Genomic DNA, 120,718 nt, shown 5'->3' on the forward strand with positions numbered 1-120,718 from the left:
CCCAACCCCTATCTATCAAGGCCCATCAATTCTGGCACATCTTTCTGCAAATAGCAGACTTGCTTCTCATATTCACTAGAGTCATTATCAGGATGCTTTCAGGATGCCACGACCAATGCCACTTGACGGCATTGTTTTTGCACAATACGATTTTTCATAGGAGCATGAGTGAGTGCAGGTGTGCGTGTTCTTTTCCTCACGTTGCAAAGGAAGGGCTGATGGCATTCTGCTGATAAGAGCCACCACTTAAAGGCTGATGGAGCAAACATATGCCCTGCAGTCGCTCATAAGGTTGAAGTTTTAAGAACTATAATCATCTTTTATCAGCAAAGTGAAACACCTAGCAGTCTGAATTCTAACACTAATAACTAATAACAGCTATATCTGCATCAAATCACAGTGTATTGTACCCTCGGCGTCATTTTCTGACTTGTGCGGCAGCAGATTTTCTTCAGAGTCGCCCTTCAGAGGATCATTATCTCAGTAAAACGCCACAAGGGGGTCGAGTGCTTCCACGCACAACCTCTTTAACCCACATCCATTATTCAGAGAGAGTCTGGTGGAAACAGAGCTGAGGGGAGACCAAGGGAAGCCACTGATTTCTCGCTCTCACATTGGAAGATGATCAGGGGATGTCTGATAGCTAAGGATACTTCCATTATTGATATTTTATTTAATAATGAGGGATCTGTGAGCACTTGAGGCTCAGAAATGTGCAATACACACTCACACATGGACAAAAATTTTACTTATTCTTGTAGTTTTGTCAAATGTGTGGTATTTATTGCGGGGCTTGATTGAACAAATGCAGTATTTGTATTATCATCAATATCAGCATGGTTGATGAGACACAAATGCTTGGCTGACAGTGGTTCAGTTGCGTTTCCCTGGGTGATTGCCGCTGTGTTTGTCCCATTATGCTCAAGTTATTCTCTGTGTAATAACGGTGAGGCAATCTGCCGCTTGTAACTGGATCCTGTTTGAATGCAGAGAAGTGAATGAAACATGTGACAAGGTGTGATTAGTTATCCGCCAATCTCACTGGGTGTTTGTTGACAGATGGGTCTTTTGTCAAGGTAATTTGCTCAACAGAATAACCAGGTAGATAATTACCTGTTGCTTTTGTGGCTGTTGTTGGGGGCCATTGTTTTGTTAAAAACATCCTAATAGTGAATATTCATTGTTCATTGCAGGGCAACCAAAGGGGGGTAATTGTATGTAGCTGACCTGAGGCAACATGATTTTCCTTTTCTTGACCTCCTTTCTTTGTTAATTCAACAAAATCTACGATTTTGCATCCACCATGTAGCAACTGTAAGAGTGGAATTCAATACAGTGTAGTGTGGTGTACTGCAGTGAATATACTAATTACTGTAAATATAAAGAGTGCGCATGATGAATTTGAAAATATTTACTTGTTTTTTTAAATGAACATGGTTTTATTTGCAAAAACAAATAGTTTGACTGCAACTTCTGTCAAAAACAGTGTTAATGCACATTTTGTAATGTTTACTGTGTAAACCTGTATATCATGTAGACTACACCACTGATTTAATATCAAATGAAGTCTGCTCTTTATCCAGGAGGACTATAGACTATAGCTTTCTCCCATAGTGCAGCTGCATATGCACTGGGATGAAACAAAAGTTCACCTGCTGCCCTAAAATATTTCAGTAAACTTCTCTACCACTGTATACACACAAATGCTCCCTCAGTCAGGTCTGATAGTATTGTTTAACAGAACTCCACACAACAAAACTCACCAAAAGTCACACAGTGGATCTTTAAAGTTAATACATGATTTCACAAAACGCAATGGGACTATCATATTTAACAGTGCAGGTTCAGTTGCATCAGATTAGACCACAGTTCATCCGGGATGCAAATAAACAGGGGAGGCTGGAGCGGAAAGGGGTGTGACGAGGGTGTTGTATTTCATGTCAAACCACCTGGAGAGGAGACACTTAAGGCGCTGGTTCACGCTACCAGTGGCAGTACAGACTCCGCTCACCCACAGAAGGTGAATGTCTACACTTGAATTACTTTATTGGACCATACGAAGACTTTGCACTCAGTCCCTCTCGGGAGATGGACAGCAGAATTAGACCCCTTGGCCTCGCCGCGCACTCCGCCAACCACCTCGGTGGTTTGCAGGTGCCTCATTCCCTCCTGCGCCCTCCACCTCTCTTCCTCCGGGCTTGTAATCCCCCGTTGGAGAGGGGATACCCGCGCACCCCGAAGTGCGCCAGATGCAGGAACCACGGTGTGGTGTCCGCGCTGAAAGGCCACAAGCGCTTTTGTCGCTGGAGAGACTGCGTGTGCGCAAAGTGCACGCTCATAGCGGAGCGACAGCGCGTGATGGCGGCGCAGGTGGCACTGAGGAGGCAACAGGCTCAGGAGGAGAGCGAGGCCCGGGAGCTGCGGCTGCTGTACTCCGGTTCGGGCATCGGAGGAGCGGCAGGAATCCCTCAGGGATCACCTGTGGGCCCAGGCGGGCCTGCGACCACCAGCGGCACTCCAGCAGCTCCAAGTTTTGACGTTTTTGGAGCGGAAAACCCCAAAGATGGTAAATTGAAATTAAAAATTGAAAAGTTACTTCGTATTTTTGTAAAATAAATCATTATATCAATTCCTATTACCAGTTGTGCTATGTTTTAATTTGAGGATACTTGTTGTTATTTGATTGCTATTTCAACTTTGCAAAATTGATTTTTAACATGCTTTTTCTTTATTTCTAGATGACAAATTGACTAAGTACAACATTTACAACGGGCTCATGGGTCGACCCCTCTTTGCACCCCACGGCACGCGGCTGCCGTCTCCAAATGGCAACAAGGAGTCGTCTCCAAACAGGGACAACACGAGTTCATTCATTCATGACAGTGCAAGTTCCTCCCCGGTGTTCGACCAGCGCTCTGACCACACAGAGAGCCCGCACAGGTCGCTCTCCTCCGACCCGGAATCAGGGAGTGAGATGGACAAACCCAGCAGTGACTACCCGAGTCTGGAGCGCGACCCCACCGACATCATGGCCAAGATTTTCCCCCATCAGAAACGGGACACACTAGAGTCTATGGTGAGAACGTGCAAGGGGGACATTGTCAAATCCATTGAACTGGTGTTGAGCTCGAAAGAGAACAAATTCGATTCGGAAAGCTCCAATCATCAAAGCGCGCTCAGGCCTTCTGTCGGGTTGCCCGGTGCGCTCGGTACGCTCGGTGCATTGGGGAGCAAATCAGCCTTCTCCCCGCTCCACATGCCACCTACAGCCGCAGGGGGAGAGAGTCTGTACGGGCTCAGTCCTCGCCTAGGTGTCAGTCCTTTGCGGTTGGCATATTCATCCTCAAACGGCAGTTTGGCAGGTTTTATGTCACCATACATGACATCCGGACTGATGCCAGTGTTTCCACTGCGTCCACCCTTGGACTCATATTCTTTCCCAGGCATGATACGTGACCTGTCTTACCTCCAGAGCAAAGAGTCACTCCGCAACACAGCAGCAGGCCTGTACACACGGCTGAGCAGTGAGAAATGACAGAATGAAAAATCAACACGTGAAAAAAAAAGTTATTTTCTATATTGTATTTGTAGATTTACCTTTTTACATTGCATCCCCATGGTTTTCTGTACTGTACATATTGTAAATATTGTTTATTGATAATAAAAGATGAAAGAAAGTCATAACTGTTTTCATTTGTGTTCATTATCGTGCGTATATTCTCTATGTCTCACATGCATGAGAATTAAAACATATAGCTATGTCTACACTTATTTAGAGCAGCATCACACCTAGTAAAATATATGTGCACAGCCAAAGTTGGGGTATAAAAGGGGCACTTTTTGGGGTCATGTATCCACAATTCTCATCATTATGTTATCTATAGTATGTTACACATAGTAATATAGTACTTAGATAGATAGATTTAAATGCAATGTTACTATGTTGATAATTAATATCATTTTACAATATAGTATTAAAGACCTTTGGTAAAAGAAAGGACATTGAGAGATGTCATAACACTAAATGGATATATGAATGTGTGGCACATTTAAATTGTTGAATTCAGTGACTAAGTTCCCACTAATTATTTTATCTTTATATTCTGCCATGTTGTGATGACATTGTCTATTCTGTTATTTTAAAGAGATAGTTGCACTTTGATTTCTAACCAGAACCATCTTTCCAACACCGGTTAAATGTCATAATAAACAGTGTGATTCTATGTGTTTTTTGCCCTGGAAGCCTTTCTCACTTGTGATTGGTCGTCGGAAATAATAGAATCGACCAACTACACGCCCGGGATACGTCACGTGACCGCCTATTTCAGGAAGTCATGGATGTATCCCGTTTAAATGTCCGTCGCATGTCATGAAATTTAAACAGGTTTGAGCGGGTTTTTGTTAACGAGGCAAGCGGGGGAAAGTTGACAATTCTGCCAACTGACATGCGTTTCCACATTGTTATCGCAGCTGTGTTTTGTTGTGGTTTCGCAGACTCGCGGAAAATAAGAGGGATATCCTCGTCGTGTAAGTTCACCGTCCTCTATTACCTAGCTTAATGCTAACCCTGGCAAATATCTTGAAAAACTCCGCACCATGCAGCGTGTCGTTACTGAAACAAACGCTCATTTTACAGTGGCACGCAGCGTGCACGTTATGGTGACACCAAATAACACCCGGCTGATTATTTTTAGTGAATGAAACTGAATCGACATCACCGTTGACCTTTTATGCATGTTAGCGATGCAAAAGTCGGTTCTCCACTCATTTGGTTAGTTTCTGGCAGTGGTGTAATATCAACATAATGCATCAGTCAGTAATGTTCTTATTCTGTAACAGACAAACGCTTCTACAGAGAGAGGAAATCCTTCCTGTGTATCGATGGCTCCAAAATCATCCCGTTTGAGCAGGTGAACGATGACTACTGCGACTGTGATGATGGCTCTGATGAACCAGGTAAAACTTTCACCTATTATGAATTAGATTCGATTACATTCCATAAACGTAATTTGTCTCCAGTGGGGAAATTTAAGGGGTTATGGAGCAGTCATAGCAGTGGAACATGCACTGTTAACAGAAGAAGAATGATGGTAAATGAATAAATAGACCTTGAGCAGAATAACAACAAGAAAGTTGTGTAAACAGAGAAATAAAATGGGCAGTATTACAATTAATATGTTTATTTATAATAAGGTATAAGTGCAGTTAAAATAAATAAATACAGGTTACTGTTATAAAACTCTCTCACTGTCAGCTGCTGCACACAGTTTCTTTTACTGAGTAAATATGTCTTAATCGAAAGCTGAAGTGCATAACTTAAAAACAACAAATGTATGTTACATTCAAACTATTGTCAAATGAGTTTATGCAAAGTCTATACTGCACACAGGAAGTGATTTGTTTTATGTCAAGACAGATGAAAGCAATGGTAACCTTTTGTTTGTAAGACGTCCATGAAAAGTTCCAGAATTGAATCATCAAGAAAACCACCCAAACATAGCCATTGCAGCTGTAATATTGCTGTTTATTTTTCTTCTTTGTTGTTTAACAGCAGTTGGCATCCACAATGTTGCCTTGTGGTTTTCATTAGCCTATACATTTCCTTTTCACTTAAACGTAACCTTATATATGTTCTTTTTTTAAGCAGCGTTTACTTTTTTTTTTTCTTGTCGTGATATAGTAAACATGCATGATTGCTTATACTTTTGTTAATAGTGCTTATCACATGCACTCCAGCAAAACATGTACTAAGGAGATCATTACGTGTCATTGTATGTTTTACAATCTTACAGGGACCTTTTTTTATTATAATATTTGATGGTTTGCCAGAGATTAGAGGTCCAACCTTAGCAGCAGCTGTTATGGTATCAATGCCAAGGGGTTTGACATGACAGTACAGGTTAATAATCTGCTGTTGTCTTGTGTATGAATTATGAATAGTTTGTATTGGTGTCTGTTGTTACACTAAACAATGCTAACCTGGACTCCTGACCCCATGTAGGAACGTCAGCCTGTCCTCGTGGCCGATTCTACTGCACCAATCTGGGTTTTCGACCACACTACATACCCTCATCTCGAGTCAATGATGGCATCTGTGGTAAGTGCTTCAGAGATTTTATCATGGCAGATAGAGAAAGTACATTCCCAAGAGGTGATGTTATATAAACCTTTTCAAGTAAGGCAATGGATTAATACTGTTTTCTGCTGCTGCATTATTCAAGGACAGCTGTATTGATAAACAGATTATACTTGGAGAATTTGTATTCTCTTATTTGTTCAAAATAACTGGTGGATAGTTACATGGTAGATTGTACTGAAGTTTCTATTGTTGTCTATTGACCATGTGTTAAATGGGAATTTTCTCTATACATGCAGGCTTTTATCACCTTCTACTTTGATCAGCATTAGTTGGAACTCAAGAATTGCATTAAGCATGAAGAGACGGAGGAAAATATAACAAAAGTAACTGTCATGCTATGGTCAGTGGCATCGATGGCAGAGCTTTTTTATGTCCAACATGTTTGTAAGAAAGGAGTCGGTCACTGTCTTTGAGAGGGTTTGTCTTCATTTAAAAACATACTAATAATATTATGAGATGGGACTTGGGGACGCCGTACTTGTTTTCCTCACTCTGCAGTTCTTGAAAAACACCCTGTTCTAATCTGCAAGGCTTTTCATCATTCTTTCTTGTAAAATCGACCACATATCTGTGCTTAATCAGGTAGTTTTTCAGCCCCTCTTCTCCTCCACTTTAGTTCTGCAGTGGCTCTTCACTTTGGATAAAATCAATACATTCCATTGTCGACATTGCCGCCCTGTCACCAGCGTTCTCAGCAACATTAGACAGCATGAACAAACATGTAGTGTAAAAAGAAATATATGAGAACAGTCGGGGAATATTTCTCAAAGCTGCTTCTTTCTTTCCTCCGCCTTTTATTTTACTCCCACTTGTCTCCTTACACCTTCCCTGCCCTGTACAGAGTCACTTTGTAGCCAACGTGATGTTGCTTTTATTCATCAACTGGTTGTTGAGAGGGTTTCATAGGCGTCCTTTTCTGGTGGTAATGCTCTTGTTCCTATGGTCACCAATGGGGTTCTGGGTAATTGAGGAGCTTCACACTGTGTCCACTCTCTTGGGTTGAAACATTTGAGAAAAAGGCAGATCTGAGCACTAACAAAATGCCATGCAGCTGATCTTAAAACTGACTGATCTCAAGAGACTCTCAACTAGCGAGAGAGATATTAGGCAGATACAAAGATAAAATCTCTGCTTTTTAAGGATGAAAACTGACTGGATAGAACATCATTATCCACACTGAAGAGAATACAGTTTTATTAATTTATGGTAATTCACATCAGTCTGGAACATATTCCAGTTGTTGATTAGTATTGGGAGTTGGTGCAGGAAACAGAAACATTGTGACATTATTTGTGGGCTGCAACCCTCATCTAACAACAGCCTTTGTCAAATAATAAATAAATAAATAACAGACCTGACTAAGGGAGCGTTTGTGTTTATACAGTGGCAGCACATAGGTGTGTGGGGGCAAGAAGTGTTCATAGTGTCAACAGTTTTTAGCAGTATAATTCATTCCTGAAACTTTTGTGGGAGCTTGTTTGTGTTGTTCTTTGTGTGTGTGTCTTACTCCAACCTGTTTCCAGCTACTGGAAATGGGGAATGGCTTGCCTGGTTCTGCTTTTTTACATATTTGTTTTATACATATTAACAAACAGAGCTGGTTAATATCTGATCAAATGTCAGAGGATTTTGTTGCCTTTTTCCGTTTCCTTTTCCTCTGTTAAATGCTGTACAATTTCACACATTTAAAATGTATTGCTTTGTCCAGAAAAGAACAGCAGCAACACACATTCTCACATTTGTCAATGGAATAATTATATTTTAGATGTAAATTTCTTCGGAAATACCTAAAATAGTTCTCAATGTGTTTTTGTTATTAATTCATGTTCTTGTAATGTCAACATGTTTTTGATTGTTTGCACTGCTATTTTTAGTAGGACCCTGCATTGACTTCTGTTCATTTGGACAGCCTAAACAAAGCATAATCTGTAACCTTAACCATGACCGGGTATAATGCCTAAAGCCCACCTTAACCTAACCACTCTTCAAATATTAGCCTTAAACTTAACCAGTTCCTCAGAAAATAGGTTCTGCCTCATTAGGACCAGGTTTTGGTCTTCATGAGGACTACTGATCCTGACAGGGTCAGTGTTTATGCCAGAAAAGGTCCTAAAGAAGTAACAAATACAAGTGTACACACACACACACGCGCACGCGCACGCGCGCGCGCGCACACACGCGCGCGCACACACACAGTAAAAACAATAGCAGCCTCTCTGTAGCAGCTGGTAATAAAGACACATTGCTAACCTCTGCTTGTTGACAAGTTGAATTCTCCTATGTTACCTCGACTGTGTATTAGATTTTTTTTCTGTGTTTTTTTTTCACTTACAGATTGCTGCGATGCCTCAGATGAATACAACAGCCATGCTCACTGCCAGAACACTTGCTGGTCAGTAGATAACTGAGATTTTGTATTTACAAGATAACATTTTTACATAGCATTTTTTGACTCATTAGATGGTCTCATCTACACACCTGTAGAAGAGAAATATTCAATTAGTCCATTCAGTTTTAGAAATGTTTGGAACTGTGCAATTTGATAAAAAAATAAAAATAAAAATGTTTTCTTTAGTTTGTCTTTAATGTAAGGCTATATATTTTACATCAGTGTAACTGACTTCTCACTTGCTGCACCCATGTTTCGTTCACTTTGCCACCAGGGGGCATAGTGTCACTATGATTTAAAAACTTGAAGTTTTGACTCTGACTCTAGTGATCTACTGTAAATGGATCACGATATTGATCATCCATGGGAAATACTTTTCCTTGTTGTACATTCAGTCACCATGTTCAGATGATCCATGGCTGATTTTAATGCAGAAACTTTAGTTTTTGGAGTTAAAGTGAATAAAAACATGTATAAGAACTCAGACTCCTGCCAGGTCATACTCATTTTCTAAAGCTATGATGCTGAAATGTAGCCTGGTCTGTAAATGTAACTTCTAATACAGTAACCCACTTCTTTTCTTTTCTTTGCTGTCCTCTATAATTTAATTCACTGCCATTCGCCTCAAAGCCGTCTATAAGCAGACTATATCTCATTATGTTTTCACAAGGTGCACACGCTTATTGTGTTTGCTAGACTTCAAAAACAATTTAGTTCAGCCACACAACATCAGCCTCCATCTTATTTACTTTTCTATTTTCCCATTTGGATTCCTGCTGTACTGTGAGTCCTTAAAAATTGGATTGCGCCATCTCAATGACTGAAGCAGGGGTGGCCGATGTTTTCTCAGTAATGATGTCTGTGCGTCCTCTCTCTTACTCCCCTCCAGGAATCTGGGACAGAGAGAGAGAGCGTATGTGGAGGGCCAGATGAGGACCTTGGACGAGGGTTTGCAACTCAAGCAGCAACTGATTGAGGAAGGAGTGCTGCTCTGGAGGGAGAAGCAGGTACTATGCTACTAGCTATTAGCATGTGGCAGTAGCACAGGAAATTCGACAGGGTTTTCCTTTCAGAAGCTTTATCATATTCCTACTTCCTACTACTATATATATATATATATATATATATATATATATATATATTTATATATATATATATATTAATTAGGGTTTGACCTTTACAAAAATGGATTGATTCAAAGATGTGTATCCTATGTAAAAAATAAAGCACCATATACATATTTTAAACTTGATCTGGGGAAAAGGGTAACTGTAAATTGATTGGAAATTTGAGATAATATGAGTTTTATTACTAGTTTCACTGTATCAGCTTTTTTCCACAATGGTGAAATAACTACTTGTTTGAAACCTAGTTCGAACGAGTAAATCAGTAATACATTGCTGAAAACTAAGATCTGCCTTGAATCATCAGTCCTTTCCTGTGGTATTGTGTGCAAAACCTTTTAGATGGATGTGATCCTCTCTTTTGTATGGTTTGAATAATGGAGCGCCTAGAGCCACGTTAGGTTGTCCGTGAGACCGTGGTGATGTTTTGTGCTTTTGGAACATGTTAACCCTGATTTATGCTAAAAAACGTTTCCACAAAAGTCACATTTTCAGAGGCCTAACCTACAGTTTGGGTGTATGAAAGTCAGAAAAATATTTTCAAAGTTACTTACCTATGTGTGGACTGAGCTTAAGTATGAGCTTGTTTGAGGATTGTATAAATACCATTCTTCTGGAGTCTAATGTTTGATTTTACATGTCACTACTTTGTCTTGGGTTGTTACATCCGTTGCATGTGTTTTTAGTGTGGTCAGCAACCAAATAATGGAAGGCTGCCCTTAATGCTTTCATAAAAATGCCCCAGTGTGCAGTGGTTTTGTGGTGATATTGTTTCCTTTATTCTCTATATTCAATTTACTTTTCACCCTGGTGTTATGCGCTGCCAGTCAATATGGGGCTTGCTAGCTAACACACAGCTAACACACTTGATTGATGGGGACGTTGAGGTTAATTTGCTTTTAGATGTGTTGTGCTCTGAGTATTCCTGGTCTAAATGAGCAGCTTGTGCTCTATGATATTGTTGTGACCAAACATGTTTATGGCACCTGCTGCTACAGGCATCTGTTGTGCAATTTTCTGCACCAACCTTAGCCTGCTGTGCAATCAGTCCTGTCAACATGATCAGATTAGCATTTTCTAGGTACGTCAACTGTCAAAAAGCACTTTTCCAGCCATTATTGCTGGGTTGTAATCAATTTATGCCATTTTAGCATAGCAAATGTATCTGTACATTATGATGATTAGTTAAAAATGTATTACACCTGCTGTCCAAACAATCCTAGTTTTGACTTTCATCTGTAAATCCATAAACATCATCATATTCTCCGCTCACCATCAGCTTTGCATTAGATTGTATATTGAGAATTTCAAGTATGATGCTTTATTTGCACCCACTTGGAAGCAGTAAATGGCTGTGGTAAGTCAGCACAAATGAACAAGAACCTGGCCAATCAAGCCCATTTTAAATCAATGTTTTCTTTATAGACCTTCAAGACAAGTAGAAAGTACTTCAGCTTTTTGTCTGCTCTCCATTACGTTCAACAAGCACTAGGCAAAATTAGAAACTGGAGCCCTGGAGTTCGGTGCAAATTAAATTGGTAAATTTGGCAGCCGAGGGTCTCTTTAGATGTTTGTAAGTTATATTTACTGGTTCACTGGTCTCATTACTTAATGCATTATTGTGCTTTAGGAAATAGATGGATGGTCAGTGCTGGCTCACAAACAGCAATTTCCTTTTCTTTTGGTAGAACATAAGTAATTGAAATTTTAAAACCAGTATATCAGTCATTTAAAAAAGTATTTTAGTTGGGATTTGAAAGGGCTCATCAGCAGCCAGTTCAGTCAGGGTCCTTGTGTTTGTATGTACAGAAATGAGTTTAAAGCACTTTACAGAAGCATTTGTGTCAGTCATGTATTTTCATATAATCCAGGTAAATGGACAACTTCTTCGACTGAAGGCCACTTTTTTGGCACAAAACACCCACACTTGTGTCTCATTTGCCAATAGATGGTCTGTGAGTGTGTAGTCTGCACTCCCCCCCCATGTTCTTTTCTTTGGAGGCTGATTGGCAGATCGAGGCTGAAGTGTCACCCAGCCCTCAGAGCCCCGCTGCACATTGTGGTCCTCTTCTCCTACTGTGTCTCTGTTGATATGGCAGGGTTACCTCAGGAGCCTCATCTTGAAAACCTTACACAATGACACAAAAGTGAACTCTTCTTACGGTTCAATGGTTAAAACAGAATCTGCTGTTTAAGAAATGGCACACTAGAAAATATTTTAATCAAATTGGAAGCCTTCGCACAATGAAAGCTGAGTGTAGCATGTGAGCACTGAGTGAAATACAAATGCTGCTATTAATTGAAACACAATTGGTGCTTAATAAAATCCTCTTTGCGAAGGTTTGTGATTATCTTACTTTTGATTGGCCCTATGTAGTGTACATTTTAAAGCAGGAAATGGTTTGCTGCTTTTGCCATTTCTGTCTCCCTTTTAAAAATGTTTTTAGCTGCTTAATAAAGCTTTTTCAAGTTTAATTTCGTCAGTATGTCAGACAGAATGTAAATGAACATGTAGGGCTGGTTATTCTAAACCACTCATTCTTAAAGACTGTTTTTTTGGACATTTTTTGGACGTTCCCATTTATTGGAAAATAAAGAAAATGATTGGACACATGATTGGACACCAGTGTGGCTGACAACTGGTATCATCCAAAAGGAGCCTGGTTGCAGGTGACTCTCTGAGCTTCTGTTTGCAAAACATCTTCATGGCACTAAATTGCAATTCTGGAGGCTTGATTGGCTGCAGACATTTCTGTTTGGGTTGCCAAGTAAATTTGAGGAATAGATTTACTGGTATACGTTTTAAGAAATGCAAGGTGTGATTTATTTGTCAAAAGTATATCTCTCAAAAATCACTTGTTTACTTATTACAAAAAATGATTTATAGTTTCAGAATATATATATATGTATATGTATATATATATGTGTATGTGTATATATGTGTGTTTATATGTATATATGTATACATATGTGTGTGTATGTGTGTGTATATATATATATATGTATATGTGTGTGTATATGTGTGTATATATATATATATATATATATATATATATATATGTGTGTGTGTGTATATATATATATAGTTGGCAATATTATATTGTTAATTGGGTCGCAGTGAGTTTTCATCTAAAACGAGAAGCAAACGGAAAATATGTGAACAGACAAAAATTAGAACACATCCATCCCATTTTAAATACTGCTTATTCTTCTCATACTTCAATATATTCTCAAATCCTTATTTATAGTAACACAAATCTATAAACAACATATCTTATGCCTGCATTAAATCCCCGCATTGTATGGTGTTTTTCAACAATGTTCTACATATTACAGTTGTAATGCACAAGCAAATATGTTATCGCACGCTCAAAATGGAGCCTATAAATCACTGCAGCAAACTGGAGGTGGCTAAGTAGGCAGCGTGGCCTAGAAACAAAGTCATCCCTATTTGAACCAGGCAGAATCCATCACTGCATTATGAGAGTCTCCGAGGAGTGATTGGACTGCACAAACAAGGAGCTGTGGCTCTTTTGTATTAATTGGTCCATTACACAGAGCGACGATAGGTTATGCTTGGTTGTCAAAAGCTGTCATTTCTTTGTTGTGATGGCAACAATTCCTGGCTCATGTAATTTTAAGTAGACCATTGTGACGACCCAAGTGCTGTCGTACAAGTTATTGTAAATACATGGGTGTGGTATGAAGAAAGAAGAGGAGACGATACCTTTTAGCTTAACATGTCAGCGATTGTGTTTGTTCTTGGCTATATTTAGCTTCTGTGTAATCCAACAACAGGAACGTTATAGATTCACATCTTGTGTCATTTTGGCTAAATCAATTCAGGTGCAATGCATAATCAGTTAATTGGTTTTGCCATTATTTCCCATGACAGGCACATTCTTTTAACTTGTGTAAAAATATTTTTAATAATACGCAGTTACAGCTAAATATGAGGCCAGATTGTTAAAAATGAAGCTTTCTTTCAGTGAACTCGAGCAAAAAATATGTTCCGCTGTAAACTGTACTGGCGATATATATTGTGTCATAAATGTAATGTTTTTTTTGTTACAAATGATGATACTGATGGCAAACTAAAAGATGCCGTCTCTAGAGGGGGCACAGTTTCAAAACTAGAGTTTATCCTCCAATTCTGTAGCTACCACTGAAAATAATAAGTCACATTGGGAAAAGGATGTGGTTATGTCTTTCTACAGTATAGTGGGACTCGGTGACATCCATTCAGTCTTTATCTCGATGGGTAAAAAGTGATGCAGATGATGATGACTTGGTTTAAAACATTCAAAGTCCCACTGTCCTGCTGAATACGATTATATTAAGTAAGCTTGAATTTCTTTTGGTTGGACATGTATTTATTTTTTATTTGTGTGTTTAATAGAAAATATAGACCTGCGTGCCAGTAATTAGACAATAGTCTGCAAGCCATTTGAGTCTTAACAGTTAGAATAGATAGAAATATAACTTTATTATCTTTATTTTTCCTGAAATTTGGACAGTAATTATGAACTCCTGAGGACCCCTCAACTAACCAATAAAAATCAAAAAATGATATAATACACGAAGATCTGATTGATAAACATGTCTCTTTAGTATACAGTGTCTGTTTTATGTCAAGTGTTGAATAATTTGAGTTTTCATTCAAACTCCATCCTGCACCTGTCTCCTTTTACTAAATCACTTCCTGTGTGCAGTGTGGAAATGTCACTGGGAGACATGAGGTCTAAACATCCCTATAGTTAGACATGGAGTTATATGCAGCAGGTCACGTGACATGACTTTTTATTATATTTAAAAGCCAAGCGTTACAGTCAAAGACATTAAAATGTAAAACAACACGTGTGTAAATGAAGTCTATAGAAACAGAAGATATGTGCAACAAACAGGCTTAAAAAGTAAATAAAAATAAAAGTAAGGCCAGGATAAAATACAAGGCAATAAATAATATTGTATCAGTAATTACTGATGTACTATCACTGTAACTGACAGACCAAAAAATGTCCACCAACTGTGTGTCTGCTATGTAATTCTAAATGTAGATATCTCTTTTGTTTCTCTTCAGGCCCAACTCAGAGAGCTTCAGCAGGCAGCCGAGGACCTCCAGATCAAACTTGAGGAACACAGGCGGAAGAAAAATGAGGCAGAGCAAACATTAAAGGCACTGGAAGCGGGCGACAGTGGTAAGTGTCAGGACAGCTATAACCTGCCATGATTTGCTTCGACTTTGTTCCAAGCAATTTGGCCAATCCGCAGTATTGCCTCAGTTTACCGACAATAAGGTCATTGCCACAGATGCCACAGGGCAGCTTCACTTTCATTTCACTTCGGCCTCACATTGAACAAAAGTAAATTGACCTTAGAACCTCGGGCCAAATGCTCAAGATGGCAAATGTTAGACCTTGAGAAATAGCTGGAAGGTTAAATACCCATGCCTGTGCCATTGAAATAAATGAGCGCATATAGGAGTGCTGAGCGGCAGCATATTACAGTCGCACAGCTCTCCTTTTACATTCCTCAACCCATCAGAGAGAAGTTACTTATGACTCACAGGAAAATTCCCTTATCACTTCGAGCACAAGCTGGCTCTGCATTTAAGTGACACTCCAACTTGCATGTGTGAATGTACAGAAATTTGTGGGGCTGGATGAAAAATGAACTCAATCATTTTTTGCACTGAAGTCTTTAAGGATTTAGAATCATTACGTGCGTGTGCTGAGGAAGCCATGAGTAGAGACTGGAGTTAAATGAGCTCAGATGTTTGTATTTTTGTATTGCTTTACATTGTAATTCGTAAAACATACATATTTTACACAAAATATAGGAAAGTGGTGTACAATCCAAATAGTTTATATTATTATTATTATTATTATCATCATTATTATTATAATAATTATAATATATAATAGTTGTATATAAACAAATGTGTGTTACATTAATACTACTGTCAAAAGAGTTCCCTCGTTACTGATTAAGTCTATCAGCTCCACATGACTCCCTCTGTGTTTCTCAGAGATATTTAGACCTGGCAGCATTTACCCAGTTCACACAGGAAGTGATTGTTTTATATCAAGATAGATGATGGCAACAGCACCATTGTGCTAGCAAAGAGAGAGGACTGATACACAGAGAGTCATACACAAAAAAAACTACTGCTCCAAGAACCTGGTTGTTGAGCAGTTTGATGGGATAAATGCTTCTTATACCCGCCCTGGTCAAATTTATATTCTGTTAAATAAAAGTGCAGCGTGGAAATCCTTCCACTTTGTCGTCTGTCGCCTGTCTGCGATATACACTCTGCTAACGGCTGCTATGGCGAAGCCTCACCACCACAGCATAAAAATCATGTTACAAAATTTAGTTTCTGTTCTTGAAGACCATAGGCACAATAATAGCATCAACAAATCACCTAAAGTTATGCACCGCAGCTTTAAACTAAATTCTCTTTGAATTAAAATGTAGTCGATGAGAAGCAGAGTAGTGGCAGTTGTCTGCTTCTTAATACTCTCCTCGCAGGCTTCTCATATTCGTCTCTGTTGTCGTAAATTGTTGGAAATAATCTTGTGTCAAACTGCCCCTCAAGTGAAAGTTTTGATTGCAATAAAGGTCATTTGACTTTGGTGGTTCCTGGAAGCATGCATCCATCATGTCTCCTGCTGTGCCAGCTGACCTTTGTCAGATGTCAGTGGCCCCCTGCGTTCTTGAGCCTGTCATCCCTTTCCATTACTGCTCATCTTCAGGGTGAACCAACCATCAATTTTCATTTCCGTGGTCACGTTGGCATGTCTTGTCCATGTTGGCCATCCATCTAGGCTTTTATTATGCACATCTAATGACACTTTGTGTGGATGTGGCAGTTTTCAGTGTGTTGAGGCAAGATGAAGATTCAAAGACTTAAAGGCTAATTATTAAACCATTTCTTTTCACTCCCTGTGACATCAAATGTTTATTAATACTTGAATAGTGAATGATCAGCATACGCATTACAACTCCTTGACGATATTTGCTCCTGTTATTGTATTGTCTAGGTGAAGTAAGCAAGGAAGCATTTTTCCCGCTCTGTGTCTGAGCTTGTTTTGAATTTGTTTAACCAAAAAACGTTTACAGTAGTTATTGTTGGATTAAGTGCTAACCTGTATTTCAGAATCTCTGTCGCTTTATACGTTGTTGTTTCTTACCAACCATATTTTATAGCTTTACATGTTATGCAGTAAGGTCTCACACTTATCTAAACCAATGTGCATTCCTTAAATCACGTCTAAAAGGTTTCTTGTATTACTACAAAGTGCCTCTAAATCATTAAATAAATGGCCTTTGTTGCTGTAAGCCATTTTCACCTCTGACTAATACATGTACATCTTGTATACCTGCTTCCTAACCTATACATTTTGATTGCAAAGCACTTTATAAGATGAACCCATAAAACGTTTTTTTCTTTAAAAGGGACTTAAACTATATGAGACCCATGAGGATGGATGCTTGAGTTGCCTCAATTAAATAAAGGAACATCACAATGTTTTTTTTTTCATGACCATCATGTCTTTCCTTTTATGACCTGTCAATAGTCCTTCAAAATAGGTATGAAAAACCAGAAGAACAGCTAGCTGAGCCTGCAAAGCAAAACTTAACAGTCCTTCCCTTTACTGCGGCTGTCGCTCAAATGTGTCTCCAGGGCTTCATGCTCGGTTATTGAGAAGTTTAAAAGGGCCAGGTTATTTGTACTCTCAAAGAAAATTAGATTCTTATGTGGCAATGTGTGCCACAGGCACTATTGGCACTTTTCCACGATACAGTGCTAGCACGGCTCGGCCCGGCATGGTTTGGGTACCAGGCACGTCCTTTTCCATTACTCCATAGTACCGCCTCAACGTTGGCAGAGTTGTCACAGTACGACTGTGTTAAACTGCAGTGACGTTGTTTTATAAGTTTCTTTTTGGTATATGGAATCATTGAGGTTTTAGAAGTGCCCTTGCTAAATGTTGGAGATTAATGCATGTTTTCAGGATTTTTAAATCTTTAAACTAATCTGCAGTCCGGCATTGTTCAGTTTGATTCCTGTGTCGTACGTCGTGCCAGTGAAGACACTCTTTGCCAATCAGTGGCCGGCTGTCTGTTGACGTCACATTTTAGCATCGCTCAGCTCGCTTGGAACTGTGCTAGAGTAGGTACTAAAAAGGCACCAGGTACTATTCCTAATGGAAAAGCAAAAGAGGGAGCCTAGCCGAGTCGTGCTATAACTGTGTAGTGGAAAAGTGCCATATGTTTCCATGCACAGTACTGTGTGTACAAAACTCAAAAGATGTTTTGTTTGTCCACTGTGGGATATGTGTATATGTGTGTGTATGTATGTGTGTATATATATATGTGTATATATATATATATATATATATATATATATGTATATATATATATATATATATACATGTATATGTGTATATATATATATATATATATTTATGTATATATATGTATATGTGTATATATATATATATATATATATATATATATATTTATGTATATGTGTATATATATATATATATATATATACGTATATGTGTGTATATATATATGTGTATATATGTGTGTACACTCCTGATCAAAATGTTAAGACCAGTTGAAAAATAGCAATAATTTACATTTTGCTCTGTTGGATCTTAAGAAGGTTCTAAGTAGTGCTTCAAAATGCAAAAAGAAGAAATGGGAGTGAGACAAAAAAAAAATTTGTTGAAGCAATTTATTGCAAACAACCATTAAACTGAAATAGGCTGTTCATCGGCTGATCAAAAGTTTAAGCCTATATCTTTGCAAAAAGTGCCATTTTCTGTCAGGTATCCACACTGTCATGACCTCCTGATGGCAAAGGCAAAAAAGCTTTCTCTCTTTGAATGCGGTCGAATTGTTGAGCTGCATCAGCAAGGCCTCTCGCAGCGTGCCATTGCTGCTGAGGTTGGACGCAGTAAGACAGTCATTTTAAACTTCGTAGTTATGGAACAAAAACGTTTAAGACCAAAGGCTCATTCTGGGGTAATGAAAAACTAATTCTTACAATTAGGTGATTGTACACTTCTTTAAAATGGAAGCATAATATTTTTTATCTTTAATTTCTGCCAAATTAATGTAATTTCACCAAAATAACTGTCCTCATCCTGAAGGCGACGGTAGCTCAGTGGTAGCTCTATGTGTCCTTGGGCCCACTGTGCCAGCATGTGAATGGGTATAAAAGATGAGTGAATGGGTGTATGGCAGCATGTAGAGTAAAGCAACTTTGAGTAGTCATTTAGACCAGAAAAGCGCTATATAAATACAGACCATTTATCCTTGTCATTTTCTCTTTGTTGGCATTTTGAGCACTGTTCTCATGTTTTTCTTCCATACAAAACTTCTAAATATGTTATTCATAGATATATACAAGCATGCTGGGAAATCTGGAGTACATTCTCATTCAATAACAAAGAACATGACATTGCTGGGTAGTCGAAAGAAGACGCTGATCATGTGAGCTTGTTTTTGAAAAATTCCATCTTAATGCCATCCTTGATAAGTTCACATGAAGGTTGCATCCTTTTCCAGGAATTTATATTTGTTACATTGTCATATAGTCATACTGTATTGAACGTCTGGCACCATCTTTAATAGTCCACCCCAGTATGCAAAGCTACACGCTCTCAGAGTTCACCCACAGTTTGAGGGGATTTCTGCAAGTTCATTGCTAATCCAGCAGTTGACCTGAATTCTCCAGTTGACTGTCTTGCAAACCTCTTTCCTGCTACTCACGTTTTACAAAGGTATACAGGAGGGCAGCATACAGCATAAATTAAGAAGAAGGCAGGATGTCAAACCAGCCAAGTTAAGAAAAAAAATCAAATTGCCATGGCTATTTTAGTCATCAAATTCATTATTATACAGGTTTGTCAAACATGGAAATAATTCATAATTTACTGATTTCCTTGGCTTCATTGGTTTGGGCTATAATGTGTGTCATAATTTCTAATGGCTTAATGTGATGACTGAAAACTAAACCTATATGAAATCAAATAAACAGCCAAACCGTCACTTACTGGACATACTGCTGAGTTTATTTGTTGACTTATTTACTGTATGTTTACCTTGTCTTTTAAAATAGACCTTTTGAGCTTTGCTTCTGTCTGCTCTTTAAACACAGAGGTGCTTTCTAGCAATCTTGAATGCAACATACTTTACTTTAGCAGACGCTTTTATCCAAAGCGGGTTACAGTGGAACTGAGTAAAATCAGCCAGGGGTGTAGTTGAACTTGCGACCATGATGTCTTTCCCACACAGGGTACCGGTCTTAACCACTGAGCCACGCCACCCACTGTCAAACACATTGTAAATGTTTTCAATGAGGAACTTGGGCAGCTACAGCTATTTTGAATCCTTGTACATTTAAACCTGGACCAATGGCTCAAGAGTTCATGAACGTAATAGCATGAAATGTTATAATTGCCTTGTCCAAACAGGCATCTGTACACAGGTCCATTTATAGGGCAAAGCTGAAATTAATACCATTAGCATGTTTAATATATTTCATCATTGACAATGTCTTTTGCATAAGGCTGTGTGGATATTAAAAACATGTAAATATGTCGTGAAGAAACCAAATATTTGTCTTCCAGACAGGATTTCATTGTCCCTTGAGGATAATCTGGGCTCAGTGTGTCCACTGCCAGACATTTTGTCAGCTTTGATATAATTATATCTTTCCCAGTGTTTGGACGATAGTCATAGACTGTCACAATGTATATTTTAATTTAAATTAAACACAGATGCTGGTTCTTACCTTGCTGGGTTTCCATTTCTTTCTGTACGCAGATTAATTTAGAATGCCACAAAAACAGACTGTCTATCTTGGATTATTTTATTTTCAAGTCATTTTTTTCTGTATCTTAATACTTGATAAGAAATATCAATAAATGTCTGGCCACTGCACAATGCTATTTATACCCACATAGACACCCTGAAGCCTTATTTTAATCTTTGTTTTTAGTCAAAAGAGCTTTATGAAAGAAATGTATTTCATTACATCATAAAATGACCATGTCGTCAGAGATTAAGGAAACATGTTAAACTGATATACTGGCTTTTCTGACAACAATGGTGCAGCCAGTATATTCCCAATTTAATATTTTAATTTTCAGATTTTCAGCGTGCAAATTCTGTTTATGTGGTGGAAAAGGGGTTTAAGTGTAGCTCCTTGTAGATTAGTGTTGTTTCTAGTTGGTTTGGGTCCTCAAATGGCGTATTTCCACCAGCTCTACTCGCCTCACCACGGCACGGTTTAAGTAGCGTTTCCACTAACATAGTACCAGGTGCTATTTGTAGTACCTACTTCGGCGAGGTTCCAAAAGAGTGCCGTCACAGGCTTAGCTATCCGACAAATAAATTAAGCCGACAGTGTAGTTAAAACTAATTAACAATCCTAAAAACGTGGCTTAATCTCCAACAACTACCAGGGAAATGTCTATATTTAACAGAGGAGTCTGGTGTATTTAGGGACAGCACCGCTGATCAGGAGCGGTGAGCGGCATAAACCCTGCTCCAGAGATGTCCAACACAGAAATGAAGCCGAACAGTGCCAAACTGTAGATCAGTTAAAACTACTTAACAATCCTAAAACATGGGTTCATCTCCAATAACTACCAGGAGTCTGATGTAAAGTCACTAGCCACTTGTTTGTGTCTGGGTGTGTCTGGAGGTTGGTTCAGTAAAAAACTCAAAAAAAATGTCACTAATCTAGTCACTAATCTGAGATGTTTGCTCAGTGACATGGCTCTCAGTCTCAAGTGTCTGAACTCCTAAATAACACGATCCTAGGTTAATCTGTTTGCTGATGAATGAAATGTCCCACCCCCTCAACTAAAATGTTCTTGAGGTGATGGAGGAGGAGCCAAACGTTAGCCAAAAGACAACATCACTGACAGCAGCTTTACAGTCAAAACAAATTATTCGTTGTGTTGGAAAAATCTGTCCTAATACGCTAGTGCATGAGATTTTAAAAGCCAAAGGTTAAACATATTTTGAGTTTTGTGTACAGTTAGTCTAGAAAGCAGTCTAACCTGCAAGAATACATTTGCGACTGCAAACACTGGAAGGTGAATTTTGTAGCTGCTTATGATGCAAAGTTTGTTGATTGGCCATTGACTCAACCCTTGGTTGTTGTATGACACATTCCAATGAAAAATCACAAATGGGGACATTGAGCCCATTAGCCCTGAGAATATAAAAGTACATGGCTTTATAATCACAACCCTGATGAATATATTACAATGAGCACATCATGGATCAGATGCAGGATTTAGGTTAAACCACTTATTCATAGATTCTATCTTTGGGTTTACTCCATCTCCTCTTTTCCGTTAAGAAACTTTGAATGCAGCACCTGCATCTCCTTGATCCATTTCCAACTCGAGGCATTTTGTTCCAGAAGTAATTTCCTGCCTGGAAATATTGCTTGTAGTGTAAAAAAAGAAAGCAAAATGTGTGTTTTGTTAGTCTTGGAGTGCAGCTTCTACAATAACCGTGAAAGTTTTATGTGAATACATGGTCTGCAGCCGAGGCAAAGATCTGCAGTCTCCTGCTGATATGTTCCATTTTCTCTCTTCTCTTTGTGCCCGTCTTTACTTTACGAGTGTGCTGTGCTATCGCCAGGGCAACATGGGTGGATGAGTGATGGTGTCCATTAGTAAACATAGACCCCTATATGTGCCATCGGCCTAAAGAGCCAATGTCTTGAACCTCCTTTCTCTCTTTTTTTTTCACCCTCCCACTCTCTCCTCACTTATTTTCTTCCCCACTCTTCCTCTTATCACCTCCCACCGACCCCCACTTCATCTTTTTCTTTCTCTGCCTTCCTCTCCTCTCGTCTCCATCTATCCTCCTTATGGTTGTTTTTCATAGCTACAGCTCTGCAGTGGAGGGAGGGATGAGCCCATTTCTCTTCCTCCACCAGGCGCTCATTTTTGCGAGACAGTGACTAGAGGATGGGTTGAGAATGTCAAGCATTAGGTTGGGAATAGACCGCTGTTCAAACAAAAGAATAGGCCACTAATATGACAGATGTTGTGTGTATTGCAGAGGAATATTAGCAAACCATATTTTTCCCTTCGGTAGAGTCAACAAATGGGGGCGAGCGGTCTGACATTTGTTGCTTTCAGTCCTGTCGAGATGCAATGTAGAATTTTGCATAAACTTAAATCCTAATCCATGTCTTTATAGATATTTTTATGGTTCATTTTGGCAAGGTTGATTTCATGAACTGGGTTATATTCATTTCTCTTTCACGCCCCTTCAGCACACACTCTATACAGGCTCTCTACTGTACACTGGGGGGAAAAAATGCTAATTTCACTCTTAGCTTTTTCTGCAATTAGTACGAAAAGGTAATTACGGCGGATGCGCAATTAGCATTATGTAAAGTGCTTTTCCCCAGACTTAGGGGCCAATCAGTTTGCCCCTTTACATTCTCCCTTCTGTTGATGATGGGGAAGATGTCGAGCATAAGAGAACTTCCTCTCCCCACCACTCCAATGAAAGCAATTCACAAAAATGAATCGGCTAGAGTCGCATGCTCTCTGCAGTGGGGGTTGAAGAAGTTTGTGCGTCTCCTTTTCATCTGCCTGTGAATATGAATGGAGAAGAGGGAAATCGCTGTTGTACCAGCCGTTACAGCACAAAGCCTCCTGATTGCATTCTGGACTCTGACGTGCTTTTTTTTCCTACAGGGAAACCAAATGTTCTTGCACAGCGTGACTGACTCATTGCATGATTGCCTAAGAACATCCATCCTCCCCCCTCTCCTCCCCATGTTTAAAAATCCAATAGCTCCCCTCTTTTCACATACCCATGCCTCTCAGTTTGCATTCAGATGCATTAGCATTTATTGTGCTGAATTGTAATTAAAGTGTATCTAAACCATTTTTCATGTAAAACTCAATGGATATTGGTATCTAGTAATGTTTTTTTTAATGATCCAGGTGATAATCTTCACAGTTAAAGTATCAAAGTTGTACATATAAAAGCCAGCATAGCTACTAACTCTCTGGTCAAACACCAGCTACTGCATTCAACTTTTTTCCACTGGCTTTCTTTGTCCACTCACTGGTATACTCTTTTGTCACACTCTAATGTAAACAATTTCCCCCCGGCAATTTAATAAAGTATTCTGATTCTCGTTCTGATAATTGCTGCAAGGCTTGTTCTCCATCCTTTAATAAAAACCGGCACCGGGGCGGTGTTTAGCTCACTTGGTAGAGCTGCTGTTGAGGTTACGATCCTCACTCCAGGCGGCCCGGATCGAATCCTGCATTGGGCAGCCCTTTCCTGCATGTCGTCCCATTTCCCTCTCCACTGTGCTATCGATTAAAGGCAATGAAAAGCCCAAAAAATATACTTAAAAATAAATATAATAAATAAATAAAAACCGACACTGTCGGCTTTCTCTTTCAATTGATTAAAGTGGGGTGTGGCCGGTGAAGAGATGTGAGGGTCAGATTCACTACCAGACCACGCCCCCTGCACTGCTCTCCACTCTCCCTACCACCTCCTCTCATCATCTCATCAATCAGTGGAGTTAGCCTCAGAAGAGTCTGTTTAGTTACCCTTTAAAGAGAACATCCTACTTGTTTTTGTTATGTAAAATAACATGAACATGAACTGCTTGAATTCTGTTTCTTTAAATGATTAGGTGGTTTTTCATGAATTCAGATGTCAAATCTTCTCTTTTTCTTTTTTTTTTTTAGGTCTCAGACATCACAACAACACCATAACCAGCATGTTCCAGTTACTGGACAGCAATAAAGATGCCAGGTAATTAACATGCAAACATACATAACATACATACATTTTTTTTAATGAAACTGATACTTCCAAAGCCCATGCATGTCTGTCATCTTTTTATAACATATTGCAATGTATTCTAAGACTAAGGAAATTCTTAAAACTTGTTTGTGACTAATGAGTGGTTTTCCTTTGCAGTTTTGTATTGTATTTCAGTGGAGCTACCGACTACTAATTTGACTGATGTTATTTCAAGATTAACCTTCTAAATACAAGTCTGCACTTAACTTTTTATGGCTAACTATTTAGCCCTTGCTAGCTATTTAAAAAGACACAAAAACTGCAACTGTTCTCCTGTAGGGCAGACAACACAGGACACAGAAACAAAACTATGTTGATGTAAAACCTTAAGAAACCAGAAATAATAATAATTTTTAGGGAGTTATAGGGCAGCAAATTTACCAAACCTGGAATAACTACATTTTCAAAGTTGAAGAGAAAATGTTTGCACAACAGAAGAGTAAACTAAGGAAGATCCTTGACAGTGGGTTTGAAAATTATATTTTTTTCTTTTATATTTCATCTACTTGGTCATACTCTGAGATTAACTGGTGTTTGAGTCCAGTATCAGTAATAATCAGTATGTATATGTATACATTCATTAGTTCCACCTTGATATCTGATACAGTCAAATCTCATCAGTGCACACATCTCCTCCTACACCTAGTTGTTCTCTTAGCTTCTCCTCTGCCACCTCAGCCGATGAACTTGTGATCTTGAGCATTGTTTAACTACTGTCTTTATTGAAAACATAGGCATCCGTTTTGCTATAGAGCAAGATGTGTAAATTTGCTGGTGGCTTGCAGAGAAACGGAGCACGTAATATTCAATGATCCCGTCCTCCGTGCTTTTTCTCCACTGCCATCCACCCATTGCTCACCTTCACATCACACCCATGAAAAAAACCCAAAATCAGTACTGCTTAAGCTAACTGGGTGTATTCTCCTGGAAAGGAAGCAGGGCTGGGTATAGTAGTAAACTGAAAGTGCTATAAAACATATGGCTGCATTGAGGACAGAGTGCTTGTGCAGCAATTTCCAGACAGTGCTGTGTGCCCACTTATGCATTCCTGCTTCTAGATGTGTACCATTATTCAGCCCTTCTGCCCCTCAATCCCTTCCCCCTCTCTGCCCTGCTCTGCCTCCATCATGCACTCTATCCCTTCCATCCCAAATGGTGTCTCTCTGTTCTTAAACAAACGCATTACTAAGCTGAAATATCTGCAAGTACTGCGTATTTCTACACAGCTATTGTTTCAGTCCGACAGTCGGTGGGATTTGGTGAGCTGGTTATCTTGAAGCAGGAGCAGTGTATTGATGCACTTTTGAATAAAGCAGTAGTTGGAGGCTTTTTTGTATGTATGCAACATCACCACTTTTTTTTCTGTAAGGCTTCACAGCTTACACACACACAGGTGTCAAGCTTGATTTAGTTGCTGTTATGATAAATGAAACTTGGAAAGTCACCAGTATACATGTCTGCAAGTGCCAGCGAATTTGCTGACTTTGAGTTGGATGAGCATGTACATTACAGACACTGTACAAAAACTTTTGGCTTTGTCCCTACTGACACTTAGCAAAACACTTCAGCCCTTTAATCTACTTAATAGGAATTGTTAATTACCGTTCATGCAGATTCACAGACATTTTTTTCTTTATTGTTTGTCCTTATTTTTTTTATATATGAAGGAAAGAAGTTTTTATCTACTCTGATAAAGTGCAGATTGTAACAAAGATGGACTCAATTCACTCAACTTTTTCCTATGTTTGTCGGAGAACATTTTCTATATATATTCCTATACTATATTACTATAGTACCACCTTAATGTGAGCTGAGTCGCACCACGGCTACACGAAAATGCCACGACATCCTTTTTATACATGACACACACAAACTAGGGACGAGCAAAGCAGTTGTTTTCAGTGTAAACATTAGTGAAACATTAGGATCAGATTGCTTTGGTACTTACTCCATGACCGTCTTTTTAACTGATCTACAGTTCGGCATTGTTTGGTTTGTTTTCTGTGTCGGACGTCGCACTCATGACTTATCCAGCGCAACACAAGTCTGTTGCCGAGCCGAGTCATGCTGGAACTGTGTAGTGGAAAAGCGCCAATAGTACATTTCCACTTCAAACACAAAACACTCTCTGGCTGGTTTATTCTTTCAGGCTGCTATGGATTTATGGTGGGGCAGGATTGCTATCCCCATAAAAGCACAACTCTCTCCCATGCAAATATAATATATTGGTATTATAATACATTTCTTCCAATAAAGCATCCTAAATTTTTACACACTGAAACTAAATATAATGTGCTGTGAGTGTCCCTCTTGTGAATTTTTGTGATCGGGAAAAAGATATGCCCTTATACATTGGTCATTAACGTAACTCGTGGACTACCTTGCGGTTATTTCATCCTGAACCAAGAGCCACACACAAGTGCGGCCCACTGTGCCAGCTGGCAGGCAGTTGGCAGCCCAGTGTAGGATTAACTGGTACCAGTATGCTGGCCTATAAATAGAGTCTACCAACTGCTTCAGGAAATGAACCATGATGGAGCCTCCCAAAGGCCCACGAACAGGTTGTGCTTTTCATCCCCTCCCCTCTGTCTAGATTTATCAGTGTATGTGAGAGTGAGTTCCCTAATGTTTATCACTCTCTTAGTGAAACTTACTGTAGTTGTGCATTGCAAAGCACCTGCTCTTATGCTGCAGTAGTCTATACAGTATGTGTGTAAATGCCTTTTCTAATTGGGGCCAAAGCCATGTTTCTTCACACTTTTTTTTTTTTTAGAGCTGCTTCTCTGTGCTGACTCACAATGGAGGAAGACACTGCTTTTTTCCAGCACTTACCCTAAGCATTGATCCTCTTTAGTGGAACAAGCTATTCGCTTTTTATGTTTGCCTGCACTTCCGCTTCTGATGGACTCCCGGGATTGATCTCAGCTATGCAGTCATTATCTCAGCTCAGCTAGTGTTAGTTTACGTGGAACCTTTGCGAGAAAGACACCAGCAGGGATGAATGGCTGAAGAAAAGATCCAAGTTTTCTAGGATAAGAGGAGGCTTGCGTGATTGTGCTGTGTGCAGTGTTGTTGTGCAGCACTTTGATGGGCTAAAAGCACAGAGAACCTGAATCAATGTAATCCTGAATAAGGCCAATCTGGTAAAAATGAGCTAATCCCAAAATGAAAATCAATTTACTCTCAAGTGAAATTCCAGCAGTAAAGTGTATTTGCTCAGGAAGACAGAAGCACAATCTGGTCTTGTAGAACAAGATGTGTACCAAAATCTAATGTTTTGAAAGCCTCAAGAACATTATTTGCAGGCGCAATGTGGATTTCGGTATCTTCAGGGTTTTCCTGAAAGGTCCTTACAGCGAGTAGGTGGTGATGTGTTGGGAGCCTTTTAAGTGCTATGGTATACACACACCTCATCATTGGTGTCAGCTGTAGTGTTGAAGGTGTTAATGTATACATTACGATGAAATCATGAATGATGTGATCTACTGTGTGAAAATCATTTAGATGTAGGAGCAACAAACCATTTTACACCGAGACCCTGCTATTGCTCTGTTGTACTGACTTCTACACACCACTGAACAAAACAAAACCATTTTTAACCTGCATGTGATTTCTTTATTCATTTTTCCTTCCATGGCATGCCAGCAATACCAAATTAATTGTTTGTGTGTGTGTGGCACAGTATTGACCTTGTCTGCCATGCTGGCTTTCTCTTAGGGGTAGACATCAGTCCGACTTCACCCCTCATATCCATTCATCTCATCTTTCAGGTGTCATAAATGCACAACTTTCTTGTCTTGAACAAGCTATTTAGAGAGGTCCTGTTCTAACTCTTACTGTATGTATGGATTTCCCTCTTAAAATACAACAGAATAACAGTGGATGAACTTCAGGCAAAAGTGACAGTCATCCATGATGAGGGGCGGCTTCTCTCTGAGGATGAAGCAGTGGTAAGTTGTGTTTTCATCATACATTTCATACCACAGGGCTGTAGGTGTGGTCATGAACGGGTGTTAAAGTCTCTTAATTGTAATATTTTAACAGCAGTATTCTATTATGAAGTTAACAAGTCACCACAAGATATGTTGAATGCACTGCATTGCTCTCAGTGCTTCATATTGAATGAGATGATATAATACATTAGCTCCCACAGATCATATAAAATGTGTCCCTGATTCCCCAATATTTTCCCCTAAGATAAGATGGCTTATTTTTCTAATTCTATTGTCAGTTCTTTTGTTCTTCTATTCTATTTCCAATTTCCTGTGTCTCACCAAGCTATTTAATTCTTTCTAAAAGGCATAAAACCTTAAAATAAATGCAGATCATAAAATATAATGTTATATGTCAAAATAATTAGATATAGTACATATAGTGGGGACTGTTACCATACGTCCACCTGGCTTGGGGACACTCACACAAGCTGCCTGTATCATGACACTGGCACATATACTTGGAAGCTAATGTCAATATTATTCAATATTTCAGTTATTCTATAGCTGAAAAATACCATGCATTAGCTGTGTGCTCAAATCTTGCACTTCTGTTCTTTTTACATTGTCCAAACTGATCAAATACAGCTACATTACCCTTGCCTACTCTCTTGATATTTGTACCTTTCTTAGATTGAGTGCCTAGTTGTTTTTTCCCACACACACAACAAGGTCCCTTCCATATTCATTTGAATTCCGAGCAGGACAAGCACAATTTCCCAACAGTGATTTCCCCTCAAGCAGGATTGTGAGAGAATGAAGCTGTTTGTTTTCACTTTAGACTTGTTGAGCCTTCCTCTTCTCAGGCAACAGGTATCAAAATCTCTGGCTGTAAACAAAGTAGCTTCAGCTCAGTTTTTCCTCTTCTCCCTCTCCGTATTGTTTTCCAGCAATTAGTATGTGCACTCTTTCAAACAATCACAAGATACAATGTTTGTTTACTGTTCTCAATTAAAACTGACCTCCACTTTAGGTGAGAAAGTGCATTTTGCATTGACTTTTTAATTTTTACTCCTGTAAAATGTCCAATATGAGAAATTGTTGTGGAGGCTGTTATAGAAAACAGACAAACTTGAATAGCACCAAAGCTGTGGCTGTAACCAACATGAGAGAGGTAGAGGTAGATCAGTGCTGATTTGTTATTCCTACTGTCAAACGGTGAGGCATTGCTGATGAATTCAACTACATCTGAAGAGGATGAATCAGTATGAATATGCATGAAAATGAAAATATGGACTTAACCGCAGCCACAACAAACGGTGATCAAGCTGGGCAAATTAAATTGTAGTTTAATTCCAATGACTGTAGTTAACGGGCAACTTGCATTACAACTGACAAGCAACTGCATGTAGTGTGTCAAAGTCCAAGAGCAGCAACAAGTTAATATGTATTGGGAGGGATTCAGAGATTTTGCTTGATGAGTCTATTATTTTTTGCTTTGCCTCCTTCAGCATTTCTATCAAGCAAGTATATTTTCTGTCATCTTTACCATCATAGTGCTGTTGCTGTAACTCTGTTGTGTGCCAAATAAGTGTAGATCCTCTCAGTTTGATGAATTTCAAAACATACCGCAGGTCCATGCTGTTTTCCTATGTGGGCAGACAGGAAGAGACTTCTGAAGATCTTGATTACTTTTCTTCTGTCTCACTCATAAAAATATACTTATGTACAGTATATGAAAAATATACATACTTTTAGCACATTTATTTCAAATTGTGTTGCACCTTTTGGAAAAGAAATGGGGGGGGGGCATTCTTTTTCTTTCTCCTTAGAAGCGTTAGTCTCCTTAGAAGCTTTAGCCTCCACAGAAAATGTAGTTTCCACTCCAGCGGCCCAGATAATTCAAGAACAGAGAGGATTTTCAGGAGAACAATTTGATGATCAAAGGACGCACTCCACTTGGGAGGGAAAATGGATATTCTGAAGTGCTGCTCCCTCAGAATTCTATCATTATGTTATAGCCCTCCATTTCTGGAGAAACCACTGTTAATGCAGAGTCAAGTTCACTTGCATTTAGGAGATAATCGTCAGTATCCAAGAGGAATATCTTGTCAAAAAAAGACATCACTCTTGTCAGGCTGTCTCAACCCTTTTTCAGCATGTTTAACATATACACCTGGAAACATGCACTTTTAATACCCAAACGGAAACATTGAACACGATCAACATCTTACGAAGAGTGTACTGCCCCTCTCTTGGCAATAGCCATAGAACAATACATTCTCAAAAGCACGGATGTGTGACCAAGCTGGGACTGTACCTATGAACAGAACCCCAGGAAATTGCCTTTTCTCAAGAAATGGGCATTTGTACGGAGGTGAATTTCACTTATCCATCAACTACCCACGCATATCCCTTCAAAGCCCCTTACTCACTCTACCAGAAACAAAAAGTGATTGAGCATAGAATAGAATGTTTTTTTTTTCCTTTTTCACAAGAGGATGAAATAAATCCTTTGATTAAAAAGGTGACCAAATCTCCTTTTATCAACACCAAGATACTTGGACAGAGGAGAGGACATTTTTGCTTTTTAAAGTGTAGGTGCACAATAGGTTGGGAATTCCCAATAATGGTTTGCTAGTGGGTATGGAAATCTTGCTTGTTTCACAGTTTTATATTGGCTATACCCCAGGGTTCCTATACACAGTAAAGGAACTGACATTAGTTGGTAACAAGGAAGAAATGAAGACAGTGTAGCTACTATAGTACAATTGGGAGGTAGTGGTGCATGGACAAAAGGAAATACAGAACCTTAAATAACTCATTATAATGAACTTGAACAATGTAATATTTTTTGTATGCTGTGTTCTTCATTTGGAAATGACCTGTTAAGCAAAACTATTGGACCTGACTAAAGGAGTGTTTGGTTTATACACAGGCAGTCAAAGTGCTGAACGACCTGGATTTTTGAGCTGTTCAATTAACTTTGCAGCAAGAAGACGTCGGAACTCAGTCAGAACAAGGGCCTTTCTGCATGGAGTTTGCATGTTCTACCCATGTATGGGTTTTCTCCGGGTTCTCCGGTTTCCTCCTACAATCTAAAAACATGCAGAGTGAATGGTTGTTTGTCTCAATGTGGCACTGTGATAGACTGGCGACCTGTCCAGTGTGTACCCCGCCTTTTCCCCTATGTCAGCTGGGATTGTCACCAGCGTTCCCTGCGACCCTCATGTGGAGGATAACGCGGTAGAATGTGAGTGAGTGAGTGAGTGAGTGAGAATTCACCTCTGAAACTTGGGTGCGTGGGTGCTTCTTTTAGTTTTCAGTCATACTTCAACATACTGTTTTAGTCGTCTTGCTTTACTAGCACAATGTTGCTGTTGCGTCTGTCTGTCTTGATGTAAAACAAATTCTGTGTGCAGCATGAGAATGTCACCGGGCGACACAAGATCTAAACACAGCTGTACTGAGAAACACAGTGGAGCTTATGGGCTTAATCATCACTGGTTTGAATCTAACAGATATATGTTAAAATTAAAATTGTACACCAGTGAAACATCTTCACACTATCACATGTTTGCAGTTTGTCATGAAATGCATATTGTTGCTGTCTTGTTTTTGTAGTTTTTTTTTCATCATTGGAAAGGAGCCATAATTCCTAAATTCTTGTTTACCTGATGGATGTGTGATCATAACGGTGGTTCAACACTATCCCACAGAAACTGAGAGCAAACCGAGCAGCATTGACTTCACCTTTGTGTCGTTGCAACTGCACTGAGCTCTCTTCATGTTCATAACATCCACATCCGTACACTGAAAACAAACACCAGCACTATAGTCACTGCCCGCCAAGGTCAGCAACTTGACTCTGGGATTCACACCATCTGTTTGAGCTGGTAGACATTTGGCCCTTTCCAACAGTGGAAACTCACCTCAGAGGGGGACCTGGCATGTTTGCATTCTGTTTTTGTAGGACAAGATGGATAATATTTTTTTTTTCTCAAAGAGAAGATATAAAATGTTGAATGGAAATGCAGGATAGGGTGCACTGATACACAAGGAATCTGTGGGAATGTTCTCAAATGTTGCTGTAGATACAGTACAATAAGTTTTTACTTGCTAGCAACCAGAAGGGGGCAGCAGGCCCCCTAGTTGAATGTAATGGTAAAAAATGGAAAGTCACATTCACAGGTCATTTAATCTCTTTGTTTTTTATGGGTAGGGCCTTTGGAGCCGTTTTCGTGCCTCTCTCTCAAAAGAGAGGGAGAGATCCCTTCTCAAAAATGAACAGTTCTCGTCTGCTGCCAAGAATTTCCTTGTTCGTGCATTTGTTGTGAGGCTTCATAATCTTACAGATATTCTAGGATTTAATGAGTGAGGCTTTTATGGGTCTTCATAAACAGATTTTTTTTAAAGCTATATTTAACTTTCTGAAATGTCTTTTTTGGAGCAACGCATGTTCTTGCGTCACTGAGAGTACTGTAGAAGTTTAATATCTGCAGACCTAAGCTGTACTTAGGATTCCACTCTTTTTTTAACTGACTGTATGGATGTAGGCCATGCTGTTTCTTTTATAGCTTATGCACAGACTTCCTGTTTCTTGCTGTGTTTGCTTGTGGGTTATACAGTAGTTGATGTAACCCAACCACAGTTTACACTTCACCAACTAATGCTAGAGTCATGAATCATGGTAGTCATAAACAGAGTTTGCATACTCCAGCAAGATTATAGTCTTGTGTTGAAAGCCATCTGGGTACACAAGGGTAATGGGGCTGATGGTAAAAGAGGTTTTCCTGCCTTCCTCAGTTCACCACCACCTCCCATCACATGTCATGTTTTTTCTTCATGACTCGAGCACTTTCAAGTTATATAATGGAAAATGACAGGCTGAAACCAGCGGTGGAGTGATTTGCGGTTTTTAGAGCGGAGATGGAGGAAAACAGACCTGCTAAAAACACTGTAATATGTCATGTTCTTTTGAGGCAAGGGGAAGGTGAAGGGAGGTGGCGGGGGTCTGGGGCCACATGGAATGATTTGGGTGGTAACTGTAAAAGACTTTTATTTGTTTCGGGCTGCACACCTGCCACTCGTCAATCTCTTGCTTTGCCCTCTTCCTCTGCACCTCTAATCTTCCCTGTACTACTCTTTTGTTATGTAACCGCTGAGATTGGATGTGCTTGAGGTCGCACGGGTGGCACAGGTAATGGAACCAGTGGCAGGTCAAAGGCAAGAGAGGGAAGGAGCTGAGTGAGCGGGGATTGTTTTTTGCTGGTCCAACAAGTCCTGACAGAGGTGTCGTATATCAAGAGCTGTCTTATTGATCTGTCTCTATGACTGGCTGTTTATAAACAGCATCTATTTGTCACATTCTTTTAAGACGGTGTAACAATAAAAACATTATATATGTGAGTTTAATAGAAAGCTTTATTGACTTTGCAGGAAATACAAGATAATACAGTGCTATCCTGGTCAGGGCATTATTTTAAAACATGCATTAGAAATGTCGATATTCAACAAGCACAACAAAATACTGCCAGCTATGTCTTAAAGATATTTGTAGGCCCCCTCCTCCAAATTGCCTGCCCACACACCCAAATGACATGACCTAATTGCTCTTAGTTACTGAATTAACAGGTGAGTCAGCAGATGTCTTGGTTATTTTCCCATATATGATCTGGAACCCAAAGTACTTTCACATGCTGCTTTTAAGATGCTTAGGTGTCATGATTGTCCACTGACGAGTACAGTTTAGCTTGTCCTCCATTTTCACAGCAAAACATAACATCCCAGTCTTTTTTTCCCCCGAAGTGCCAAGAGACTATTTAAATTTGATTAAAGCTACGCCCCTAACAATATAACAGGTTAGTTAGTGTTTACTTGCCTTAAGGCCCAGAGAAAGTTACTATTATACTAAATGCTGTGGTGCATGTTTTAATGGAACTGTAGCTCCTGCCAAAGGGCAACAGATGGAAAAGGTGGTGTGCAGGGTGGGTGGAGACTTTGGTAATGGCACTAACTCTGGCAACAAAAATAATGTGCTCTTCATATAAAAAGCAGCAGTGTAGCTCTATTAAGTTGAATGGCATAGCTGTGTTTGTATCTCTTTGACTTCATTGCTGAAAATTCTGTCTTACAAGTTGTACTGACAAAAAAAGCCTGAAAGCAAGCTTAAGGCAATCATTTGCTTTCTTATCAGTTTTAACCACTTGGCAAACACTATTGACGTTGCACCTGTGTAACTGCAGCTCATGAGAACAGGGTACAGACTGTGCAGTGGGACAATCTGTCAGTGCTTCCCAAGTGAATGCACTGATCTGTGATTTTACAGTGTATCACAAGAACACAACACATGTTGTAGCTGTGAGACTAGTCTCTAACTATATACCTCTCAACGTTTCAGACACATTCGAGAGGCATTATTCTTTAGTGATACAAATTAGGTTTTTAATGTACACTACTGTGCAAAAGTCTCAGGACCCCACCAGCTTTGTGGTTTTTATGTCTGTCAATTGCTGATCATTGGTCATTGGTATTTAGATTGGAATTTGTGACTGAAATGCTCAAGCATGTTTTGAATACACCTGGTATAACAGTCAGATTTTTTTTAATTTTTTTTATTAGAAATATTTGTGGTGTGGTTAGTTTCTCACAGGCTCAGTATCAATAACAGTAGTAGCCAAATTGTTTGGGTTGTTGTGGCATTGGTTCCATAAAATACCTGGGTGGCGGTGTGGTGTTCAGTTGTGATGTATCAGTAACATACTACATATGTAGACCTTGTTTCCTGTAAATTCCTCATGCATAGGAAAACTATTTCAGACTCCACAGCTAAAACAGCACTTATTGTAAGTCGCTTTGGATAAAAGCATCTGCTAAATGACATGTAATGTAATGTAATGTAATGTTAAGTAAAAGTAAAGCATCTAGTAATTACAGAACTTATAAACAGTTTATGGCTCCTGTGAAAAATGGTCAGTGTAAATGTTATAAATATAATGATTAAAAATAATTTTTCAGTTTAGTAGTTCAGTTTCCGCTGTTCTGATAAGTAATCATACAAACTTTGCACTCCCTCCATGGTAAATATTATACAGAACAGTATATTGAAACACGCTTTATATATTTACATATATTATCTCAGAGCATAAACATAGGTAAATATGGAAGTAATATTCTGGATTGATGGCTGTAACTTCTGTAACTATAAAGGTATTTGTGACACATAATCATATATAGACTTTACTCATGACAAAAACAGAATCACTTTTATATATTTTAATGACTATCACCATAGGAAATGTACAAATTCCATTTAAAACAAGGGGATTTATGTTCGGAGCAATTAATTGCTTTGCGTAAGCAATAGCATGTTATTATTGCTAATACATTTTTACAGTATTGCCCAGCCCTACAGTATAGTTACCAGCTGAGTTTTTATTTCTGTCTGAGGCCTTTCACAGCCTGCAGATAATAATTGAAATAGCATTTTTCTGCAGATAAACTGCAGAAACCAATTTCTTTTAAATATCACAACGTCACATCAAATATCCTGTGACCCACACTAGCTCTTGGAAGAACATCTTGTTGAAGAACCTCATGTCCTTTGTTGGGAAACGCTTGATGTGTTTTGTGTTTCCATGGTGACCCCGCCGCACAGCACATAAGACAATAATGAAAGCTCTCAAAGGCCGCAGGGGCATCACAACAGTGTGTGTCCTCAACGTTTCAGCTACCGTGGCACTTGGAGGAGTTACACAACCTGACGTTCACCCTGAGAATGTTTCCTCCCCCCATCATCCTGGGGCTTTTGAGACCAGCGAAGATTGGTCTTGCTAGCAAAGGGATGACACATGAAATGACAAAACTCCTGTGTCTGTCTGTCAGGCTTGGTCTTTATCCGACTGACATTTGCTGGCTCAGGCTCATCCAGGCTCTGGAGAAGCCAGGGATAAGAGTCAGACACAGATGGCTTTCCCTTTGCAATTCAGTCTAGCACAAGATTCAGAACGATGGGGAAGGTTTCCAAATTGTCATCCTGTTTTTTACAGACCCTCAAATATATTTTCCTCTACAGACTGGAACCTTCACATACTGTGGCATTGTGTTTCGGTAATATGCTGTCGTGCTGTGTTTTATGTTTCATCTGTGCTGACCCAACCTATTGGTGATTAAGCCTTGATAGGGCTGTTACTTCAGCAGAGACGTTTCTTGTCCTCTGAGTGAGTCAAAAGAACAATGCGAGAATGTCTTGTGCCATTTAAAACTGATGAGCCAAAGCCAGCATGAAGGAGGAGAGGGGAGGTGTAGGTGTTAAATTGATTGGCGAGGGAAAAAAGCATCTGCTTTGCAGTAGCTTAACAGTTGCCTCAGAAGCACGCCTGCTATTGTTTCCAAACAAGAATACCCACTTCTGTGTGCCGAGAAGTGTCGCCTTCAGAAGAAATGAGAGAGAGGGATAGAAATTGTTGCATAAGAAACATTAAGAGATGTTTTTTTTCTGTTTTTCTCAGCTTTCCAGGGCCCTAATCTATTTTCCTTTTTCAAAGCCGCCTCAACTCCTTTTCTGTTTTTCATGCAGTTCACAGTTAATACGTGGGCAGAGAACAAAAGGCAGGAGATATAGGGCTGGAGTCAGCAGCTGATCCGATGACAAAAATGGCACCAAGGCGAGACGATCCCAGGTGTAGTCATGACTCAAGTAGCACTCAAAAATAGGTGGGTGTGATGAGGAGGGGGGGCATCATGGGAGCTTGTGTCCTCTCTGACAAGCTGCCTGTCGTGTGCATGCTACCTGACAGCAGGAAAAGCAAAGTGACAGGACACCTGACCTTTCTGACCTCCACCAAAGTGAGATAGGACGCAGACTTCCACTGCTGAACACCAGTGACATGAACGTACACCTTTCCTCTCTGCGTTTATTTTAGTTAAGTGGTAGAACTGTGAGAACTGAAAAGGCTAGAATACTATTGTAATACATTAGTGTATGCAGTTTAAAAACCCCCAACAAAAGTCTTTTCAAATCGGCATCGACCTTTTTAAACAAAAAAATCCGATTCTTCCTTCTGCAGTGTTGAGACTGGCTACAGATTGAGCTTGTTGATCTACTACACTGATTATGGGATACCTACAAGCAACTACGCAAAGCTGAATCTAATTAATTGCAATGACCTAGTAACTTGTGTCCATGGTCTTAATTGTTGTTTGTTCGACAAACAAAAGATTGGCCACCGACTGGACTGGAAACTACGGTTGAGCTGATACAATTCTCAGTCCAAAATGACTGGATAAGATATCAAAGAAAGAAAAAGGTAAAATCCAACATGATAACTTAACCCTAAATATGGGCAAAATGCTTCACTAAACACTGGCGACATCCTTTGAAGAAAGATGTCTGCCACCACTGTCATGTCTGCCAAGTAATTGGAGCAATATAAAGCTAATGCTAGTAGCATGGAGTTCATTTTCTTACTTCAGATCCATATACCTTTATTTTACACACATAACTCATTGATCAGAATCATAAAAATGGTGTAAAAACATCTTGAATAGCCAGATAGTATAGATAGATATATCACATACAATCAAAATTATATTCTAGCCATAATTCTCACAAAAAGATTAAAAAGATAAAAGAAAAATTTGAAAGTTGAAGTAAATGTCTTTAGCTGTTTGTCTTTGACCCTACAAGACTTCTAAGATGATTATGACAGAATTATATACATCGAAAGAGTCTATAAATATAGAATGTTAATCTTTTGATCTTGAAACAACATTTGTATGGAAGACTAATATGTTGTGCAAGAATGGGTCATCTAATTGTTTCCCTACTGTTGTATGTTTTACAGCAAATAAAGATAGAATCTGATTGTATATAGTGTTCTCATGCTTGTCTCTGCCTCCTGTTTGTTCATTTTTACATTTACTGGTTGTAGTTGTGTGTCTGCACTGAAGTCAAGATCAGTATTGTTGTCACTCTGACTCCCTCTCTCCCCCTCCTCTCTCTGCTTCTTTTGCTTTTCTCATGCACTCTCCTCACTCCCTCTACAGAGTGACATTTATTAATTAAATATGGTGTACTGCCGCAGGATGTGCTTCCCTTTCCACTATCTTCAGACGCTAATAATTACATTGGCATTTAGCTCCGTGATAAGCCAAACCTATGGCCTTTATGAAATGTTCCCTGGGTCCAGATACTGAGCAAAATATAGACTGATGCAATGCTATATATCGATCCATCGCATTTATCTTAAGAGAAGGGGGAGCTGTTCATTAGCATGTTTTAAGAAGCTTACAGCAACACCTGATGTTTATACCATTAAAGGCTGAAACCCTTGCTTGAAACCTGTCGTGTGCATTTCTGCTCATATGTGAGCTTTGCAAATGGAAGTAGAGCTGATTTATGAAATGTACTACTTTTTTGGAGTGATTTATTTATGTATTTTTATAATACGATGTAGACCTAAAACTGTGTTGTGAAACTTTTAAAGCTGATAAGGGTTATGCATAACCTTTGAATATGAACAAATGTCCATTCATTAAAACCCATTGCCAATTAGAATTAGTCACTTTTGCACATACACCAATTAGTGATAGTGATTTGTCCACTACAATTAACCCATCCTATTACACACCAGTAGTGTACACACACAAGCCAGCAGCAGTGGGCAGCACTTATCTGCTCCTGGGGAGCAATGGGGGATTGGGTGCCTTGCTCAAGGGCACCTCTATGTGACCCTCTCTCTCTCTGTACGGCGCTGTGATCATGAGTTTGGCTTCTACCGAGTGTGATCATGTGATGCATTTTTTTTGGTGAACATTTTAGCTTGGTTAACAGCAATCAATCCATAATCCCTGAATAGCTGCCTCATTATGTGCCTGTATGCCAATCACATTCTGTTTCCTTCCCCATGCAGCTCCAAGTTTCCTTTATGTAGTCTGGACAAGAAACCTGTCATTAAAAAGGCAGCACCACATGACTCTCTGTGTTTCTCAGTTTACAGTTGTTTAGATCTCGTGTCACCCAGTAACATTCCTGCACTGCTAATAGGAAATTATTCATTTTATGTTGAGACAGATGGAGATGACGGCAACATTGCGTGACTAAAGCAAAAATGGCTGCAAATAGGTGTATTGGTGTAGTGGTTAGCACTCTTCGAGCCCTGGTTGGAACAAGCATTGAGTTTGCATGTTCTCCCCGTGTGTGCATGGGTTTTCTCCGGGTTCTCCGGCTTCCTCCCACAGTCCAAAAACATGCAATATCTGGATTAGGTAAATTGGTCTAAATTGACCATAGGTGTGAATGTGAGAGTGAATGGTTTTTTGTCTTTATGTGGGCCCTGCGATGGCGAACTGTCCAGGGTGTACCCTGCCTATCGCCCTATGTCAGCTGATGGATGAATGGATGGATGGATGGATGAAAAAAAAAACACAGACGTTCAGGTGTTATACAGGATAAATGCTCCTTCCCCCCTCATGTCCCTGCACTGCCACTGTATCCACACAAACACTTTTAGATGAACTTTTGATTTTGCTTTGCTTAATTACTTTGCTTCAGGTGGTCCAATCAGCCCACTACATTGCAAGATTATTATCAGCTTCAGGGATGCATCAATTGATGCTTAAGTCACAATTACTGTAAACATGTGTTAGTTTGTAAAAAGCTCCCCTGCGTTGGTTACATTTTAATGAGATGTCAGCAAATAGCTTGTCATCTCTTCCCTCACTTATCTAGTATCATTTTCCCCTGTTTCCACTTCTCCTTTCAGGAACTAAAAGGGAACACGAAGAGGTGTCTTTTCTTTCTTGATTTGAATAACAAAAATGTTAATATTGCAGCAGTCGTACCTTTGTCTTCCACTTGACTAACGTCACTTCTCAAAAAGGGCGATACAATTACTGTCAAGGTAGAAGAATATAGTGATTCCACAGAGCCGTGCGAGGCAGACATTTCAGGTTTGCATTAATAATCTCTCTTCAAATTAAACTTGTTCTTATCTGAAGTTACCAGTGAACGTTGCACTGAAAACCATCTGGGCTTAAAATTGGACCTCGGGACTTAAAGGTGATTGTTAAGTATGTCATATTGAGTACCTGCAAGGAGTTCTTTTAATTTGGTCAACAGTTTCCATCCACTAGTGAATACTTATCCCTCTGTACAACTTGCTGCTCTGCTGTCTTTGTTTCTTAGTACCCAATTGAGTGAAGGATAAATGTCCAAACTGAGTTGACAGAGATGCTTAAATGAGGCAAATCGATATAAGTGGCTGACAGCTTTATTACCTGTATGCGACTCTCTGCTTATTCATACAGCATGCACACACATGCTTTATTTCCTTAAATACTGTGTGGGAGATGTAATATTTTCTATTTGTGCAACTTCATTATAATAGCTGTCTCATCTTTTTGTTTGTGCTGTTTCCATATATTTGCAAGGTGATACATTTCATAACTGCGACAGGAAACCCAATATTGTCTTGCCAGGTGGATATAAGTGGTATTTGTAGAACAACTGTGCGTCTGGAACAAGCTGGAACTATCAAATAACATAGCACAGTATGTTACCATGTTATTTGATCTTTCCTATCTTCTCTTTCTCCCTGTAAAGCAATATCTTTGCATACAGTTATATCAGTGCCCGTGTTAGGTGGACTAAATCAAATGTAGAGCTTATTTGTCAGAACTGTTGCAGAATTTTCACGACAGGAGTCAAATCTCATAAATTGCAGTTCAGACAGGGTGTACAGACGAAATGTTCTGACACATAATGTGTATTAAAGTAATACATGTGTGAAGTTCATTGACAAGATTTCTTTATTTTAGAAATGTATTCCTTTATTCTCTTTTTTTACTTTTTTTCATTCAAAAGTTTTTTTTTCAACTTACAGCTGTTATTTCTCAGCTATCTGAAATGTTTCAAGTTTAGCATCAATGTTAGTCGAATGTAGGTGGTTCGTTACTTATAAGATTATATCTATGGAAAAAAAAACATTATAATATATAGGATTACTTCAGATATTGGTAAAACTGGAAAAGCTTATGTGTTTCTATGGTTTTTGAACAGATGGTAGCAATATGAGCATAGTTTTTAATCTCAAAATATATTCCACATTATCCATCACCACCTGATAGCCCCAGTGAACATCTTTAAATGTCTGGATTTGTGTAAGCAACACTTCAAAATTTTAGAAATGAGCAAGTAGAGCCAGTAAATCACTTTTTTTGCTCTTACCACAGTATCTGACCAAACTTTGGCTGCTGACTTCTCAAAGGTCGAATAAACTTCAGCTGCAAACAAAACCTCCCATTCAGCTCATTTCCTCCTTGATGGCCATTTTCCTTTGTTTCAACCAAATACATTTCAGTTGGGGTTTAAAAAGACGACCTAAGCACAAAAGATCTCACTCACGCCCAAGGTGATTCACAGCACCTGCCTTCCAGTCCAAGTGTCCAGGTACACAGTTGTGTTTATTAGCTTAATTGTGCATAGTATCTAAAGGTCATCGCCAACTGTGATGCATCGCTGCCAAAATGGCTTCCAGGGGACACAGATTCAGATGAATAAACACTGAAAACTGCACCATCTTCCACCCCTCTGTCCTCATTCTGTACCTCCCAATGTGCAGGAGCGTCACATTCAGCTTTTTCTGGCCTCGCACAAGCACTTGTGACTGATGGGCATCCACTGGTGCACACCGCCTCACTGACTTCAATTTCAGCTGGCAGAAGCAGCCGATTCATTTGCTCTTCACTCCGTGTTGCCTCTTTTTTTTTCTTGCAATAGTCTATGTTTATTCAGTTAGGATGAATGATATGTTTGTCCACCAGTGAATTAAAACATGCAGTATATCCATATAAGTACAGCCTTCTCTGTGATGAATGGTATTTGACTTCTAAAGGCAGTAAACTTCCTCTGTTAGGCTGTAAAGGCTGATTTAATGAGAGAGTGACTTGAATGGATAAGCAGTTATGGCAGCAGAGATCGTTGGGAGGTGAGCTGAATGTGAGATGGATGATACACTGTTCATTATCAGTTATGTAATGCACTTTTTATAAGTCCGTACCTGTGGGGCCAACGGACTCTCGACAAAAGATGCAAGATCGTAAGCTCGTGGACATGTAGTCACAATGTAGTGAAGACTTGAATATTTGCAGTGCAGGTTGTGTGTTAGGTTTGTGTTAAGTTACAAGAGAAGAAAGATCCTTGTATGCTGAATGCCAGTGAAGATGTGTGATGTGAGACTTTTATACTATGTTTACACATTGAATGTGTTTAAATGCCATTTGACTGAGTTATTGTAAAATGACTTCACTTCATTTCCCCAGGCTTTGTTGGGAGGAGCCCATCAGATGGATCTCACGAAGTTTCGACACACACTTTGGGACATCCTGACAAAAGGAGACAGTGTCAAGGTGAGCTCCATTGTTCAAAATTTTTCCAACACCCCCTCCTTTCTCTCTGTCTCTGCTTTTTCCACCTTTTCCAACGTGTATTTTCAATTCGTATGCCTCAATCCTTTATTCCGTGGATTGTCCCACTTACTCCAGAAACCAGCAAAGCAAAATTCATTGCCTCACTTACCACACTTTCCACATCAAATTATTCACTTTCTGTTGGAACCTTTGTGACATACAGTAGTGACTATTTGTGGATCCTATAATTGTTGGAATGGGCTCTTCCTGGAATTTGCATTTGTCAAAGTTGTTTTTTTATTAATAAATTTACTTTTAGTAATTATTTTTATTAATTCTAACCGGTATGTAGGTCAGTATGTCTACTGGTGCGTCACTGAAGTCCTTTCTGAAATAACTTAACTTTTGGGTGATTTTCCATAAAATCGGTCCTCACAAAATATAATGTAATTATAATATGGTAATAACCTGACATTTCCTGTAGCTACAAAATAAGTGTTATGTTAAGGCATCGTCATGTAATTAACATGCTGCAGCACTGAACAGGGAGCATTCAACATAGACAGGAGAGCCATTAGCTTAATTTACTACCTAAACCGCAATATCATTTAAAAAAATGTATCCAAACCCGTCTTCAGGGGTCTGATATCTTAAAGTGTGTTCCTAATGTAACTTTAAAGAGCTGTTAGCATGGTTGTGAGCTCTAAGTCTTTGTTTTAAAACTGCTTTCTTGATCATCTGAAGTGTTTATGCATCAGTGAGCAACGGATGTGAGGTGGATGTGTTTGCTTTGTTCTTTAACCTAAAGTTATCCATAATGCCCCATGTCTGTGTAGATCACAAAAGCTGAGTTGTTTTCACCTGTGTTGTTGAAAAAGCAGGATTTAGCTTGACTTGGTTACTATAATAGTGTGGACTGTGAGGACAAGCCTGTGGTTGGTTGGTTGATGGTGTAAATCTATACGTCAAAGTGTACCAATGTTGAAGCACTGTGCATACATCTTACCTCTGAGTGAATGAATGCAAAAAATGTTGCCGTTCTGTTACACGTTAATCAAAGTAATCAACGTCTTTATCCACACCTAAAACCAGCTAGAGAGTTTCATAAACACAGCTTGTTTATGAAACTCTCTAGCTGTAAATATTGCTGCTGGTGATTTGTGAAGCTTCTTAATTTACCGGAGTGTGATTAGATTTATCTCAGGTTTGTATCCTACCATGACACCCTCAGCACAAATTACAGCATAAAACCTTTCTTGGGGTTGTGTTAATTTAGAGTCCCTAAACTGCTGGGCATATTTCATTCTGAGCACAGATTTATAAACCACGTTTTCGCCTGTCAGCTACAGCCAAGAAGAAAATGTCTGCACCTCTCTCCATCTCCTGAACCGAAGATGCAGAGAGTGCGAGATACCATCCTTTCATTTCCGCTCCTCCAGATAAAAAGATGGGAGAGGGAGAGGACGACAGTGAGGCCTATCGCTGGGTCACAGTGATTGAGTCCCTTCACTAAGCCACAGCATGAATCTGCTCAAATAACCCACTCTGCTGATAAGACGCTAGCCATTTCCATAGACAAAAAAACACTGGGGTTCAGATTAGATTTCACAATTCTCCTGGCTTATCTTGGTGTTGCTTCATCATAGAATGAGGATTGTAAGGCAGACTCATGTCCTCCGTCTTTCTAAGAAAACACAACAGACATACATATGGATTTTATTTGCACTTTATTGTTTGCAAAAGCAGCACCGCTCTGAGTTGTGATGCTGACAAGTATCACCAAACCTACAGCAAAGCAAAATAATAATTTTTTTAATACCTTATACATACAATTCTAAATAAATCTTTATGTTTCCATTTGAACAAAATAAACTAGCATGCTCAGTATGTGAATGTAAAATAAAGGCTTTTTTTGTAAAGTACGGTAGGAACCTGCTTTGGACCAGAAATACAGTTTCCATGAAATGCTTTAATCGGATTTGATTTCAACCCATACACACTTTCATGTTCAGCTGCGGGTCAGGACTAACCTGACAGTGACACCCAACTGGAGACTATAAAGATCACTCTATTGTACGTGAAACGGAACGAAAAAAAAATCTGTGCACCATCACATTTGAATTATAGTCATGTAGGTTTTAGTATTTAGGTAAAACATTTTTTTTTGCTTCCACATTCATGAATTAACATGAAAAACCAAGTGAAACATGAGAAAATGTCTCTTGCTTCTGAAACACTGACTTCTTTTTTTAAGTTTTCAAAATTACCTGAGAGCTCACAGATAAGCTTTTTCTAAAAAAAACCACTATATTTTTTAAGATGACAATTGATGTCTTTGACTAAACACAAAGGGCTGTAAAGATAAAGTTTTAGTACTCTAGTCCTTTTATTTATTTACGGGCTTCGCTATGGAGCAAATAGGTGCTTAAAGGGCTTGTTTGACCATCTGTGACACACAAATCTGATTTTTTATGTATGAAAACAGGCTGGTTGTTGAGTGTACTGAGAAATCTTATCGCTCAAGTACCTTGTGCCCCACTTCTTACCATCGTTGTGCGAATCTTTTCTTTTGCTATTTTGAAGATAATGTTCTTTTATATTTTTTTTAAACTGTGAGTTGATCTAGTAATCAAAATAAGCCCTTTTCATCCAGCAATCGCAAGATGTGCTTGTGATACTGCAGGAAGCTGTGAGTTTCTGTATGGTCCTTAAACATGACGTCTAACGTCCTCAAGGATTCATAAGCCACCCGTAAGCGTTTGAGTTTCCTCTTGGTTTCTTGCTCTTCACTGCACGATTAAAGCCCATCCATTACACTCCAGTCGATCGTGCGATTCATTTCACATGTGACACTGTTTGTTCACATTTTTTGACACGTGCACATCAAAGCTCCGGATCAGTGCATGTGTAGAATGTATTACTGTGTATTAGACTGGTGACAGATGTGACCTTTTCACACAGATTCAAAAGGACTGTGTTTAATTTTGTCGCGTTGAAGCCTTGCACTGTAGCTGCGGCGGCTAATGGCGTGTTTGCAGTCCGCACTCCACACCATGCTTGCGTTCCTTTCATAACACATATCCTGGCAACACAGGCCATCACAGATAAAATGGCTGCTAATGAATCGGCACATCTCTGATAAACCTAATTAGGAGTTAATTATTCAGTCTTTTTCCTCTAATTGTAATATGACTTCAATCTGCCTTCCATTGCTTTGTCCTCGGTTTGACTAAATAACATTTGAAGAGATACACATTCATGTTGCTTGATGCAACCTTATACAGCACATTTCCTTTGCCCCATATTTGTGTAAAATGATTTAAATGTATGGGGTTTAAATCATGACGTAATGGTTTTCACTTCGCTTGACACCGATAACCAGCCTGGGTAACAAATAGTTTACTCACATAAAGAAATAAATGGTCCATAACATGACTCAATTGATTTGATTTGTATTTTTATTTAAAATCCCAAATTAGCAGTGCTGTTGGTTTTTCAGTTTGAACTACATTTTAAATTTAGCAACAGCAGAACAGCTGAGCTGATAGTGTGCACTTCACTGAACCTTTGCATCGATTTCTGGATGACTCGCCTAATTCCATAAGGGTTAGGGTTAGATACATTCACACTAAATGTCAACAGTCAGAATGAAGATATTGTCTTTACATTACATTTTTCCTGGGCTTTTAACAGTAGCCTAAGCATGCCTTGGGTATTTAGAGTGCATGATGGAGTATTTTAGGGAACTGGGGGCTTTTGCCATGGAGACGGATGCGCTGTTCAGGGAACATTTGTGTGAACATTTAATGGAACCCCTGCTGGGCTCCCTGCCATGTACAGAAGCTGAAGCAAACTTGACATCAAGAGCTTTTGGGGAACTCTCACCATCTCTGTCACAGCTCTTCTTGCTCCATCATCTCTGTTCAATCCTTTTTAGGCAAAGACTGTATTGGTGAATATTTCATTGCGGTACATTGCCTCTGTTTTGAGTGTGCGCTACCCCACACCCGAAGGAGAAGCCTGAGTAAAGCATTTTGGGGACTCTCTGCCTGTCTTTCCCAGAATTTTGCTCCCCTCCCACCTCTCTCCAATCCTTTTTAAGCAAAGACAACTTTTGTGAATATTTCATGTAGTATATTGCCTCAGTTTCACTGTGCCGAGGAGGGAGAGTTGCACGGGATGACGACTGACAGGACCATACGCCAGCATCTGCTAGGAGACAGCATCTCCTTTTGGTCTGTTGTCCTGACACTCACTTCTTTTTTCCCTCCTGTTTTCCTTCTGTCTCAGACTACAGCCATTTCAGTTGAGTCTGGCTGCTGATGATTTAACACTTTCTTTTAAATCTTAGTATGACTACAGAACTTCTGCTGATCCATCTGATCCTCTGAGTTAAAATACCAACATATGGAAACAAATCTGTTTTAGCCCAGGCTGCACTCTATGTGAATGTTGCACGATTAGGGGCTTTGAAAATCATGCAGAAAATGTATATTTTAACTTTTGCGAACACCAACTTCTTTGTTAACACTGTATATTTTATTTCATACATTTTCATTCATGATTCTATCTGCGTTTACTTTTTTCAACTTTCCTTCCCTTTCATTTAGCAGCACATTACATAAATGTGCTGTATCAACCATAAAATAATCTTACAAAATAATCACGTCGGTGTTTTTTTTTGAGTGCTACTTAAATGCCACCACCAACACTCAGTATCATATTTCTCAAGTGCAAGCTTCAGTGATTGCTTATACTGTAATTGAGAGGCACACTTCATTTCCCCTCCCCAACATTCAATTTCATGGAAGGATGAAAGATTTGACGCCATTACAGTGTGCTTGCTTTGCTGCTGCCACTGCATCACCAGCTTCTTGCTTCTCTTCTGCTCTTATTTAATAAACAGTGTGCTTGCTTGACTTACAGTAGGTTTCCGCCTTTCCTTGCTCAGTGTGACGAGCAGCTGTATGGTGTCACAGTTAACAGGAGCGGCTCCGTTGCTCTGTTGTGACAATATTCGTTTGATGTAGCGGTGGTAATCCTCGGCTGCCATGTTCTCCCCTTCTGCTCTTTACTTTCTTGTTCCTGCTCTGTATGGATCTTGCCGCTGTCACACGTTGGGGAAGCCAACTGGCACGACCTGAAAGTGTGACGGCAACACGCAAGCTGCCATCTTTCTCTCCATCCAGTACGTAGGATTGCGAGATTAAACTACTTTAATTGGCTCTTGCTCTTGTCTGAACTGGTGTCCCAGGATGCAGTCGAGGGTGTCAGTCACATATGAAAGATGCTGTGTGGTTGAGCATGTGTAGCCTTCATTTCCATAAGGCTGTTGGTTTTATGCAAGCTACAGTATGTCACATATAATTATGCAGCATGTCTGTGAGTTTAGTGCTGACTGCACATTTCAATTGTAAGTATGCTGCTTAAGATCACATTTTAATACACACTTTGCTGATAAGGGGCAACATACTGCGATGTCACCCAATGCTTTGTGAACAACTAGTTCAATATTTTGGCAGGCACCTTCTTGGTTTTGGGCATGGGCCCGACTCACAACCATGATTTACCATATTGAATGGTGCTACCTGTCGGTGATTATTTGACTCAAAATGGTACCATGATTGGATGAATGGATGGCCATTTCTCAACTTGCATACTTCTCTGTACGTCCATACTTGTGAAACGTCATCAGCCTCAGTCTAAGTTCTGTTCCAATTCAATGCACTATATATTTAAATTAAAATAAATAAATGAAGTCAACATTTAAAACGTGAAAATAATAATAACAATAAATATATATGCATTTATTAAAAGTATTTCACTTTTAATGAGGCTTAAGTGCTTGGCGCCACCTGTCATTCAAACAGTAGAACAAGGAAGTATGCAAGTACGTCCTTACATACTTGGGTGTTGAGAAACGGCCGATGTCATGCTGCATTGAAGAGGACCTGAGTCTAATGCCTCCGATGACCATTCAAGATAATTCACTTTCTGCACCGAGAGGACACGTTTTTATGAACAGTCTCTGCCTGTAGTCCAAACATGATTTCTATACATGGCTTGTATAGAAAAGGGGGCAGCACTGTGCACTGTGATCTTTCACAGCCTTAAACTAGATCTCAGTTTGTGTGAAAGTTAAACATGAAAACATGCAACAGTAGTTGAGAAAATCTCTTGCTGGGACACTATTTTGGTTTGAAGTGCCATTAAAATTAATCAGAAGGTTCACTCGTTAAAACCACCATGACTCATTCCGTCAGTCTCCTCGCTGCGAGCTGGAGACACAGAAGCGGAAAGCGCCAGCAGCCATATGTGGCATCGGAAAAGGAAAATCACTCGGGGCGTTTTTGTCCTCTGTTTGAACAGTGGCACAGAGCGGGGGGCGGGGGGGGATAAGAGGGAAGAAGTTCCTCACAGCTGCCCAGCCTGAGGCCCAAAAATATGTGTCGCTTTCCTTGTCACCACATCACCAGCCATCCTTTCTCGTCTGTCATTATTTTACTTCTCACAGAGCACACATGCTGTCTCTCACATGCTCACCTACACCCACACACAATTGTCTTTGTGCTGCCTTGATCTTCTTCTAAATGCTTCAAGCACAGATTCTCAAATATGTCAAAATTAAACTGAATGCAGGAAGTGCTCTTGTAGAAACTTTATAGAAGCATTGCTATTAGTTCTGTTGTGTCGGCCATCTGGTCACTTGAACATTTGACTCCGAGCTTGACAGTGAGCTCTAACATCCAGGCTACGTGTGTTATATATTTTATCACACAGTAATGAGCGATATATGGGAAAAGGTTTCACTTTGTCAATTTGAGCAGTGACTGAGCCGTAATCTTACTGTTTTCTAGAAGTGTCTGCCTCCACTAGAACAAAGAAGATTTGTACTCTTAAGGCCAGATGTACTACATATAGATCTTACTGTAGAACTTCAAAATAACTTACATTTTTTGTTGGTAGATCAGATCTCAACAGTCCTTTTACCATTAGGGTATCATGACTTGATGTTTTGGATGTTGAATTTCACTGAAGGTCTACCCAGGGACTGCATTGGCCCTGCACTCTCTTCCAGGAGTTAAACTCTGCAAATGTCACAGTCAGGTTCAGTTTGCATTAGCAACTCTGTCACGAGTCTCACTGCCCTCCTGCCAAACTCTGTGCCTCTGCAGAAATACCAGTCATGACGTGAACACTGAAGTATCCACATTAAGCCTAGATTTGACTTTAAAGCCTGTTTAAAATTGCTGCACTAGTGTCTCTTTTGATTTACAGAGAGCTGTTGGACTCTTTTTTTTTTTTTTTTTTTTTTACACAGAGAGTCGTGGCTTCACAGTCTGTGCCATCTGTTGTAATGGGCTTTGTGGCAGTTATCAAAACTTAAAACTTTGACTATCTATCGTTCTGACTGGCTAAAACTGGTTTACTTGCTAGCAAGCATTACACCACTGGCTGAAAAAAGGGCATTGCTCCATTTAAAGCTACAGGCTCTGTAAGTCTGGGAAATTCAGCAATATTAGGCTGCAACTGCTACCCCCAAACAAAAAAAAACCCAAAACATGTTGTACTGGGTTTAAAACTGGCATTTCACTGAGATTCACTCCCAGGTCAAATGACTTTGCAATGCATGTGGGTTTTATCAGCTTTGTCTTTGATTGGCATTATTAGCAACACAGGACAAAGGTGAACACGCTTATTTCTTCTTCAGCTGCTTCATTTTTGGCAGCAGTTCAAATTCCATCATAATTCCTGGCGCATCGCTTAAGACACTTTAGCCATCATGTCTGGGATGTCACATTTCCCACAGGGGTGGAAAAAAAACACACACCACAAGGCAGAACAGTCACTTGCCTCGGTTTTAAAATATTACAGTATAGAACGCTATAGACACAGCCTTTTATTGACAGTGATGTGTACAAGACATGCATCTAAAGAGAAGGGACACAATTAAGTGGAAAACTTTGACAGGAAGTTTCATGGCACAGAGATGTACATAGAGTAAATGACGGGAACACACAAGTGAAGTGCATTCAAACTGTCAAAAGCATGTGATGCATTAAATATTGAAAAATATTCCGTAGAATATGACACGATCACCAACTCTGCACACTACTGAGGGAATTCAACACAGCACTCATAGAAGGAGGCCATGCCTCTCTTACTTGGCTATCATGAATATAGGACTGCCAAAAAACAAAGAATAAATTGAAAGCATAAGTTCGAATTCTCTGTGGTTTGAACCTGAAGTCTTTGCACAGGCGGCTATTTAAATTGCATCAGTTCCTCTGATGTAAATGTGTATAGCCTTCAACTCCCTTGGAGCTTTTAGTCATTTATTCTGATTAGGGTTGTAGTTATAAGATAAGTCTCTTAAGTAAGTCGCTTGGGAAGATTGGCTGGCGAAGGATGGTGGTACAGGAACAACATGAAGTCTGTTTGATGATTATAAATTCAGAAATATCTGCTTGTCGATTAATTAGGCTCTTCCTGGGCTTGTGTGTGTCCCTCTTTCATTTACTAGACTCGTCTCTCGGTGGACAAATACCTGCAGTGCACCCATTGTGTGCCTAAGCAGTTACACACATCTCCAGCAGCTGGGGGATGGAGAATAAAGATCTTTCAAAGGCAGACAGTTTTCAAGAGCGAGCCTGTTTTTGTTTGCTGGCTGAATCCTGGGAGCAAGCGTATGAGGCAGCTCGAAGGCTTTACACTGCTGGTGTCTCGTCCTCGGATACAAACAAGAACAGGAGAATGATGATGATACTGAAGGTAGACTGCGAGGACTGAGCTTCAAGTGATGCCTCCATTATTCCTGCCTCTCACAGTGCATCAATATAAGCAGGAGACTTATCTTGTTGAGGATATTGTTGCTAAGTGAGTAATGGATATTATCCATGAGAGTACCTCAGTTTTGTGGCGACCCCCGAAAGGGAGAAGTCAAAAGAAGTGGAAGAAGAACCTCAGTATCTTTTAGATCTATCGTAATAATTTGGATTTTCTGATGGTCATCTAAACGCGTTGGCTTATACATGTTACCTGCGTGATACTAAATCTGTACAGAAGATATGGTGCCATTTAATAATTTGGCCGACATGCAGTATAAGCAGTATTCAATTGGCATTTTGTAGAGAAATCGGTTAATTCCAGTCGTATAATTGCGATGAGTGCATCATCTGAAGTTAACTAGCTTTTAAATGATGAAAACTGGCTAAATGACTTTTCCTATATCGTAAAATGAAAATGTACTCAACAAAAACCAAACACTTAAATTAAAAACCAACCGATCGATTCAGTGACTCAGAATTGAATCTTCTCAAAAGAAGTTTTACAGACAGTTGTCAAGTGGTGATACCATTTAAATGAACTGTTTCATGTTAGTATCCGCGCCAAGTGTGAACTGATGGTGTCAAGCACAGAGAGCTTTAGCTTTCCTCTTTATTTTATCAATTATTGAATATGGCATTTTGTTCATCGCTGCACACCAGAGCAAAGTAAACACAACAGTTGAAAATTAATGATTTATACATAGTTAAGGAAATTGATGTAGTGTAATATACTGTATGACATATTCTTTCCCTCAGAAAATAGAGAGAGTGTATGTGTGAGGAAACCATAGACCTTATTATAGTGATTGACAGTGCTGATCTACCACCTCAGAATTAGGCCTTCTCTAATTGTTACAAGCACTTCAAGAGGTTTTCTATAAACTATTTTAACTTGAAAGTATCAGAATAGAGTTGTACATTGTAGCATTTAGGGTTTTCCTTTGCACATGACAGCTTTTCACATTTGTATTCCATCCAGTCTTCCCGAGTTGCTTTGTGGCTGCATGCAATGTCACAGTGATCTTCAGCAGGTTTTCTTTTTTTTTTTTTGTTTTGTTCTCCTCTGAGGTGGTGAGTCACACGACGCATTCACCAACACCTCTCACTTGCACAGTCGAGTTTACAGTCTGGTTTCCTTTGTAGGAAAAGATGACGGCATGTGACAAGTCATCAAATCAGACCCATATTTTCTCTGCCCAGTATTTGGTCATATTTAGTCCTCCGCTGCAACATAAAAGCTACACAACGAATAGATGTCTTTGCACATTGTTTAACGGGTGAATACCTATGAGAATCAACAGCAGAATATAGCACAGTGTAAAACCACAGGTCTGTCTAACCTCAGGTGGTGTCAATATTTATATATTTGGTATATTAATATTTTATTGTTCCACTGTAGCATTCACTAATATTTACATCCCTGCCTCTAATGGCTTCCACAAGGTGAGCATCCTCAATGTGATTTGAATCTTTCTAAATGAACGTGGCGCTTTAAAAAAAGGAAATGAAAGACCTTAAATTGTTTTTGGCTCTGGAGGTTTTTCCCACGTGGCCTAAAACAGAACACTAGCATCCATGCATGTTGTCTTTCATCATTAAACTGTCTTTCAAAGCCTCCTGGGAGGATCCTCGAGCACAGAAAGGAGCCTTGTATTTTGCAACTTCCAAGTGCACAGTGTCTGCTGGGAGGTGCATATTAGAGTCAAGGATTGAGCTGCAATGATCTTTTAAAATTACTCTCTCTCTCTCTCTAACACACACATGCACACACACACACACAGGGCATTTTTGCCATTGTACACATTAATGGAGCCATGGTTTTATAAGTGTATAGATCGTTGACCTTGTTCTCCCTCCCTCTCTGTTGTCGTCATGTGCTTGTAGATCAAAGACACACATGGCTCAGAAGACAGTACTGTAGGTGAGGATTCTCATTTAAAGGCTGCTGACAGAGGTAAGTTATTTAACCTTACTGCCTACACAGCTACTGATATTCTACTATTCATTCTATGAAATAGTGTACTGTAACTCAAGTTTCATTGTATTCAGTTTTAGTTTGTATCTTCCTTCATGAAGGTCACCCACAGTGGGCCGACAATAATGTGTGTAAAGTCAGTATATTTCCATGCATACTTTAATGCCAGTTAAATGGACTACTCTTCTTGTCCCCGTACACAAGCAATAACAGGAGTCGACGTATTTAATGAAATGTGTCTGCCTCCATGCTAGTTGGTGGTACCTTGACCTTATGCCACTAACAAGGATTCACTGTTGATCAAAATAGACAATACATTCAAACGGCAAATTAAATAAAAATCTGTTTAGTAAAGATTTCTCTTCATTTATGAGGCCTCTAGGACACACGCATTGTGTTTTAATGAGAGAAAACGGATCTAAAAATAGCTTTGTTTACAAGACAAATACAGACAGACTGACGTCACATGGATGTTTGATCAAATGTAATTTATACCTTTGAAATGTGGAGACACCGGAGTTTAGAGGGAATTGTGTAGCAAATTTAGTTATCTAAAATATTCTATTGAACAGAGAGCTATTCCAGTGAACCTATGAGCTCTTGTTAGAAAATAACAAACAGATTATCCATGTGTAAGAGAGCTATGTTTACCTCCTCTCCTGCACCTTTTCTTTCGGCTGTTGTTCTAAACAAATCTAAGTGTGAATGCACTTAGTGTAGATGAGTGGCTGATGCAGGGGGCTGTTTGTTTGTCTCCTGTTTTGTTTTCAAGGTGATGCAGCTAGTTTATTCCCCTTTCACACCACCAGCATATTATTGTGCTCCAGCTGCAGCAGCAAGACAGGTCCAGGTATTTATGGCTAGCATAAAAAAAAGTGTGTGCATTCCCTGTCACCCTACAGCTTGAGATTTACAGCACTTTTGACAAACATACTAAATTATATTAAAAAAAAATAGAGTGTTCAATTTGTAAAGGAGTTTAGAGCCTGTCTGTTGTGCATGCTCCCAGTGGACTGTGCTGTTTGTACATGTGTGTGCACGTGTGTCTTGCTGTCTATGTACACCCCGCGCTGTGTGAGGATGCGGCGACCTGTCTGCCTGCGCGCACATGCGTGTGCCCGCACGCCTGTGTGTGTATTTCTAAGCGTGTGTTGAGCGTGTTTGTGTGTGTGAGCTCACAGAGCCCGCCTGCTCTGAAACACCAGCAACAGATAACAGATGGTCCCCCTGCATTAGAAGTGTTTTATTTCCCTGCGGAAGCCAGATATGTCAAAAATAAGCATGTGCAACATTAGTCATTTGGAATATTCATGCCCCTGCCGTCCGATGGTTTCCTTTTTGCAGCCAAAATACCACCAGCCCAATTCTCTGAAGGAAGTGAGGGGGAGAAGGAAAAAAAAAAAGCAGTCATCAGCTGATCTGATGGGGAAAAGGCTGAGGCCTACATGCGGATTTAATGGAGGAGGTTTTTTTTTTTCTTCTTCTGGTTGCTTCTTTAGCACGTCACGGCTGTAATTAAAATGGGGCCACAATCTGTAGCGGTAGATGTTCTCATATTAACAACCACATCCCCCTGCTTCAGCAGAGACTGTGATGTGAATATGCACACATGTCCATATGCCCGCCTGGCTGGCTGCACACACGCACACACACATGCATTTGCACCCACAAGAAATAACCCCATCCAGTGGATCCAACTCCTTGTCCTTCAAATACTCATTTTAGCCTGTTTCACATTAAACTTAGCAAGTGTACCTTGTATTTGAGCATGCTCTAAAAATAAAAGGGGATTAGCACCATTCCCATTGGCAGGAGTTATTCTGTCCTGTGGATTTTTTTTTCATCTTTGTGATGTCACAGTTCATGCTAAACCTAAAGTGCCGGCAGAAGAAGAACACCACCACCAAAATGGAGCCTTGTGATAATATTATTGTTGTTACGTTTTTGTGTCTTTTACTTTGGTTCCTAAATGGCAAGTGAACAATATTAAGTCGCTAAAAATAACAGCCATATCTAATGGCTATGCTAACAGCCTGAAGGTGAATGCACGTAATGTTGCGCTGAAAATGACACCGCAATCACTGTCAAAAATTAAGTGGACAAAGAAGATGTGGCATGTTTACACACGAATGATGATCAGAGCAGAAGTGGAAAAAAGCACATACTGTTAAGTCATTATACCCGAGAGTGAATGCCAATTAAACATCTTCCCACATAGTGCTGGGCAGTATTGCCAAAACATTATCACGATAAAAACAATTGAATCAGTCGATACTGATTATTATTCTCAACAATGTTGAACAATTGAGAATCTATATTTTGGCCCAGAGTAACCTTCTTTGTTGAATGAAAGCAAAACACATTTACAAGTTATTATTGTGTCTCAAAGGGTGTTCACACAGTACATCAACATTTAAACCAATATATTCTGAACCTTTGTTATATTGATATATAAGGAAATTATATAACAATATATATTGTTATTGAATTATTTCCCAGTCCTCTCCCCCTTTTGCAAACTTGTTTAAACACAAGATTAAACCGTTTTTTTTGACCAGTGGGAATGGGATATTTGTGACTCCTCTCTTCTCATCACCTTCATCTCTTTAACTGTCTTGATTCTTCATAGCTTGAGTCTCCTTCATCTCCACCCCCTCTCCTCCCAGGCTTTCTGCCGCCCATCTCACACTGCTGAGCGTCACTACCATCTTGTCCTTGGTGGCGGACATAGGCATGCATCATCAGGCCTGATTAACCATCCACGCAGTTGGCAGTCTGGGCCAGTGGCATCGTTTTTCCTACCACTGAAAACATGAATTTTGAGCAGCACTTTCTCACTCGCCGTGGTCCCTCATGATCAGGGTTAATTCGTGGCAGCATGTGCTGAATAGTGTAGAGAAGAAGCACGGGAGCAGAAAAGGAGGAGGAAAAGCGACTAAACAGTAGTCTACTGCTTATCGCAGAAATGCAATATAATTTATTCAGCAATATGCAAATCCAACAATCACTCAGCCTTGTTTACTGAAGGGACCTGCTGATTCAGAGTCTGAGAGAGAGGGAGAGAAAGAGGGAGAGAATCCCAAAGACAGATACTGACATACACTATATGCATAAAAACACCAACATCCACATCAGTGTTTCTCCTTAGAATCAGGTAATGAAGGGTGTCAGACAATTTCTTGCTTGTTTCACAGCTTCACAAAGCTTTAGATTCAATTCCATTGTAAGTCGCTTTGGATAAAAGCGTCTGCTGAATGACATGTAATTTTGGTGGGGCAAAAAAGAGACGGACTGCTTGTGTGCTTATATTATCGGCTTATCCTTCTATAAAAATGCCTACAAAGCATGTGTTTAGGGTGAAACGCATGCAGTTGTACAGCTTTGACTCCGCCAGTCAACAATGAAAAACCCAAAATGTGTCCGTAGGCCAGAGTCTTGAAAACAAAGTATTGTAGTTGGCGTTATATTCTTGTACCGTGCCAATTTTTAACTACACAGGCAGTGTTTGAGTACATTATTTGAATTATTTGTTAGGATTATACAGTGCGAACTTGTAGATACTTGTTTTACATCAATGACAAATCCAAGGTGGTGTTGGCTGACAAATACTTCCACATTTAAAGTCTTCAGGTGGACAGCTAATGATAGTTTGACTGACATGTATGAATCAGTGAGGTGTTTTTTTCTGCTCTAGCAGACAAGCCACTGAAAAAGAAAAAGTGACTAAAATATTTTTTGTGACTAAACAAGACCTGAGATCATACACATATAAAACAGAACATGCGGTAAAAATAAAAAATGTGGTTGTTAAAATGGTTATAAATCTATATTTATTATACTGACTGACCATCCAAATCATTTGATCTGAAGAATAGATGAGAAGCAGATAAATCGTAACTTTACAGATTTGCTTCTCCCCCATTGCTAACTAGGAGCTGCATATTCTCGCTTGTCATTTTTCGATTTGTGCTCTTCATCATCTTTGGGTTGCAGAAATCGGTATGAATTGCGGCCATTTCCTGACTCCCTGCTTTGAGCCCAATTAGCCCTGTTGTATTGATTTCTCTGTACTTTTCCAGGTGATTCTAGTCTTGCTGCTAGTGTGAGTGTATGAACATCAACAATGATCCCCTCTCATAAATTCTCGGAGGTAGAGCCGCACAATACGGTGAAAACATACTGCAAAAACGTTTGACGGATATTACAATTGAGATGTGCATTGACTTAGCTAGCACATTGTCAGAGAAAAACATAAGAATGATCCATGTAGACTGTGTTTATTGGCATTTGGCGTCAACATAATTTTGCACAATCCAGATTTGAGTGACTTCTGCAGGATTACTCTAAGGCTACATGAAATTTAGCAGAGCTCACACAAAGGCAACCATATTGTAGCCATATTCACATTATTATAAGATTAGACGTGTCAATTGTTTCTCTGTCCGGAAGCAGAGCAGGAACGTTAACACTGCATTGAAGATAATCATCTACAATTATGCAATTATACATACAGTAATTCCTAATGTGTCTCCTGGGGTCACATTTTTATTAGCTCTCACTTTAGTTTCAGAAATACTACATACTGTATATGTGCAGTAAAATAATTTCTAGATCTTGACACATTCTATTATGTGAAATACTTGAATTTTTAGTTCCAGATACCTTCTGCAATGGTAAACTTAAGTATAACATTGTCAGGTTTTTCATAATATGTTTTGTGAAAAGATTCATTAAATGTAAAACCAAGGGCAAACATTGAAGTTCTTGTTGTTTATAGGTCATTATGCTATTATTTTTACTTGTTTCGACCCACTTGTGATCAGATTGCTGTGTATGTGGCCCCTGACTGCCAATGAGTGTGACACCCCTCGCCAAGGTCCTGATTTCTATCCTTAAATGATTTTTTTTTCTTGATTTTACATTTAACATGTTTATCTACAGTTTATCTTGGATCTTACACCCCAAAATATTGTCCCCGACACCAATTCCAACCTGATAAATGGCTGCTTAGTGATATACTTTAAGACAAATATGAGAGAACTCAACAACCATGGCTGGTTTGAACTGGGTCCTGTTGTGTCAGAGCTTGTCAGCCAACAGTTTTTGAAACGTTTATTTTAACAGAGGATTTTATGTGCCTTCATACACATGAAAACAGTTTCTCATACCTTCAGAATTTATTTGCGTTACTATGTGTGAAATCAGTCAAAACACAATTCTAATGACTACACATCAGTTTGTGATTTTTGCTTTTTTTTCGCTTTAAAACATAAAATGGTTGGAGCAAATCTATTTGGACAGACTGCCCAAATTAATTCTGTATATGTGAATCACTGCAACAGAATTCCCTGTGCTGAATAGTAAGCATCCAGGAATTATTATTACTTGTAAAATGGATCACATTTACTGATGTATTTACTTAGGCTTTAAATCTATGCAATTTTGGCACATTCTTGCTCTCGTTTGTCAGATGAATAACCTGTTTTTTCTCCCCTGTTACATCTCTCATCCTGTTAGCTAAATGACACTCTTATTTCCTTTATGCTGGGAAATGTGTGTCACATCAACAATGGGATGCTAATCTGCTCCAGTCATAAACCCTATACTATGCTATTTTTTGCCACACATGTTGCCTGAGTGGTCAGCAGAGTAGCAGGGTTCTTAGTGGGTCAAACTGCTAGCAGGCAGAAGTTAATTTCCAACTGAATGGAGATAAATAACTTTGCTTTGACCTCCATTTCTCACTGGCACAACAAAGACCACTGTGCTATTCCAGGAGATGGTAAATAGCTTTGATTTTAAAATGGTTGGTCATCTGTGGTATGAAGTGATTTAGTTTGGTAATGGTCATTATCTCCTATCTGGCTGTTTGGGCTTCGGTGGAGTGCAGATAAATATAGACTTATTTGTTTGTCTCTTTTGTTGTGTTGTGTTTCTGAATTTGGTTGTGATCCATGTATTTGCAGCACTTTCTTGTATTTACATAAAGGTCTAGTGCAGGGGTGTCAAACTAATTTTAATCCGGGGGCCTTTATAAATACAGACCATAATACTAACTCTTCTTCTTCTGATTGTATTTGGTAGTAACGAGTACCAAAGGCAGTTAGAGGAAATGTAGTGGAGTAAAAGTAAAAAGTTGCTTGAAATCTAAATAAAGTAAAGTACAGATATGTGAATTTTGTACTTAAGTAACAGTAACTAAGTATTTGTACTTTGTTACATTACAACCCAACATAATTACACATGTGCATTATAACATAGAGATCACAGTGGATCAACAAAAGGTATCTCACAAAAAATCATCCTGTGGGCTGGATTGGACCCTCTGGTGGGCTGGTTTTGGCGCCGGGCAGTACGTTTTACACCGCTGGTCTAGTGTGTAAGACTTCAATTCAGTTCAATTCAATGACATCTACTGCAAGTTTAACCATATGGACTCCTCTGCTCAGCCCTGTCTTCAGCTTTAGCTTCAAAATGAAAAACACATACGCTTACTGGTTTGTCCTTTCAGGCTGCTGTAGAAAATACGGTGGCTCAAGATGGCAGCTTCCCTAGAGCAAGGTCCTTGACTTATGTACGTATAAACAGGTTAAGGAAAAATCATGACATTTCCAACCCTATAGTACCCACACACAATGTAACTTTTAAATCTACATGATGAAAAGAGCAGCTGCCCGAGGGTCATTTATAATTTAATATAATGTCAAGCTCTAGAGTTGCACGTTTACAAACAATTAGTCTTTACATTGAAACAAATGACCACAATACAAATGGCACACTCAAACCAAAGCCTTTATCAGCCATCTGGGGTTCTTGCCATGGGGGCATTTAATCTGTTTTGCTGCTTAGTGTTCTAGCCCTGCAGGTTGCAAGTGTAAACATTGCTGTTAGTGGTGGTCATCTATTGTGGTAAATGTAATCCTTGCAAAGAGTTTTGTGTTTTTGCATTTTTATCCATTCAGTCCTAATCATCATGGAGTATGTTGCAGCAGGCTGTCATTCAATGTCTTCCCCTCTGTAGAGTCCCTGGATGTGACCACCTACAGTATGTTTAACACAGAGGGTGGAAGTGACCATTATGCTCTCAGTTATCAGCATGAATTTTCCCCTCAGTGCTCGCCAGGCTGCTTTAGCAACTATTATGGGGACATAACCTGAAGCTCAGCAACACAGTTCACCTTTAGTCCACATCTGGCAGGTAATGATCTTGACAGAGGAGATGACCATTGACACATTTTCCTGCCTGAGATCATTTAGAGGCGGCCCTGGCCTGCTGAATGCTGGTGTGTCAGTTTGTATTGATTTGGACTCTGAAGCAGTGGTCAAAAACTTCAAATAGTGACTGACCTCAGTCCTTGTACGAGGATGACACTGCTATACTGCGTGACAAAATATCATGTTATGCTTACAGGTGTTCACACACAGCCTGCTTTTCCTAAATATGTCACAGTATAATCTAAAAAAAAAACAACACACTTTTGTGATGATTCATATTTGCCATCTTTGATCTGATTTGAGCCCAAAATCTCACAATGTGAAGGTGTGTGTAAACGGACTTATATGTGAAATGCAATATATTCGATACCCAACAGTGAGTTAATACTGTAGATGCCACCTTGAGCCATCTAATGTTGAGGCTTAACTAGTAAACACATATGAGGGCTCTCATTTATCCAGGTCATGGTCATCTTCAGGGGTCCATTTGCCTACAGCTAGCTCCAGAACTTCACTTGTAACATATTGAGCCTGATCATTGCTGGTTTCATATGATCAATGTGACAAAATTGAGAATAATAAGAAAATATATACCATCTCTTCAATTGAGAGAATGGAACAAATGAAAATGTGTAATTTCTCAACCAATTGATGCAGTAATACTGTACACATATTCAGTTGGATCATAGTCAAACTAACCAATTATTTTTGTTTTCCTGGAAATTCACCATATTTGATCATTCAAACAGGCTTCTGTTCTGACCTTGATAGAATTTTAAAGCCTCTGCTTGAAGAATCTTCTGTTTGCCTTCCACACGAGTCTCATCTCTTGGCTTTCTTGTAATATCCACCACAGCAATATTCAGTCTGACCATTCGAGGCTGGCACGTTCTGTTACAATCCATCCTGGCAGCAGGCGACTGGAAGGTAGTTCAAGAAAGATGTTGGATTCAATTCTACTGAATTCCTGTGTTGCTTTGAAAAGCTGGTCTACTGGCAGATACAATTATCATTAAATGTGCCTGTCAGAGTTTTTTGGAACAGGAATAATAATAATAATAATAATAATAATAATAATAATAATGATAAAAATATCTTTACCTCACCATATTCGTGTTAGAGACAGCTTGTTGCCAGCTTTATAATGATACTTAAAAAACATAAGTTGTCTCCCACATTTGATTGATGTCAACTGCAGTGTAATTTTGGAGCTGATGCATTTCATTTCTGAAGGCTTGGATGTGGTTACACTGAGAAGATGCTGTCTGTGCTACTGTCTTTGCACGTCCTATGATTTCCAAGATTATGTTCTCAGTTGTTTAAGTTTGATTCTATATTCTGTAAGAGCTGCAGTCTGGTGGCCTCGAGAGACGCAAATGGTCGCTCCTACATGGAAAGACTTTCACGAGGAAGCGTGAGAGCGGTAGAAATGCTCAGCCATGGGATTTACCTGTCAACTGCACTTAAGCATGTGGGATAACATGAACTAGTCGCTCTGATGGTAAAATAAAGGCTGACATGCTTTCCCTGTGATCTGCGGTCACCGGCGGCTTCATGTATGTTAACGCCTCAGAGCTAGGCAGAAAATAAACTTGTGTTAAAAGATGCTTCAACGGTTGTCTGCGTTTTGAAGCCCTCAGAGTCTCTCCACATGCCGGCTTATACCTCAGACATATATTTGATGTATAAGCCAATATTTCATAAAATGTTTATATTTGATTGATTAATTTTTTTCTTTACAGTATGAAAGGAATACAGTTTAAATGATTATGTCTATTTAGGATTGACATTTAAATGTCAGTTAATTCTGAGTGTCTAAGTGATGATGATAAGAGATACATATCTGCTAAAGAATGATTTTTTTTTTGATTTTTTTCTGAAAATTACTGAGTCTTTAAAAGAAACCGTAGCTTCACATTAACATTAGAAATCTGCAGATCCTCGCTCAGTTTCAATGCTGTGTCTAAAAGTACAGAGCTGTGTTTGGGGAGTTAACTACGCTCAAAAACTCGGCTCAATTCCCAAAGCATCCGCCAACCACCCAACTGCACAGCACTTTTGGAAAATAGACTCACAGGTAACTGATTTCTCCACTGACAATGCAACAGAAGAAAAGCTTGCTATATCATTCCAACCATCTGGAAGTCTGGCTCAGACTCGAGGCTGATGTGTAACTTTTAATTGGAGAGACAGTGGTGGGAGGCAGAAGAGTAGGACGGAATGATCCCAGTGGATAGACAGGCAGTGCCTGCTGCCAGATGGACAACCTGAGTTTGCTGGAGTGCACACTTCTTCATTCTCAGGCCAGTGTGATGTGTGTTCTACTTAGAAAGGGTTTGGGGAGATGTAGTTTGGGTCAAGAAATCTCGAGTGCTGTAAAACGGTGCTATTTTCACAACACAGACAACCTTAGACTTTCCACTGGGGGGGTTCGGCAACAGACATTTTCCATTTCTGTAAACTTTTGTCGATCATCTCACACACAGGTTGACATGAGATATTACAGAGTGGATCCTAGTATTGATATATAAATGTCCACTAGTTGTAATTGGTAATGACCCTGGATATTCAAAATCCACCCAAATGTCAGAAGTCAAAAGATATACATATATCGTGTTATAAATTTCATCAATATCAATGTTACAAAAGTTCACTATATATCTTTTTTATATGTATGCACTGTGCAAATACGCTGAGACACAACACATGATTGCTATGAGTGTTTTGCCTCAGATTTGTGTGTTCTGTCTCTTAAGAAGTTTAGAACCACAATTATCCTTTTTTTCTTTATTCCTTCAGGAGCAAGCAAGCATCTGTAAATATCTGCAATTTTGAAGTGGTAATTATCAGTACCAGCTGATTTGAAAGTTTTATAGTGATGTTTTTTTGTCTCATCACTCAGTCCTTTTCAAAATTCTTTTAACCATCAAATCACATTTCAAATGTCAGTTCATTAATCAGTTTCATATATTCTTGCACGTCAGTTGTTTTACGATCACAGTAATGCTCATGGTACTTGCCGATACCAAATCCAATAACGTCTAATTTTATCATGTTACATTAGCAGCTATTGTACATGAGTGAGAGTCTTATTAATTGCAGATAGGTCATAATATTTAGTTATGTCGCACCTGTGCAGCGATAACTGGGAAATGTGCGCTGTAGTTGGATACACTGTACTGGATAAGATAAGATGTTTTTAGAATTTACTTCAACATTTATAGATAACTTTTACCACAACATCTTCATTCATGATACAGATATTTTGGTAGACAGGTTTTTCTGCCAGTGCACACTGATTTTCCCCATGTTCACTTTTTATGCTAAGCTAGGCTAAGTGTGGTGTGGCATTGATCAATTCCTTGAAATTCTGGACATCTTCCTGGCTTGATAACTTTATTTCTTGGCATTATTGCGCACTGGTGGTGTATATATACGATTTCTTCCAACCATACATTGTTGGCCCATCCAGCAGCTTTCACTTGGGAATAAATAAACTAAAGCTATATAAAGCCATTTTAATGGGGCTAGGCTTGTTTCCTGTTTCCAGTGTGATGCATTGTAAGAGCTTACACTGGATATTTTTGGACGACGACTGCATCAGCAATTGTCATTGTATGATCTAGCAAAATACAAAAAAAAAAAAAAGATGCCCATGGCTACATTAGCTTCATGCAGAGATGTTTAAATGTTTGTATAAACATTTAGTGTCACGGCTCAACAAAATGTAGCAGCAGTTGGACTGCAATGGAGATTTGGGACGCACAGAGAGAATGAGGAAGAGTGTTTGGGACATATTTGCTGTTTGTCCATTGAAACATTCAGTGGTAGATTTCCTCCACAAAGCTCCCTTCATTGTTAAACTGAATATAAACAGCTGCAGTTCCTGTCTTCGATTTTATTCAGTCACAATGCAAAAAACATTATGCTGTGCACAAGCTCCTACAAAACCCAAAATGTTGAAATGACAAATTCTTTGTGGGGCAACTGTGTTGTGCTGAGTTAACTTTCCCAGCAGTTTCACCTCCCCAATATTTCACAAACATTGCCTTTGGAGTGCAACAGAACTTAATCTTCGCAGGTAGTGTGTAGTTTGTATATGCAGGTCAAGAGATTGGAGGCTATCAAAGGATTCCTTCAGAGCTTTTTACTCAGGAATGGTCACTTGTTGCTTCAATACAACTGAAAGTGTCACCTCTCCCTCTGTGGTGGAGAGGTGTTGTTTTCTTTAGGAAAAACCACGCTTGTGAATCACAGTGTTGACCTTGTGTGTGTTTTGTCACTCAGCCATTCTTGTTTTGTGCACTACAAGCATGTGATGTTGTGATATTTTCTAATTCAGCTGCTTGATAGTTTGTTGAATGACCTTGCAGGGTTTTGTTTAAGTCTTCATAAAAGTACACTACAATTAATTGTAACCCTTGGTGCTGGGAAAAGGCTTAGTTGAAATGTTTTTGCTTCCTCCCGCTGTACAAAAATAAAGCGGAAATTCAGGCAATATGTAAAAAAGTCGCTGTGCAGCAAACTTCAATTAACATCAGCCTGACAAGTAACTAAAATAATATTAGTGGTGAAACCAATAGTGAAGTAGTAGATTTAGGCCTGATGCAAGGCTTTGCAAAAAGGGTGTCCAAGTTGAAATCTGTCATGAGTAAACTGATGCCTTCCTTTGGAGTTACCTGCCTCTATACACCTCCCCCTCCATTCACCAGTCTTTTCCTGTGTATGTTTTTCTCCATTTCACACCTCTCCCACTCTGCATATTAATGTTTCACTACTATTGCCTTTCTGCCACCCCCCACCTATCCACCCATCCTGAAACCCCTTGACGTGAGAATTCAATTTGTACTGTATGTTTCATTTCTACTCAGATTTAGATTTATTTCATGTCGTCTGCTTTTAATTAACTCTCTGGATATGTGAGGATTGGAGGGTTGGGGGTGAAAGAAGAGAGAATGAGAGAGAGAGAGATGGATAAAAACTCACTCACATCCGCCAATGAGTTACACCGACAATCATTTACCACTTAGACAGCAGTGCAGAAGCCCCCTGTTCGTTGCCCTGGCAACCGGCGCCTTGGTGATTGATTCCTTGCCAGTGTGGCATCGCTGCGGGGAATAGAGCGCGTGAGCTTAGCGTGCTCACTACATCTTTCTAATTAAAATGGGATTACAGAGTCATCGCCGTTGTATGTTCAAACAAATGCAAGGCTGTGAAGGAAATCAATTTTGGTAAATGTCAGGGCTGTTAAATACAACTATGGATAAACAAATGTAAGCGAGCTCAATGTACTGATGTGCAAACTCCACACACACTATACGTGAAGATGTGGCTCCATGCGATTTGCATGTTGGGGTTGTAGCGATTGACAGCAACAGTGCCGTCCTCCAAGTCAAGCTTGATTGACGGTGCATGAATCATGTTATGCAGCACAAATCAACAGACACAGGAATCAGTCTGTTGCTGTCTGCTAATCAAAAAATAGTCTTCAAATTGGAGCTTAATGTACATCTTAAATGAACAACGGTGTCTTAATATAATTGGATTAGACAAGTCAATCATATTTGTGCAGTTTATGCTGTTGTCTTCTACTGACTCATATCCTCTCATGCACAGAGCTGAGACTTACCGTTTTACTGTGGCTGCTTGCATTGACGGGGGAAACTGCACCATGCTGATATGATATTTCAAAACATGATAGTACATACATATGAATGAGACATTATAGCAGGTGGGACTAGATGGTGTATGAGAGGTAGGGGAATAACAAATAATGTAACACTGTGTAGTACAAATGATGCTGCTTTTTAATGATATGTAAAATGATGTGCGCATTTTGGTTAGATCTGTCAATTGTAATTATAATCACCAGGATGGGATGCAAAGTTATGTCGCTGGTGCCATATTGTCCAAGGTTAAATGTCATTCTTCAAAAAGAATCGTATTCGTTTGAATCATGTCTTGAAGTCTATAATTTATTACATTTAAGTCAGCTCTTGAAGCCACCGGCAAGCCAACAAGTGTTAAAGAGCAAAAGATGGAGCTTGTGCACGTGGGTGAACGAGCGAAACCAGGGTGAGTGAGTGTGGCTTACAGAGCGAAAAGAAAAATTAGGTCTTGCACTTCGTTGTCAGATTTCAATCACTACAATGCGGTAAGCAAGGTGTAACATAGTGCCTTGGGCCTGTTTCCAGTCGGAGTTCTTTGGCACTGGCTGTGTGGGATGTGTCATTACAGCAAAGGTAATAATAGACCAGGGAATTTATAATGTGACGCTTTTTACGTTCCTACGAAAGAGAGTCTGTAAGCCTGCTAGTTTTGGCAGGAAAAAAAATTGTGTGTAGTTGTAAACAACAGAAAGCCTATTATTGGCTGATATGTCATGCAGCAGAAACATATATTAAACTGCTCATGAAAGACCTGGAGTGGAACACACTTCAGTTTCGCCCGCATAGAAACGGGAAGCGGGCCTACCTAGAGAGTGGCGCTGCATCACGACTCCCACGTACCTTTACTATATCATTGCATGAAGCATGAGACCTTTACAGGGCTCTTTAGGCGTAACAAACTACCCTCTGAAATGAAAGTGCAGCTATAGCGTCATGAAAGTGTGAGTGCCGTGATTAGACATAAATCACACTCCTTCATGTTTTGCCCTTTCAATCTTTACTCGAATTGGCTGCCTGGTCAGCAAGCACGTTAACACGATTTATTTTTATGGTGTTGAAAAGGAGAGACAAAAAATGGGAAGCAACATGAAGTTTTTCATGGCTCTTTAAATGCACAGTATGTTACTTTTGCGGCTATAGATTTCTCGAAAAACAATCAAACCAAATGCCATGAGATCATGAGGATCATGGGAGTTGTTGTCTCATTTGGTTCACCTGTGCATTTGTGCTTTGCTGGGAGAGCTTTGGCAGCAGAACACACTGCTAACTTAAATGAGTTACGAACCATTGTTATCAAATACACACAATAAATTGAAAAAGGAAAACAAAAGGAAACACTCTGACTAATTAGCAGTATCAAATATTTCCTTCCTCACTTAGATGCTTTATTGGGGGTTTGTCCTGAACATTATCTCAAAAACAGTAAAACAGATGACGTCATTAACAGGCAACCAAAATAGAAGTTATCTCAAATAGAAACACAGATTTCTATGGCTTTAGAGATTATTGGAAATGTTTTGGCTCGCCATACAAACAAATCTATTTTATACTGTTATCCACCACTACCATATAGTTTTGAATGGAGTGCCATGATGTCATTTTATAGAGGCTGGTATGATCCTCCGAAAAGTAACCCTACTGACACCCTAAGGTGGACATTTTTAATCCTTTGTGTTGTGTCTCAACAACCCTTTGATGTATTACTACCAAAGTATATCAAAGAGAATAGTCCAAAACACCTGGCTTTTATTATAAGTATTTACTGATCCAGTGAGAGATGTCTCTTTGGTGGGTAGGCACAATGTTTTTTTTTGCAGATATTCAAGGTTTCCAGGCAATGAAACACTTGAATTGTTCCTCTATTGCTTCAGCTGCATATTTAGGATTATCATGCTAAAATGTGATACTATAGTTTTGAGTTTGGCAATCATTTGTGTGCTAATGTTTAGTTTTGTGGGTAAAACTACAGCCTCATAGCAGCTAGTATTGCTGTAGACTCCTAAGGTGTGTGAATGGCTGTTATCCCTTGACCATTGAAACGTAGTGTTTTGTAAATATATACAGCTCTGTGAGTGTTAACATTGTACATCCAACTTCTTAGCACTTGTACATCAAACAGTTCGAAAGAAAAATAATGTTTAGACATTCTTTGTAGCCAGATCTACTGTCTACACAACTCTAAGGCAGGATAACTGTAATGGGAGCCTGAATTCTCAGAGTGGCTTAACTGGCTGAAGGAGGCCGACAGAAAACAGTCCCGTCCCCCCCCGCCCCGCCTCCTTTTCGGGTGTGTGTTAAAAATCACACATACGTGAGCGCGAATGGCAGTGGGTTTGCTCTCCTCTTGAGTGGAGAAGAAAACCATCTGGGAATGTGTTTGTGTTAAGCACAGTGCAACGGTTTTCCTCTCTCTCATTCACACAGGCGACTGGCATCATGTAGGGACTAATGTGGATTCTAAATCTGGATCTTGTTAATAGAAAATGGCAGGTCGGACTGTTTGGCATGTGACTCTCCCAATCCACAGTGCAGGCAATGGTGCTAATAGATAATTCTCAGCTTAATGGGAGGTGACATGATGTTGCACTCAGAGCCAGTGGCTTTATATTTAAATACTAAATTGTGTTGAAAATACGTACCACTTTTTTCTTTTTCACATGGAGGCCTTTGAGTTGTTTATACTCACGCACACACTCTACAAACAGCCACAGAGGTGTTAATCGTAGGTTGTGTGTGGCGTGTCAACATGTTCTGAAACACAAGGCGGCGCACAAAGACACTAAGAAACTGACGTTGATACACGGCAAGTAAACAGCATATAGTGGATATGGTGGTTACATTAGAATACATAGAGTGAATCCCCCTGTAAGCTTCTTTGATTTACATGTGTTTTCACATCTCACATATCCACTTCAAGTTACACTGAAGCATTAAAAGAGGTGTGAGATTGATGCAGGAAGTCTCTCTGTCTCGGTGTTTAACACAGCTTACATGCAACTGCAAGTAGGAACCAAAATTAAAACCTTTTAATTTTTAACAATGATTTCTTCACTATAATGTTTATCTTTTTTTCTTTTTTTTTTTATCATTTTGAATGTTATTATAACTTGACCCGTTGGTGCATCTGCATCATGATGTCTTAATTTACTTTTCACTACACGGATAGAAACATTTATTGGGGGAGATATGTATTAGATATTAGATATTATTAGATACAATATATTTATGGATATATATTACTGTCCTGACTGAGATGTGATTATGGATAAGCTGCAGCTTTGAGCGGAGGTAACAGAAGGATTTCAACGCAGGATAACCATCCTGCATTTTGACCTTTTTTTAGGGTATTTTATTTTCTCAAGTTAGACCGATATCATGGTGCACTGTTCCATCACTCTCCTGTCATGCATCACAGAATGGCTGTATTCTGATATTTGTAAATTGGCACGTTTCTTGTATCATATCCTGAGTTGCCCTGCAGTCCTGACCTCTACTGTATGCCATATGAAAATAATACATTTCCTGCTTTCTTATGTGGAATTGCATGCTTTGAGCTTCCTTGTCTGTATCTATCTATCTCTCTCTCTCTCTCTCTCTCACTCTCTCACACACTCACACACACACACACACACACACACACACGTAAGACCCTCTCATCGACACACAAACACACCCTCATCATAACCATTCTCTGTGGACTTACACCCCCTCCCGTTGCCTCTCACTCATCCCACTGATTGGAGCTGTCAGGAGTCAGAGGGTCACAGTGGAGGATGTCAATAGGCCTCATTCACAGACACACAGAAGCACACACACACTGTACAGGCAAGAAGCATGGACAAAATGACAGTCAGACAGTAATATAGTCCTGTCTTAAGTGTGTGTAAAAACACACCCTACAATCACCCCTTCACATCATCAGCTATGCATTAGCTCACTCTCCTCCTCTCCTCACCACAGCCACACACAGCGAAAGCCAGCATTCAATTTATATTCATTATTCACCAGTCAACTGTCTTGATTTCAGTGATTGGATATACCCTCTACCTTCTGCTGGCTCCTCCCTAAGTCTACTCAGTCCCATGGGAGGTTTCAGTGTCTCCCCTCCACTTCTAGAGGATAACTGTATGTGTGTGTCTTTGATGTATATTGAATGTGTGTGTTGCAGTGACAAAGCTGTAAAGATATGAGTAGACGGCACATATTAGATTATATGGTTTGATCAGGACTTAAAGGGAAAAAGATAGAGGCATGGAAAAAAACACAGAAAGGATTGATGTTTGAGATGTGCGTGACTTACTCCTGTGCACATTTTAGTGGGTAATATATTTTAAATGTTCTTTTCTACCTTTGTTAGGGGTATATTGGTGTATAAATGCTTATTTCCATCGCTGGCATCTCTCGTTCTCTGGTCAGTGGCTTGAGGCGACAAAAATCAAGTTCATCTGAATATTACATGACACTCTAGACCAGTCATGTCAAAGTCAAATACACGGGGGGCCAAAATAAAAAAAAAATGGTACAAGTGGAGGGCCGGGCTGGTTCAATGTTTATTAAAACTCGTAATTATTGCACATATTGAACCAATACCAATAACACAGCCTATATTGCACTTAACATTAATCATTAAATTAAATTAAGCAAAACATAAATAAAATCAGTTGCAATATTTTCTCAAGGCTCTTTCAGTAACAAATTGAAAACGTTTTTTCTTCTTCTTTTTTTTTAACAGGTAAACAGCAAAATGTAATTGTCCTTCAAAGCTCAATGGCAAGATAAATGCAAAAATGAAACAGCATGCATTAAAAACAAATCAGTGTGCTGCTCTGATCCTCACCAATGTCTGTCTTTTATAATACAATTAGAAAACTTAGTGCAAACTTGAAAAAGTGCAAAACAGTTGCATTCATTTCTTAGGCAAGATTTGTCTTTCTGTGCGTCTGTGTGTTTCGTTGTTTCATAGTGCCTTCTTAAGTTATATTCTTTCATAACAGACACGCTGTCTCCACACACAAGACACACAGGCTTTCCTTTTACTTCAGTGAACATGTATTCTGTCTCCCACCTGTCTTGAAACCGGCCTTGACTCTGACATATGTGCTCTAGACCCTTCAAAATACTGCAACATTCCCTGAATAATAACATTATTATTGCTTACATTTTTTGTTACATGTGGTTGATCACTGTTACGTCATCTTTGATGCCAATTCTCCTGGTTCACTCGGGTGGCGCTAACAGCTAAGCTAATAGAGTCTGCAGATCTGTTTGTTATTCTCTGATTGTTCACTCGGATTTTAGCTTCTTTCCTCCATTTTCACAGTAAACATCAATGCCTTATTTTCCCAATACTAAGAGGACAATTAAAATTAATTACTTCAGATAGTCTAATGTGCTTTTAGGCTGTATATTTTTAACTCCAACATTTGCAGATAAAAGGGGATGGTTCTTCTAATTTGTGTCCACCCTATTCCTGCAGCTTGCACGTTATTTGGTTTTAAAGAACATTTTGTGACTTTTCTGGATACACTGTTGTAACAGTAAACAGGCCACACAAATAGATGGAGGCAGATGAGATTGAGATGAAGGCAGATATTTGATGTTTTACCGGATTGACTGATTGTGGCAGTTTGAGTCTGTGACTATAATTAAGTGACACACTTTTCACAGTGTTCCCACCATCTCATTGTGGACTGAAGTTCAGGTTGCATAAAAGCAGAACACGCACCATTCTCCCTATCAGATCATCAAAATGATTCCCGAAGCTGTTATTTTAATTAAAATAACAGCTATAGCTAAAGATAACAGCTATTTAAAAACACAATATCAGTTTTATAGTGTTAATTGGAAATGTACAAAGGCAAAATAACATTGAATGCTCATGAGATGTTCTTGGTTAAGTTTGTGAATCACCGTCATAATTAGATTCATACCTTCCTGGATCTGATACAATTAGCTTCTGGTAGCTGGCGAAACCAACACGCATCTCACATTCTCACATCAACACATTCATCAGAAAGCATCAGGAGTGTTGGTGTCCAGTTGAAAACTAAGAGAGACGTTTGTCTGATGAGACATTGCACTGGCTATCTTTATCTCTAACCATAAGCAGAGACAATCACACGCAGAAGCTCACAGGCAGTTTGCTCTCAAATTGTTTTGGGCACCTGTCATCCTCTATTATAATTAGCAAGTGGACGTCTAAATAATTGCCATCAGGCTGTGTCTGCTGTATCAGTGTTGGTAGCCAGAGTCCCATCTCGTGCATCTAGTTCTACAATTATATAAAGGGCCGATGTGCCTTCACAAAGCAGTGTCCTCAGTGAAGTCTTAAGCTGCGTCTTCAGTCCGTAACAACGTCTTGAGCGCTGGAAATAATTAACTGACACAAGAGAGATTGGTGTTGGCTTTGCCTTTTGTTTTGTCCACACTTGTTCCTGACGCACACACACGCTTACAAACACAAGCTGCACACACTTACAGGCAGCTTTTGATCATAATTGTGACACTGCCAGGAGAGAAGGAGGTAACATGCTCGTCCCAGTGGGGATTGAGCATGGTTGTAAAAGTAAATGAGGCAGAGGGAACTGTCTAGAGATGCAGTATGAAAAAATAAGAGCTGCTCCTTTAAGTAATTAAAAAAAAACCCAGTTAATTTGAAGCCCTTGTGTAATTTGAAAACAACTGTCCATACATTATAAATATCATGAGTCAAGAGTAACAGTATTATACAGTTTAGTATTCTCACTGAAAGGCATAACTTAGTAAAGCATGGCCCAAAGTTATGCATCATTGATGTAGAAAGTGGTCACGAATGCAGTATACAGAAGCATGTGCATCCCATAAAATATCCAGTGCTGCTCGTTGTGTTTTGGAGACTTGTGTGCCGGGTGTAGTGCATGCAGGTGCAGTGCCATCATCCTCTCATAATGTGTGTTTGTGAGTGAGTGTCAGAACCAAGCATGCTGCTATAAAGAGCTTTGCTCCAGGGCCAGTGAGAGCTATCCCACAGTGCACCGCCATGAAGCCGTAGCGTGACAACTTGACTCTCACTTGTCATTCTCTCCTCTGCTGCCCCCCCCACCCCCGCGATTAGACTGATGCAGGGAGAAAATGCATCACAGGACCACACGCATACGCTGTCAATATGTATGTATGTGTACTGTATAAGGCGCATTGTCTCCACTAACCCCCCTCCTTCAGGGGCATTGAAGCTGGCGGAAGTCACTGCTGCTCAGCAGCGTCCTCACTGGGCCGACAGTGGCGCTGCACAGTCAGTGATGTTCAGTTTAGTCCAACAACAGGTGCTGCCTCTCCAAAGCAGCCACTTTCCACAAAAAAAAACATCTTCCAGGCTTCATAATGCCTCTCGGTGCACTCACATACACATATACACACACCCAAATATCCTCACCCTTCCCCCTCACTCTCTGCTGCGCTCATGTGCTTCCTTTGTTGTTATCTCACTGCACAGTTGTGTCTATGTGTCAACATGTCCACGTTTGTGTGTGTGTGTGTGTGTGTGTGTGTTAGTGCATGTTTGTCTTTCTCTTTCACCTTTTACTTCTGTAATTGGTCTGACATGTTATGAAAAGCCTCCATTTTGGGAGGGCACATAGGCTTAGAGTACAGCAGTGTCTGCAGAAATCACAGTTTTTTTCTGAGGGGCTCTTCTTCTGATAGTGTTGCCCTTAAGTCAGATGTGGTGCAAATGAGGAATGGAAAAAGGGAAATTGTACTAAATTAAATTTCCTCAAAGTCAGAGAAACACCCACCTAATGTGAATAGGAGTAGAATTACCATTTCATGTATTTTATGTCCAATCAAACCCAAACTGGTGCTGGTGCTCTGCAATAAAAGAAGAAGCAATTTCACAGAAGAAGAAGATGTCCCAACAAATCCAGGCCGGTACATTTTTGGTCTGACGAGACTGAAGCAATACTCTCAGCTCAAAGAAGTTCACATTTTAAAGTTCAAGGAATTGCGCTTGACATGCTACCAACTCACCACCAGCTGAAGTTATTCAGGTGTGTGGCGTAATAGGTCAACTGGAAACTGTTTAATACTGAGCTAAGCTAAAAGGGAATATGTTGCCACCTATTGAATCGGAGGCAAAGTTCATTCAATATATTGATTCCCCTCTGGCACTTGTATACTGGGACAAGGACAGTAGTTTAATTACATGTCGTAGCTGAGTTACAACTGCATCTTGACTCAACTGTTCATGGAAACGCACTGTGTGACTGAACTGCACAGCAGAGTGTTAGGGTAGTTGCAGCTATTGTCCCAGCCTTTTCTGTCTGCTCCAGTTTCTTTGGTGCCTGCTCAGCAAGCACTCTCCATGGTGCTGACTTAGATGGGGTAAACTGGTGCTGTCCGTGGTGCTATCATCACAGGTCCTATTTCAGTTGGTGCCTGCTGAGCTACAGCTTGACTGTATTTGCTTTTGTCGGCTCTGTCCTTTGTGCTGCCTCATCTGTTTCTCACAGAGCGCGTGCCATCCGCAGTGCTAACGCTGCTGGTTTGGGCCATGATGCAGGTTGAGCTGCCCAGTAACCACTTAGTGCAACTCCAGCCAATGTCTGCCACATATTCTAAAACAGTTAACTGCCACTTTGGATCCATTCTCACAATCCCTAGGAGCGACCTTATTCAAAACCTGCTCATATCCTGCTAGTTAAATGTGTATCCGTAACCAGATTTGTCATCACATGAGCTTATGGGATGTAGCTTCATGCAGGCACAGTGAGGTTTTTTTTCTTCCCCATTTTGTAATTTAGTGACTCAGTGCAAGGGAGGAGTGTCACTGGGAGTCCAGCAGCACACTGCAATTTAGATTGGCCACATTGTGTGCTATCCTCCACTTGTCTGATGTTAATATAGTGGCATGTGTGTTTTCTGTAAATGGTTGAGGTGCAGTGAAAACTTTTTCTGAAGTCACACAATATTCTTTGATGAATAGTTTTTCCTTTTGCTTTTGACCTCTAACCAGGTACCAACTATTTTCCTGTGGTTGTCTTTGTTAGGTAAACTGACGTCCATCTCTGTTTTGAGACAGTGCTGGAAAACCTAATGCAAAGTATATCCAAAAACCATGACCTTTAGAGAATATCCTGTATCTTTTCTGTAGATTCAAGCTGTCAAACTATTAAAGTAAACTTGAGTCTTCCATATGTCAAGCATCTGACCATCTGAAGTTCTACTGGTGCAGTCCAGGGTGTTATTGTTGTCGTTCTACTTGTTTAGATGCTGCTGTTTTAGTATAAACACATGAGCTGTGTGCATATGGGCACCAATAACCATAAATAAGTTCCTGCTCCATTTGGGACACTTTTACTTTAAAAGTACTTTAAAGAAGGGGATTGTCTAGCCAAACTTTAACAGTTGTATACTGTAGCATTTATAACACATATTACACACAGAACCTAATGACTTCCATCATCAATTCAGTCATGAATCTGTACACACATTTCATGTTCTTTTCCAGGAGGAGCTAAGTGGCCACCCGAGAACCTGCCTCATGACAAACAACTATGATAAAATAAAGTTTTTCAATCAATTTAGACATTTAATAAATATCAATTATTGAAATGTGCAAATGTTCAGCACAAACCTACAATAAAGTGCAAATTAATTAAACTTGGTTAGATTTTAATTATTTTCTAAAACTAATAAAGTTGCATGGACGATAGCCATAGAGTAATACTGTTAAAGTAAAACTTTCATTTTTTGAGTCTGTTTTTCTTCCTTTTGTTCATCTAATGCAATCACATCCCTACACGCACAGTAAAGAGTAATAATCACTCTGTACTAATAATGATTGTAGTTTAATACTCTGCATAGCGTCCTTCTGCTGAACTTAAACTAGTTGCTTATTTAACAATCATCTTGTCTCAGAAATGCAGTCTCTCTACAAAAATTACACTCCTACACCTCTAACTCCCACATACAGAGTCTTCAATGTGTCCCTCAGTTCACATTGGGGTGACCAGGGAGCTTTTCTAAGCCAATGCATCTCAGCACTCAACAAATGAATTGGCATGTTTGGCAGCGGAGCTTCAGTGTGTAAGAGAGCACAGGGATTGGTGCTCTGGCAGGTTTGCAAAACCTTGGCAAGGGCCGATGTTAATTAAAGGCTCTGTTCAGCACTTTTAAAATTAGATGTGAAATGTTAAGCAGGATGGGTTTGGCCATTAACGCAGTGCGCAGCGAGACCCCTGACCCCGGCTGAGGGTAACGTGTCCTTGAGACATAATTGTGCTCACCTCAAGTGCTAGTTCAATGGAGCAAGCAATGCAGAGTCGAGAGGGGAGCGGAATGAAAGGGTCTAGAGCTTTCTTTTGCTATAGAATGTTTTACACTTTCCTTCTTCTTACATTAAGCAGTTGCCTCTCACCCTCTCTCCCTTATCACCCTTATTTGTGCATTTTGATAGCCACAGGAGGGTTGTATTGGATTGCACCAATTCAAGAGATACACCAAATCGGCCCATTTTCACTCATGTTGGAAGTGTGGTTTGAATAACTGCCAGCTTCTGTCTCTTGTGTTGTCTGAAATAGATTTTTTTTTCTTTCCCAGCTCCTGAAGCTAACCATGTTTGGCAATGTACCAAGATGATCCCAGATAAAGATATTTTATGAGATGGTGCAGACGAGTGCTCTCCAGTGTGCAGCCCCAGTTATGTCGAGAGCTCACTTTTGTCTGTTTGTACTTGTCCATCATACATTTACTCTAATTCCTTGCATTTATTTCACATGACTTGAGTACAAACATTAGATGTTTATTCTTTTATAACGACTCAGACAGACTTTTGACAGTCGTGATCTTGACGTCGACAGTTAGGGAAGCAAAAATAACAAAAAATAAAACAGACTAAAGGAAACAAAAGAACTATAAAGTTGTCAAAATGTTCATGTCTTTATGCATGTAATGGATAAATAAACTGTCGTTACCAGACCCTGGTTGTTCCTACAAGCAGCTGCGCCTACTGAGCTCCTTCCTTCAGCAATGGTGATTGTCAGTTGCAAAGCATGTTGATTTGTACATGAGAGTTGCATGCCGCCTGCTATTACAGTAGGTTGCAAAATGACAGAGTAACCCCGGAAGGGGACCAAGTCATGAGCAGAAGTAGGTCAGCTCCAAGGCTTTTGTTACATCATACATATTCATAAACAGCACCCAGTTGTTGCAGAGTGCACTCACACACCACATTCACAGAGTGTTTATTTTGCTCATTGTGCCCCCATCTCCTTTTAAATGTTAAGTTGTGATTAAGCATTATCACGGTAATATGAGCAGTTGACTTTGGCTGCTGCATTTCCATGTGTTTTACTCTATTACACAAATTGAATACTATTATCACATTAACACCTTACAAATAAATAAGTCATGTGTTTCATTTTCCTTTTTAAAATACCATATTTAGATTACACATTAAGATATAAAATGAGAAGATAAGAGAAGATATTTTGATAATTTTTGATTTTGACAGAGATAATCTTTTTGCTTAGCGTGAAATGAGAAGGTTTAGCATACTAATGAAGCATAAGGAGTAGAAAAGGGTCTTATGTCTGACAATTAGTTCGAGCAGTGACACAACTGGTTCCCTGGCTACTTTGAATTGATGACAAGACTCCCAAGAAGTTACTGCTCCAGCCCCATTAATTATCTAGCACATGACACCCAACCAAAATGTGATATTTTTCCTCTTAGATTTGGGTTAAAATTAGAATAATCTTCGAGGTGGTGCACTTCAGTGGGGTTTGATGCTCCCAAAAAGAGGTTAATGTCATTTTAGCACGTGACTGAGGTTCTGTCAAATACCCTGGAGCAAGGATCATCTTTGTTCATTGTACAACTAGTGTAACTCTCATCACAAATGTCATTTTGTTACACCGGTCAGTGGGATCTGCAGTATTTGTATGAGATCCAGGCCAACTGTTTGTCTTTTTGCAGTCTTTATGCTAAGATAAGCTTATCAGCTGCCTTTGTAGTTTCAGTATGAGAATGTTCTTTTTCATGTCTAACCCTAATATCACAGAACTTGAGTATCTACAGATCCGGTATCAGTCTGATACAGTTTTGTTTTGTTTTCAAAACTTATCTTATCTCTTTTGCTTCTGTTATCTTTTGAAACAAAATAAGTCAACATATTGGATTTTCTGTTTGTCTTTCTCCAAAATCCAATCCAGCAATATGGAACAGTATCAAACAAATAATTATAATGAGTATTGCATCGGCTCAACCCAAGTATTTTTCTTGCAAGTCCTAAATATTAGAACCAGTTTTAGCCAAGGAAATTGATTGAGCTCCTTACTTTTTTAAATAATCAAGCATTACGATTGTGTAAGTTGCCCATCACAGTCTGCTCGGACTTCAAGATGACTTCTCAAAAGATTTTATTGATTAATTAATTGTTCCAGTGACAAAACCCACACTCTTGCATGTTGATCAGTGTTATTTGCAACCAGTGAAGCCTAAATTATTGATCTTATCAATCAAACTAATGCAAGGGGATTATAGTATATAATCCTAGCAGCTAAAACACTACAACTGGACCCTTTTGATCATTCTGAAGATCATGTCACATGGTGTGTGGTCCTTGTCATGCCATGTGCAGCATTGGCTTATATAATGATATAATAGCAGTGCAGTGGATGGACCCATTACTAAATTCAGTCTCTGCTAAATGAATGGACGCGCTTGTCCTTCAACCACAGTAGATAAAAGAAGAGTGTGGGAGAATAAATACAAACTGAGTCAGTCACACGGCTATGAATTGCACTGATAGTTCAAAACATGATGCTATTTCTGCCAGCTACTGTTATTCACTCACCTCTAATACAATCAGACACTCCAACACAGCGATTATGCAGGGGGCAAGATTGACCTCTTCTCAACTCCCACTAGCCTGTGCTATAGACTCAGAGTCTTCTGTGAGATTTAACAGATCAAGAGAGAAACATGAGGAAAAAGAAATGCTTAACTTCTGCTTCTGGTAATTGAAAACACAGCTTTTATTATTAAAATGCCATATTTTAATGTCTTTATTAGCTCTGTTAAGTTTATCTTTCATAAAGTAGCTTATTTTAGAAAGAGGAGTAATTTGCACCTCTAGGCTGTAATGTTTGGTGACAGCAGGTGGCTGTTAATGCTATCGCCAACCTTGTTGACACTATCTGAAAGGCGTCTTGTTCACTGTTATAGCCTACCATAAACATTTCATTACAGAATCCCTCAACCTATATTTTAGCCCTCCCCCACTCTCTTTTCTGCAGTAACATCAAGTTTGTCAGTCAACAAGGAAAAAGGAGAAAATGGAAGCAGTGAGAGTGGGGTTGGGGTGACAGGAACACTCTGAGGAGCTCATGCTGAACAAACTGAAGGCGAGGAGAACGTTAAAGTCAAAATAAAAAGAGAGAAGGGGATGATGGATGGCGTGAATAAAAGAAGTTAAGAGTGAGAGTGAATAGAACATGGAAGCTTAAACACTCTGTCGATCTTTATTTCATAAAGCAGTCTTTTGCAGGCAACAAAGCAAACTCCTACATGTGCCTGGTAGTTTGACATAATCATACTGAAGGTGTGTGTGGCTTATGAGAGAGTGAGGTTCAAGGGTGTCCTCACTGCATTGCCTTTGTTTTGTTAAGCATGGCTGCTGCACTGACAGCCAGGCTTCTTTTCTTAGAGCTGCAGAGAAATTACATTTCCTATTGATCCATTTGCACATAAACGGAGCATCTGTGCTCTCCAGTTTAAGGTATGTATGCACAGGAGATTTTCAACAAAAGTGTGGCACATACAGTACTACACAGTGCATTCTTCCCTTTCTATTTTTGTCCATTGCCTCTGTGATTTAACAGACCTCTTGATAGCATGTAGTGCTAAAAGGGAAATACAGTACAGCAATGTCATCCCCTGGTCAGTTCTGCTTCAACATAAAGTCATGTGCCCTACTTTTTCCACGTGAATGCCCCCAAAATGCAGAGACAACCATTTATCTAATTATTGAAGTGATCCATGATGCTATTTGGTTTTAACTCACACACACACATACACATAGCATATACAAAACAGGCTCTTACAATTAATTTATCCTTGTTCTGATTGTGAAGCCATGACATTCATTGACCGTACAGCCACTCATCAGACCATAAGCATGAGGTCTTTTTGGCACACTGTACGTCGGCCTCAGGTTATCTCGGCCTGACTGGTGCTGCAGAGACCGTCCAGGAGGCTTTACTCGCCCTGTGCTCACTGCTCTGGGTAATTCTGTACGCATGGCTGCTCTACCCGAATCTTCCTCCTCCTTCCTTCCTCAAGCTCCCGCCTCACCATCACCACTCTCTCCATATCTGACCGGGCTGCTGCAAGGGGTCAAATGTCATCCACTTGGGATTCCATGTCTCCTTTTGTCATTGGCGAGCCTGATGGTGTGTGCGTGTGCGTGCGTGAGTGTGAGTGTGAGAGAGAGAGCGAGAGAGAGAGAGAGAGAAATAGGGCATGAGAGGGAAACTGATAGTATGTAAGAGAGGGCAGGAGAGAATATTGTTGCGTGCAATTTTTCTGAGGGAGTGAGAAAGAATTAGAGGTGGGTTGGGGACAGATCTTCCCATCTTTCTGCTATAAAAATAGCCATTACAGCATGGAAAATCACAGCTTGCCTCTTGGACACACCACATCTGTACTAGGTTCGGCAAGAAATAGGTGCCGAGGGAATTACTGTGTGTGGGGGGGTATCTTTATGGGCAACCAGCTGAGACCACATGCAAAGAACAGGCTAATTGGTATTCAGGCCAGGGCTATGACAGCTTCCCACACAGTCCTTACCACATACGCAGTCCTCTGTGTTGCCACGGTGGCAGGCCCCGACGAGAATTTCCTCAACGACGGAGACAAACCTGTTAACTGCTAGAAAACCCAATAAATCCCTAGGTCCGTCTGCCTTAGACAGTGAAACAGTGGAAGTCTTTTCATCCTCTCAATTCCTCTGTTTGCTGCCTTAATTTTTTACCTCCAGGTCTCTGACCCCTTTTTCAGGTTTAATTCTGCTGTGGTGTCGGTCACTTTTTAAAATGTGATAAGTGACAAATGATAATAGCACCCCATTCCCACTGGTCAAAAAACCCTCTAAAGCCAGATTTAATTTGGGTTTTTGGGTCCAATCAACATTATTAGGAACACAAGATCCTAATGCGCACGCTAATTTATCCTTCATCTGTTTCATTTTTGGCACCGATGCCACTTCTGGCATTATTTTCTTCACAACACTAAGATGCACATTCCGGCAGTTAACATTACCATTAGTCAATAATGTTTAAAGTGAACTGTACCTTTTAAAAAAACATAGACTTGGCCCTTTTAGTTTGAACTAGGGACCAAAGTAAAATATACATACATGTGTTTATGACTTAAAAGAATAATAATAAAAAAAACAAAACAAGACATTTGAGAAAATCATCATTTCCAGGTTTGACGAACACCAATCAACATTTATTAAGGTTTTTTGATAATTTATGGACCAAGCGATTAATCGAGAAAATAATCGATTATGAAAATAATTGTTAGTTGCAGCTCTAGAAGTATGACATCATAAACACACTTCATCACTGTGGTCACCTGTGCTCCCTCTGAAGTCTTTTCTCTCACCGTATCGGTTAAAGCAATTATCAGTGTTAAGAAATGAAAAAAGGCTGCGGGTGTTTTGAATGTTACCAATTTTCTGTTTACTTGCAGACTCCTCTCGCACACACATTACACATAAATGCCTATTTTAAGAGCCCACTGTTTGGCAACACGCAGCTTCTGAGATGCTGCAATGCTGTATTGTTAATTTGTCTGACCTTTTGTTTTGTCTAGCTGCAAAGTGGGAGGCTACCAATCTGAAGAAAGTAGAAGAAGCCTATGATACAGTCAACATGGAAATAAGGTAAGGGGAAAATAACAAAGAAATAGAAGCACAGGTTAGCTATAACTATGGATAAAACCTCACTGTCTTACTTTTTGGTGACTGTGTTTCTTACTCACGTTGTTGTAAGCAGGATGGCATGGTATGTAATCAGGCCTTGAAATAGACTCCATCCGTCTGTGCTAATGTCGAGAGGAAAGCTGCACAGTAATGAATTCACACTGTGGTACATAAGGCTAATTTTAACTGAGGAAAACAAATGCAATTGATTGCCTTCTGTGCTCTGGTGGTTAAGACTGTTAACTTTTTTTGAACAAGATGAGACTTGCTCGTCTTGCCTGTGAACCATTCAAACACGTTAAACCTATAAACATAGACATGGCATGAATTAGTTTGGACAAGCATAAATTAGTTTGTATAGAAAAATGATCTAACAATGTAGCTCCATGTTTGTGTATGCATCCAGAAAATATTACATCCCCAATACTTTTTAATTGGTAATATTGCATTTTGCATTGTTATATTGCATGAGCAGGGTCATACTTTGCGTCCTCATGTGTGTGCAGAGGTCAGCGATGGTCTGCATGATGAATCTATTGTTAGCCACCCATTTCTGCATTAGACCCTAAATTGACGAACTACGCAAACCTCCAGTTTGATTCTGTGGACCTTAGGCGCCGACTGCGGTAGCTTTTCTGTTGGTAGCACATGTTATGGTGAAAAGAGACAATGAAAAATATGATAACCATGGAAATTTGCCTGAAGTTAAATTATGAAGTGTGCTGGTACCTACATATGTAAAACCCTGCACTTCGCTGCCGTGCACCCTTGTTAATGTGCGAACAGAACCGTGGGCATGCGTGCTGATGAAGAATGTGCTATGTATGACCATGCCCCAACATTACTGTCACACTCCATGCTTACATGCTTACAGCAGCTAAAAGGGTGGAAAAGGTCTGAGCAGGTTTGGCTGTGAATCCCTGATACATGCTTTCTGTCCTTCTCAAATTCACAGCGCTCTGAGCCAGCCAGCAATAGCTGATAAGTAGCTACTGTGGCCCTCAGGCCTGCAAACTGTTCATTACAGTAGGGAGAGAGGAGAGGCGACCATAGAGATGGCAGTTACCAAAAGGTCACGATTTTCCCTCAACAAATGTCAGCACGAGGGAGAAAAGAGGGAAAATGATCTGGCGTGACTTCAGTTGCTCTATTTCTTCTTTGTCCACCTTTCTTAGATAGCTCCTAGTCAAATTACTCACTTTTACTCATGAGTTGGAGGACTAGATATGTTATATGTTGTCTTCCCTCTTGGTCTCTTCGGGCTACGTCCTTCATCAGTGTGTAGATAGTAGTGTGCATGTGCTCTTACGTTTTCATCTTATACATTTAACAATAAATTTAAGTCACATCCCTTTTTATTTCTCTATTGTGCTGCAAAGGGAAAACAAAATGACATTCTCTGCAAATGTTATGACCCCTGCCCTATTTGCACACAGTTAGGCAACCTGCATTTAATTTCTGACCCTGAATCCTCCTCCCACGCTGCCCTACCTTATCAACCTCAAGCGATACAATCACCCTCCCTAAACATTTGTTAACCCCATTAGCAGTTTGGTGTTATGAATATGGAAATAAGGCCTCATGCACCGTCAGAGATGGGGCTCGGTTTCCTTATTTGTGATTAGTGAAGAAAAGCAGGCCTCACCAGCCCATATAATTGGAGACACTGAATAGAAATGAGCTTTAAAGGGCCACCTCATCAACACTATACCCAAAAAGTCAGTCCCAGAATGTGTTAAGGAAAATAAAGCTACAACGTCAGCACAGTTAGGAGTCATCCAGGGGTTGTTCGAGCTGCTTGTCAGTGACTCACAATAACTGTTCCAGATCCAGTACGTTCAAAAACAATTCTCATTCACAAAAAAAGTGCACTTGTGTTGCTGTTCTGCTGATTTTGTGTTAAGGACATAGCTAGATTGTAGGGCTTACTTCCCACATATTCTAAGTATAGTACATCAAATGATTTGCTCAACAACATCTAAAACCTTGTGTGGTGTCATTAATCAGAAAAAGTAAATCCTCATTTAAATTTTCTAATGTGTTGATTATTGTTTCCTCAGTGATCTGCAGAAGAAGCTGGCCATCGACTATGGAACAGATTGGGAGTTTCTGTTTTTGAACAGCCAGTGTTACAAGCTGAAAGTATATGAGTAAGTAGTGATTGACTTTGATTTTTATGGTTGAAAGTTTGGCTGCATTAATATGGAGATAGCTCTGAAACATGTGGTGGCATAGAAAGATGACACTGTTTTGATGAAAATGTAAGACACACACGGACGGGGAAAATACATTTGCATGTTGTTTTTTGTTTTGCTTTTTAACAGTGCAATGTTGAAGCTTTTTGTAGTCCTGTGTTCTTTCAATAATGGAAATCACAGAAGGCAATTACATGCCCACTACCCTTGCTCTGCAGGTAGCCATAAAAGTTACTGGATAGAAAAATAAAACAGTTTTAGAGATCAGAAAATCAATATGTTAACTAGAGCCTGGAATCCATCTTATTTTGAGCCACTGTACTAAAACGAGTGCTATCTGCATTAAATGTGAACCATCTCAGTAAAGAGCCACCATTTAAAGTTGATAATTTGTGAGCTGCAAGTCACCCTGGAGAAGCCAAGCAGCTAAATCAACTAAATTTAATCAAGAGAATGAGCTTCTTTTGCTCTCTCTCATTGCATCCCTATGGCCCCTGCTGGGGTAGAATCTGTTCTCTTTAGGATTGCTTGCCAGCTGGAGCTTTTGAAGCCCGTGGGTGGTTTCAGTTTTGAAAGAATATTATCTGAGATCTGCACTGCAAATACATTCTAGAATCTGGAATCTGTGGTTTTCCCATGCCCTTACACATCAGTGCGATTTATTTGCATAGTTTGTCATTTAGGAGGCAAAATTGATCTGCAGCTCTAGCAATTAAACTGGGAAAAATCTGTCTTTTCACTGTAGATGATTTTGGGTTCTGATGCTGCACGCTGGTTGTGAGAAACTTAAATGGTGTGACGAAGGACTTCTCTGTTGATGTCACTGTTGCAAAGACACGATTGGATAGTGGAAGTGTAGAAATAGGTGTCCACATCAAGATCCTGAAGGGGGTTCAGTGCCCTGTATCAAGTAAGGCACCATAACATGAGGTATTTCTATCAGTTATTGGCTATCAAAGATTATTATTAATAATAATAATAATAATAATAATAATAACATCGGCATTACAAATATTCATATTATATTAATGACTTAACATACATTTCCTTCAGGGCACCACCCTTTGAAAGAGGGGAAAAGATGACCAATTCACTCATTCAGTCTCATGAATTACCAATTTTGATTATGATTAATAACTAACTTAATAATTGATAAATAGCTTGAATTGAAGGATTTGAGTTCTAATGGGATTGAAAATATAAACAACTAAGGGGAAAGCTTTCTCTAGCCTTGATGTCATTTTAAAACAGGGTTCAGACAATGAAGAGCTTCACTGTTGATGTAACGTTCTGTGTGTGATTATATGATGTAGTTTTGCAAACAGTTTAACTTTACCCAAAAATGTGTGTTAATCCAGTTCTTGAATACTGTGTCAAGTTTTTCTATTTCTCTGATTCTCACACCCTCAGCCTTTTGCACTGAAAACCAAACTGTGCTCTGTTAGCTTTTCATTCTTGGCCTCTTGGCATCACACACACTCCATGTTATTTTTCATCCTTCAGATCAGTGAAGAGTACAATATTCTCTAATGTCAGCCCAGTTGAAGGTCCTTTGACCTACCAGCACCCTCTCAGTAATCTACCAGTTCCCCCCTTCCCCCTTTTATTTTTGTGTTCACCTTGAACCATGATCCTGAGAAGACATGACACTGACAGACACATAAAGCAGCGGTTTTCTGTAGCACTCCCTTCCATGCCCTCAAGTAGCAAACTAGCAGAGCTTACAGTTCCTCAGCAGTAATGGAAAAGAAGCACATGCTTCTCTCTCCAGCTTCTTCATCAGTTGAAACCATCTTACATCTATCCTACCCTTCTAAGATCTCTCATGTTTGATTAAATTGCTCCCTCTATATTCTGTCAGCCAATATCGGAAAGAAAATGCCCGGAGCCATAAAAGTTTCCCGAGCTGAAACGCTCACCTATCCTCAATATAACTAATAGCTGTGCATTATTCAAATGAATGAAATTCAGTTGGTGCTGGTGTGGGGCCTGGCAGGAAAAATTTTCCACATTAAATCAGTTGAGGATCATTTGGTGAGACTGACATGTGTAGAGCAGCATGGTATATTAGACGGCCTTAATGGTGCAAGGAAATAGAAATAGCTGATTGCTTTTCAGGAGCTGCACAGGAACAGTGTGTTTGTCCTGTTTACTCTTATATACTGCAGGCCAAACTTGTTCATTTCTAGCCAAAAGTGTCAGCTGAGATTTTTCTTTTTGTCTCGGCAAAGGAGGATCCTCCTCACTGCGTCTCTGAGAGTTACTTCCTTGCCTAGTGATGATATGAATCCCTTCTGAGATTTGGGGCTTGAAGCCTTTTCTTGTTTGTCCGTGGAAATGTGTAATTACTTTGATTTGAAAGGTGGGGGAAAACTGCCTTTTGTTCTTGAACATTTTCAAATGATTAATGTCAAGATGATCCATTTTCATTTAAAAACACATTCAGTCTACCCTGTATGTGTGTCTTCTACCTTACATCTAGAGCCCCAACATGGAGAAGTTTAAAATTGTGATGACTCCAGTTTTGTTTGTTGAAACATTTTAGTGTAAATGGGCAAGAACAGAAACATCTGGAATTGATAATGCAGTTTTCTGATTCACTTCCTGATTGGTTCCCTATCAGTAGTGACTCAACTATCAGCTGTGAACCCACAGCTCTGTTTAACCACACACACAGTCACAGTTTGTTTCACCTTGTCATTGCCTCATAGAAATAGTCTGTACCTGTTCCCCATTGTTGTTTAGGATCAACTTCCTGTAAACAGTGGCATGCACATGAATGGTCAGGCGATATAAACCTTTCTACATTTTAATATGGACAAAGATTTGAAAACTTAGCTCAAACGATTGTTAAATGAAGACCTAGTATTGATGTAGCCTAGACTCTACATTGGTTTCTCTACAGACCATAAAAAAACATGAATAAAAGCTCAGTAGAGGGATGAATTTGGTGCATTATCATTAAATGGCACTTACTACTTTTTTAACCTTTTTTTACACTACATTTAGCAATTGTGCTTCCAAAAAATGCAGCCACCCAATATCCTTGTATTTCCCCTGAAATGGTCTTTAGGGTGCTGCTGGGCTTTTATCACGAGTCGGGAATTTAAAAACGCAGGCCTCTGCCAGTGAATCAGAAATAAGCTTGGCAATTCAGTCAACAGAGCCTGGCACAGCATGAAGGAAGACACCCTATAATGAGTTCTCAGAGGCGGAGTCCTTACCTACAGGAGAGTCTAATATTTCTCCTGTGGATTTGTTGACAGTCCTCAAAGCAACTTAAATCGAAAGGGCCGTGATTTATGCAAGACTGTCAGGTCAGATTGACTCAGCCTCTGCTCTTGTGTCATTAGAAAGTACTGCACTTCAGTGAGTCATGCCCGCCACTGTGGTTCAGCTTTGACAGAGAAGAGAGAAGGATAACGCAGCACAAGTGACACTTCCAACTGTCAGTAGAACATCGCATGGCCTTAACAGAGCACCGGGTTCTACTAGGGAAGAAAGACTCCATCAGGATAGCCTAGAGGGACCTGTTTCAAATTGGATATAAACCACGGGTAGGCGGGTGGCGTGGAGTCCTAGATGTGTCTGCTGACTGCCGTGAGAGTAACATGGAAATGAAGAGCCATATATGTGGTCGATTCCGGCTGTGCCATGAATAATATCTAGTTGCAAATGGGGGTTGACAGGACGATTGGAGTCTGTAGACGGGAAGTTTATTGCTGCCTGTGGATGGCAAGTTTAGTCAGAAATGGAAACATTTTTTACTGAACCTTGTGCTAGTAATAAACCAAGTAAGAGCATCTGCCATGTCAGTGTTTCCAGGAAATGAAGAACTGATTTTAAAAGAAGACATTCCCTTTCAATGTTAATCAATTGGAAATTGATGTAAAAAATACAACTAATAACAGACAAATACACACATATGAAAAGGAAACCTTGTTTGCTTTGGTTTATTAAAGGGACAAAATGGCAAAAGATCTGTTCATCGTAATTGCAATGTTGCTAAACAAGTGTTGTTTATGCAGGTCCTTGCCTCGGAGCGCTTTGTCACAGCCATTGGCTTTCAAATTATGATGGATGTGGCACAGACACTGTTAAATTAAAGCATGAAATTTAACATTACTCTTAATGAGTTGCTCATGCAGTTAATTAACTTCAAAAGGTCATGTTTGGTCATTTGTCAATAACAGTGGGGCAGGAAGATAACATTAATCTGCTTTAAAACAAGTTGTCATGGAAAATCGGATAGTTTTAATACACAAAACATTGTTTTAATATTATGTATTATATATTTTTATATCATATTTTATAGTCTGATTAACAGCAAATGTACTGAAAAGTCAATTTCCAAATACTTTCTGACTTCTCCTCCCTGCTTATAGTTCTTTTGTCCCGAGCTTAGTGATGAACAATGAAGACATGATAATGTACAGCTTGCATGCTTTTCAATCTTTAAATGAGTACTGTACAATATAATTCATATTCAGGAATAAATAGAGTATTTGCTGGGGCAGAGCATTTGTTTTTGCTCAGGGAATTGGAAGTGCCAGCGAATATTTATGGCAGCGAGACTTTAAAATAAACATGACAACAATCGAGATCGATGGCACAGATGAAGACGCTATATCAGGCTCTGACTACACAGATAATACTGCGTCTCATATATACATATATATATATATATATAGAATTTTACATCATTGTAAAAATGTACTGTTTTAAGGATGTAATGTACCATTTTAGGTGTCTTTTAAACTACAGACACCAAAATTTTATCATTTTCATGATTGTAAACAAGACAAAGATAATTGCCTGAAGAGAAGCAAGTTCTGTATGTACCAAAATATTCAGTCCACAGCAGGGGAGTCCATCTGACGTAGCAGGAGTTTCCGTTGGTCGCGAAGACCAGTGGACTGACAGTGAGTGTCAGTGGTGGGGTCTTATCGGTCTTTGTCGTCCAGCCAACTTCATAGCAGGAGAAACTGGCAGTGAGCTGTGGATCTGTGTGTCGTTTGTGCCGACACAGTCTAAAGAGCAGTTCTTGTTTATTTCAGCTTGTCATAGCACACCAAGTTCTCCTGTGTCAAAGTTTAAATGAGGTGATTCAGCGCCAAGTTGTCCTTCCCAGATACATTTTTATTTTTCTTGCTGTTGCAAAGTTATACAACATGTTTCATAACACCACAACGAGCCAGCAAATCATGAGCTGCATTTAGGCTTAATTTCCTCTGAAGGAAGCAAACCATGAGCTGACGAAAGCACCTCAGCGTGGACAAAAGATGATCATACATAGGCTTTTAACCAAATAAAAGTAGTGAGCTCTAAGATTTGTAAATGTCCTATTATTACCATTATTATTACCATGTGTGGTGTTGCTGTGCATTTAAAGTGAGCAAATGGCACTTGTGACCATCTGCATGCAAGAAATAGCGATGCTTTCTCTTACTTTTGGGAACTACAACTATGAGATAATATATCATGAGATATAATGAGATATCATTTAAATGTCATCAGAAACTGGATTTGTGCGGGCAGAAGGAATTAGAAATTCCACCTATATGCTTTTTGTGTAAGAGCAAAATGGTAAGCAACCCATGGCTGGATTATATCCAGATTCATTGTATTTGTGAATCTATGATAATATGCATGTTTACTAATAATGTACCAATCCATTGTTTTCGACTCTATTTTTAGCATATCTTTAAAAAAACAACTACAATGTAATTTTATTACTATATGACATTGTAGTTGTACTGAATTGTATAATTATATGCTCTTAAAGTTCATGGTCAAGCTTGTTCCAGTGCCCTCAGCCACATTTTCATATTGAATAGATTATACATTGGGAACGTAATGTAAACTTCATTTTTTTTGACGTTTTGAAAAGGTTTTCCATAAACACGGTATCGTTTTGTCTCTATTCACACAAAACTCTCCCAAAATGCTGTAGTACATAATAATATGCCAGGCCTGTAAATGGCAGTGTAATGCGACGCCAAAAACAAAGAAGACGAAAAAGATGGGGGCAGTGAATGCCAGCACAAGAGAGAGGTGGGACTATGACACCATCGTTTTCCCAAAGTAGCATATTTGTTGTTAACACATAAACACAAGGGCGACGTTTTAGGATTTTCCTACTCCTGCTACCATTCCAGGTCTCTCAAAACACTGTTTCCTTGTAGATGAAACACCAATACGATAAAAAGAAACCTATGTGTATTCACCTACACTCATATACATGTGGACAGACCCTTAGAGATGGTTCATTGTACCCTATATTATGTATCTGTATGTATATATATGTTTATCGTCTCTATACATGGTTTTTTATTTACTTATAGTGAGCGTGAGTAACTTGGGAACAGATGTTTCACACTGACGTGTGATTGCTGGTTCACTCCTTTTTTTTATAACTAATTATCACCTCTGTATGGCGATTTGCAGTACAATCCCTCACACATTTTTAGTGTTGGGAGCCATTTTTCTTTTACACCTTTGACTTGAAAAAGTGTAAAAAAAATTATTTTCAGCCAGTTTGCTCTACACCTACATAGCAAGTTTCATATTCTGTTATCTATTATTGTTTATTGCTTTATGGCAGTCGTGTTTTTATCTGCATCAGAGAGTAAAACCCTCACAGTGAAATTAGTCTGAAAGGTTTATTGCATGTGTAGTTATTGCAGTTACTGTAAAGGCAGAAAAAAACTAAACTCATCTCACAATCACCTTTAAAATCAGAATAGGGGCAATAATAATATAAGAGAGAAAGATGGCAGGGAGAATGCATGTTTTAATGATCTGCTTGAGGCTTTTTGCCCTTAGCGATGGCAAACTCAAAACTAAATCAGCTTTGAATTTGCCTTGTTTCGTTTCCCATTTTCACATAAATTGAGGCATCTTTTGAGGGGGAGAAGCTTTTTTTTTGTTTCATTTTTTTACCGGGTAATGTGCATTCGCCTGCCTTTTCCCTGTTGTTTCACTGAAGAAGAGAAGGATGAGATGAAAAGTGAAAATAAATATGACTTCTCAGCTTTGCATTAAGAATTCTAAGGCCAAAATATGATGAGCTGTCAGAAAAGTAGACTTCAATCAGACTCATGGTAAAACCACACTGCGGCATTTTATTCAGAGTTGAATTTGTGGTTTGCCATGTGGAAAATGAAGGTAAACTGGAAAAACTGCCCACTGTGTGTGTGTCTTCTTTACTGGGGACCTGTCTGTGGGTTGCCAGCAAAAGTAAAAGGAATTGCATTGATCAAACCTCACAATCATCTTGATAGAATTTTAAATAGTTTTCATTCCATAGTTTTACTTTTAAAATTTGATTCCACAGCTGCACTTGTGGCCTGATGAGTTGGCAATTCAGCTTTTATGAGCACTAAAAAGCAAAAGTCTCATCACGATTGTACTATTTCTTTTATTGTAGACACTGCAGAACATTTTCACCACAAAGTCATGAGTAAAAGTGCCTCACACCCACCTGCCTTTACTGCAGTATTACTGACACACTCTTGGAAAAAACCACATTTGAAACTGACTGACTAACGCTCTTTTGGTACATCAGGTGTAATATTGACACTTAAAAAAGAAATCGTCATTGCAGGCTAACATTAAACTGGTAAAACAGTAGCAAAAACGGCCATAAACAAGTGCAATAAAGCACAGTATGCTGTAACATTACAAGCTCTGCATTTTTGTTAGCCTGAAACACAGGGAAAAAAATTGCTTCATCAGCACTTATTCGAGTTTTGTCCAGGGAATGTCCTTTTCCAGGTGCCAATTTTATTCTTATCCACTGTGTTCAAAGAAAGTACACTGTGACTGTGTACAATGCAGCTTTCTCTAGAGGGGCTGTAATCCCAAATAGGTCTTTTTCTTTTCTGTTTGTTTCTGTACTTACCTTTATTATACACAGCATGAGACACAGAACAGTGCACCGTTGTATCATGGCCAGCTGTAACCAACACCTATGAAAGGTGCACATGTAAAGGTTCACACTGGCTCTGCTGATTTAAAACCCTGCTGTCTTCACAACAAGATCAGATGTTACCTAAACTTACTTTACTTACTTATGTGGGATTCTGTCTTAACAGTCAATCATTTGATTAAACGCTTCCAGCCACTTCAGGGCTATTGTGTGTTCACAATGAATACATTCCATTGACTTACTCTCCACCCCATGCCCACACAAACAAATCTCCCTCTCAATGTCTGATTCAGCTTTTTACTACACCAACAACACTAAAACACATTATTTAATGATTTTGTGCTGCCTCTGGTTCCTGAGCTGCAAGTCTTTCTCCTGCACCTCGCTGTACTCGACCTGGATGTATTCAGTTTTCTGCAGTGTGAATGAGGATTAGAATTATTCTTTTGAACTGACAGTAAACACATCCATTGTGCAGTATGGATGATCTTCAGAATAGTTCCTGCAGATCTTCCACAAAGATCCTTACACATAGATTAGATTAGATTAGGTGACTACTCTGCAGAGAAGACTTATTTATTGTTATTTTGAATAAACATAGTTTGGGGTAATTAAGTCTGAACACTGCAGGTTATCTTATAGTTCTGGCTTGGAAACAAAAGACCTGGACCAAAAAAACATTTTGCTTACCCCTCTCGCCCCCTCAGGTAACTATGGTGGCCTTTGCATTCCAAAAAGGATGTAAATACTCCTTCAGAACCCTATACACTCTCCCACTTTCACTGCTGTTTCCTCCTTTTTCACCTCATTGCTTTATGCAGTGGGTTTGGGGGGGGAGGAGTTCTTCTTTGCATTTGTTCAGCAAACTTTGGCATCAACATGCCAGACACAAGTGCATTCCGGCAACTTCCATCATACACAAACATCCATTATACATTTGTACAAACATACATATGGGTAGTTTATTCAATTAGATGCCAATAAGCCCCCTTAATGTCACACACTGGACTTAAGAGGATTTATTGACATTAATATGTTAAAGAGACAAAGGAGCCAAAAACATAATCCTAACCTCAAGTGATCAGTACCTGCCTGAATTTAATTTACTCTCAATTAAAATTGTGTATTTGCACATTTTGCCTCTGCTGATAAAATGACTGTTTTACTATGAATGTGACTGTGAACTGGCGTTCAGTTGTAAACATCTTGTGCATCACATGAAAAGGTGCTAAAGCAATTACATTTTCTATTATTATTTTTATTTTAATCATACCTAAACAGAAAAATACAATTTTTCTCCTTCACTTTTGTGGAAAGACTTCCTTCCTACCTGTAACATAAATGCCTGTTGCAGTACAATATTACCACTCATTATAAGATTTATTATTTACAACAAGATTCACATCTCACGACGTGCATGCAGTATGAAAGGTTGGACTTACCTTAAGTTGAAAGAAATGTGTGATTTAAAAAGAAATAAATCACAAGATTAGACTCCTGGAGTCTAATGTGTTTTGGTTGAAACACATTCTGCTGATAGACATGTGACCATAGGTTTGAGTTTCTTTGGAGTTTCCCACTAAACTGGGTCACTGTTTATTTCTGAGCCACCTTTGACCGCTGACCTGTCGGCCGAGTGAACCTAGTATTACCTGTAAACCAATTAGCTCGTGTTGACAATGCTGGAGTTTGCAGTTTCACCCACAGTGAACTCCACCCCCGCCATCACATAACAATCTAGTGGGAAAAGAGCATAATTGTTATCACTTTCTTTCTCTTGACTCGATCTCAGTATAGACTAAGAAAATAAATGTTTCTATTTTTTCCTCCTAACATAACCAGTGTGAACACTAATTGATTGTATCAGGAGTGTACCACACATCTTATAGTAATGCTTTATGGTTGTAGATGTCATCTTTTTATGGAGCTGGCAATCACCCCTGTCTGTAATAGCTGTAATTACCAACTTGGATTGGGAATATGACAATGTCATCAAGATATAGAAGTGTCCTGTATGCATTAAACCTAAAAGGAAACTTGAAATGTATGGTATGTACATATTCATTTTGTTAATTTTGTCTGTTAATGCACTTGAACACATCATCAGTGACGGCACGTGTTGCTTTCCCATGTTCTCCCTTATCTGCCAGTAATGTGCTAGACGGGGAAGACCAGGCCTCCTTGTAGTTTTCAGCCAGGGTTTCAAATATTCTCCTGATCTGACAAATGTGATATGCTGTGTCTTGGTCTGAGATGATTAATTCTGTGGATGGTGCCGCTGTTATTTCCTTGCTTGAAATGCTTGTCATTTCTGCCATTGGGAGGTGTCTCAATCAAAACAATAACTAAAAAAAGTAGTTTGACGTCGGGAAGCAGCATGGGATCATTGCTGTAGCTATCATGCTTCCCTCTGTCAGTGGTGCTGTGGAAAGCATCACCCCGTGTCATCGTAGACACGAAAATAAAACCCTGCTATACTGAGGCACATGGAGAGAGTTGTGTAGCGCTGATACCCTTAATCAGCATTGTGTGAACTCAATCGTCAATGGTTTGAATGTAACGCTCATTTATATTGAAAAGGGTCGTGTGGAAATGTTCGTTGCATATTTTACATCTTTGAATTCCACAGAATTTGATATAGTAACTGACAAGTTTTGCTCCAGACATCAGCAGCTACAAGTTCAAGTTAAGTAAGTAAGTAAGTAAGTGAGCCTGCAGTCCAGATCCAGTGAAGCATAAAACAGTGCCTGAGGGTCTAAGTGGATGCATCTAAGATATTTATTCTCTAAGTGTGTACCTTCCAGCTTGAGAACACCTGCCAAAGACTGACACAGTGGTACCACCCTATTATGGCTGATGTCAGAGCTGCATGTCAGATGGTGACGGATCGAAAGTGGGGGACAGGAAGAGGCGCAGAGCAGAGTTTAGAAATGGGAACTCAATGGGAAATTGTTGAACGCCTGCTCATCGTGCCCTTCTAATTATTGCCAAAGGTTTAATCAGTGACCCAGCGGGCTTTAGCACCTTTTCTTTAAAAAAAGTCTTATCCTTTTTTTCCCCGCGTCACAGTTGCAAGCTAATAACTTGATGATTCATATGCACAGCATTACTCCTTCATCCCCTTTCCTCTGACTCTATGGGTTTTTTTTCGTGGCTGTGCCTTATGTTCCACTCACTCAGTCGCTGCAACTCTCGTCCACATCTTTGTCACCAACTGTCCATCTCATATTACCTCTTTAATGTCACACTGTGCTCATTTGCTCCAGCTGAGAAGCACACATGGTCTAAATGTACGGGTTTGACCTTTCTGCTATTACATTTCCGTGAAGCGGGGGGAGAATCTTAATTGTCTGTCTCCAAGACAGGCAGCTAATAAACCTGCACCTCTGTTCACATGTTGGGCTCCATATTGCTCATAACTTTTTTCCACCAGCAACATTTTGTGTGTGTGTGTGTGTGTATATGTGTGTGTTGCCTTCTTTGCTTCCACATGGAGGTGAGAATCCAAGGTCAGACCACAGTTCCCCTGCACACAAATAGCCCTGAATTCTGTGTGTATACATACAGTATGTAATGCTGGAGTGTCAGCAAAAGTGGGCAGGGATGGATGTCTTTGCCTCGAGGGTGAGAGGGTGATGGGGGGGTGGGGGTAGGTGCAGACATACGGGGGTACACCCTTTTTCCTCTCCCTTTCCTCTGCTCAGTTGTTTTTGCCTCCATCTGTTTCTAGGCTCAGTTGAGGATGATTGTTGAAGTCAAAACACCTGATTAATGAGTGACTTATATCTCGGACAATGAAGCAAGTGTCCAGAGGGACTTACAGTTTATTAGTCATTTGTTAAGGGGTTCTGTTAAGTTAATATCACATTATGTTGGCCTTTGATTGTGCGGTTAGGGGTTCTTGGAAAGAGATTATCTGGACAAAAAAAAAACCTGAATGAGTATTATAGCACAATACAGCAGTATTGTAAGGTCTTGCATGTCCTTCAAGTGTTGGTGTCCTGCTAACTTGTCATGATGCTGGTGCTGACTACAGGTGTTGAAGCTCTTTAATAATGTCAAGGCTAGCTGTGAAGAAAGCATCGACCAACCCTTAGGTCTGCTTTTATCCTGAATAGATAAACTAGATTAGCACTTCAGCTCTGTGTGGCTCTGTCAGGCTGTACTTGGACACAGTGTTGTTGTGCTAATGGTGATACATGAAAGGCCAAAGGATCTTTAATGTATTAACAGTTTATTCCAAAGGGAGCATCACTGCCTGCACCAAAACCTATTGTAATATATCCACTGTTACACACTGGGATATTTTGGTCTTGACTGGAGTGGTGGAGCAACTCACCAACAGTGTTTAAGACTAAATTAGTCCACAAAACTATCAAAACCAAAAAGGAGAAAGCCTCTATAGCAGGGGTCTCAAAGTGGCGGCCTGGGGGCCACATGTGGCCCCAATCGATTTCATGTGGCCCTCCAAACAATATCAAGTTGTAATGAGTCATTTTTATGTTTTTTTTTTTGTTTTTTTAAATGAATAGATTTATTTTTTATGGTTGCATATTAAAACAACCACTTATATTTTGAAATTCCAATCCAACTTTATTTGTAAAGCACTTTAAAACAAACACAGTGGGCCAAAGTGCTGTACAGAATAATGGATAAAAGATAGAACAAGTAAAAGACAGAAAAGCTCACATGAGGCAATATATATATATATATATATATATATATATATATATATATATATATATATAGATATATATATATATATACAGTAGATATATATATATATATATATATATATACAGTATATACATATATATACAGTATATACATATATATATATACATATATATATATACTGTATATATATATATATGTATATATATATATATGAAGGATCTAATGCAGCATATTGATGATATGAGCTCATAATGTCCACCGCAACTGTTGCTTTTCCCCAAGTTGGGCTTTTTTTTTTTTACTTGACTGGCCCCCGACTGACCAGACGAGACCATCAGTGGCCCACAGGTCATTTGAGTTTGAGACCCCTGCTCTATAGGGACCCTTTGCCCTGTGTGTCAACTACCCTGGAGGGGCAGTGGATTGCCAGTGGGCTTCTGTCACAGCAGACATTTTGACATGTCATATGACGAAAAGCATGGGTAAAATTATTGAATGAATTGTGGCAGAATTTTCCATTTAGCTGCTTTCATTTCAGCAGACTCATACTTTACACCCACTTCTTGCTACAGTATCACACATTCTTCACTTTCTCCAGAAGTCATAATGTCTGCCAAAATGTCGTATAGTCATGTGAGCTGCTGCTTACTCTGCAGCCACAAAAGAAGCTTGTGTCTTTTTTTCCTTCTCGCCCTTGTATCTGGCAGTAGAGGGAAGGGGCATTCATTGAATCATACATACAGATGGGTAAATGGCTAAATGGAAGTATTAAAGATGAGAGGCATTTACTACAATTCACAAATGAGGGCACGAGCAAACGAACTGAGCATCCAGACACTTAGTTATTTCCCAATAACCCTCTTTTCTGTGATTCTCTTCATTTTCTTTCATGTTGTGTTTCTTTCATACATTTTTTAATCCCTCCTCTGACTTACACTACAGCCTTTTCTTTCGCTCCACCCTGCACTTTCTCACCTCTCTTTCTTTTTCTATCTCCTTCCACTCTCCCTCTCTGGTTTTGGTTGTCTGGGCATTCTCTGCTCTTTTATTGCAGTCAGTGTAATGGTTCCAATGTCAAGGAAACCTGTCGGGTTCAGCACAAAGGTATTTGATCAGTTTGTTACTGGAGCTATAGTGATCGTGCCTCTACTTCAGTACTATCCCTGGCAAGTGCATAAGTGATGGTCTATGATAATTGTTAACTCCCCATCCTACACTTTGCCCTGGTTGAGGATCTGTGGATGGCTCCTCGTCAGTCTTCCCACTCGATGGGTAACCAGGTAGAGTCGCACTGCTCAGCATTTCTGCTCATAATAAAACCCTGTCTTTGCTCCCCAAGTTTTCCTCGATTTACTCTAATTACCTGTTTTTCATTGACCTGAGTTAAGGTGGAGCTTTTGAATGTTGGTGCTGGTTTTTTGGGAGGGGGTTATTTCAAGGAGCAGAAACGGGTTGATAACACACCACCTATTTGTTGATTCTTTATACATCCAACACATCCAGAGAAACATTACCATTCATAAGGAGTCGTGTCTCTGGTCATCGTTAGAGCGTTTGAGAACTTAATAGAAGCTGTTTTGTCTTTAAATCTTACATTTTTACACCACTGTTTTTTTTCCCACATGTCCTTTGCCACTATTTTCTAACATGTATAATGTGTGAAGAGGAGAATCTCTGCATTTGCTTTACACTGCTTTTAATAACCTTGCTAACTGCTACTAAGCAGGTGGCATGGCTTCTTCAGTCCCGATTCTTTCATCGTAAAATGATCCTGATATGAGCAGTGAGTTAATGTTAAATGGTAAATTGTTAAATTGAAGTGAGGATTAAAAGTACAACACAACAAAGAGAATAAAGCTAAAGCACCCCATAGAGCTGAGGGACATTGCAATTCTGCAACACATTTGTTCTGTTTTATAGTAAAATGTTGCATAGAACAGCTTTGATAAAGGATAAATACACTAAAATTGATCTTGCAAAATCTCAAGAAAACACCATTCAACACACGCCATTGTGGTGAAACATCTTTAGATTAAAATCACGTTTTACTGTTTGTTTGCTTTTTCCACTGCTGACGTACAACTGCTTTTCCCATCTGCAGGTACACTTATACCCTGTGCCCCTTCAATCAAGTCACACAAGAGAACACTGCAGGAACACAGGTCTCATTAGGGTAAGTACCTCAATCACCTCCTCCTTTGTCTCCACAGATAAAACCTCACACAGTGACCAGTTAGTGCAGGTCAGGGACAATGGAAATGCACAAAATACATAACCCAGGACAAGTTGTTTACAACATAACTTTTGATGGACGCTTTACACAAAGAGCTTCTCAGCACCGTTTAGTGCAATTCTTCATCTGTTGCAGAACACAGTCACTTGTTTATTTTTAAAGCTGCCAATTGCTGGGCTTTTTTTCCTCTTAAGGCACTTTTATGTAATCCGAAATGCATGGTGTTGTCCTTGGTCTTCTATCATCCAATAAGACCAGAAAAGGTTATCTTCAATTCTTATTTGAAGATACATACACACGGATACATTTTAATTCTCAGTTTCATGAATGGACCTGAAGCAAATAGCACCACTGCTCTCCTATGAAAGCTCTTTTAATCAATGTTATGGTGCTTAAGTTATCCTAAACCCAAGATTTGCACTATTGATTGTTTTTATTGTTATTCAATCTCTGTTAGGCGTCATATGACCTTCGATCAATTGCTAACAGATGTCTATTATAGTTTTAATATCTTTTGATCAATGGCAAACAAGGGGCAAGTTTCATATACTGCCGTGGTTGTATTTCCTCAGCGTCAAAGGGTTTCAGTTTCATCTCAAGGATTAGGCTCTGGCTTTTTTCCGTCCTCTTGGGATTGACTGTGTTGACTGATGGACACTGGTGTGAATCGAAACACCTGGGCACTATCAGAGATGCCAAAGAGTGTCCATAGAAATGCAGCTTTAGATCTCACAAGATTTGGTCTTTTTTTTTATAATTCTTTGTTGCCCATCAGAGACCATACACTGATTATTATGTGACATTGCTCAAAAGGTTAGCAAAAACACTACCTGCACTGTAACAGTAACTTTCTTGGTAAAATATGTCCTCTTGTTTTTTTGGACTTGACTGAGCTTTACACCAACTTTTTCCCACCCTCTCATCTTCATAACACCTCTTTCATACAGCTATAGGGAAAACAATCTATATATCACACTGTTTTCTCTGTTTTGTACTTTGAATTTTAGATTTGAGGTGATAATTGTGGGATGTCGCCTCACTGTCCTGTTCCACTCTCTCATTAGCCTTAACCGTCAGCCATCAGACACTTTTATAGGGTGCAATTATGCAAACACTATTCCACCGACATTGACACCCTTTAGGGGAAAAAAAGCTTTTATGATTCGTGGCAGCTCCTCCCAAAGAGGAGGACTGGATTGCAGTGCTTTTTGGTGCAGGCACATAAGCTAATGACTTGTTTTGTGAAGAGACAATATAAAGGCCTAAATGACCACGGGAAATTTTCAGCATCGTCAAAACATTTTGACTCCTGCGATGTGATGCCTTTTGGCTTGACTTATCATCTGGTGGTTGAAGTGAGACAACAAATATAAATTAATAGGAATTATCCGTCTCTCGACATATAGTTTTTGCTTTTTAGATGGCAAATTAATTGGATCTCTTGAACAGGGCTGTGTTGTCTTTTTTGCACCGCCACCTCCCACACTGCCCACTCACTTTTAGAGCGGAAAGTGCGATGCTTCACCATGTCTTTAGAGCAATAACAAGGAAGAACAGAATGCCAACTGTGAGTCATGTGACCCCAGCGCTTCTGCCTGCCTGTCACTCATGAATGTATGGAAGGGCAAAGGGACCAAATGCAACCAGTAGTCAAAACATGCCTCCGACTCATATGGTGTAGTAATTCTGTTTGGAACAAAATCGCTGCCAAATAAGACCCAAGGGAAGGACTTCCAATATGTGCACATAAAATGACTGATGTTAATAAGAGAAATCATCATCTCCTCCTGTATCCCTCAGAAAGATTAGAAGTTTTGATGTTTCATTTTCCACAGCAAATTGACTTTAGACAAATGCTAGTTTGACACTTGTTTTATCTTTTCCTAACACAATCACCTGATTGGTATTTTCTGGGTGTAGCCGGTGCACCACTACATGATGTACTATATACTGTTTCCAGAGAGTATACGTGAAATGGTTTTGGGGAAGGAGGGGTAGTGGAGCTACATGAATCATAGCTTGCACACTGGGAATAAAGTTCATTTTTTATCCAGACAGACCATCAGTCAGCGCTTGCAGGATATGGCTGGGCCTCCTGATATCAATCTGCATGGAGGCATCCTCCTTCTCCCCAGAGGGGGTGAGGGGGGAGAGGAGGGTGCTTTGATTTAAACGGCAGCATTTATCACTCCTGCTCCAGCATCCTAAAGGACAACCACGTAAGGGAGTAAAAAAAAAGGGGGTAGAGAGGGAGAAACAACATTAACATGTGTGGCCTGTCAATGAAAGTGATGCTGCAGCTGTGACTACTGTGCCACTAACGTTGCTAATGCTTGCCTGCATCATTTCTACAAATTTGTATTAGTTATGTTCCGTTTCCGCATTAAATGGATGGTGTTGCGGCTGGATTCTGATAATGGCTCATGGCCAGCACTCAGTTTGTGAAGTGCGTCAAGGCTCATAAAAGTTACAATTGTTCTTTGAGCCCCAACCTTCCTTCATGCTTGGTTTTGCAGCATAGTTGGCATTAGACCATTAACTATACAAATGTTCTTAAGGAACAATAAATCAACCTGGGAACGTTCTTTTGTAGCTGCTTGCTCATATATTGTGGCCACACACAGTGCCATAAAGATTTCATAAGGCACAGCAGTCATGCTGCATGCTCCCAATTATCTGTAAATGTAGATATTATACAACTCGTGTTCACCTCTCGAATTCCAATGTCTCCGTTTTCCATTTCGCTTTTCTGCCTTTCAGACTCGGCAGCTCAACCGCTTCCCGAAATGGCCATTGTAACAATAACATCAGCAACGATAATGATAACAGAGTAGAAGAAAATGCTTGCATTGCGACAAACCCCGTCCCTCTGTGACAGCGTCGTCCATCTTCATAATGTCCACACCCCCACCCACACCAGACATGCTGCTTACAATGACGCGACAGTAAACATGGTTGTTTACAAAATTCACTCCATCCGAAAAGACAAACAAATACACACGTACACAATCAGCAATGTGCTGGAGCATATATGGTCAGTGCAGCTCTACCGCCTCGTGATTAACTGAGCTTACATAATATAAAACTATTGACTGTGCACACACACAGAGCAGAGTATATACTAAACAGAACATTGATCACCCTTTGTCACCAGCATGTCACATTTATTTCCCACCAGCCTTCGTTGTATTGATGTGTTTCTCTACAACTATCGCAGCTGAAGTGTGTGTGTGTGTGTGTACTACCTATACAGTATATACACAACCTTTAAAACTATGATGTTTTAAAGGTTGCAGTACTTGCTGTATTTAGTGTATTTATTCGCACTTTCTGATTACATGGTACTGTAATATATCAATGCATTAGCAAGTCAAGGTACCGGCTTTAGCCCATTTGTATGTTGCCGTTTGTTGATGTGAAGATATCTGAAAGAAGACATGACTAATGAAGTACAGTGACTAAAAACACTCTGTGTATTGAGTCCTTATATAAAGACTCCTTTAGTCTAATTGTCACCCTCTAATTCTTGACAAACAGTTTATCTGTACACCAAACAACATATGTGCCCAGTTCTTAGCACCTACAGGGTGTTTCATAAAGTCAAGGAAGGATGGCCAAGGATATTACCTCATCAGTCACTGCCTAAGGACTTTCCCAAAGTGCAGCATGCTTCGAATTCTATGAAGGTCCTTATCACAAAGATTTGATGAGGTTGCATTTAGTGGATCCACATTTTTTTTTTGTTAAGAATTTTGCAAACAGAAACTCTCATTTCAGTGTGCATACAAGTAGGCATGCAGTTACTCTTAAAGGTACAGTGTGTACAATTTTGCAATATGTATTGTTGCCCTCACTTCACCTTTTCCTTCCAATTGTTTTGGAGAACCTATGTAGCCTTCAGTCTACCACTGTAAAAGCATGGTGGTCCAAAACGGCTGCCTCTGTAGAGCTGAACTGCTCATTCTGGGTTAATGGAACAACAACAATTCATACGGTTAGATGTCTGTATACTTATCTGAATTTATTATATAACTATTTTAGCCACAATTTCTGCCAAATGAACACAATTTCAACTATGATACTATACATTTTACATACTGGACCTTTAAAGCAGTTAGATCCCTGCAGCTCTTTACAACCATTCATGTGTGGTATTGATGTTGTCTCATACAGGTTCCAGCTGATTGAAAGAGTTGGGTGTTTTGATTTTGGTCTCAAGTCCAGGCAGAGAAAATTTAAGCCTTAATCTAAAGCAACATTAAACTTGAATGTTGTTATTGCTGAAGCAGTAACACCATAATGGACCACAGACCACAGGAAAATAAGTGAATGCAGTGACATTATATCACCACTGCAAAAATGATGACAGTGCACACAACAAAGCAAAATGTACTTTCAGTCTCTCCATGGGCAGAAACAGAAAGTCTGCATCTGACTAGAAACAAGAGAACAGATTGTCATTGAAGGGGACGATCAAATACATAACAGAATGTGCCTGGAGCTGTTGAATCCAGTTAGCAAATAACCAAATATACAGTAACATCTTATTTTAATTTCTCTCAAATGAGTCTAATGGCTTAAATACATGCAGCAGCAGCAGCAGCAGCAGCAGTCCAGCTCACTATCACTGTGATCCATTTAAGTTTTTAAAAGTCTCCAGGAAGTACATTGTCAGCATTAAGTAATTAGCTTATTATTCAAAACATTTCCACAAAAACAAAAAAAGCTTTAAAGTATGCCCTCACAACAGAGCCTGGCCATAATAACCTTTCCTCATGAGCAGAAGTGCATTTGAAATATTCATGTGGCTTTAAGAGTTAGTTTTAGGATAAACACATGGGAATGGTTCCAGCTGTAAAGATATAAGAGACACAGAATGTCACTGAAATATAAATAAATATTTCATTTACACTTAATTTTTCACTTGGGACAAAAAAAGGTGCCGAGATTAAGTAGACAAAGAGAAACATCTAGAATATAGACATGTGATTGGACAAAACAAAAATTAGAAAACAATGACAACTATTTTACTATGATGCATCTTCCTCCAGACAAAAGAGAGTGGGAGTGATTCAGCTGTGGAGGAGGAAGGGATCAGTTGAAGGGTCATCCAATGTGTTTTGTTTAGGGACTCGTGGGAAATCAGGTGGCAACGCAGTTGGGGTCACGGGGGTCGACGCGTGTCGTCCTGCAAAGTTCAAGGAGCTCGGCCTTCTATTGTGCTGAGGTCAAACTGCTCTGCACTCATCATCATCGAGGGCGCACTAGGAGAGAGTAAAAGGCAGTGCTGAAATTGCACACAGCCCGGTAGGCAGCTTGCTTGGTCACCCTTCAACCTTGGAAACACGCTGTGTTTGACGGCCCAAACTTGGAATACGCCCAGCATCCAAGGCTGGAAATGAGATAGACAAAACAGAAATAATAATACCTCACTGCTGGGCAGACACAAATATACAGACTGTTAAAAAACAGTGGGAAGGCTACAAAGGAAAGATTGTCAACACTCTGGTTATGACTGTACACTTTGAAAAAAGAAGATGAAAATGTAGGTTATTACTTGTTCAATGTATGGATCCTCTGATAGAAGGAAATACATTGGTTGTAGAAGAAGACACAAACTTAGTGGAGCGGGAAAGAAAGGAGAAAAAAGGTGTTGACAAACTTAAAAGAAACAAAAAGCTAATTAGTGTTGTCAGTTACTCCTGCAGGTTCATATTACTCAGTATTCAAACCCACAGGTCTCCCTAGAACTGCTTTATTGAACAGTAGATTTTCAAACGGCAAACAGTGGAGAAGCAAGGTAGCCTAGCAACATTGAAACCACAGTGAATGACTGCATATGCCCACTGCGATGGAGCCAGGCAGTTGAAAAAAAAAATGACAGTAAAGAGCAACCCCAGAGAGAGTGGGATGTTCTGGCCACTGTGAAAAATACAAATAGGTTGGCTGTTTGCAGTGTTTTACTGTAGACATACGTAAGCTTTTTACAGATCTGACTCTTTTTATTTTTTTTAAGCCTTGTACAGATGTAGCATAACAACACTTTCCCTCACAGGCTGCCAGGCTGGTGACCCTATACTGTGTTTTCACTATGCAGTTCACGCATAGCTCTAAATAAAAGATCCCCAGATACATAGTACTGTAAACAAGTCTTAGGGCACCAACAGCTTTGTTCTATTCTATGATCTTTGGCTTGGCATTTGGATTAGAATGATGTGATTGAATGTTGGTCTGTAAATGAGTTTAACTCATACATGTGTATGAATAAACCTTTCGCAACAGATCGACATGAAATAGTAGGACAAACACAGGTTTTGACACTTTCACCTGTAGAAGCAGTTTTTTTTTCCCCTAAAACAAATGTTTTAAAACTGCATACGTGTTTCCCATATTTTCTGGATGTGTTCCAGTAAGGTGATGAAGAAATAATTATACTCTATGGGGCATTATAACATTGCTAAAACCACAAATAATCTAAAAATCATCAGTTACTGAGAGAAAGTGGTTCAAAGCTGTGGGTGCCTCCAGGCTGTCAAACTCCTTTCAGGGGCCTCAGCTCAACTGATCCAGCTGTGCAAATTAATTAGCAAGCATGGAGACTCTGCTCTGTGGACACAGTAAAATAAAAAATATGTATACATGATCAGTGACGGTCAATTTGTCATTAGGCTTAACTTAAATCTTTAAAAGGCATAAAAAGGAATGATGGAAAATATATTATGTCCCTTCTCCTTCTAAGATTAATTACTGCTCACTTGCAGTTTTTTTGCACTGGCTGCGCATGTATAAACAGGAGAAAATTACTGTAGCTAATTATCTCGATTGGTGGCCATTTTATTGCACAGCGATCACAAGGGAGCTGTAAGATTATTACTGTGAAACTGCTCAGACTCAAGCAGGTTACAAATGAGCACAAAGAAACTGAAAATCGACCCGAGATTGAATCAGGAAATAACACAGTTCAACACCTCTTGACAGAATAGCCTGACTTAGGGGTGGGCAGTCGCAGGCTAAAATCCACTAAGTAAATCTTCTAGGCAGTTTCCAACAGCCACTTTATTAGGCACCTTAAGAAATAGGCATTGCACCTGATGTGGTCCTGTACTGCTGTACTCCATCTGCTTCAAGGTTTGACATGTTACGTGCTGTATAACATGGTCTTGTCTTACTAAAGTTGATGTCATAGTGTTTGACGGGTTATTTGAAAAACCACTACTTCTACACTACGCTCGCACATAATGCTACTATTTCCTTTGGATTTATTTATCGATTACTTTATTGACTATTTAATTTCTTTTCATGATTAGAGGGATGAGATGAATTTTCATTTCACTGACTGTACACTATACTTTTAATGGTTATGACACTGAACTAGCTAACTACACTAGTTGCCACCGCCCCATTTCATGTCATTCAGATTAAAGCAAATTTATTTTGCCCATGCAAGTTTTCTTTTTTTTAAAAAAGCCCTTTGTTTGAAAATGCTCCATTATGTTTTTTTTCTTTGTGTTACACATTACAGATGTTATTGTGTTGATCCCAGAAAGAGTAGTGGCTGCCTTAGTTGCAGCTACTTGGTGCTCGAATAAATAATGAAGAATTGCAGTGAATGTGTGGAGATGTCTCTACCCAGTATTATACTTGCAATGTATTCGTGACAGCACCATCTTTTTCTTTTCTATAGATGTTTTAGGTTTTATTATTTATGTACATTTTCATTGTACAAGCAGCCCATAAAAGTTAAACATAGTGCTCCAGTTCTTCATAAATAGTCTAGATTATCTTGCTCTCGTGATTAAATTTTTCATTAAACTGTCACAATGATAACAAGCACCCAATTTTTTTTTTTTTTGTAAAAAGACTAATGGCTGCTTTTTGCTTTACCCTCCACTGCTTTGCTGAAAGCGTTGAGTGATGCTTCCTTTCATCTGTTCATATCAAAGCCGGTCGAGGCCCTTAATTGTTTTGATAGGCATTTTTAAATTGATATATTTTATTATTATGTTTTTCCACCTTATCTGAGCTGTAATGATTTAACCCACGAAGTAACACCAGTTCCACCGGAACAAGTGCATAATTATACATTTAAGTGTTCTACTTAATGGGCTCATTTTCAAGCTGTCAAGGTCATTCGCTGGAGTGTCATTAGCAAAGAGAGGGGCCCTCTTTACCTGGGAACATTGCAGACGCTTAATGCCCAGCACTCAAGAAGAGCAGGCCATGGTTTACCACTGCAGCTACTGACAGTCAGTCAGGATGTCATGTAACACACTAATATAGAACACGCCATGTCTATTTATGTATATTTATGTCCCCACACTTTGTGACAAACTTGTGTGTCGGAGGAGAGGGTTAAAATAGTAGGCAGTGGAGGGTGGGAGGAGTTGACACTGTGAACCCCCGATGGCCTTTCTGTTGGGTTACCATGGCAACATCTAGCCCACTCATTAATGAGGCACAAGTGAGCTGTTAACGGAATACTGATTTGGGTTTGACATCAGCCTTGATTCATATGTGTCAGGAGATGTTGATAAAATATGCACCCTGAATTTATTTTATAACTGCACATAAAAATCGTCTCTGTGCTAATGCAGCACCGTGTAGGTTATACTCAAAGTGTTGGAGTAATCATTCAGGTTCATGTGCTGGATTAAAGAAAACTGGCCTACAAAACAAAAGCCATAATTTTACTGTCATTCCGGCAGTTGACGTGCAAAAGATTTATTGATATTATGTACTGTATCTTGGATTCTCGACCTTTTCCAGTCACACTCGCCGTGCACATGTTCCAGTCTTCCCCGAGGCATGTCAATCCATATGCAGAAAGTCGGCTTGACATTTGTGCTGTACAGTGGGAGCTCTGGGCTCTGCTGGTACTGGTGCCATTTGTTTCCCAGATTATGTTGTTGCTGTTGGATTATCAGGAGGAGAGACATCTTGAGACATCCAATCTGATTCTTGTTGTTCTTGAGCTTTTTTTTTTTTTCTTTTTGAAAAGCCATTTTTGCCAGCAGCATCAGAGGCATGGCCCGAGTTTAACACCATGGCAGATTTATTTTTGTTTTGTTCATGAACACATTCGACCTTCATTGTAAAGCCGATCTCATCACTGGTACAGACAGTTTAATGTAAAAACATTTCCTACTTTAAACATACATAAACATATGCTTTTTAACCTTTTCCCACAACCCCTAGAAATACATGAAATGAATAAAACAGGATAAAAGCCATTTTTTTGTGAAAGCAAAGTCTGAGCCTGTGCCCTTCACGTGTTCCAACACGTATGAATTATTTATTAAGGCGCTGGGCACAATGGGTGGTAGGAGCATCAGTGGCTGGCACGGTAATGACAGTGCCTGGGCTCATCTCAGAATGCCGTTCTCTGATTGGTGACCTTACTTGAGTGGCAGAGGTTAGCAATGCTTACTCCTTCTTGGCTATGAGAATGGGGCCCTCTTCTCTGTGTCTGTCTGTGTGTGCAGCGCTGCTTCACAGAATCCAAATTAAGCAGGGTCTTCCAAATTGCTCTCTCTCTCTCTCTCTACCTGCCAGTGCAGCGCCGTGCCTCATGGTGTAAATGATTAGCACGTTAACAGCATAGTGAGGGGACTAACTTGCTGCTCCAGACCCCTTGTTAAAGCAGTGAAAAAGCCTAGCTGTGAGCTATAATTCTTTGCAGTGGCAGCTAATGAGTGGATTCTACGGTGGGAAGGTGACAGTAATAAGTACAGACGTTATACCATCTTAACACAGGTACCGTATGTCATTAGTAATGCACAAGGTTAGGATTCAGAGGCTGATGGGTAGAGAAGTATTTACATGTAATCTAATCATGTGCTGGCTTATCCAATCTTTGACAGTTGCTGCAAATGGGTGTGTGTGTGTGTGTGTGTGTGAGTGACTTTGCTTAATGCTGATGGTGTTTATTAACAAGGGAGTGAGATGAGCTGCCTGTTAAGGCTGTGCATCGACAAGAATTTGGCAATATGATACACATCGCGATGCAGCAAGCAGTGGCGATACGATAAACTGGGATTCTACAAACTATTTCTCCCAAAAAAATATTTGGTTTCAAGAAAAACTCTCATAGTAAAAGTGAGTGAGAGAGTGAATTGGCCCAAATCCTACTGTCAAATAGAGGTTGGAGCCTTTAGTACAACACAAAACCACTGTCTGAAAACTGTTTACAATAATATTGACATGGATACACAGTGCTTTCAAACAATCAATACAGTACCATACCATGAAATGTTGTGATATTTTAGTGCATAATAAATATTTTCTTACACCCCTTTTGCCTTTAGGGCCTATGTATCATTTTATGTTTCAATACTAGTGCACCTTTTTTATTTCTCCACTTGCCTATGACTCAAAAATTGAAAGTATGATTTGAAAGTAATTGTCCGTAATTTATAAAATAATAATGTTTTAGAGCTTCTTTACTTGTAATACGTCCTATACATACGGTACATGTGTATGTTAGCATTTTCTGTACATTTATCACAGAGACACACAGAGACATGCATCGCATACGCACAAATTCAAATTTTTTGGCCCAGATCTCTCCCCCCTCAGTACATGCAGGATGTTTTAGCACCAGCGAGGAGTTGTCTAAATGATAATTACTTATGAAAGGTTGATTTGTGACTATATCAGAGGGGATAATTCTCCACTCAGCGTTGGGCAAGATTAGGGGCGGATCTTCAGGATTTATCACTCAAGGCATAAGGATTAGCGCTGCGGTGAAGTTTAAAACAGAATCACTGGCGACCACATCCTTTTAAAGAAATAAGAGGAGCTTATATCGGCTAAAGCCATTATCACACGAAGAAAAGGAAGTTAATCAGCTTTTTTAACACTAATTATTCCTAATGAGGATTAGTTTACAAAAACACATTAAAAACAATATTCTGAGACCATTTTCCATAACAGTTTTGACCCCGTTGTTCTTCACAGAACAACAAAGGTCTCAAGCACCTAAAACTGCATTTTAATGGCATTTTTGTTGGTACTTGATGTAATTAAATCACACTTCCATCTGTATCACACCTTTGCAAGTTCAGAGAGGAAATTAAATGAAATTGACTCCTTAATGTGCGCAGTCAGAGGCTTAGATCGCCTAGGTCCACTATCTCATTCACAATGCAAAGTAAATGCACGGATAATAGGTTTAGCTGGTAAGATATGCTGCTGTTACAGGTTTATCTGTGCTGCAAAGTGCATTTCATGGCATTAGCGGAAGGCCAGACAAAGAATGAGTCATAACTCAGATATATGTAAATACAATTCTCAACTTTGTAAGTCTTAAAGTAGCACATGTTTAATATCTTCTGCCATAAATAATTAAAAGGAAATCTCTTTCTGATCTGTCTCCATGTGGTCAGAAATGTATTTCCACAAAAGCTAAGATGGGATTTACTCTCCCCTGCTCGTGATAATCTTTTTACATATTTTAATCACTTTCATTCTTTCACTGAATTTAAAAACAGAAATGTGTCTGATGTCCTTCCTCTACCCTTGGAAATCAGCGTACTAAATAGTAATGTTGGGTGTGAGCTTGGGCAAGCGAGCTATGTTTCCAGCTTGGCTGCAGAAAACAGGTGCTGCAAAATATATATACATTAACCCAGATAATATAAGGAGACTGGCCCTGCTGCTGCAAGTGAGCATCATGTGTATCATGGCTGCAGCTTAAAGCCAAACAATGATACATTGGATGAGAAAATGAAGTTGTCATTGAGTCAAGGGGGGTCTATTTTTGCACATACAATGATCGTCTGTCACAGAGTCAGAATACCATATAGTTCTGTTAATGCTGCAACATTAAGTAATAATGTCCAATGTGTAGGTGTAAATACCTATCTGTTGTGGTAATAAGCGTAGAATGGCTGTAGAAAATGAGCTGCCAATACCTAGTGCACGAAAGTATTATGGCATGGAATGATCTGTCAATAAGATTCCATCTTGTGATTCCTGTGTGTCCAAATGACTGGAGTGTCTTGGCCACATCTCAGTGATAACTCAAGCCTAATTGACAGGGCCTACGCTGCCCCCTGGGGCTCAGGAGGGCTGAATAGAGATTAAAGAAGGACGTGAACGAAGGTGAGGTGTGGGAATGAGGTGTATCTGGTGATGGGGTTTGCAACGTATGAGGTGATGTGCAAGGGTTTGCTGGTCAAGTAGTAGCAACAGCCAAAGCACTGTCACGTCTCTGCTTACCATCTCTGCTGGCCCTGACAGCAATCCATTTGAGGGCCTCCTGGTGCTAACAGAGTGCTAAAACCCAATCAAACGGGCAGGAAGGGAAAAAAGCAAGACGCTCAGGCCCAGCCGGCTTCCACTTGTGTGAGCAATTCACCTCTGAGTGACCCATTTAGGTATCTTAAATAAGCTGTGCACATCATGAACAGCTGAAAAGCCACACTGGGGGACCTGACTGTGTCAATAAAAGTACTTTTTAAAATCCAAGAGATCTCCATGTTTGTCTTATTCAAGGTCAAACGAGGAAAAAAAAAATGCCTTCAAACAAAGGACATTGCTATTGATATTAACAGAACACAACCAAGTAGAATATTGTTGGTTTTTTTTCACAGTCTTGCATTTTTCTATGTTTTATCTATTGTGATAGTGCTTCATTAATATGGCCTAACTGGTTTGTTGTTAAGCAACATCCTAATGCACAAACCTCATCACGAGAATTGAATCTCAACATGACTAGTAAAGATATTTATGTAGAGAAAGCACAAGAGCACAAATCTCCGCCAAGGCTGCATAGTTTCTTACAGTATAAAAACGCTTTTCTATCTCACAAGGATGATCATTTTTATTTATTTATTTATTTTAATCCTAAAACTGGACATTCTGAATCAACACCAAAATCAAGTGTGTGACACGAAGTCAGGCAAATGAACACAAGCAGTAAGAATGAATGAATCAATGTATTGTTTTGTTTGTCGGGGACAGTGCATCTTCATTGTTGTTTCTGACAACATGTAGGTCAGCCAGAAAGGCTACTTTTTAATCTGCCGTCCTGAGACCAATGTAAATGTAGTGCTTAAAGGCAAGATGAGATCTTACCACTTTAATCCTTTTTGGAAATGTCAATTCAAGGACATTGATCAAGTGTTGTGCTTGTGCGGTGGATAGAAAAGCACTTGGGCATATTAAAAGTTAAGTTGAATTCATAACCTTTAGTTGATCTTGATCCAGAATGATAAGCATATACTTGACTAGCCATTCATTTAAAAAAAAGAAAGGGGCCTTGACATTTTGTCAGGTTTGTTTTTAGATTTACTTTGCATGTTTCTAAAATTAAAAGATTGATTTCAATGTTTTATCCAGTGCTACTGTGTATTTGCCATGACAGACCGATTGCAAACCAGTGAAGAGTGGAGATCAGAGCAAAACATTTTTCTCCAACGGGATTACAATGTTTTACAAAAATCCGCACTTTCTAGCAGCATAACTGCGTACACCACCTCGAAGAGGCTGCTCAAGGTCAACAAAAGATCAGAGGAAATTATGCTGCTGAAAGTCTAATCAGATGACATCTGTCAGTACTGTGCTGGACAGCTTCCACTGGCACTGCTTTGATTGTCCTTATTCCCTTTGAAAGATTCTGTGAGCACGTAATGAGCTTGCACTGGGCAGAGGAAGCCCTTGTAAGATGGGCTTTACTGGCATTGTTTTTTCTCTTCCTGGTCCCTTGTGTGTTGCTGCTTTAACTCAAAAAACTGTAATTAATATTTCCCCTCCATTGTTGAAGAGAAGAAGGCCACAAACCAAAAGAGGGAAGTGCCAAACTGGCCATCTTGCCAACTTTTTTATTTTTTCCTGGAAGAGAGCGCTTCTCGTAAAAAACCTGCCCAGTGGTGTTTATAAAAATGATATGTTTCTCGGCTCAAATTGTCCCAATTGTTTATCGAAGAAATTACAAATTTTTCCTTTAGCCTTACAAAAAAAAGACAGAAACTCTGCTTTCGCAAGCAATTTGTCATTTTGTCAAGAAAAGAGTATACATTTTGTTTTCTCTTAAATTTCAGGATGTGGGGGATGTGGGCAGGAGCACCGAAGAACCATTACAGTCAGATGGTGTATGAAAATGGAGAGCCCTGCTGGCAAGGAGGATCACGCAGTGCCACAGTAAGTACTACATGTGTGTGACACAAAAACGTATATAAACACACTCACACACAACATGTGAGAGAGCAGAGAGAGCGCAGAATAAACCAATGAGGGAACAAAATGAAGAGAGACTCTTAATGTGGTGATGTGCTAAGAATTCTGCTTTGACTTAAATTCATCCTGTACGGTGGCCCTGAAGACTCAAGATGAATGCAAAAGCCACAACGGAGGTCAGCACTTATGGGGGGGGTTTTCGACAGTATATCGGGGGCAGTGCTGCTGCTGGCTGGTGTGCAGCTGTACTATTAGAAAGCAGAGTAACGGGCTGAATGGAAGACCAAGAAGCAGTTTTGGTCTTCCAAAATACCGGCAGTACACAATAAAAGTACTTTATACTACTTATGCATGAAGTTTGTCCAATAAAATTGAAACCATAAACTACTAATAAAAGTTGTGGTACTTCATACTACTTGTGCATTTAGTTCAATAAAACTGAAAGCATAAACTACTCGTAAAAATTTCAATTCTTTTCAATACCATAAAATAAGACAAGATGTTCCTTTATTCGTCCCATATGGGGAAACTTGCATCGTTACAGCAGGCAAAAATCACAACAAGGTAGACGGAGAAGAAACATTTTAAATAAGCAAAGGAAATCCGAGTATTAAATATGTTCTGCAAAGAAATGTGCAAGATGAACAATACAAAAACAAGAGGAACGACTATAGCTCCACTGACCGGTTACTTTTTTCTACATCGGTGCTCTTCAAATTCAGGAACGGCTGATTTGACCCTGGAAATCCAAATTACCACATTGAAATCTTGTGAGAAGTGCCGATATGCATATTGATAATCTTAAGAAGTGTGTACTGTCCACTGTGTACTGGACAGTACCGGCCCCACTTCAAGCAGTGCTTCTTCCTAGTAACGCTGCACACCAACCAGCAGCACTGCATCAGAAACGGGACGTACTATAGAAAACCCCCCACAACTGCTGACTTCAGTTGTGGCTTTTGCATCCCAGTCCTTGTTTTTAAATGTTTTATTTCTTCTAAAAAAAAATAAATAAATAAGGAACCATCAAATCCCTAAGCCAAATTACAGGGCAACACAAACTATTGTCATTCACTTCTTAACTGCAGAGTTTTTCTTGTTTTACATCATATTTTTAAAAGATTTCTCCCTTTGTTTGTTCTGCTCCTTTTTTCATTGTTTTTCTACTGTGATGGCAAATGGTGTATTAAGTGTATTGCCTTCTATATTTATGTTGTCATCTTCCTGTGTTTTCCTTCCTCTGAGCCGGTTTTTATTCACTAGTGATTCACAGGCAGTTCAATTTCACTGTCAAAATATGTTAGATTACAGTAAATGAAGATATACAATGTTTTTAGAATAATTGTTTATCATTTTGACTCTTTATTTCTACTTAACTCTAGCCTTGCAGGTTGGGTTTTAAACTTGAAAGCTTGTATTTAAACAAGCGTTCTCATGATAAATACATAATATAATTTTGCATAATTTCCATATCATCATTTAACAGAATAGTTTCACACATAATTAATTCCAGTCACTTATAATATGTCAAAATGTAAAGCTACTGTGAGAATTCTTTGAAGTGTTGAGCTTCATTTGTGGTAGCTCGGTTTTATTCTGAGCTAACAGCTGTTGTTGAACCGACAGTGTTACTGAAATGGACAATATTCTGACTGTAACTTTTCTAACAGTCATATATGAGGTTTGCATCAATTGGGGTACATAAAAAAATAATTGAATTCTCTTCACTGATAAAAAACTGTTCCAAATAAATGTTTCCTCGGAGGTTACAAAAGGAAGAACAAAGATAATTTGATCATTTGTGGTGTGCTTGGACCAGCTTTTGAGAGATTCCTTCTGAGAGTTTGTGCTGCCAAAATGATATAGTTTACAGATTAATATGAGGTGCTTACTGTAATAAAATACAGCACCTTGTTTTTACCATAAACCGTTTCCTAGAAATTCTGGATAATCTACAAAACACAGTCAACTGTTTTCAAATACACACTGCAACAGAAAGATTACCAGTGTACAGCAGAATGAGAACTTGTATAAAACTTGAGGTTTTATTACCCAGTTTGCTTTTCTTTTTTTTTTTTTTTACACAATCAAATCCTGTGCGTGTGCACTTGAGCAGTGGGCAGTGTCAGTCAGTTAAAGAAAGATGTTTTGTCCAAAGCCATAAGATGTAAGCTGATTTGCTTTTCAGTCCACAGTGATCTTTATGCTTAATGCTGCATTCTCTGTTTCTTCAGGATTGGCCACCTCCCTCAGTCATGTCTGTGCCTTTCATTTATAATCTTTGCGTTAGAATTTGCTCACTTAAAAATGTAGTGCATTTAATCATCTAATTTTCTTTGCCCTGCCCCCTCTCTTCATATCAGAGTCCAGTGAATGTCGTCTGTGAATGTATTCATACCAACCAGAGGACACCCTCTGAAAAGACTAAACTGAATTCCTTTGATGCGACCTTCTAACTATGTGCAGTCGGCATAAATGAAGTCTCGTCAGAAGTCAACGCTCATTATATTTGAAATGCTGAACCTCGTCTTTGGGTAGTGCTGTCTCTTTCTGCTCTAAAACACACTCCTCTCTTTATACTTGACTAGTGGGACCAGTGATGTATTGTTTCACTGGTGGATATCAAGGTAATCCAAATTCAAGCAGTGTGCAGTGTATCTCAAGTCCACGGGGAAGAGTGAACTCAACTGTTTCATTTATTAATTGAATTCGAGCTGCTGGACTGTTGCTGTTACATGTGAGCAGTGTGTTTAGCTGTAGCTGTGGCAGATGAGTGCGTTTGAATTAATGTTTGTTGGGGAAAAACACGCAAGTATATTCACAGGCTAAATCCTGGGTCTTAATTTGTTAAGTAGAACCATTATTTGTGCTTATTTATTTGAAGACGGATCAAGAAACGCGTTAATTGGTCATACAAATTTTAAAAAGGGAAAACTTTTTTTTTTTTTAGTATAGATCTAGTGCTTAACACCTTTATCCTACATTTTCCATGATGCATCTCCACCCAGATGACATCACATCACCTGGATTATTTACTTAAAGGTGACAAAGCTCTCCCAGATGCTACTGAAAACAAAATATAGAAAGTTTATTTGCTCGGAATGTAGAATAAATCTGATCAATCTAACGTTTGTCCACCACAAGCTCGATATATGGCTTGGTCACTTATAAGAAGTCACAGTTGAATCAACAATGGTTATATGCATAACATAACATACTGTAAGTGAATGATTTGTTTCACCACGTGAAATGCCTCCATTTTTAATCAAAGTAGGGGACAAAACCAAATCACCACTTGTACCAGACTCAGCACAGTAATACCTGTCAAGTTTCCATCTCTCTGCCTCACTAGGTGCTTTTGTTCGCCAGAGGGATTGTCTGTACTGGGTGCAGTATGATGTGAGGGGTTGCTATGGAAACCCCCTAGAAGTAAAATAAGTTGTTTTTTCCTCTCCAGTCTCTTACAGAGGGTGTCAAAGTTTCAGATTAAATGACATGACAGTGGTAATCACATCGTCCTCTGTCCTGTTCACACGTGCTGTCAACAACAGTGATGTCCCATAATGTCCCGCAGTTACAGCCACACGTTGGTTCTTGTGCTCTCCGATGGCAGGAGAGGTAGTAATGAAACTGTATCGTGTGCTCACTTTATTTGAGGAGAGAGCAGAATGTGTGCGAAATGACAGCTGCACTGTGTAAAGACTGAGTCTGTACATAATGCTGCCGTTTAGTGATTCACATTCTTCTTGAAGGAGAATGGAGAATCAGTCGGTACATTTGCGCGCACAGTCAACGCTGTTCAGTTAGACGACTCCCCTTGTCCCACTATACAAGCAGTAGTGGGGAACAGATTTATTGAAAGAAGTGTGTCAGCTATGCTAAGATATCTTCCCCTTTTCAGCTCATTAGTGGTGAGTTTATGTTTTACTAGTGACTAGTTCATAGCGTTTCGAGTGTTGTTGTGAGTCTCCCTACATCCATGAACTATAAAATATTAATTTTTTTAAAGGAATACTTAACCGATTTGCATTTAGCTTTGTTTTACTAGAATGGGTTGTAGTATTTTTGAAAAATTGTGCTTCCCAACCTCAGTTTCCCCCGTGCCCACCAGTGCCACTTGGTCCTGTTAGCTTAACTGTTAGCAAAGATGGCGGACACTGTTTACATTCTGGGAATGAGGTCCCACCCCCCTACGAGTGGGTCTAAAAAGTGCGGAATTAGTGTTGCAGTTTCAAGGCTTTTCAAGGTTTCCCGACTCACCCTATCATTTTTATTCATTCATTCATTCATTCATTCATTCATTCATTCATTCATTTATTTATTTATTTATTTTTTAGGTCATCTAAACGTACTGTCTTAAGAGGTAAGACAGTCAAACTCCCCCCACACACACACTCTGCCTTTGGCGCTTAACGCAGCCTAACAACACTCTTCTCCCCACACCACCTCAACTTTTCTTTCTTTGTGCTTTTCTAGGTCACACTGACATGCGGAACAGAGACAGCCTTGCGATCGGTGAAGGAGCCCAGCAAATGCCAGTACATCATGGACTTTCAGACTCCTGTGGCCTGTCAGCCAGTGCTAAAGCAACGGGGCATACACAGTGAACTGTGACCCCTCCCTCAACTGGCCTAGCCTAGATTAACCTAGCTGCCCCCAACCGTTCCCCAAACGTCTACCCTGCGATGACAGGCTAGGGTCCTGAGGGTCCCCTCTGACATCTGTTACCAGAACATTTACTTCCAACAAAGTCTTGCTAAGGTCATAATGTGATTTTTAGTAACTCTGTTCTTCCACTTTAGTTTTCATTGTGACAATGCAGCTTTATTTCTACTATGTCTTAGTATTGAAAGGCTGCATGAGTTAGTGAAGGTATATATATATATATATATATATATATATATATATATAAGGGTTTAATTCTCAGCAATATGACCATACAATTATTATGTATTTATTGAATACATAGAATCCAACTGTAACAGATCAGTTGCATTGTAATCTGCCATTATCACTTTAAGTGATTGCTGTGTCAAGTTGATGTTTTTTATAAGCACAAATGGAAGAACTGCAGACTTGTACTTTATTATAGTGGATACTCTTGTCTGTTGATATTCAGTATGTTTCTATTGCCAATACATCAATGAAGAAGAAAAAAAACTTAAACCAACAATGATTTGATCATCTATTATTATAAATACACAGAATCATGCATTTTGTCAAAGTTATCTACTAAGTTTCTTGTTCTTTCATTATGATAAACATTAGGGCTGTGTTGACCTCCTCCCTGCAGCTGTAAATACTAAACAACATTAAATGATTACAAATATGCAGCTGATAATAGTCCCCAGCAAATGGTTCATATTTGCCAAAAACCACAATATCCAGCTGTTTTGGGAAATGATCTGGCCCCATTTTAAAATGTAACATGTGTCATATTTGTGACCTGTTTTTAAAGGTTTACATCTTGAGCAGGAACCAGTGGGCCTGGGACTACACAGTGCTACAGACTGAGTAAGAACGCCACACCACACTGTAGGAGAAAAGAGAAGCATTGTTGGTTTAGTTTTTTTTCTTTTTTATCTGTTTTTAAATATAGGATAATTTAAGCTCAGCATTGTCCTTTACATACTGTTTCCCCTGCAGCCCTTAAAGCTGGGTTAGGCAGTGTAATGTAAATGGATTGATCTGAAAACTGATGTAGTCGTTTGCCGCTCATCTATCCTCTGTTTCAAGCCTTTGGGAAATCTGGCCCACAAGAGGAGACATTGACCAATCCCAGCTCAGTTATTGTACCAAGAAGCTGTCTGTATACTGCCCTCCACTGCAAAGCTGCCTAAAAAAAACTGTTTGACAATAGATGCAATAAAGAGACATCAATATCAGCAGAGCTTTTCAGAGGTGAGACATTCCCTCGGGGTCATACAGTATTTTATGTATGAAGCACATGTCTGTCCACACTCATCTGGTGAGAGTCCCAAAAATGTTTGAAGTAAAATGTATTATTTTGACAACTTGATGATGAGACTGAGTGAACTATTTTTCTATTCATCCTGCCGACCGCAGCTTTACGGCTTAACAATACAACTGTATGTACTGTAGATAGTCAAAGAAATAAAATGACATTTCTGCAAGTGTAACTGTTCCTCTACCTCACTAAACTTACCGCAAAGCCTTAAAATTGTTGTTGTTAACTCAGATCTTGTGTCGCTAGACCCCAAGTCTCTGTCCATAGCAAGTTGAATGGAGTACCAATAGAGTAAATACAATTATTTACATTTATTATGATTTGGGAAATACTGACGGTGTTACATAGCATTGTAATAATGTAGTATTTATACACAGTAAACGACTCTGGCAGTGTTGTATTTTTATATATAACCAGTAGTGTTATGTTAACACTAAATTTGTCAAATCTAACACAAATTGTATCCTGTCCTAATGTGTTGGTGTAAACTTGACCTTCGTAGTGTTACTTTCACACTGCAAACGAGGAATGATCATTTCATCCCTTTTACTGGTGAATGTTCCCATGTTAAATTTCTCAATCACGCCCTGTGATTCGGGTCCAGTTACTATTTAAAGCGCCAGTGCTGCTGCAGCGATAGGACGCGCCTGAAGTCACGCCCATAATTCACGCAAGGTATCATGGGCCAGAGGAATATGATGGATAGTGTTTATGTTTGTGTTCATGTGTCTGTACCTGCATATTATTCCTAAACATACCCTGCAGATTCATTAATGTAAAATCACAACAGTTTTCCAAGTATTTACATGCTTTCACTTCTTATTAGTGATGCACTGCTGACTGAATGTGACATCTCTTGATTTCACACGACTCTCCCTCGCAAAAGCAGTCTGCTTCTCTCACTGTGCATGTTATCCATGATGTCGTTATGTAATGTAAGAGAGTGGGTTTTCTGCAGCACAGCCCTCTGCTCATTAAGCAGGAGCTAAATCACTTGTCAGGTA

General features: G+C 39.4%; 2 protein-coding genes across 2 annotated transcripts; both read left to right on the top strand.

Annotated features, from left to right (window-relative positions):
- Nucleotides 1-1,981: 1,981 nt before the first annotated feature.
- LOC131456740 (doublesex- and mab-3-related transcription factor A1-like) lies at nucleotides 1,982-3,684 on the top strand. Its single transcript, XM_058625306.1, has 2 exons — nucleotides 1,982-2,566; nucleotides 2,739-3,684. The coding sequence occupies exons 1-2, from the start codon at nucleotides 2,089-2,091 to the stop codon at nucleotides 3,533-3,535; spliced, it is 1,275 nt and encodes a 424-aa protein (XP_058481289.1). The 5' UTR covers nucleotides 1,982-2,088; the 3' UTR covers nucleotides 3,536-3,684.
- Nucleotides 3,685-4,331: 647 nt separating this feature from the next.
- LOC131455812 (glucosidase 2 subunit beta-like) lies at nucleotides 4,332-119,886 on the top strand. The gene is made up of 15 exons (XM_058623618.1): nucleotides 4,332-4,527; nucleotides 4,840-4,956; nucleotides 6,002-6,097; nucleotides 8,474-8,531; nucleotides 9,418-9,535; nucleotides 14,733-14,850; nucleotides 24,424-24,490; nucleotides 28,413-28,491; nucleotides 42,796-42,882; nucleotides 53,595-53,664; nucleotides 82,425-82,494; nucleotides 84,594-84,683; nucleotides 99,437-99,508; nucleotides 113,611-113,710; nucleotides 118,223-119,886. Exons 1-15 carry the CDS (start codon nucleotides 4,446-4,448, stop codon nucleotides 118,358-118,360), a joined length of 1,362 nt encoding a protein of 453 aa, XP_058479601.1. The 5' UTR covers nucleotides 4,332-4,445; the 3' UTR covers nucleotides 118,361-119,886.
- Nucleotides 119,887-120,718: the final 832 nt, after the last annotated feature.

Source organism: Solea solea, chromosome 3 (genome assembly GCF_958295425.1).
Source record: "Solea solea chromosome 3, fSolSol10.1, whole genome shotgun sequence".
Classification (NCBI taxonomy): Eukaryota; Metazoa; Chordata; class Actinopteri; order Pleuronectiformes; family Soleidae; genus Solea; species Solea solea.

Coding starts and splice junctions, on each gene's coding strand:
- LOC131456740 (XM_058625306.1), top strand. CDS start 2,089: ATGGACAGCAGAATTAGACCCCTTGGCCTCGCCGCGCACTCCGCCAAC. Junction 2,567..2,738: donor AGCGGAAAACCCCAAAGATG/GTAAATTGAAAT, acceptor CTTTATTTCTAG/ATGACAAATTGACTAAGTAC.
- LOC131455812 (XM_058623618.1), top strand. CDS start 4,446: ATGCGTTTCCACATTGTTATCGCAGCTGTGTTTTGTTGTGGTTTCGCA. Junction 6,098..8,473: donor AGTCAATGATGGCATCTGTG/GTAAGTGCTTCA, acceptor TTTCACTTACAG/ATTGCTGCGATGCCTCAGAT. Junction 113,711..118,222: donor GAGGATCACGCAGTGCCACA/GTAAGTACTACA, acceptor GTGCTTTTCTAG/GTCACACTGACATGCGGAAC.